Raw genomic sequence first — 142,245 nt, 5'->3', positions numbered from 1 at the left:
TACTGACAACTTAAATCCTGGATCTACCATCAACATAGTACAATACTGACAACTGAAATCCTGGATCTACCATCAACATAGTACAATGCTGACAACTGAAATCCTGGATCTACCACCGACATAGTACAATACTGACAACTGAAATCCTGGATCTACCATCAACATAGTACAATGCTGACAACTGAAATCCTGGATCTACCATCAACATAGTACAATGCTGACAACTGAAATCCTGGATCTACCACCAACATAGTACAATACTGACAACTGAAATCCTGGATCTACCATCAACATAGTACAATGCTGACACCTGAAATCCTGGATCTACCACCAACATAGTACAATACTGACAACTGAAATCCTGGATCTACCATCAACATAGTACAATGCTGACAACTGAAATCCTGGATCTACCATCAACATAGTACAATGCTGACAACTGAAATCCTGGATCTACCACCAACATAGTACAATACTGACAACTGAAATCCTGGATCTACCATCAACATAGTACAATGCTGACAACTGAAATCCTGGATCTACCATCAACATAGTACAATACTGACAACTGAAATCCTGGATCTACCCTCAACATAGTACAATACTAACAACTGAAATCCTGGATCTACCACCAACATAGTACAATACTGACAACTGAAATCCTGGATCTACCACCAACATAGTACAATGCTGACAACTGAAATCCTGGATCTACCATCAACATAGTACAATACTGACAACTGAAATCCTGGATCTACCATCAACATAGTACAATGCTGACTACTGAAATCCTGGATCTACCACCAACATAGTACAATACTGACAACTGAAATCCTGGATCTACCATCAACATAGTACAATGCTGACAACTGAAATCCTGGATCTACCATCAACATAGTACAATGCTGACAACTGAAATCCTGGATCTACCACCAACATAGTACAATACTGACAACTTAAATCCTGGATCTACTACCAACATAGTACAATGCTGACAACTGAAATCCTGGATCTACCATCAACATAGTACAATACTGACAACTGAAATCCTGGATCTACCACCAACATAGTACAATGCTGCCAACTGAAATCCTGGATCGACCATCAACATAGTACAATACTGACAACTGAAATCCTGGATCTACCATCAACATAGTACAATACTGACAACTGAAATCCTGGATCTACCACCAACATAGTACAATACTGACAACTGAAATCCTGGATCTACCATCAACATAGTACAATACTGACAACTGAAATCCTGGATCTACCATCAACATAGTACAATACTGACAACTGAAATCCTGGATCTACCACCGACATAGTACAATGCTGACAACTGAAATCCTGGATCGACCATCAACATAGTACAATACTGACAACTGAAATCCTGGATCTACCATCAACATAGTACAATACTGACAACTGAAATCCTGGATCTACCATCAACATACAGTGCTTGCAACTGAAATCCGACCCCCCTCCCCCTGAGCGGGGCGCTCACATCGCAAAGACCCGGCATGGGATTGTAACACTACGAAATACAGGCCGCTAGAAAGTCAACGCACCGCTCAGGGGTCGGATTTCAGTTGCCATCGGTTAATTTCTCCTGTGTGTCTGCTACCAATGGAAATGGCAATGTATTCGTGGCTAGATCTTATCGTGCCTGCAATCAATCTGCACAGGACATTCCCGGTAGTCAAACGTATTCCTGCCTGTCTTGTATCCGTCATCCTTGCCCTTGTGCTGGTGGCATCCAGGGAGTCGCACCGGAACCTACACGTAGTTGCGACATGATTAGGCTCTGACAGGTGGCCAGGGATGTCAACCAAGTGCCAGTAAACTGAGAACAAGACAGTGGCTTCCACTGTTTTAGACGTCGTACAGCTGACAAGCAGTGCATGCATGGACTGCACGCTGCACTCTGCCATACAGTAAAGAGGAGCAGAGTACTCGATCCTACAGTAAAGAAGACGTTGGTGAGACTTCGGCGATACGTTGGGGGAACTGGGAGTGATGCGTTCTTGCAGCTCTGCCCAGTGGAAGGTTCGATGGTTTTCTCGTGTGCTCTGGATGGCAGTCGTGATTCAGTCAAGTGAGAATTCAAGTCGTCAGGAAAAGCGCGAGCTCCCAAGTAGGGAGCAACACACAACTATTATCAAGAGTACATAATCACGTTACATGTACATGTATGTAATCTTGTTGTTATGCACTAAAGAGGAGCATAATGCCTTTAAGTGTTCTCTCCGTGAATAGAGCAGCCGCGCCGGCATCCATGGCCTTTCTGAGGCAGTTATTCCTCGTTGATGGGGTAGATCCACTATCGCTGCCCGGTGTCTTTTGCACTATTACGTTCCGCTGTCCTGACGCTTATTCGGCTCGTCATCGTCCAGTTCACATGCTACGTAGTACACGAGTTGGTGATGGTTGGAGGGTCGGGTTTCCTCGCAGTGAGTTGTGCTGCATTTCGCTCCTTTTACTTTTGGGTTTTCGTAATGAATTAGGGTCCGGCAGATTCTACCGGTAGAAAAACTGGCAGAATTCGGTACTTTTTCTGGTACGTTTCATGCATGTTTGGTATGTGGATAAAAAAAAATGGAGCAGAATTTGAGGAATTGCCCGCCTTATGATAAGGTTTGTGTGGTTCTGCCATTTTCACTGCTTTTCGAGCAGAATCTGCCGGTCCCTATAATGAATCGCTTTGGATTTCACGAAAAATTGAGTTATTAATGTTTTTAAACGTGCAATTAACTGCGCCGACACCCACGGTCAACTCAGAACTGGGTACTCACTACTCGGAGTGAGGGTAACATGGATGCAGCTAACGAGGTTCGCCCCTTGTCGGGCATTGGTTGTGAGAGTTACCACCTCACCCTCGCCGTTAGGCGTTGCATCTGCCACCCTGGTATCACAGGCATGGTGATGGCCTGTCACCCTGGTATCACAGGCATGGTGATGGCCTGTCACCCTGGTAACACAGGCATGGTGGTGGCCTGTTACCATGGTAACACAGGCATGGTGGTGGCCTGTCACCATGGTAACGCAGGCATGGTGGTGGACTGGAACAAGCTGCTACTCAAGCCTCTTTTACCGGCGAAAGAAACAAAATGGATGAAAATGAAATGCAAAATGTAAACCCAAAAAACCAGAAAAGGAAAAGTATGTAACCCGTTCTGTTCACCAAAGGATGTACCCAGAGTGCTGACACGTGACAGTGCTCAACACCACCAAGGCAGAGCGTAATACACAACAGAACAACAAGGACAATCAAGGCTTGTTTGCTGCTACTTAAAGTTTCATGCTCACGCAATGATCAGGCATGATGATTGGATGAGCATGAAACTTGAAGTAGCAGCAAACAAGCCTTGATTGTGCTTGTTGTTCTGTTGTGTAACCCGTTCTGTTCTGTTACCCAAAAGAAAACAAAATGTGTGATTATCACTATGTGAGTGATCTAGTACCGCTCCAAAACTACAGCAGCACATCATAAAGTTTAAAAATACAATTTGAAAATATAAGAACTAAGACAAACAACACCTCACAAACAATGTATTCCCCTCCACAGCAGCCAACTCTCGGAGAGCATTGACTGGACGATGGTATGCCGAGCGGGAGCAGCGGATGCACATTCTTAGCAAAGTGAATGCAAACTGAGTCCGGATATAGCACATAATTATTTTAGCAAAGTGAATGCAAACTGAGTCCGGATATAGCACATAATTATTTTCTCCACACGTCTTGTTGTCATTGCTAGCCAGCATATCACCCAAACGCTTGAGAAATCTGTTGGTTTCTGGCGACGTACATCCGGTCGTGGAGAAGATGAGGGGAGTGAAGGTCCCATGATGGATATGTATGATACGCTCAGCGTACTCCAACTTCTTTCTCCGTTCGTGTTCGAGGAGAAGGGCATCAACTGGCTTCTTTGCATAATGACGCAGCGCCCGGATGAAAAACTCTAACATCCACAAATGCGTCCTGGGCCCTGGTCCAGAAACCTGGCACCTTTATATCCGCTCTTGCGTAATCCGCAACATTCGTGCTGGCTGCTCGGAACACTTCACTAGTGACCGGAGCAAACGGATGCTCAACCAGTACACTCTTGCACACCTCTGTGACCAGGTCGGCTACCAAATCCCTCACCTCGTCATGGCGGATTATGGGGAAGCCTCCCGTTGGACAACACAGGCATGAGTTACCGAGAAGGTCTCTCCACAAATACATGTCACATGATGTGGCTTGCACATCCTTCAAAGGCCACTCATAACGTAGGGCCGGCTAGCGCATCTCGAAAGTCACCCTTTGACAGATGATAGCCATGTTCATCAAGTGGAAACGCTTTCAGCCATGTTGCCGCTCCTTTCTTTGAGAACTGCTTTAGCCTCCGAACAACGACAGATGAAGCTGAGTGGCGAATTTCATTGTACCTATTCACTATGTCGAAGGCTTTCGACAAAGTCAAGCGTGACATTTTTGTACGCGATCTTTTCGAAGTTGGCCTTCACGGCACTGCACTCCAATGGTTTGCTGACTACCTCGAAGGACGCAACCAACAAGTGCAAATCGCTGGATCCATTAGTGTCAGTGGCACATGCTCATGTGGCGTCCCGCAGCCGGCGCAGGGTCCCATTCCTCGGACCCGTGCTTTTCAACATCTGTAGTATCCCTGCCCGACCAATACGGAAGTAATACGGAAGTAATACGGAAGCAATACGGAGCAACCTTATGTATATTAATTTTAGTGTATCTTCGCATATAAGCATACGGCGTTTGCTGCATAAAAGCAGCTGCGTTTTTTCTGTTTAGATTAGATTAGATTAGATTAGATTAGATTAGATTGGATAGCAATGAAAGCTAACTCGAAGAATAAGGATTCAGCCTCTAGGTGAGCACCGGAGAGAAAGTTATTTATTTTGCCGCTTCTTCTGTCAACGCCGATTATATCTCAGGTGTGTACCTGAAAGTAGAATAAAAGTAATTCTTGTTAATTGCACCGCGCCTACCACTCGGCTACCATTACATTGGTGGCAGCGGTGGTTCAATCAAATTTGTCAGATTCGAACTCACCTGTTTACGGAACTCGTCTTGTAACCCGCCTGGCCCTTAGTCAATCGTTGACATGATGGCTCAACCAGCTGCTGTACCAGCCGCCGCTGCTGTACCAGCCGCCGCTGCTCCGGCGCCCGCCCGCCACGTGCACAACTGGGCCACCCCGGCCAAATACGCAGGTCGGCTAGATGACAACTGGTCGGCATGGTATGCCCAGTTTGAACAGGTTGCTGCGGTGAACCAGTGGACGCCGGCCGAGCAAACTCAATTCCTGGGGTTGTCCCTCACCGGGGACGCCCAGCTACTCTACCTGAGTCTCCCACAGGCGACCCGTCAAGGCGCTATCGCTAACCTCGCTCAGGCCCTAGAAGACCGTTTCGCTCCCGCTCAGCGTGCGGAACTACACCGGGCCGCCTTCAAAGCGTTGCGACAGGAGAAGGGACAGTCGGCCAGCGCTTACTGTGAGAAAGTAAGGGCGGCTGTCGCCCAATCCTATCCCAACATGGCCGCTGCGGACAGGGATGTCCTTGCAAAGGACCAGTTTCTTGCTGGTCTCGACTCCAGGTCGATTCGTGTCAGGGTCCGGGAACTAGCTCCGAATACCCTGGATGCTGCCCTACTCGCCGCCCTTCACCAACATTCCATCCTGCAGGCTGAAGAGCAGGAAACACCACCTCTTCCCGTTTGCGGAGTCGCACAGGAAACGCAGCTAGAGGCAGTCGCTAAATCGCTGGAAGCCATCAGCGTTCGACTGGCTCGCCTCGAACAACGTGACGCCGGTCCAACCGCACAACCTCTCCACCAGCCACAACGCAGCCAGCTGCAACGCAGCCAGCCGAGGAGACCCATTACATGCTTCAATTGCGGTCGCTCTGGCCACTATGCCTCTGAGTGCCGCCAGCCCCGTCAGCCATCGGGAAACAGCCGTCCACAGCAGTCCTGAGTCCAACTGCTGTGCGTGATGCGCTTCGGACTCACCAGCCGGTTAGTTTACCAATAGGAGCCTATTTGCTCATTTGTATTCTCGCCATAGTGGGTTTACCCCCTGTCATTCATGCTGTTAGACGTATTGCTATGTTCGCTTGCATGGGGGTGCCAGTCCTAGCAGTTGCTTACCTACTCTTCTTAACACCATCGTTTGATGGTCTGAAGTCCCACATTGCTACATTCTTTCACCGCTCCTCCGTACACCGTCCATTCACAGTACCAGTTACTATTCAATCCATGCAGTTCAACGCTTTGCTTGACACGGGCTCGGCAGTGACATTAGTGAGCAACAAAGTTTGGTCAAGCTTGCCTGGGCGTACACCTCTAGTTAAACAGTCACTACCGGATTTGGCTACAATTGATGGGTCATCTATTCCTTTGCATGGATCTGCATGTTTAACTTTTTCCATTGATGATCGGCAAGTTTCTCACAATGTTCTGGTTGGTGATGTTCAGCCTGATGTTTTGTTGGGAGTTGATTTTTTCAGAACCCATGGTTGCGTTCTCAACCCTGCGGACAATTCACTCAAGTTCCCTACCAACTCTCCACCTCGTGCCGATGCCTGTAATAATGATACCAAGAGTGTTCACCACCAAGTTTGTCATGTCCAATTGACAACACCTGTCGCAATACCGCCGTTCAGCCAAGTACTTCTGCCTGGCAAGCTCCAATTCTCTCCAGCTCCGGGTGATTATCTTCTGGAAGCATCTGGTAAGCTGCCCGAGCGTTATGACCTCCTCTGTCAAGATGCTGCCATTCGCGTGCAAGCGGATAATGATGATGCCCCTTCTGCTACGGTTGGCTATCCAGTTTTCAATTTCTCCGACCAGCCGATCACACTACCACAGGGTGCGCGGATTGGCTCCATCATGCCATGTATTCCGGTCGACGACGATGATACCTCTGCGATATGTGCTGCTACTACACTTGCAGACGATGGCTCTCGAGAACCGCAGTTCGATCTCAGTCACCTGGATAGTGCCGATCGCCGTTCCGTTCAAGACCTGATGAGTGAGTATGCTGACTGTGTTTCCACCGGCCCGTTTGACACTGGCCACACAGAGTTCGTCACGCACACCATCGACACCTCTGGCGCACCTCCTGTACGCATAGCACCGCGTCGTCTACCAATCCACCAGCAACAAGAGGTCAGGGAGCACATTGATAAGCTGCGTGATCATCACATTATCCGTCCGTCGAACAGTCCCTGGTCTGCACCTATTGTCGTTGTCCGGAAGCCTGACAACTCCATTCGCCTATGTGTGGACTACCGTCAGCTTAACAACATCACGGTAAAAGACGCCTTTCCAATGCCGCGTATTGATGATGCCATTGACGCCATGAGTGGTGCCCGCTACTTCACAACTATTGACCTCGCTTCTGGCTACTGGCAAGTCGGCATGGATAAAGATGCCCGGCGTAAGTCTGCCTTCGTCACTCCATTTGGCTTCTATGAGTGGACCTGCATGCCTTTCGGCTTATGCAATGCACCTGCTACGTTTCAGCGCCTGATGAATGCTGTTCTGGGAGATCTTATTCCATCCACGTGTCTTGTATATCTGGATGATATCATTGTCTTCTCAAGGACGTTCAAGGAACACCTCCAACAATTACGTTCTGTCCTCGACCGTCTCCGTGAGGCCCGCCTCAAAGTGAAGCCGTCTAAATGCTCTCTAGTCAACTCATCTGTTGGATATCTTGGTCATGTGTTCTCTGCTGATGGTGTTCGCCCTGATCTCGCCAAAATTAAGGCTGTTTCCACCTGGAAGCAACCTACGTCCATCACGGGTGTGCGCCAGTTCCTCGGCTTTGCATCATACTACAGGAGATTCATCCATGACTTTGCTAAGATTGCGACACCTCTGCATGCACTAACAAGGAAGCACTCAACATTCGCCTGGCCACCCGAGGCACAGAATGCCTTCGATCAGCTCCGCCAACACCTCAGCTCAGCACCCGTCCTTGCCTATCCTGATGCCAATAAGTCCTTCATTCTGGATACAGATGCTAGTGATCATGCCATTGGTGCGGTCCTTTCACAAATCGGCTCCGAGGGTGCAGAACATCCCATCGCCTATGCAAGTAAGACACTGTCCTCTGGTCAACGTAATTACACAACGACAAAGCGTGAGTTACTGGCTGTTATTGAATTCACTCACTATTTCCGTCACTACTTGCTCGGCGCCACATTCCTACTCCGCACTGATCACAAAGCCCTCCTTTGGCTATCTTCATTCAAGAATCCGGATGGCATTGTTGCACGCTGGATAGAACGGTTATCAGCGTTTGACTATGAAACTCGGCATCGCCCTGGCTCTCAGCATGTCAACGCCGATAGTTTGTCAAGATTGTGTGGACATGTGTGTTCTTCCCCTGCTGCCAAGAGTATGTGTCTGCCGCCTGCTGCATCTGCTGCTGTGAGTTCATGCGGTGTCTCTCTGTCCACAGGCGAGCTCGACCAATGCACTCGTGAGCCTGCTCCGTCAGCGTCCTGGCTGCCGTCTACCTCCCTCCGCACTAGCCAAGCTGTGGATCCCTCGATTTCTCTAGTGATGAAGTGGGTGCGGTCACAGCAACGACCACCTAAGGGATCAGATGAGTTAGCTGCTGTTCATCCTGATGTGCACCGACTCTGGACGCAGTTCAATCGTCTCATTGTCCAAGATGGTGTTCTCTACCGAAGGTATGAGTCGACTGATGATCTGTCCTCGTATCTTCAATTGGTCCTGCCTGCGTCACAACGTCCTACTGTTGTCAGATCGCTGCATGCCGGTATTGGATCGGGTCATCTTGGCGTCAACCGCACCATCGACAAGGCCCGTACACGGTTCTACTGGCCCCACATGGCTGATGACATCGAACAGGGTGTTAGAACCTGCCCGGAGTGCCAAAAACGGAAAGCACCTCAGCCCAAACCGAAAGCACCTCTGCAATCGCAAACATCATCCTATCCAAGCCAGCGTGTCGCCATGGACATCATGGGCCCCCTTCCTATCACTGATCGAGGAAATCGGTACGTATTAGTCATAATGGATTACTTCTCCAAGTGGGTTGAGATTTTCCCCATGCCCAACATGCTCGCCTCTACTGTCGCTGGTTTGTTCTTCAATGGTTGGATCTGTCGCTATGGTGCACCCGCTGCCTTGCACACTGATCAAGGTTCCCAGTTTGAGAGTCGCTTGTTTCAAAGCCTATGCACTATGCTTGATATCACCAAGACCAGAACCACACCCTACCACCCACAAAGTGATGGCATGGTTGAAAGATTCAACCGGACACTAGAAGCTATGATTGCAACATCCATCTCTGATCACCGAGACTGGGACTTGCATCTCCAACCCACGGCGCTAGCATACCGCACTAGTGTACATGCGTCGACTGGCTATTCTCCATTCCGTCTCCAGTTTGGTTATGATCCGGTTCTGCCTCTCGATGTGATGTATGGTTTACCCCGTAACTCACCACCACCATCTTACCCTGAATTCGTCTCTTCTATTCGTACTTCAACTGAGGCTGCCTTTGAGCGTGCCCGCCAGCACGGCCTTAAATCACACCAGCACCAGAAGAAGGGTTACGATGGTACATCTCGCCCGCCACCGAAGTTCACGAAGGATCAGCTTGTTCTCCTACATTCACCAGTGGTCCCTCAGAATGAGTCCCCCAAGTTTCACCGATTCTGGACAGGACCATATGTCATCCAGAAGGTGATCGATGATGTCACAGTCCGCATTCGTTCATTGTCGGATCGCCAGAGGCTTTCAATTGTTCACGTCAATCGCCTGAAGCCATATCATCAAGTAACCGACGTAGACTTACGTCCTGCAACACCACCGACATACGATCCCGAGATACACACCACCCCGGCACATACACCACTACCGCAACCCCCACCCCCCGCTCCGCCTCCTCCTCAACTCCAACCCCCCGCTCCGCCTCCTCCTGCACTTCCGTACAATCTCCGGCCCAGACAGAACATTCACCCACCTGCCTACTTTTGAAAATCACGAGGGCGTGATTATCTGTAGGAAGGGAGGGTGTAGTATCCCTGCCCGACCAATACGGAAGTAATACGGAAGTAATACGGAAGCAATACGGAGCAACCTTATGTATATTAATTTTAGTGTATCTTCGCATATAAGCATACGGCGTTTGCTGCATAAAAGCAGCTGCGTTTTTTCTGTTTAGATTAGATTAGATTAGATTAGATTAGATTGGATAGCAATGAAAGCTAACTCGAAGAATAAGGATTCAGCCTCTAGGTGAGCACCGGAGAGAAAGTTATTTATTTTGCCGCTTCTTCTGTCAACGCCGATTATATCTCAGGTGTGTACCTGAAAGTAGAATAAAAGTAATTCTTGTTAATTGCACCGCGCCTACCACTCGGCTACCATTACACATCTACACCAGGCATTTTCCCACCATTGCCAGCCCGTCCCTCTCAGTGCAGTTTGCTGACGATATTGCTCTCACGTTTAGCCAGCCTGATTGCCTTGAAGTATCGCGATTTCTCACAAAGTCTACAACCGAGATACCTAACCGCCTCCAGCAACGGAATCCAATCCTAAACACTGGCAAAAGCCATGTCCTGCGAATTTCCGGTCAAGACATTACTTTCAAATGCCGTGGAAACTCGCTGCCAGTAGTACCCAATGCGAAGTACCTGAGCATCACGATGGGCGAGCACGTTCGATTTGATGAACAAGTGTATGAGTGGACTCTCACCCCTGGAAGTGGAGGATGCTCGATGGTTCTTGCGGTAGATATCGCAGGCGCCTTCGACAAGGTATCACACATCGGAGTCACCTACAAGCTGCAGACACTCGGCGTCCGTGGCAGAACCCTGACCTGGCTGACAGATTATTTGTCCCTCAGGAAGCTACAGGCTGTTGTGAATGGCCAGAGTTCGTTGCCCTACCCTATAGAGTCGGGAATACCCCAGGGGAGCATACTGGGGCCAACTCTGTTCCTCATCTATGTAAACGATGCGGAGCAGTGCCTAGCTCCGGGATGTTCACTGGCCACCTTCGCCGATGATACAACGGTCTACACCTGTATTGGATCACCGGAACTGCTCCCAAAACATTTGAAAAGCTTACAAGCCACCCTGGATGCGCTCCATGGCTGGGGCAAGAAGTGGCGGATCAGGCTTGAGCCCACAAAGTCATAGCTCATGACGATAGCCCATCAGCGGCACAGGTGGCCTATCATGGACCTCACGTTTGTAGATCACACCTTGTCTGAGCTATCGGAGGTAAAACCCCTCGGCATCACATTTGACTCGGGCCTCTCCTTCAAGACCCACCTCCACAACACAGCACTCAAGGCGAATTCTCGCCTGGGCTTCCTGCGCAAAGCTGCTCGCGTACTCGATGGTGCTGGTAAACGAACCGTCTACAGAGGTTTCGTGAGGCCAGTCCTAGAGTATGCGCCATTGGTGTAGATGGGAGCAGCTTCAAGCCATCTGCGCCTTCTCGATCGAGTGCAGAGACGCGCCCTCCACATTCTTGGCCCTGATGTACTCCTCCAGAGTTTGGCAGCAAGGAGATTGGTCGCCGCCCTCACCTACATGCATGTGTATAAACTGATGTGTCTGGCAGGGCCACCGCAACTAACGTCGCTGGTCTCCCCACAGCATCCTCCACCAACATGTCCTTGAACTCGGTCCGACCACTCGGTGCACCACGAGTCTCAGCTACAGAACGTCCTCCCAGCGTCCTCTCCTGATTACGGGCGACGCTGCTTCCCCTACAGCATCATTGACGAGTGGAACAACTTGCCCCCAACTGTGCTGCAGTCTCCGCCACGCCCGACGTCCCTCCAGTCGTTCAAGGGCAAGGTGCATCAGCACCTACGACAAAGCCGCTGATATTGGGCTACAGACTCGCTGTAATACCCCATATACCCACAATCAACTCCATCCCCCCTCACCTATCTATTTACACGTGTGTTTCCGACTGTTTCGTAATCCCGTCCATGGTGCGCTGGATAGCGCTAACGCCGAGACCCTAGGTCGGCGTTGCTAGTCCCGCCTCACCGGCACAGGCTCCCTGAGAGCCCCAACTAGTACATTGTCTGTCTTTCTCCTTTGTTGTCTCGATCATTATTTTCTTTTGTCTTCTTCTTCTCCTCTCTTTGTTATGGTCTATCAGTAGGAGGTGCATTCTGTAGAAAAACAAACAAACAAAACCGTTACCAATGCTGTAAAGAAGGTCTCGCATAAGGTGGGAGCACTCTGGAGCGCCCGCCGCTGCCTTACAAGAAGGTCCAGAGAACAGTACGAGAAATCCGTTGTGATGCCAGGTTTTCTCTACGGGTCCGTGGTGTTCTCTGGTTGCCTTCAGGTCCAGCAAAACCGTGCGGCATGCGCCGTATTCGGCCTGCCACCTCGCACAAGCGCCCAACCTCTGCTTGCTCGTCTGCGGGCTGTATGGCATCGAAGAGCTCCACAACAGCAAAAGACCTCTCTCTATATAATCTGGCGTTGCTGGAGTGGTCGGGCAAGCAGTGCACTGCAAGCCCTTCAGCTCCTGGAGCGTCCCAGTTCTCGCATAACACGCGGGCAAAGCAGCTTGGGCCTTCGAGTGCCCAAATATGCCTCGAAAGACGGCCACGACCGTCCAACCGCTCGCGGGTCCATTATAGGGAACACCCTGCCATCCGACGTGCATGGTATTACCCAGTAGTACCACCAGTTCAAACAAGCCTGCCTCCCGTTCTGTCTTGCTAGCAGTAGCACCCACTACTGAACACTACAGGAACATTTGAACGTTTGCGGTACTCCACAGTACCAGTCGTGTGCTGTTTACCGCCTCCCCGTGTTGTATTCTACCGTTAATGTTACTCATTGACTGAGCGTTCTTTGCTTTGTATTACACCCTGCTATCATGTTAGGCTATTTCCTACAATAATATTATTGTTTCCATTCGCTTCCATGTAATTGGGCGACACCGCCCGTTTGGTTATGCGAATTCAAATAAAAACGTACCTACCTACCTACACTTCCTCCAGGCGTCGCTCTCGACCAACAGTGGACTTTGCTCGCAATGCCGGCTCGATCATGGCACTTGAAGATCTAGGTAACCATGGTAACCACTATGCATCTTGTTGGTTAACAATCTCAGCCATCTGGAAATCAGTCACGGACCGAGACAAGGTTAATTCAAAAGCCTCCATCCGCTGGAAATGCGGGATAGCAAGCCCGCCAAGGCGCGTGGGCAGGCACAGTAATGCTAGCTCCTCATCAGTAAAGATTTCTCTCCCTGTGAGTGCCGGCAATAATTCATTCGCCATGATAATGGTCAAGAGAAGTCAAACAATCAGTGGGAAATGGGACGGTGCGCAACATGTAGGTCCATCGACCACGAAGACCGTGGTTGATAGCTGAATAGGCGGCATGCAGTTGTGTAAGCGCAAAGACAGTGAGGCGTCGCAACTTAGTAATCCATTTTCAACTGTCTCCCGTACACTGCTTGCAATTGCATCAATCTCACCAACTTGCGAACCCAAGTATTTCAAAGCACCAGTGACTTTTCGTATGCCGCTATCATGGAAAATGCGAGACGCTTCATCAACCATGCCAGGCTTTACGAGAAGCAGAGTATTCTTCGTATAATTACTAGAATAGGCATACACGCGCAACTTCCTAAGCTGGTTGTGTTTCACAACACCGTATAGCCGGTTTTAACACGGGCGTGCCAAACTTACTCTACTGGTTTTTACATTTTTTAAACACTTGTTATGTTTCTTCACGCTTGCACCTTTTTCACATTCTTTCTGTGTGTCAGGGTCAGACAATTGTCATTGTTTTTTTCTGCTATTCTTCGTTGCGCTGTTTCATCATTTTCTTTCATGTCCAACACAAAATTTAATGTCAACATGTCGCAGGTTGCAAAGTAGTAGCTGAAGAGTACAGTTAGACTTTTTCGAGCTCCGTAGTTTTTCGTGCGATTTATCAGCCCAGCCGGCACCAGGCCGGTCTGGAGGTAGTTACAGGGTAGAAGAGAAGAGTGGTGAGTAGTAGATAGTCTAGGTAGTACTAGTAGGTAGACACAGGTAGCTATGCCGGCCAGAACTGCCACTCGCAGCCTGACGGAATCGGAAATAAAACTTTTGAGCTCCATCCCTGAAATTGAATCGTGCGTCTTTGAAATGGTCAAGACGCTGTCAGCGCTCGTGTCGGAATCTGCAAACCGGGAGGTCCGTCTCAAAAACAGGATTGACGAACTGTTTATGCACATAACAGGACTGAAAGAGGAAGTTGTCGCCATGAAGGAGTCCGCCATTGCAACGGCAAGTGTTACCTCTCCTCCGGCTGAACAACAGCCCCAGATGCAGAGTACGGCGAGGCGGAAGGGATCTCGTAGCCGTACGCGAAGAGACCAGGTCACCAAGTGCACTGGTGCAGCAGCAGGAGAACACCGTAGCGCTTTCAAACGCGTACACGTGGATGACACTGGCAGTGATCGTGAGATCTCGAGCGAGGAAGACGAAAGTTTCAGACTGTTGGGCGCCCTCCAGTCAAGCCCCAGAAAACATCGTTCGACCCAATCGCTGATGAATCGTGGAAACTAGTATCCAAAGAACCCCACCAAACAAGGAAGGCAGTCGTGTATGTGGGAAATCTGCACGCGGATTGCACAGAGGAACGAGTGACAGAGTTCACTCAGCAGCGATCTGTGGCCGTGGCCAAATCCGTCAAAGTCCATGAGTGCAGCATGCACACCACGGAAGACGGGAAAGTCTCAGCCCGATTGACGCTCGACGCCACTGGATTAGAAACAGTCACTGCTGCGAACTTCTGGCCACGACCACTTTACGCTCGAGCCTGGCGACACCGCAAACGGCCGCAGGGTGACAGCTCATCTGGTGCAGCTGGCGCCGGCAACGTGGGCAGCAGAGGCGATAGGGACAGTGAGGAAGAGGCTGCCTCAGCTGAAGCGATTCAGTCACACAAACACCAATGAACACCAGCTGCGCAAGGACATACCCAGTAATGAAGCTCCTGCTGACAAATGCTTTTGCTGCTGTCAAAGTTTGGAGCCTTCCAGCATGCTGTTGCACGGAGCAGATCTGACATCGCCATCGTAACAGAGACTAAACTCACCCCGGAGAAAGCCTCACTATCTGACTCCTCCATGCCGGGCTTCCACCCACCCCTCCGACTTGACCGATCTGCTCAAGGTGGCGGAGTTGCAGTCTGGGTCCGGGACTCCCTCTCCTTTGACCACCTGAGTGACATCAACTGTCATGGCCATGAGGTCATCTGGCTTCGCCTGCACCTGGACAATGGCCAGAAAGTAGTTGTATGTGCAGTGTCCCGACCCGGGTCGTGCCCTGGACAAGATGTCTCTCTGCTTGAGTATATTGACTCAGTCATGGATCAAGCTCGATCCCTCGGGAACAGCGTCGTGATAGCCGGGGACTTTTAAAAATGTTCATAATGAAAGCTGGCTATGCAGCACGAAGACTACACCGGCTGGTGAATACATGGAAGAACTCTCTGCGTTCCACGGGCTCCACCAGCACGTTACTCAACCGACACGTGGTGAGAACACCCTGGATCTCATACTCAGCGACTTCTCGGAGACCTCAGTGGTGGTAAATGTACTGGACCCCATTGGAGCATCAGACCATGCCACCGTTGTGGCCACTTTTGATGCCACCCCACTCCGCGAACCACCGACTAAACGGCGCGTTTGGAGGTATGCTCAGGCAGACTGGGGCCGGCTTCGGCACTTCTACTCAACAGCAAAATGGGATATATCAGAAGACCCCGAGGCGTCGTGCAGATCAGTAACCGCTGTTGTCATGGAAGGCATGAATCGCTTCATTCAACACAAAGAACTTTCGACGAAACCAACAGATCCATCCGGAATGCTCAGCCGCTACCCAGGCAAAGAAGAATGCATGGAACCGTCTCAGGAGACACCCCACCTGCCACCAGCAACTCATTGACTACAATGCCAAAGTCCGAGCCTCTGCCAATAGACCATTTGACAAAATAAAGTAGGGGGGCGTAAGGGGGCAAGGCATGGTCTATAGGGGGGCCCCATCGTGCATGAGATCGCGCGTGGACCGACCGTGCACACAGCACAGTGCAAGTACAGCGTGTACGTGGTGTACTGCACGGAGATTTCGTGTGCTTGTTGGTGCCGGTGGCCGTGGGTACGGTGTTTCTTGTTTTTGTTTTGAAATGGTTTGGTTGTAGTTCAGTCGGTAGTTTTCCTCCGCCTCACGATGCCATCGCACGACAGCTGCTCTGTGTTTGGCTGCTCAAATCGCCGATCAGATCTACGAGATCTGTCTTTTCATAAGTATCCCAAAGATCCCGACCTAAGGGCGAGATGGGTGCAAGCATGTAAGCGCGAAGAGGGAGCGCATTTCACGATCTCATCCAGCACTGTTGTTTGCAGTGAACATTTCAGGGAAAAAGACTTCCATCCAGATCTACCCGGGCTGCCTGCATTAGCTTCTGGGAAGCCGCATCGTCGTTTGAAGCAGGAAAGCATCCCCAGTGTTCTCTCCTTTCGGCGACCACCAGCCGAGAGACCCTCTCCTGCGGATCGTGGAAGTGCTCCACTTGTTCGTCATTCTTTACTAAAGAGGCTCGATGTCTAGCCAAAAGCCAAGAAGCCGCGGCGAGGAGAAAGTGAGAGTGAGTTTGAGTATCGTGTCGGAGGCTGCCGAAACTGAAGTCCAAAATCTAAGCACCAGTAACACAGCAAACACATGAGAGCAGAGCCCACCATCTCCACCAGCAACACAGCCCTCACACACACAGCACAATCTCAGCCAGCCAGCTCGCAGTCGGTGTGGCCAAACGAGATTCGCCACCGCAGGAGCATTGCTGTGGAACAGTTTGCCTAGAGAGGTGCGCACCGTATCCAGATTGCAAGATTTTAAGCTAGCCTGCCTTCCTTATGTATGCCTGAAATAGGTTGTGTTTCGTCAGGTTTGACATGTTTCTTTCGTCTCAGTATTCTCGCTCGCATAGTACTCCACTTCTATGATAATATTGCCTATGCTGTTGCTCATTAGGATTTTGGCAAATTCTATCCTTCGCTTTCATATAACTGGGCCAGGAACCCGTTTGAACTTGCGAAGTAAAATAAAATCAATCAATCAATCAATCCAGCACAGCACTATCATTTTTGGCGTGATCAGTGAACACAAGTCGCAAGCTGTACTTGGTAGACTTTTTCTGGGTTGCCAGCACTTGGCTTCGATAAAAATCTCCGCCTCCACACAGCACACACTAACATCGTGAATGTATCCACCAAAATACAGCTCGTGTCCCCGATCTAGCGGCTTCCTGATGATGAGTACATGGCTCTCACTGGTGCGAACTTGCTTTCCAGTAAGCAGCAAAGGCGACAAGATCGTGGATGCTGTTACACGAGCAAGTTTCGATCTGTCTTGGGTCCAGCCAGAGTCAGGAAATCCTGGTGCTGGAGTGCGCGTGGCGACGGGAGCTGCATCACGGGTCGACCGCTTGCTTCTTGGTGCTTCGGGATTGGATTTGTAGAATAACGCCCTGGATGTAGAACAAATGTCACGCGCAGTTCGTGAGTGGGTGTAGGTAAAAAAAATCAGTCGACGAAGCCCCGTATGAACGACCTCGTAAGTAGCTCCGCTTTCCGTCCTGTCAACAAACCACCCTGCTTTCGTAGATAACCTCTCAGCTGCTTTATAGTCCAAGAAGGCTGAGGAACCTCTTCTACCAGCTCTCCGACACTACTCGCACCGACTCTGCCGTCCTCACCCTCCATGACCGTGTGACTCGACTGTGTGCACCAGCTCTGTCTACTCGAAAAAACAAAACCAGCAAGAAAGTGTGTACTTTGTCTGCTTGACCCAGCGCTGCTGCATGCGCCCTGCTGCAGCGCTGGGTCACCTGACGCCCCCCTACGCGTACGCTTGCCCTCTTTCGGCCCCCCTACTATTATTTGCGCAAATGGTCTATTGCCTTCGTCTAGCAAAGCAGGCAGAATCTGCCCGCATCCGAGATCTGCTCAAACATGGATCACTGCGAAACAAGCAATGGTGGTCACTCCTGAAGCAAGCTGCAGGCTCTGGCCGCAGCTCGTCTATCCCTGTCCTACGCAATGCCCAGGGTAGAGAATATGTCACCAACCAGGAAAAGGCTACTTGCTTTGGAGAATTCTTTGCGAGCAAATGCAGTCTGGGTGATTAAGATCTACAGCACTCCGACCTTCCTGACCTTCCTCCTAGGTGTACATCTGCCCTGACAACTGTCCGATTTCGGGAAGCGACAGTCCAGCGCCAGCTCCGCCAGCTGGATCCAACCATGGCTACCGGACCCGATGGCATCCCTGCCAGAGTTCTGAAGCATTGCTTAAAAGGTTTGGCTGCACCACTTGCCAAGCTGTTCTCACTCTATTTTCGGTGTCATGTCCAGCCCTCTCTCTGGAAAGTAGCCCGTGTGGTCCCGATAAACAAGAAGCAATCTCATTTTGCTGTTAAGAACTACCGACCTGTGTCCTTGTTATATGTTGTCTCCAAAGTCATGGAGAAGATTGTCAACACTGCCATAATCAATCATCTTGAGCATGAAAAGGCTCTGTCCATCCACCAGTACGGATTCCGGCAGGGGCTCAGCACATCTGACCTTCTCACGTCTCTCAACCACTCCTGGGTCTCCGAAGTCAACCGTGGTGGCGCAATCCGCGTGCTGGCTGTCGACATAGCAGGAGCATTCGACAAAGTTTCACACTGAGGCGTGCTCCACAAGGCTGCGTCATATGGAATCACTGGTCCCCTCCTCAACTGGCTGTCTGACTACCTGTATGACAGGAAGTTGCAGGCAGTAGTCGGCGGAGCATCTTCAGAACCATACAAGATTGATGCTGGGGTCCCACAAGGGAGCATCCTTGGGCCCACACTGTTTTTGCTGTAGGTGAATGACGCCTGCGACGTCCTACTGGAAGAGATCACTCCGGCTGTTTACGTAGATGACACCACGCTTTATGCCCACATCCCATCGCCACATGCTGTGACAGAAGTGTGCCGCAACCTCCAAGCTGGTGTGGATGCACTTGCTGAATGGGGTGCTCAGTGGCGCATCACTTTTGAGCCAACGAAATCACAGGCCATGACTGTGTCCCGCCACCGCAGACCCTGGGAGACACCACCCATCAAGTTCAACGGCACAGCGGTCCCAGAATGCTCGCGGCTGAAGCTCCTTGGAGTGACGTTTGATGCCCATCTAACATACTCGGAGCATCTTCGAGGAACTGCAGTGCGTGCCACACAGCGAATTGGTTTCTTCCGGAAGGCGTGCCATGTCCTGGACCCACCGGGCCGGGCCACAGCATGCCGGGGGTTCATTCGGCCTCTAATGGAGTACTGTCCACTTGTATGGATGGGAGCTGCGGCTACCCATCTCTCACAGCTGGACCGAGTCCAGCATCGTGCCCTCACCCTGATTGGGACAGGGGCTGCAATGGACACTCTGTCCCTGCGGCGCCGTGTGGCCGGCCTCACAACTCTGTACAAGCTCCATTACATCGCAAGCCCGCCAGCTCTTGCAGCGACACGCCCAGCCAGAGCCATCGCACCCGCCATCGTGCCTGCCACACGTCGCCGCTCGGCAGCCAACCTTGCGCACGAGCTTCAACTCCAGACAGCCCTACCTGCCAGATCGTGCAATGTTGCGCTGCGCTCTTTCCCGGAGTGCCTCATCGAAGCCTGGAATGAACTGCCAGCCACTCTCCTCTGCGATGCACCGTCTGCCAAAGGGATGCAGCAGTTCAAGGTTCAGACCTACCGCTACCTGAAACGGTCGGGTTGGTCATTGGCCACGGACATCGCCCCCTAGGCTACTGCCAGTACGACCCTGTTCATGTTCTCGGAGCACTCCCTTCTCATCCAACTCCCAATCCATCTGTCTTTATCTCTCTCTAACTCTCCTCCATTCTCACTCTAATCTTTCGTCAAATCTGCACGGCCATCAGCCTCTACTTTCGCCTCAGTATCATGATCTTGATACTGCTATATTTGTACTTGTTTGCATACTTGTTTGCACTCATATCTTGGAATAACAAGTTTCCTGGTTTCCTACCCCCCCCCCCTCCTCTCTTTCCTACCCTTAGAGTTCTTGCTCTCCTGCTCCCCTCCCCGCCCTTCTACTCCCCATTTTTGTTTTCTTTGGTGCACATGTGCAGCTGTGATGCCGAGACCCTTGGTCGGCTGAGCTTCACAGGTCCCACCCACTCCGTCCTGCTGGATATGTACCATAGTGTCGAGTTCTTCTCCTCATTTTAGTTCATCATACAGTGAGTGTTCAATAGTAAAAAAAAAAAAAATGTCACTGGTTATAGCACCTACACCTCAACTGCTGCTAAGTACAATCACGTGACCATGTGCTGGCAATCACAGCACCAACGACTTGGCAATTTTCGCACTAACATCATCACCTACAGTAGCTAAGGAGTAAGGTATGCTCACACCTAACACGCAGTGGATCCATTGTTATTAGGCAATACCTGTATGCCTGTTTTATTTACTACTATAAATACAGCATACATCACCATCACCAACAGCAGCAACAGCAACAAAAACCACGCCTGAATTAGCTCATATCACAAGCTAGAAGACGAGACTGGTATTGGTTTCATGAACCACAGTGGAGCAGTGGAGCAGAGGAACGTCTTTGGTGTCTGTTGCTTTGCCTGTCACTGTGCGTATGGTATCAATGTTCAATGGCGTCGTCGTCATGCGGAGTAAATTCCACGTGTCCATTATTCTAAGAAGTGAGCTACGGTGTAGGTAGAAGTAGAGGAGTATTTGGCACAACATAATAATGATGGAGATAACGACAGAGAGCTATGAAGGAATTAAAAGGAGAGTCAAGGTAAATGACCAAACGAGTATATCATGTACTGGTGCTTTCAGATTGTTGATATCATGTACTGGTGCTTTCAGATTGTTGATATCATGTACTGGTGCTTTCAGATTGTTGATATCATGTACTGGTGCTTTCAGATTGTTGATATCATGTACTGGTGCTTTCAGATTGTTGATATCATGTACTGGTGCTTTCAGATTGTTGATATCATGTACTGGTGCTTTCAGATTGTTGATATCATGTACTGGTGCTTTCAGATTGTTGATATCATGTACTGGTGCTTTCAGATTGTTGATATCATGTACTGGTGCTTTCAGATTGTTGATATCATGTACTGGTGCTTTCAGATTGTTGATATCATGTACTGGTGCTTTCAGATTGTTGATATCATGTACTGGTGCTTTCCGATTGTTGATATTATGTACTGGTGCTTTCAGATTGTTGATATCATGTACTGGTGCTTTCAGATTGTTAATATCATGTACTGGTGCTTTCAGATTGTTGATATCATGTACTGGTGCTTTCAGATTGTTGATATCATGTACTGGTGCTTTCAGATTGTTGATATCATGTACTGGTGCTTTCAGATTGTTGATATCATGTCCTGGTGCTTTCAGATTGTTGATATCATGTACTGGTGCTTTCAGATTGTTGATATCATGTACTGGTGCTTTCAGATTGTTGATATCATGTCCTGGTGCTTTCAGATTGTTGATATCATGTACTGGTGCTTTCAGATTGTTGATATCATGTACTGGTGCTTTCAGATTGTTGATATCATGTACTGGTGCTTTCAGATTGTTGATATCATGTACTGGTGCTTTCAGATTGTTGATATTTTGTACTGGTGCTTTCAGATTGTTGATATCATGTACTGGTGCTTTCAGATTGTTGATATCATGTACTGGTGCTTTCAGATTGTTGATATCATGTACTGGTGCTTTCAGATTGTTGATATCATGTACTGGTGCTTTCAGATTGTTGATATCATGTACTGGTGCTTTCAGATTGTTGCTATCATGTACTGGTGCTTTCAGATTGTTGATATCATGTACTGGTGCTTTCAGATTGTTGATATCATGTACTGGTGCTTTCAGATTGTTGATATCATGTACTGGTGCTTTCAGATTGTTGATATCATGTACTGGTGCTTTCAGATTGTTGATATCATGTACTGGTGCTTTCAGATTGTTGATATCATGTACTGGTGCTTTCAGATTGTTGATATCATGTACTGGTGCTTTCAGATTGTTGATATCATGTACTGGTGCTTTCAGATTGTTGATATCATGTACTGGTGCTTTCAGATTGTTGATATCATGTACTGGTGCTTTCAGATTGTTGATATCATGTACTGGTGCTTTCAGATTGTTGATATCATGAACTGGTGCTTTCAGATTGTTGATATCATGTACTGGTGCTTTCAGATTGTTGATATCATGTACTGGTGCTTTCAGATTGTTGATATCATGTACTGGTGCTTTCAGATTGTTGATATCATGTACTGGTGCTTTCAGATTGTTGATATCATGTACTGGTGCTTTCAGATTGTTGATATCATGTACTGGTGCTTTCAGATTGTTGATATCATGTACTGGTGCTTTCAGATTGTTGATATCATGTACTGGTGCTTTCAGATTGTTGATATCATGTACTGGTGCTTTCAGATTGTTGATATCATGTACTGGTGCTTTCAGATTGTTGATATCATGTACTGGTGCTTTCAGATTGTTGATATCATGTACTGGTGCTTTCAGATTGTTGATATCATGTACTGGTGCTTTCAGATTGTTGATATCATGTACTGGTGCTTTCAGATTGTTGATATCATGTACTGGTGCTTTCAGATTGTTGATATCATGTACTGGTGCTTTCAGATTGTTGATATCATGTACTGGTGCTTTCAGATTGTTGATATCATGTACTGGTGCTTTCAGATTGTTGATATCATGTACTGGTGCTTTCAGATTGTTGATATCATGTACTGGCGCTTTCAGATTGTTGATATCATGTACTGGCGCTTTCAGATTGTTGATATCATGTACTGGTGCTTTCAGATTGTTGATATCATGTCCTGGTGCTTTCAGATTGTTGATATCATGTACTGGTGCTTTCAGATTGTTGATATCATGTACTGGTGCTTTCAGATTGTTGATATCATGTACTGGTGCTTTCAGATTGTTGATATCATGTACTGGTGCTTTCAGATCGTTGATATCATGTACTGGTGCTTTCAGATTGTTGATATCATGTACTGGTGCTTTCAGATTGTTGATATCATGTACTGGTGCTTTCAGATTGTTGATATCATGTACTGGTGCTTTCAGATTGTTGATATCATGTCCTGGTGCTTTCAGATTGTTGATATCATGTACTGGTGCTTTCAGATTGTTGATATCATGTACTGGTGCTTTCAGATTGTTGATATCATGTACTGGTGCTTTCAGATTGTTGATATCATGTACTGGTGCTTTCAGATTGTTGATATCATGTACTGGTGCTTTCAGATTGTTGATATCATGTACTGGTGCTTTCAGATTGTTGATATCATGTACTGGTGCTTTCAGATTGTTGATATCATGTACTGGTGCTTTCAGATTGTTGATATCATGTACTGGTGCTTTCAGATTGTTGATATCATGTACTGGTGCTTTCAGATTGTTGATATCATGTACTGGTGCTTTCAGATTGTTGATATCATGTACTGGTGCTTTCAGATTGTTGATATCATGTACTGGTGCTTTCAGATTGTTGATATCATGTACTGGTGCTTTCAGATTGTTGATATCATGTACTGGTGCTTTCAGATTGTTGATATCATGTACTGGTGCTTTCAGATTGTTGATATCATGTACTGGTGCTTTCAGATTGTTGATATCATGTACTGGTGCTTTCAGATTGTTGATATCATGTACTGGTGCTTTCAGATTGTTGATATGTACTGGTGCTTTCAGATTGTTGATATCATGTACTGGTGCTTTCAGATTGTTGATATCATGTACTGGTGCTTTCAGATTGTTGATATCATGTACTGGTGCTTTCAGATTGTTGATATCATGTACTGGCGCTTTCAGATTGTTGATATCATGTACTGGTGCTTTCAGATTGTTGATATCATGTACTGGTGCTTTCAGATTGTTGATATCATGTACTGGTGCTTTCAGATTGTTGATATCATGTACTGGTGCTTTCAGATTGTTGATATCATGTACTGGTGCTTTCAGATTGTTGATATCATGTACTGGTGCTTTCAGATTGTTGATATCATGTACTGGTGCTTTCAGATTGTTGATATCATGTACTGGTGCTTTCAGATTGTTGATATCATGTACTGGTGCTTTCAGATTGTTGATATCATGTACTGGTGCTTTCAGATTGTTGATATTCTGTACTGGTGCTTTCAGATTGTTGATATCATGTACTGGTGCTTTCAGATTGTTGATATCATGTCCTGGTGCTTTCAGATTGTTGATATCATGTCCTGGTGCTTTCAGATTGTTGATATCATGTACTGGTGCTTTCAGATTGTTGATATCATGTACTGGTGCTTTCAGATTGTTGATATCATGTCCTGGTGCTTTCAGATTGTTGATATCATGTACTGGTGCTTTCAGATTGTTGATATCATGTACTGGTGCTTTCAGATTGTTGATATCATGTACTGGTGCTTTCAGATTGTTGATATCATGTACTGGTGCTTTCAGATTGTTGATATCATGTACTGGTGCTTTCAGATTGTTGATATCATGTACTGGTGCTTTCAGATTGTTGATATCATGTACTGGTGCTTTCAGATTGTTGATATCATGTACTGGTGCTTTCAGATTGTTGATATCGTGTAGCAACAGCCTACTCGTACACGTATGATAACCTGTAATGGTCCAGGCAGTTACTCCGAACTTTGCTGATATGACGTAACCTAACAAGGTGGAAACAGCCAGATGTAGATGTCCAGAGACTGCATGCAATCCTGTACTGGTGTTTTCAGACTTGGTGTTATCGTAGCAACTGTATGCCATGGGTGTAAAATACTGGCCACGCTGAACTACGTTAAAGTACAGCCTTCGTCATCTGTCGTTTGAATACAAACTACAGCCTTAAATCCAAACTGCAGCCTTGAATCCCTCTCTCCGCCCCCCCCCCCCCCACCCCACCCCCCATTTTGATTTTTGGACCAGCACTAGTGAATAAAAGAATGCAGTCTGAATACAAAAGCAAAGAGCTGGCTCAGAAACCACCAACGTGGCAGGAGACTTGTTGATCAATTAATTTCTCTTTTTTGTTTGATATTTCTCAAATATTGTAGGTCCTCTAAGGCACAATTACATTCTCCGTTGCCATCGCAGCGCAAAGGAGAATGCAGCACATAATAATTGACATGACATGAGCGTACAATTCATTCCGCTTGTCAACCAGGAAAGATGCAATGCTCTTGTACATACTTGTTGCCGAAGCCCGAAAACTAGAGGTAAGCGGATTATGCTCGGGAAATGACCAGCTTATGATCTAGCGGATGCTCGCAGGATGCTCGAGAAAACAGCCAATTCAGCCTTTATATGCTTCACACCAAAAATACCAAAAGAATAGATAATTGTCATGAAAAAAAGACTCAGACCATTGTCATGATGTGGACTGGGAGCTTTGTGGAAGTACAAGACAATAATATGCAAGAGGAATGCCAAATTTAGAAGCAAACGCTGAACTATTGGGAGATGTCCTGTACTGTAGTGGCTGCTAAAATATTATTCCAAATCGACAAGAAGCGCGATGTATGGTCCTTCAATAGCACGTGTGTATATAGCAGCCTCATTGGGCATCTGCCCTTGTATTTCCGATGCCATTTGATGCTCCGTCTCAAAAATTACCTGATTATGCCAACAATTATGCATTCAATTATGCCTTCAATAGAAGATGTGTATAACAGCCTCGTTGGGCGTCTGCCTTTGTTTTTCGGATGCCATTTTATGCTCCTTCTCAAAAAGGACCTGATTGTGCCAAACACTATTCCAGCATAATCCCAAAGCCAACTGACCAAGTCAGAAGTGCCTGGGCATAGGGACCGGCGGATTCTGCTCGAAAAGGTGGCAGATTCTGCTCGAAAAGCAGTTAAAATGGGCAGAACCATACAAACCTTATGGCGGCAATTCCTCGAATTCTGTTCAATTTTTTTTATCCACATACCAAACATGCATGAAACTTACCAGAAAAAGTACCGAATTCTGCCAATTTTTCTGCCGGCAGAATCCGCCGGACCCTACCTGGGCAAACGCCACATGTAGCCCTTGGCGGATTATGCCGGTATAATATTTGGCATAATCTTGGGATTTCGTCAAAAAATTATGCTCTGGCATACTAGTAATACAGTCGTCCCTCTCTAATCCGGCACTTGTTTATCCAGCACCCTTGCAAACCAGCACACTTTCTGGCAAAACGGATTTTTTCAGTTCATTTTCTACGATTTAATCCGGCACTTGAATTCCGCCTCCAGCAGCGATTTTCTGCAACAAATCACTCAAACTGTACATAATTCGATTTTCTAATCCAGCAGTTGTACATCGCAGACTGTCAGGGACCATTGTAACATACACAACACATGCAACATCCACTTGGTAATATCCCATGCCAGTACATAGGATATTCCTAAGTGTATGTTATAGACATGCATTCCACAAAGTACTTGGTTTGACACAGAAAATCCCTACGTTTTGACGTACGACACAAACTTGTATGATAACATGTGGGCCGGGTTGGAGCCTTGGAGGGCAGGATTTCATAATCCAGCACCCTTGTTTATCCAGCAGAAAATGCCGTTGCAAAAGGTGCCGGATTAGAGAGGGACGACTGTATACGGATTCCAACGTGTAAGGTCGGTATAATCTTTCGGTTTAGACAAAAATTATGCTTAGGGCATGGCCGTGTGTGTATGCGGGGTTTCTCAATCCTCTATGTACACCGTGAATACATAGTGGAACCGAGCATAATTCAGCATATTTGTTGGCATAATTGTGGCATAATCAAAAGCATAATTTGACGATTGGCCGAGCATAGTCCGCCAATGGCTAGCCACATGTTCGACATTCTCAACTCGCGCTCCGTAATTCCTTCGTTCTTTCTGTTTATATCGGTGTTAGTCGTCCCTAAATCCCCTATGTTTTGTCCTTTTCCTCGTTTCTTTTTGTTCTCCACCTGTTTTCCAGTAGGGCGGTGTTAATAGTAAAACAAAAACAAAAAAAGCAAAAGACAGTGGCTGTAGTATACCAGTCGTGGACTGCGGACTGTCGGGTTCGAGGCCACATGAGAGTTAAAAACCCGTGCATCAATTGAGTGTGCACCCGAAACCACTGCCCAAGCGACAATCGTCTGATGCTAATATCTATACATGCCTTGTCCTCGGTGATTGCCATTCAATGGAGAATCCCTCTCCATTCGATGGTTTGTAAACTTTGCTGTCGTGACCACAGGCACAGTACAACATAGACGTGCTGATGGCAGCCGCTGTGTTCCACCAAGAGTACATGGGGCTGGTTATGTACTCTTCGTTCCACTCATACCGTAGACCTTTCTCTGATAGTTACGTGTAGCTGAATAATCCGTGAAAAATCTCAGCTTCACGTCGTTACTTCATGACTGTATAATACCGACCGTACGCGTACACAAGCGTACACAATAGAAGTGTTTCCGCACATGCGTGAACTGCACGCTCCATCATCATGTTCATCATGACTGTATCGATCGCACTAAAAAGGTTTTTTCCTACAAAATCCACATATCTCCAGACACCCGGGGCGGGCGAATAATGGAGTGTGGCGGTGGGGCCAGATCAGAGGCCTCGGCTTCATATCTCCATAGCCATAATCAGATAATGGACGCACCAAAGGCAAAGGAGATCGGGTAAAAACTGAAAAGGTCCGTAAAACTAAAAAAAGCCGGCGTCTACTTAGTATAGTCATTCGTAGTACTGACGTAACGCTTGTGCACTCTTGCTAGTACCGGTAAGTAGTAGTACTAGTAGTAGTACTAGTAGGAATTTCGCAAGCAGCAATGCATGCCAATGCTGCCAATGCTGGCAATGGAGAACATAGACTATAGATCATGCACACAAACGTCAAACGGTGTAGGTGAATCACGTGCAACATCTCGCACTCCAAGTCGACTACCAGGTAGTCTGCGTGCACACATCCAGCATCTACCTGGTCCCGGTGCCCGTGCTAGCTAGGTCCAGCCGGCGACTACCCGATCGATCGAGTGAGTCACCTTTGCGGCCTGGGTGAGTGAAAACCCCAGGATTCGCAAGGCTGCACGCACGGCGCAAAGGATATACAGCCATGTACATTGTACTTCACGCATGTACTTCACGCGCGCGATCCGACGTCATTTTAGCAGCTACAATGTATTGTTGTAGCTCTGCGCATCGACCAGGGAGTCGTCAAAATACCAGTTTTTGACGCCTGACGTCTATCGACCCGTCCGATTCTCCAGCCTCTGAGTCAAGCGCAATGTCCAAGAAGCCGGCTTGACTGCGACTTACTACCTTAGCAGATGTTCGTATCCTACAAGACAGTGCAGTAGTGAGTTGACAAAAATGTCAAAGGGCTGTCAACAATGGTCAACCAACGACCACGTCGTCCTTGTGCGATAGTCAGGTTTACGACGGGAGTGCGGCCCCCGGCGCCAAGAGCACATCACTGACTGGAGCGGAGAGGTCGGAACACCACGGAGAGGCGCGCGCACCGCGTACAGTCCTTGGCTTGGATCTACGGACAGGCAGTCCGTGCAGCGCTTTGCGGACAAGCCAATGATAATAGTCAGCGAGTCTGAGAACGGCACAGATCATTCAGCTGACGGTTGCGGCACTGTGGACAGACAGTAAACATGGCTAGATAGTGGACTAGTATAAAGATCTACTGGCTGGAGTCCAGCCCTTCGTCTTTTCTAGATCAACTGGCTGTGTCAGTGAAAGAAATTTCTTAAACCGAAAATTGTGTTATCGACTGAGTTATTCTTTGGCCTAGAGGTGGAAAGTCTTGCAGTTTGCTAAGTGGACATGGTAGCGGTGCTTGCTGAGTGAGAGTCCACGCTACGTATGGTGCCATTGGTGGTGAGTACTTTGCCGCTGTGTTTCTGTGTGTGTGTGTGTGTGTGTACATTGAGTGTGTGTGTGTGTGTATGCGCGCGCGCGCGTGTGTGTGTGATATCTTGTGTATAATACGACAGCGTCTATACATGACGTCAATACATGACGTCAATACATGACGTCCTCGGTTGTAAACACACATTGGCAACCGAACAATTGATCCAGCCATGGGCTGACCGTCCGGATCGGTTCCGCCATCGCTGTCTGTGTCTGTGTGTGTGTGTACAATTTCACTTCGAAGTACCAGTGCATCTAGTCTCTGCTTCTATCAAAGCAATGTGCTGTATACTGGCTACCCCAGCAAGTGTAGGGTCTGCATAGTAACATGTAACTATCCTGGCCGTCCTATTCCGATGTGCTCTATGTGGTGTAGACCAGGTGTACATTGGTGGTCGATTCACATGGCTTCGTCAGCCTTTTGGTACTGCAAATCACTCTAGTCTTGTGTGTGCGTTCGTGCATGCGTACGTGTGTGCGCGCGTGTGTGTATGTGTGCGTACGTGCATTCGTGCGTGTGTGAATTTGTGTGTGTGTGTGTGTGTGTGTGTGTGTGTGTGTGTGTGTGTGTATGTGTCAGCTTTGATAATGAATGGTCACTACTTTATTGAATCACATAGGCGAGAACGAAAAAAATAGAGATCCCGGGCCCTCTCGCACCAAAATCGAGCCAAAGGCAATTTTTTTCTTTCGAGCACTTCATATACATGTGCAGTACTAATCGTGTGAGTAGATCTGCGACATGGAGTCACACAAACCCGGGCTTGTACGACTCCCTTATGTACAGATCAGGGCCATTGTTTGCCGAAATACAGAAAAAAATGAACGGGTAAACCGCGTACCTGTTGTCTGTAAAAAAATTGAATAAAAGTTATCGGCGGATAAAACTGTAAAAAATTTCAGCATTTGCATGCATACAATCATGTACGTAGGAAAAGAACTGTTAAAAAGTTCAGCATTGGCATGCAGACATAAATAGCTCAATATCCACAAGTCCTTTGCGTCTCTGTGTTTTTCACTGTTTTTATTTGACATTATTTTTCTTTACGGAGTTGTTGTTGCTGTTCATTTTGCTCCCCTTTCTTTTTCCCTCCCCTTACTTTTATTTATCGCCGTGGTTGGCAATCGCCCACTCTCTTAACATTGGCCGGTGTTTCCACCGAGTCTTGAGATGTTGTAATAAATATAAAATAGAAACATGCATACAATCGTGTACGCAGGAAAAAAACTGTAAAAAAAGTTCAGCATTAGGGCCTGGTCAGACTGCAGCAAAATCGAAATAATCCTGGGTTATAATCCAAATCTCTATAGTAACTTGCCGCCAGAGCGGCAAAAGCGAGAGTTGACACTCCAAAAAAAAGGAAGAACGGACCACCCTTTTCCGCTCCAAACAGGAGTTGACGCTGATACGCCACTGACGCTGATATTCACTGATTTTTTCATCTCGTTATTGAGGAGCTAATTGGCCACGGACAACGACAAAACTCATAAGGATGGTTGCCGATTGCACTGAAGGTATTGGCAATCCCCAAGGTGAAGGAGTTTGCCGTCATTCGTGGAGATTACCACTTGACGCTCGAAATGAATTTTGAATTTTCATTCTCCCCACATGTGCAGTGTGATCGCGATTCAAATTCTGGACGCTTTTCTTTTTTTGTCAGGCACTGGAAAGTTGGCGCAGTCTGATCAGGCCCTTAGCATGCATACAAATCATGTACGTAGGAAAAAAAACTGTAAAAAAAGTTCAGCATTGCATATTGGCATGCATAAAATCATATACGTAAGAAAAAAACTGTAAAAAAAAGTTCAGTAGTGGCATACATACAATCATGTACGTAGGAAAAATAAGTGAAAAATTCGCAAACCGCACGAATTTCACATGAGTCCTGCCCGGGAATCGTGATTTTATTTTGGACTCGCCTTAAGGCCACACCGTTTTTTATCTATGTTTCGCGTCCCGCGCGCGCATGTATTTCACAGCCGGAGTTCAAAAAACAAAAAAACGGAACAATTTTTTAAAAAACTGCAATACAAATTTAATGCAAACCCAGAAAACCGGAAAATGTAACTCAGCTCACACACATGTACAGTCATGTACATGTGTGTGCAATACGCTGGGCCGCAAGTCACACAATCATCATGCCGCCTGTGTTTGGACCACAAAGCATGGCAGAGGGGATACACTCATGTGCTCATGTACATGTACATGTACATGTACATGTACATGTATATGTACATGAACAGTGCCTCGTCGCTTCACTGTACACAAATGTAATGCACGTACACTGTTTTTTTTTTGGATGGCTTTTTTTTATTTTTTTCGCCCTCCCTCATTGATTTCATCGAATAAGGTGACGCGAAACAGAGAAAAAAAACGGCGTGGCCTAATACTGTAAAAAAAGGTTCAGCATGGCATACATACATACATGTACAATCATGTACGAACATGTAGAAAAACAGGAACAGCAGGAAACAGCTATGAAACGTGAGTTACGAAGTCTGAAGAAAATGTTGAATTGTCTCTGCTGGGATGACGACTACACCATAGCTCAGTGGTTAGAGCATCGCTGGCTACAAGCGAGGGTCCCTGTTTCGAGTCTTGGTGGTGACAGTCAATTTTTTCTTCAGATTTTTCCGGTTTGTGTCTTTCCCTCCAACCAGTGAAAGTAGCATGCTGGGAACATATTTCCCTCCACTGTGAACAACGCACATTAAAGAGAGTTGCAATACAATCAATGACACACTCGTGAGCTGACTTAGTGCCGGTGGAAAGAAAACTTGTTTCCTTCAAGACCAAGTCCTGAGCAAGGTGTCCAGCCATTTTATAACCATGGCAACCTGTGTACATGCTGCTATACATCATTCAAAATCAGGTCCAAGTGCCTGCATGGATGCACAGTTATTGAAGTTAACTTACACGGAACCAAAACAACATTAAACTATCAAATGTTAGCCACTGCAAAGTGTACATTGGTTGTCAGTGTTATCCTCCACTTTGGAGCTGAAAAGGCAAAGCGGATTCTGTGCCTGTGTCATACCTTAATGGGCCCCATCACCACACTCCATTATTCACCCCAGCTTCTCGCTAACGTTATGTAGTGATGTGGTGAATGTGGACCCGGCACGAGCGCAGTGTGGAGAGGTGGACGGTCAAGATTATTAATTAATAAATGGCCGAGTTTGTCGCTACTTTCATTCTTAGGGTGCCCCGTAAGAAGATCTTGAGTCTTTGGGGATTGCCCTATTAAAATATCAATAAATAATAATAATGATAACTTCTGAGCTTCTGGAGATAAGTGGATTTTGAAGAGAAAAAAACATAATGTTGCCATGCTGCTGCCGCCATGTTTTGAAGAATTGTATAGTAATCTCAGGACTATTTCTTTTGCTGCAGTCTGACAAGGCGAAACTAGGTGTTATGATTACATACATGTCGTGCCATGTATGTAGAGCTGGTCCCCGGTGAGCTCAACATTATTCTTGCTACTGAAGCATTCAATTCTTCTGTGCACACTTCTACTCAACTCCCAATCCAGGCAGAAGTGGCACAGCATGGCTGAGAATGTGTATTGTGTGGTGCTGTTTTGCCTAGTTATCACACACACAGTACAGTGAAACCTCTCTAAGGCCACCCCTCAAGGGACGAGAACAAGTGGTCGCCGTGGCCAGGTGGTCTTCTTATCCAGGTTCAGTGGGTCACGTGACCATATCCACATGTGATACATCGTTTTGATCAGTGCATCACAGTGCACACGCCTATGCTACTCTAGCACGACTCATGTGCCTGGGGTCCTCACACCTGTCAAATGTCGTGCATGCACCATGTACATCTACACTTCCTGCACTGATGTGTAGATCTACCATGCCTGGTGCACCATGTAATGCGTACATTTACATGACTAGCACTGTGCAACGCGGTCGTGGGTGGGTGGCCGTCGGTCGCGTTGAGCGAGTGGTCGCCTTATCCGAGGTGTTTTGAACGTGAATGCGTCCGTGACAAGGAAAAGTGGTCGCCATGGTCGAGTGGTCGCCATATCCGAGCGGTCGCCATTACAGGTTTTCCTGTATACAAGTAAAATTGACTGTAATTTCTCTCGTTTTGTCCGATGTACTACAGGTGAAACCATGACTACGGAGAGTCTCAGCAAGGAAGAGTATCTGCTCCGCCTTGTAAAGAGTAACAATCATGAGGAATTGAGGAAGGAAATCCTTCACGAGGACATGACATTGAAGAAGGCTGTAGCAAACTTGACATATACCAACGGAGAGGGAGCGAAGGAACCATTAGTGGTATGTGCCATGCACACGCACACACACACACACACACACACACACACACACACACACACACACACACACACACACACACACACACACACACACACGCACACACACATATACATACCCATACGCACACACACACACACTTACATACATACACACACGCACACACATGCATACACACACACACACACACACACACACACACACACACACACACACACACACACACACACACAGCTACTACTATTACTACTACTGCTGCTATTATGGCTTGGTTGCCGCATGGGCCACATCACTCTGAAAGGAGCCAGAGTGATTGCCGGGAGCAAAAACGGAGATGACGACTCAAGTCACTCTGTCGACGGAACTGATGGTTGCAACGAGAACAGCAGGCACCATATGATGCTCTGTTCGATCTTGGAAAGATGACTGACTGGATTATTTGAAAATAACCAAAAACAGCCAAGCCAGTCAACTTTGCGAAGACCTTTATATATCAGGAAAGCTGAGCTCAATGCCTTTCCAATGGTGTGTCGTTTGTGGAGATCGGATGCTTTTTCACAGAGTAACGGAAGTTTGTACACTGGTCTATTCACCACTTACACGATGCAAACCGAAGCGCGTGTATACATGTCATCAAAGAACCGGCATGGGGTTCAGGCGAGTGCATACAAGCCATCCGCACGCAAAGGGTTAACTCTTGGGTAATCAATGGTGCTAGTGAAGCATATCAGGTCAACTCTGATTTAGCCACCCACACTAGTAGCAAGTATCACCTTCACTGGGGGCAGGGGTAACTGCAGTTGGATCCCGGTACGGATACCCTGATGCCGTCAATTCTTTTTCTGCACCTTGTCCTCGCCCACTTACTGGGGTGTGTGAGCCAATAAGTGGGATCATTTTGCAAGTCCACCCAGAGTTTGGGGGATTTCAGGGGGTGTCGACCGTTGGGCGGTTCAATAGCCAGTTGAGTCTTCTTTCCAAGATTCTTTTGAGTCTCTCTCCCCTCTCCCGGGGAGACCCACGTGACCAGTTTGGGCAGTGAGCAAGTACAGTACAGTGTGTGTGTGTGCGCGCGTGCGCTCGTGCGCGCGCGTGTGTGTGTGTGTGTGTGTGTGTGTGTGTGTGTGTGTGTGATAGCACGTGAGCTACATATCAGTGTATACCAGGACCAGGACCAGGTGTGAATGCGTGCGTGTGTGTGATAACACGTGAGCTACATGGCAGTGTATACCAGGACCAGGACCAGGTGTGAATGTGTGCGTGTGTGTGATAACACGTGAGCTACATGGCAGTGTATACCAGGACCAGGACCAGGTGTGAGTGCGTGCGTGTGTGTGATAACACGTGAGCTACATGGCAGTGTATACCAGGACCAGGACCAGGTGTGAATGCGTGCGTGTGTGTGATAACACGTGAGCTACATGGCAGTGTATACCAGGACCAGGACCAGGTGTGAATGCGTGCGTGTGTGTGATAACACGTGAGCTACATGGCAGTGTATACCAGGACCAGGACCAGGTGTGAATGCGTGCGTGTGTGTGATAACACGTGAGCTACATGGCAGTGTATACCAGGACCAGGACCAGGTGTGAGTGCGTGCGTGTGTGTGATAACACGTGAGCTACATGGCAGTGTATACCAGGACCAGGACCAGGTGTGAGTGCGTGCGTGTGTGTGATAACACATGACCTACATGGCAGTGTATACCAGGACCAGGACCAGGTGTGAGTGCGTGCGTGTGTGTGATAACACGTGAGCTACATGGCAGTGTATACCAGGACCAGGACCAGGTGTGAGTGCGTGCGTGTGTGTGATAACACGTGAGCTACATGGCAGTTTATACCAGGACCAGGACCAGGTGTGAGTGCGTGCGTGTGTGTGATAACACGTGAGCTACATGGCAGTGTATACCAGGACCAGGACCAGGTGTGAGTGCGTGCGTGTGTGTGAAAACACGTGAGCTACATGGCAGTGTATACCAGGACCAGGACCAGGTGTGAGTGCGTGCGTGTGTGTGATAACACGTGAGCTACATGGCAGTGTATACCAGGACCAGGACCAGGTGTGAGTGCGTGCGTGTGTGTGATAACACGTGAGCTACATGGCAGTGTATACCAGGACCAGGACCAGGTGTGAGTGCGTGCGTGTGTGTGATAACACGTGAGCTACATGGCAGTGTATACCAGGACCAGGACCAGGTGTGAATGTGTGCGTGTGTGTGATAACACGTGAGCTACATGGCAGTGTATACCAGGACCAGGACCAGGTGTGAGTGCGTGCGTGTGTGTGATAACACGTGAGCTACATGGCAGTTTATACCAGGACCAGGACCAGGTGTGAGTGCGTGCGTGTGTGTGATAACACGTGAGCTACATGGCAGTGTATACCAGGACCAGGACCAGGTGTGAGTGCGTGCGTGTGTGTGATAACACGTGAGCTACATGGCAGTGTATACCAGGACCAGGACCAGGTGTGAGTGCGTGCGTGTGTGTGATAACACGTGAGCTACATGGCAGTTTATACCAGGACCAGGACCAGGTGTGAGTGCGTGCGTGTGTGTGATAACACGTGAGCTACATGGCAGTGTATACCAGGACCAGGACCAGGTGTGAGTGCGTGCGTGTGTGTGATAACACGTGAGCTACATGGCAGTTTATACCAGGACCAGGACCAGGTGTGAGTGCGTGCGTGTGTGTGATAACACGTGAGCTACATGGCAGTGTATACCAGGACCAGGACCAGGTGTGAATGCGTGCGTGTGTGTGATAACACGTGAGCTACATGGCAGTGTATACCAGGACCAGGACCAGGTGTGAGTGCGTGCGTGTGTGTGATAACACATGACCTACATGGCAGTGTATACCAGGACCAGGACCAGGTGTGAGTGCGTGCGTGTGTGTGATAACACGTGAGCTACATGGCAGTGTATACCAGGACCAGGACCAGGTGTGAGTGCGTGCGTGTGTGTGATAACACGTGAGCTACATGGCAGTTTATACCAGGACCAGGACCAGGTGTGAGTGCGTGCGTGTGTGTGATAACACGTGAGCTACATGGCAGTGTATACCAGGACCAGGACCAGGTGTGAGTGCGTGCGTGTGTGTGATAACACGTGAGCTACATGGCAGTTTATACCAGGACCAGGACCAGGTGTGAGTGCGTGCGTGTGTGTGATAACACGTGAGCTACATGGCAGTGTATACCAGGACCAGGACCAGGTGTGAATGCGTGCGTGTGTGTGATAACACGTGAGCTACATGGCAGTGTATACCAGGACCAGGACCAGGTGTGAGTGCGTGCGTGTGTGTGAAAACACGTGAGCTACATGGCAGTGTATACCAGGACCAGGACCAGGTGTGAATGCGTGCGTGTGTGTGATAACACGTGAGCTACATGGCAGTGTATACCAGGACCAGGACCAGGTGTGAGTGCATGCGTGTGTGTGATAACACGTGACCTACATGGCAGTGTATACCAGGACCAGGACCAGGTGTGAGTGCGTGCGTGTGTGTGATAACACGTGAGCTACATGGCAGTGTATACCAGGACCAGGACCAGGTGTGAGTGCGTGCGTGTGTGTGATAACACGTGAGCTACATGGCAGTGTATACCAGGACCAGGACCAGGTGTGAGTGCGTGCGTGTGTGTGATAACACGTGAGCTACATGGCAGTGTATACCAGGACCAGGACCAGGTGTGAGTGCGTGCGTGTGTGTGGTAACACGTGAGCTACATGGCAGTGTATACCAGGACCAGGACCAGGTGTGAGTGTGTGCGTGTGTGTGATAACACGTGAGCTACATGGCAGTGTATACCAGGACCAGGACCAGGTGTGAGTGCGTGCGTGTGTGTGATAACACGTGAGCTACATGGCAGTGTATACCAGGACCAGGACCAGGTGTGAATGCGTGCGTGTGTGTGGTAACACGTGAGCTACATGGCAGTGTATACCAGGACCAGGACCAGGTGTGAATGCGTGCGTGTGTGTGATAACACGTGAGCTACATGGCAGTGTATACCAGGACCAGGACCAGGTGTGAGTGCGTGCGTGTGTGTGAAAACACGTGAGCTACATGGCAGTGTATACCAGGACCAGGACCAGGCGTGAGTGCGTGCGTGTGTGTGATAACACGTGAGCTACATGGCAGTGTATACCAGGACCAGGACCAGGTGTGAGTGCGTGCGTGTGTGTGATAACACGTGAGCTACATGGCAGTGTATACCAGGACCAGGACCAGGTGTGAATGCGTGCGTGTGTGTGATAACACGTGAGCTACATGGCAGTGTATACCAGGACCAGGACCAGGTGTGAATGCGTGCGTGTGTGTGATAACACGTGAGCTACATGGCAGTGTATACCAGGACCAGGACCAGGTGTGAGTGCGTGCGTGTGTGTAATAACACGTGAGCTACATGGCAGTGTATACCAGGACCAGGACCAGGTGTGAATGCGTGCGTGTGTGTGATAACACGTGAGCTACATGGCAGTGTATACCAGGACCAGGACCAGGTGTGAGTGCGTGCGTGTGTGTGATAACACGTGAGCTACATGGCAGTGTATACCAGGACCAGGACCAGGTGTGAATGCGTGCGTGTGTGTGATAACACATGACCTACATGGCAGTGTATACCAGGACCAGGACCAGGTGTGAATGCGTGCGTGTGTGTGATAACACGTGAGCTACATGGCAGTGTATACCAGGACCAGGACCAGGTGTGAATGCGTGCGTGTGTGTGATAACACGTGAGCTACATGGCAGTGTATACCAGGACCAGGACCAGGTGTGAGTGTGTGCGTGTGTGTGATAACACGTGAGCTACATGGCAGTGTATACCAGGACCAGGACCAGGTGTGAGTGCGTGCGTGTGTGTGATAACACGTGAGCTACATGGCAGTGTATACCAGGACCAGGACCAGGTGTGAATGCGTGCGTGTGTGTGATAACACGTGAGCTACATGGCAGTGTATACCAGGACCAGGACCAGGTGTGAATGCGTGCGTGTGTGTGATAACACGTGAGCTACATGGCAGTGTATACCAGGACCAGGACCAGGTGTGAGTGCGTGCGTGTGTGTGATAACACGTGAGCTACATGGCAGTGTATACCAGGACCAGGACCAGGTGTGAATGCGTGCGTGTGTGTGATAACACATGACCTACATGGCAGTGTATACCAGGACCAGGACCAGGTGTGAGTGCGTGCGTGTGTGTGATAACACGTGAGCTACATGGCAGTGTATACCAGGACCAGGACCAGGTGTGAATGCGTGCGTGTGTGTGATAACACATGACCTACATGGCAGTGTATACCAGGACCAGGACCAGGTGTGAGTGCGTGCGTGTGTGTGATAACACGTGAGCTACATGGCAGTGTATACCAGGACCAGGACCAGGTGTGAATGCGTGCGTGTGTGTGATAACACGTGAGCTACATGGCAGTGTATACCAGGACCAGGACCAGGTGTGAGTGCGTGCGTGTGTGTGATAACACGTGAGCTACATGGCAGTGTATACCAGGACCAGGACCAGGTGTGAGTGCGTGCGTGTGTGTGATAACACGTGAGCTACATGGCAGTGTATACCAGGACCAGGACCAGGTGCATGTGCGTGTGTTCATGTGCATGTGTTCATGTGCATGTGTTCGTGTGTACTTGGTGTGGTGATATGTGTGGGGCGGGGGGGGGGGGGGGGGGGGACGTGCGCGTGCGTCTGTGCGCGCGCGTGTGTGTGTGTGTATGTTGCTTGATTTTGTGTTCATGCCATTCCTCCATGCCAGGGTCGGTTGCTATTCAATGCTTGCCGTGATGTTCGGCTGGAGTGTGCCTGCTTCCTTGCGGACTGTTGCGGAGAAACAGTGATCAACCAGTGTTATCTCTATACTGACGGAAATGTAGGTCTATGTGCATGAGTGCTTGGATATGCATTGCTGACACTGCCCCAGTTACCAAGCACACTGCTTTGTAATCGGTGATTCACACGACAGCCACTTGCACGTTTTACAGCGAGTGATTTACGAGGAAAGTGACTGTGTGGATTCACATGGCTGCACTCAACGACAGGCACTCAATGACAGGCACGTTTGCATATTTGAATGATTCATCCACCAGCTGCCATGACTATTTCAAATTTTCAAAACATACGTACAATAATTATGACGGTGAAAAGAGCCGCATAAAAAATCGAGTCTTGTTTCGCGTTTTTTTGGTGTAAATGTACTCGTACCCGCCACGATTATGTGAAAGTAGGCCCCCAGCTCGCTTGCACATTTCAGCCACTTTTCTCATTCACAGGTGAAATACCATAGCAACGTTCCGGTGCACGTGGATTTGCCTGTCGTGTGAATCGCCTATAACTTACACTTACTGGCTTTAGATGTGAAAGGCAAGGTGGTTGTATGCGTGTGAAATCTGTGCATGTGATTACTTCTTTCCTGGAGGTTAGGGGGTGGGGTAGTTAGGGGGTGGGGTAGTTAGGGGGTGGGGTTTTTAGGGGGTGGGGTAGTTAGGGGGTGGAGTAGTTAGGGGGCATATAATTGTGATACATGAAGTAATTTTTTAAAATATGAAAGTTTTATTCCATCACCTGATTTTATGTCAGATATGAGTAAAACACTGCATTCAGGAAGTAGACACATGACTCAGCGTAACTTAGCAACTTAGCTACAGTACTGTTGGTTTCCGAAGAACTGAGGGATCAGCTTCCTAGCCTAGACAATTCTTATTATCATGTACTACAGTCTATGCACAGTTTGAGTTACCATGTATACATTGGTATGCTGTGTTAGGTTAGGTTCTAGCCTGGTCGCTCTTCGGCGCTACGTTCTTCGGCGCCCGGCAGTACTGTGGTGCAGTACTTTGAAATACTTTTGAAATTGTCAGATCCAAAGTGCAGAGGAAGATACTGACTCCTGTCTTCAGAACAGTGTGATGACCTGTTTGGGTTGAACAATGGACCCATTGCCCAATGACGAAATTTGTACATAAGCACCCGTCACGGCCACCTGGGCATGGTCGTCTGGGGTGTTGAACAGTGCATTGCTGATCCCAGCGTACTCACACGCATTACTCATGCATTCCATATTTGGCAATGTGCAATGGGTCAATTCATGTATTCCTGTGGTGTTAACAATGTCATTTCAAATAGGTTTCAAAAGTGCAGATAATAATTATGCAACTATGGCCAGGTTATGTTGAGATGACCATAACCTGACCCCATTGCAGGGGTAACTGCAGTTAGATCCTGGTGCGGATACCGTGATATCGTCAATCATTTCTCTGCACCTTGTCCTCACCCACGTACTGAGGTGTGGTGAGCCCAAAAGTGGGATCACTTCCAAGTCCACCCACCAGAGGTTTGGGATTTCAGGGGGTGTTGGCCGCTGGGCGGTTTAATAGCCAATTGAGTCATCTTCCCAAGGTTCCTTTTGAGTCTCTCTCCCCTGCTCGGGGGGAGACTCGTGTGACCAGTTCTGGCAGTGACCAAGTAAAAGTACCATAAAGTACGGCCAGAACGCCCCGTCTCACGACCGCGCCCCACCCTGAATTACGGAAAGAGGACATTCGTTTCCGGCAGTAGAAGTGAACATCGTATGGCCTGGTGCGACTGAAGTGGTACAGGGTTCACTTTGTTTTTGCAACATTGGGGTTGCGTCGCATTTTACTTGAAAGGTGAGCCATATGAACTGCAGTGCCCAGCGCTGCAGCCAGCACGAACACCGTGGAATTTACCTTCACCAAACATCTGTTGCTTCACTACGACAGTCGCTGTGTAAGTTTGTGTATGACCCTAGTACAGACCATCTTACACACTCGCAGCCACCCTGCCTCTCCAGAGTGACCACGAAAGGACGGGGCGCTCTGGCAGTACTTTACGGTACACGTACACGTGTGTGTGTGTGGGGGGGGGGGGGGGGGGTGCGTGCGTGTGTGCATGTGTGCGTGCATGCGCGTGCGTGCGTGTATGCGTGCGTGTGTGTGTGTGTGTGTGTGTGTGTGTGTGTGTGTGCGCGCTTGTGTGTGTGTGTGTGTGTGTGTGTGTGTGTGTGTGTGTGTGTGTGTGTGTGTGTGTGTGTGTGTGTGTGTGTGTGTGTGTGTGTGTGTGTGTGTGTGTGTGTGTGTGTGTGTGTGTGTGTGTGTGTGTGTGTGTGCAGGGCATAGCTTAAGGATTTCATTTAGCTCGGACAAATGTCCTTCCGTTTTGAAATCTGTCCGGACATGCCCGGACATTTTCCACAACACATTTTCAGATTGTTTCTTCTTTTTTTAGTAGTAATGACGTATATTCACAATGACTCATTATGTGGACGTATCTCACACAATACTATGTACAATTCGCCAATTTACTTGTATTAGAAACTAAACTTTTTTTTTACTGACGACAAATGTATGTACAAGAAAGCGTTGCAGTCAAGAATTTTGCGAACGCGATATGCTCCTTGCAGAGAAGGTAAGTCAGTTCGAATTTGCGTCGTGCAATAGCGGCAGCACCATCGTCCATCTTGCACAGTGCCTTCGCAATTGGAGCGAATTCGAGGGCATTTCGAGCGGGTCACTCTTGCCTACGGAAAAGATTCATTGCTCGTTTATGCATCTCCGTTCCAGCATAATCCTTGAACGCTGATATTCGCAGGTTCTTAAATCCGGTTATGAAAGCCTCGCTGAAGTTTTTACAACTGGGGACTCTGTCTACAAACTTGATGCACACGGAACAGTTCAAACATTCTGCTAACAGCCGATCGTTCTTCTGCCGGTCATAAATCAGCCAGGAGGAAGTAGTCAGCTCTGCATCATTGTCCGAGATCCACTTATCGCAAGTAGCGGCCTTCACACCATGGACTTTTTTGCCCGGCAGCAAGTCCTCTGAATCTCCCTTTCGCTTTCCACAAGACATTCTAAAAGACTATCAGCATTTCTGGTCAGTGAAAGAGTGAAAATAAAAGATGTCATCTTCCTCTCAAGAGCGAACAACTCAGACTGCAGACTGCATTTCAACCTATCGATTCAAGTGCGAAGTCGACACCATGTACCAAAGGTCGAAAGTGTGAATTGACTGTAGCAACCGCGTTGCTACAGGCGGATCAAGTAAATCTGGTGAAGTCTACGCCTGAGGCTACGGTGTAGACGTGTTAGTTGTTCGATATGCAAGTCGCATTTGGCACGAAGCTCCGAAGAAAGCCCAACTCTGCATAAAAAGGTCGAAAGGTCGCTGCTCTTTTTTTCCTTTTTGACCGGACACTATGTCCGGTGAAATTGAAAACGTCCGGTCAGTGGCCGAAAATGGCCGGAAAATGTCCGATGTCCGGCCGTTAATCTATGCCCTGGTGTGTGTGATTGCTTCTGGGTGGTTACCAACAGCCAGTGCTGGCCAGAGTATGTCGTGTAATGTGTTCGCAGGAAAAGTTGAAAAAGACTAAAAAGCAGGGATTCACTGGCCAGAAAAAGCCACTTCATAATAATTTTTTATACCAGGCTGGATAGTGGCTGTCAATTCTTCAGCCTTGCAAGCTGTTGACTGGTGCAATCCCGGCACAAGTTGCTATGGCTTCTGCTGTAGCATTGCTATCATCGCCTCTGGCAATGGGCGTCAAATGGTCAAATGGTCAAGAGTGTGTGCTTATGGTTGTTCTTTGGCCGGGGGTCTGTACATGCGTGTTGTGTGTGTGTGTACACATCCTATCACTACGTGTGTTGTTCTTACTAGGGTATACGGCGGCGCACTCCACTACATATGGCATGTCGGAGGGGTCACATTGATATGGCCAAGCATCTTGTCAAGTGTAAAGCCAACGTGGACAAGACTGACAATGTAAGTTGCACACCACTCTGCCTGTACATTGAAGAATGACTCAAGATTGGCTCCGGTACTAATCAGAGACACCTGGGTTTTGCCTGTACTGCAACAGAGTCAATGCAGATGAACCACATTGACTTCTGCCTTAGGTCGGAACCTCGGATCCATATTATCAAGAGAAGATAAACAAGAGTGTGCAACTCCGGATCTCTTCTGCACAATCTGCAGATACCCCTGCTCACGGCGGAATTTTTTGTTGATGTCACCTTTTTTTCTTGGAAAACACGCATTTTGCCACAGAACAGTGTGAGAGCACGTGCTGGGCACCGACCTTGTAATATAAAGCCCGGCCAAGTGCACAAGGCAAAACTTTCCAAAAGACTTGAAGCGTGTGCGTCATAGAAAAGATTACGTCAACAGAAAATTCCGCCGCGGGCCAACCCATCCTGGAGTGGTACACTCTTGTTTATCTACTTGTGAGGCCCACAAGTAATCAGTTCATATTCATTAGTTCATGCATTATTCATTTGGCCTGGGTAGCTACTTGCGCGCCCATGTTTGCCATGGCTACCCAGGCCCTTTATATTGGGTTGCTTCTCTCTTCAACACTCTCTCTTCAATAAGCTCTCTTCAACTCGCTCTCTTCAATAATCACCATGTAGTCGTTTCGTTCGTCCTGGTCTTAGTCATCCCGTCTCTAATAAATGTCGTTCCACCAACCTACCTGTTCCCGTCGTCAGTCTCTTGTTCGAATTCAACATACTCTTAGTATTATGAAGATCGACAACCATGGATTATTGCAGAATGTCAATGATATGGGCGTGACCACTACAAAACCCATGTAGAAATTACGTGGAGAATAGAAGACAGTCTGTTGTCAGTAACATGGATATAATTTACTATCGTAAACGCCCATTTCATCCTAAATGCATGCGAATCATTCTATAATAATAGATGCAGGCAATCAGTGGATAACTGACTGGTGACTGTCTAGCCTAACATTATACTGTAATCCACCCTATTTTGTATTGAGTAGGACACCTAACTGACAATCAACTCTAGCACGTCTTGGATGGGCACTCCAACAGCCTTCAGACTTGGAAGATTTGAAGTTATAGGAATAACATGGAGGAGAAGGTGCACGCAACCAAGATAAGCACAAGCTAAAAGTTTTAGTTGTGAAGGTCGTTGACGGATGTACACGCATGCTAATGACGATACTGGCAAGACCATTCGTCAAACCGCGATTCAAGGACGCAAGACAACATAACATGCAACTTGTGTGGTGCTAAAGATTCGAAGATCAATTGAATAAGAAGCTAAGATAACTCGAATCATGCAAAACTGAACGTCTCAGAAAAACTGTACTGTACTTCAACTATGACAATTTGGATGCACAATGAGCAGCAGTTGGGGTTGGTTCATATATCGCCGGTATACGCCGGGAGCCACCGGCGGTGAGCCTCTTGCAACCTCTCCCAGTGAATTGCAATGATATGAACCAGTGCAATTGTAACAAAATCATACTGTAACTAATCGCATGGGTCCAGCGGCAAAGTTGGGCAGGCTCAACTCTTGCAATCCCAATCTGCTCCGGCACCGATCCCGTACAATTTTGACCAAAAGTGGGTTGTGAACCGTTTGCGCCGATGATCGCCGGTGCCAGGACCCAGACTTTGTCAAATTTTCAAACCAAGATTCGTCCTAAATTTTCCTAAATGGAAGCTAAGGTTGAGATACGTTCGCCATTCTTATAGTCGCATCAATGTGGCAAATAAAGTCAGCATACCAACCCGTCCTTCCCGCATGATCGGCTTGACTGTGGTGCAGCTTATGAGACAAAATACAATTGAAAGAAATAGAAATATGAAGGATGCATTCGCAAGCTCTTGTGACTTCATCAATGTTTGAATGCAGAACTTCGACACCACCGCTTACTAGACTGCAATGAATAGTGTAGAAGTAGTTTCATGATCTGATTCTGCACTACTTTGTAATGAATTTGGTACTACAGCAGTACTCGAACCGTATACAGGACAAACCGTGAGGTGGATCACCGCCAGTGCTTCCCGGCGCCGATTTGGCTTATGTGAACCAACCTTAACAAGCAGCAGTTTCACACGACAATCGTTTCGCAGCATAAAAAAGGACGGCTCATCAGGTATGCAAAGATGGAGTCAGATGGAGAGCCAAGGATAAATTTATAGCAAAGAAAAGGACCAAAGAGCTACAAGATACGCTATATTGTCCACTAACACCACCAGTTACTTGGAGCAGACACTTTCTTTACCAATCACTCTGTCACCAAAGTCACAACATCTTCGTTCGTTTTTTGGAGCATTTTATGTCGCCATGACGCCGAGACCTTAGGTCAGCTGAGGAAAAAAGCCTCACCATCACTATGTATCTAATATTGCAGGGCCGGAGGCAGCTTCCGCGAAGTGGTGCGGCCGAAGGGCCATGTTTAAGGGCCATGTCTGGGGGCCCTCCCCCAGAACATTTTTGGAATTTAGACGGCAAATTCTGCACTCTGGGCGACTCCCTGTACAAAATCATACATCGAAACTTTTCTCCCCGGTTTTGGACGTTCCACGCCCATTTTTTTGGTACGCCCATGGCCGTACCGGCCGTACCAGTGGCGCCGGCCCTGTATTGACTGAGTACGAGGTCAATATAGGAAATAAAAGCTGACTAAAAGACCGAGGCGAAGCTGAGGTCTTTTACGAGGTCTTTTATTTCCTATACTGACCAAGTACGAAGTCAATATTAGATTTATCACGACTGACCAAAGCATGTGTTCAATCGCTAAAAAGGAGTCGAGTATAAGCGGTCAATATAGCCTTAACTGATGAGTGAAATATGCAGGAATATTTGACTGCTTAGGTATGGCAAAAATCAATGTGAGTCTAAGGGAGTGATAAGCTCCCATATTTTTGTATTTTTAATTTTTTTACTATTGAACACTCACTGCATGATGAACTAAAATGAGGAGAAGAACTCGACACAATGGTACATATCCAGCAGGACGGACTGGGTGGGACCTGTGAAGCTCAGCCAACCCAGGGTCTCGGCATCACAGCTGCACATGTGCACCAAAGGAAACAAAATAGGGAGTGGAAGGGCGGGGAGGGGAGCAGGAGATCAAGAACTCTAAGGGTAGGAAAGAGAGTAGGGGGGAGGAAACCAGGAAACTTGTTATTCCAAGATATGAGTGCAAACAAGTATGCAAACAAGTACAAATATAGCAGTACAGGTCCTCCCTCGTTAGTAGATAATCTCTGGGCCATCGAAAAAGTTATCTTATAACGAGACTTATCTTGTAGCAGGACTTGCAGCTAAAGGTGAAATAGGCAGTACTTCGTACTTACCGGGGCTACCCTCGATACAACATAAATTATCAATGCTTCAACTCGTTATAAGATAATTGAAAATCTCCAAGTTACTCCAACATAACTCTTCCTTGGATACAAAGGATCGTCCATATTCACGAATACATAGACATAATACGTTTCCTCTTTCTGCTTTATCCTACGTGTTTTGGCCTTGGTCCTGCATGGTCAATATTATCTTATACTGAGGGTTTGGCACTCCAGGGACCTGGGCAAAGGGTCGTTATAACGGATTTTATGTACTAACGGATTATGTTGTAACCGGACCTGTAACCAGTTGTATAGACCATGTTTTGCCAGAGGATTTCAGATTTCTATTTACTAACGGAGTTTATGTAGTAACCGGACTCGTTATAATGAGGGAGGACCTGTATCAAGATCATGATGCTGAGGCGAAGGTAGAGGCTGATTGCCGTGCAGATTTGACGAAAGATTAGAGTGAGAATGGAGGAGAGTTAGAGAGAGATAAAGACGGATGGATTGGGAGTTGGATGAGAAGGGAGTGCTCCGAGAACATGAACAGGGTCATACTGGCATTAGACTAGGGGGCGATGTCCGTGGCCAATGACCAGCCCGACCGTTTCAGGTAGCGGTAGGTCAGAACCTTGAACTGCTGCATCCCTTTGGCAGACGGTGCATTGCGGAGGAGAGTGGCTGGCAGTTCATTCTAAGCTTCGATGAGGCACTCCGGGAAAGAGCGCAGCGCAACATTGCACGATCTGGCAGGTAGGGCTGTCTGGAGTTGAAGCTCGTGCGCAAGGTTGGCTGCCGAGCGGCGACGTGTGGCAGGCGCGATGGCGGGTGCGATGGCTCTGGCTGGGCGTGTCGCTGCAAGAGCTGGTGGGCTTGCGATATAATGGAGCTTGTACAGAGTTGTGAGGCTGGCCACACGGCGCCGCAGGGACAGAGTGTCCATTGCAGCCCCTGTCCCAATCAGGGTGAGGGCACGATGCTGGACTCGGTCCTGCTGTGGGAGATGGTTAGCCGCAGCTCCCATCCATACAAGTGGGCAGTACTCCATTAGAGGCGGAATGAACCCCCGGTATGCTGTGGCCCGGCCCGGTGGGTCCAGGACATGGCACGCTTTCCGGAAGAAACCAATTCGCTGTGTGGCATGCACTGCAGTTCCTCGAAGATGCTCCGAGTATGGTAGATGGGCATCAAACGTCACTCCAAGGAGCTTCAGCCGCGAGCATTCCGATACCGCTGTGCCATTGAACTTGATGGGTGGTGTCTCCCAGGGTCTGTGGTGGCGGGACACAGTCATGGCCTGTGATTTCGTTGGCTCAAAAGTGACACGTCACTGAGCACCCCATTCAGCAAGTGCATCCACACCAGCTTGGAGGTTGCGGCACACTTCTGTCACAGCATGTGGCATTGGGATGTGGGCATAAAGCGTGGTGTCATCTGCGTTAACAGCCGGGGTGATCCCTTCCGGTAGGACGTCGCAGGCGTCATTCACGTACAGCAAAAACAGTGTGGGCCCAAGGATGCTCCCTTGTGGGACCCCAGCATCAATCTTGTATGGTTCTGAAGATGCTCCGCCGACTACTGCCTGCAACTTACTGTCATACAGGTAGTCAGACAGCCAGTTGAGGAGGGGACCAGTGATGCGGTATGACACAGCATTGTGGAGCACGCCTCGGTGTGAAACTTTGTCGAATGCTCCTGCTATGTCTACAGCCAGCACGCGGACTGCGCCACCACGGTTGACTTCGGAGATCCAGGAGTGGTTGAGAGACGCGAGAAGGTCAGATGTGCTGAGCCCCTGCCGGAATCCGTACTGGTGGATGTACAGGGCCTTTTCATGCTCAAGATGATTGATTATGGCAGTGTTGACAATCTTCTCCATGACTTTGGAGACAACAGATAACAAGGACACAGGTCGGTAGTTCTTAACAGCAGAATGACATTGCTTCTTGTTTATCGGGACCACACGGGCTATTTTCCAGAGAGAGGGCCGGACATGGCACCGAAAACATAGTGAGAACCTTTGAGCACTGCTTCAGAAATCTGGCAGAAATGCCATCGGGTCCGGTAGCCTTGGTTGGATCCAGCTTGCGGAGCTGGCGCTGGACTGTCGCTTCCCGAAATCGGACAGTTGTCAGGGTAGATGTACACCTAGGAGGAAGGTCAGGAAGGTCGGAGTGCTGTAGACCTTGATCACCCAGACTGCATTCGCTCGCAAAGAATTCTCCAAAGCAAGTAGCCAGAGCCTGAAGCTTGCTTCAGGAGTGACCACCATTGCTTGTTCCGCTGTGATCCATGTTTGAGCCGATCTCGGATGCGGGCAGATTCTTCCTGCTTTGCGAGACGAAGGCAATTGGCAGAGGCTCGGACTTTGGCATTGTAGTCAATGAGTTGCTGGTGGCAGGTGGGGTGTCTCCTGAGACGGTTCCATGCATTCTTCTTTGCCTGGGTAGCGGCTGAGCATTCCGGCGCCCACCAGGATGGATCTGTTGGTTTCGTTGAAAGTTCTTTGTGTGGGATGAAGCGATTCATGACTTCCATGACAACAGCAGTTACTGATCTGCAGGACGCCTCGGGGTCTTCTGATATATCCCAGTTTGCTGTTGAGTAGAAGTGCCGAAGCCGGCCCCAGTCTGCCTGAGCATACCTCCAAACGCGCCGTTTAGTCGGTGGTTCGCGGAGTGGGGTGGCATCAAAAGTGGCCACAACGGTGTCATGGTCTGATGCTCCAATGGGGTCCAGTACATTTACCACCACTGAGGTCTCCGAGAAGTCCTTGAGTATGAGGTCCAGGGTGTTCTCACCACGTGTTGGTTGAGTAACGTGCTGGCGGAGCCCGTGAAACGCAGAGAGTTCTTCCATGTATTCACCAGCTGGTGTAGTCTTCGTGCTGCATAGCCAGCTTTCATTATGAACATTAAAATCCCCGGCTATCACAACGCTGTTCCCGAGGGATCGAGCTTGATCCATGACTGAGTCAAGATACTCAAGCAGAGAGACATCTTGTCCAATGCACGACCCGGGTCGGTACACTGCACATGCAAATACTTTCTGGCCATTGTCCAGGTGCAGGCGAAGCCAGATGACCTCATGGCCATGGCAGTTGATGTCACTCAGGTGGTCAAAGGAAAGGGAGTCCCGGACCCAGACTGCAACTCCGCCACCTTGAGCAGATCGGTCAAGTCGGAGGGGTGGGTGGAAGCCCGGCATGGAGGAGTCAGATAGTGAGGCTTTCTCCGGGGTGAATTTAGTCTCTGTTACGATGGCGATGTCAGATCTGCTCCTCTGCAACAGCATGCTGGAAGGCTCCAAACTTTGACAGCAGCCCAAAAGCATTTTTTCAGCAGGAGCTTCATTACTGGGTATGTCCTTGCGCAGCTGGTGTTCATTGGTGTTTGTGTGGCTGAATCGCTCCAGCTGCGGCAGCCTCTTCCTCACTGTCCCTATCGCCTCTGCTGCCCACGTTGCCGGCACCAGATGCCCCAGATGAGCTGTCACCCTGCGGCCGTTTGTGGTGTCGCCAGGCTCGAGCGTAAAGCGGTCGTGGCCAGAAGTTCGCAGCAGTGACTGTTTCTAAACCAGTGGCGTCGAGCGTCAATCGGGTGGAGACTTCCCCGTCTTCCGTGGTGTGCATGCTGCACTCATGGACCTTGACGGATTTGGCCACGGCCACAGATCGCTGTTGATTGAACTCTGCCACTCGCTCCTCTGTGCAATATGCAAATTATGTTTTGTCTTCAAACCAGGCTTGTATTCAAAACAGGCTTCCGAACAAGACAGGCTTTAATTGGTGTGCTGGCGTGCTGCAGTGTCTGCTTTGTGCTGACCAGCAAGTGAAATCCCGGCACTCCGTACAATCCCTTGCAGCTAGCTGCCCAGCGAGGAAAGTCTCGAGTGGGGGCCTCTCGATCTGCTCCCTCATTCGCCTGGCATTCAGTAGCACGTCATCGCCAAGAACTTCAATTCAAAACAGTTTTCACACGGCGCTTCAAGCCTTTTTCTTCGTGAACTTGCGTACTTCGATAGGCTGGATCGACGTCGTCCTGGTTCTCCTCACTATCGCCATCATGGCTCTAACTAGACACGATTTATTCACCATATTCCGTAGCAGCAGCAGCAGCTAGCGCAGAAATTTCGCCGTCCCAGAGTGTAGGAGAGATGGAATCGGGTTTGATCAGCCCAAAACCTCTTCGTCGTGACTAGAAGAGTAGCAGGGAATATTCTTCCAGAAGCCCTTTGACTTCCCTGACTGCTGAAGCCCTTCCTGCCATGACTGCCACTTTTTCGGACATGCGGTATTCTCTTTGGTTCCACTTCACTGCACTCGAGCGGCCACGCGACACAACCTTTTTATAAAACATCATTTTTTCCCAAAAAATGATTTTCACCCTAAGCCTCGTTTCGCAGAAGTTGGGCCATATGACAATAGTGGAGATTTGATAATAATACAAGAAAGACGCAGCAAACTCTAAGAGCACCAAAGAAAAACTTTACCATGAACAAGAAAGCCACCAAGACAAGGCTACCTCTTGCCCAGAGGAACAGTCCCGAAAAGGTGCTAGGAAACCAGAAAAGGATACAAGAAAAGAAAAAAGTGCAAATTTCCGTACTGCACCGTACGCGTATACGGTGCGTGAGAACCCCGTGTGGGATCAGCGGAAATGTTTGCAGAGAAGTTCAGGACACGCATTGCCAAAAAGAGAAGTGTAAAGCGGTCAAAAGTACAAGTGCGATTCCAGTGCAAAAGAGCAGATCACAGGCAAGTCACGCTACACGTATGCATGCGTACCACTACCAGATCCACGGAGCTAACACTAGCAACAATCGCGCTTGATCACATGATCAATGATGACATATTAAAAAGAAAGGCGCTGCTCCGAATGCACACTTCGGCAGCTGGCACATGGCAAGAAAGAAGGAAAGTAATTCGAAAACAGTTCGAACACAACGAAGAAATAAGTTTGAGAGAACAATAAATTTATCAAGTAGAACAATGTATGAATCTGCCAGGGGGTGCTTGCACCCAGCGCTGGGTAACAGTAAGCGCTAACAGACAAAAGAGAAAGAACTAACGGAAGAAGAGAAATACTACAGCGCTGCGGAACGAAGATCAAACGGCAATTCAGTAAATCGTAACATTCGATTACACTCAACCTGTCACAATCAATACGCTTGCCACTCAAATGCTACTCTGACACTGCTCCGAACATGCAGCACGGACATGGTACATGGACTTACCACAGAAGTCTGCAGTTTCACAGCAGCAGTCAGCAGATATTGATATGCAGATTGCGTGGTGAACATTTGTCCACGATTAGAATGAACCCAAATGACCCACAAACCAATAAACTCAAGAAAAAGACTGCCAATCGGTTCAGTCAGGATTGTATCATGTGGTTTTTTTAAAGGCCCTTGGTGTGCGATTTTTAAGATATCAAGAATTCTCGATTACTCAAAATTCGATCGGAGAAAATCAGAGTATTCAAACTCGGAATCTCAGTGCCAACTTTCACCCCTACTAGTAACAATCAGATCATCACAACAGTTGTAAAAGCGGAGGTGTGTACAAATGCTACCAACCGATGCAGGCGTAGAACCTTTAACCAACTAACTTGGCATCAACCTTGCATCGTGGGCTGGGAAAGACAAAGTGTAGGCTGTCAGTTCCAGGCAAGCATGTTCTACTCACCGGCAATTTTTTGCCCAGCAGTGAGACATGTATTGGGGTTTTCCACCTTAACCTGGCAAACAGTTTGTCAATTGACTTATCAGAGTAGTGTGTGTACATGAGAATAACTCACTTCATAGTGAGTTGGGCACTACATTTGTGGAGTACGAAAAGGACGACGGCATATTCTCCAGAGACAACTATGGACAACAGGAACAGTTAGATGGGACAACATTTATTTGGGACACGAAGAGGCAGAGACCAAGACGAACGAAACGACTACATTGTGGCAGAGAGAGAGACAAGAGCTAGAGATCAAGTGTGAAGATAAATGGCCTGGGTAGCTATGGCAAATAGGGGCGCGCAAGTAGCTACCCAGGCCAACAGAACAAAAAGTGACAAAAGGAGAAAAAAGGTGAGTACGACGTAGTATGGGGTGCATGCAGGCCTGCCTGGAAAAGGTTGTACGGGAGGAGGTACCTAACATACCTCCCCTGCGCCAAGAAAAGAACCGTGACCTCGCGGGAAATAATAAGACGACGAGAAAAATAGAAAAAAATGGCTGAGGAAGTAGAGAAAAAAGCACACACACACACACACACAACACACACACACACACACACACACACACACACACACACACACACACACACACACACACACACACACACACACACACACACACACACACACACACACACACACACACACACACACACACACACACACACACACACACACACACACACACACACACACACACACACACACACACACACACACACACACACACACACACACACACACACACACACACACACACACACACACACACACACACACACACACACACACACACACACACACACACACACACACACACACACACACACACACACACACACACACACACACACACACACACACACACACACACACACACACACACACACACACACACACACACACACACACACACACACACACACACACACACACACACACACACACACACACACACACACACACACACACACACACACACACACACACACACACACACACACACACACACACACACACACACACACACACACACACACACACACACACACACACACACACACACACACACACACACACACACACACACACACACACACACACACACACACACACACACACACACACACACACACACACACACACACACACACACACACACACACACACACACACACACACACACACACACACACACACACACACACACACACACACACACACACACACACACACACACACACACACACACACACACACACACACACACACACACACACACACACACACACACACACACACACACACACACACACACACACACACACACACACACACACTACTACTACTACTACTATGTACAGCTACCCTATCGGGCCACGCCGCTCCCAGAAGCGGGAGACAACGACAAGAAGAGAGAAGAGAAGAGAGAGAAATCGCAAAGTCAACAATATTTGGCATGGCGTTGCAAGTCCTGTGGCCTTGAGAACCGTCTTTCGCAATGCTCGCATTCATGACGGCAGTTGTTCCTGGCTGCCCGTGACATCCGTTTCGCACGGTCACAGTGATGACGGCTCAAACCAGAATGAGAGCGGAAAGAGCGGCGACAAACATCACATCGAAAAGAGTCAGATTCATGGCGAATGGATACAGTGGGGACATCCGTGGACACAGGACAGCGATGCACAGCCAGTCCTCCAGCGCTCCTCAACCACCGCATGCACTTTATACATTGCCTGGCACCCTTCTGTTGTGACACAGGCAACTTCCGCTGGGCAATGCACTTGTGTCGGGCCATGTCGTTACGGCGGCGGAAGTCTCTGGCACACAGCAAGCAGCGCAAAGGTGGCGAATCATCTGTGTGCGGTGGTGGCTCAGCAAGGAACATCCTCCAGTTCTGCCGGTCTTGGGCATTCTGAAACCAGGAATCCACGCCAGCTGCCTTCATGTCTCTCTGGACAACGTCTTTCCAGCGCCGCCGGGGACCACAAGGAGGGCGACGACCACTCAACCTTCCAAACAAAATCTGGACGGGAGCACGGTCTGCAGGCATGCGCGCGACGTGCCCGAGCCATTCCAACCGCCGACGCCGAACAAGGTCTGACACCGGTGTAGTGTCACCCCAGCGCGCACGGAGCGTTGCCGATGAGATTTTCTCCTCCCATTGCTGACGCCGAGATTCACATAAGATAGAGCGAATGCACCGGTGGTGAAAGTTGTCCAGCAGATCCAAGTCGTGCCGAAGCGGAGCCCATGACTCAGCACCGTAGAGTAAAACCGACAGAACACAGGCTGTGTACAAATGACGCTTTGTTGCCACCGTCAAGCTGGTATCCCGGAACACTGGTAGGAGGCAGCCAAACGCCTTTGCCGCATTGGCAATCCGTCGCTGGATGTCAGGTGAAGATCGGGTGTCTGGCGTGATGAGGGAGCCCAAGTACACAAACGATTCAACATACGAAATGCTGTCGCCACCCATGTCCATCGGCATCCTGTCCTCCGGGGAAATACCAACACCAACTACCATGAATTGTGTTTTCGACGAACTGACGGACAAACCAAACGAGGATGCAACACGATGAAAAGTCTGAAGCGACTGCTCAGCCTCAGCCCGACTCATTGACAACAAAACGGCATCATCTGCAAATTCAAAGTCGTGGAGTTGCACTTGAAGGGTACCCTTAGCACGGGAGTAAAGCTGACCATTGATGTTGTAGGACAGTGATATACCAGAATCAGTGCTGGCCTGACGCATCGCATCTCTCCAGCACATCATAACAACACCAAAGAAGAGATTGAACAAAACCGGAGCCATGGTGCATCCCTGGCGCAAACCATTTTCAACAGGAAACGAGCCACTGACTTCAGCACCAACACGCACCTCTGCTTCCATGCCGCAATGGAACTGCAGGATTAGCTCTGTGAGTTCCTCAGGTACGCCCAGCTTGAGGAGGCATGCAGCGAGAGCAGGGCGCGGCACGGAATCATACGCTTTTCGTAAATCCACGAAAACGAGGTAGCCCTTCTGACGATGCTCATAAAACTTCTCTACTAGTTGGCGTATACAAAAAGTTCCATCCGTGCAGGATCGTCCACGGCGAAAACCGCACTGCGATTCCGGCAGCACCTTCTCAGCCAGCAAGCCTCTGAAGACGGGATTGCAGGACACGGCCCACCAGTTTCCCTACAACATCAAGCAGCGATATTCCCCTCCAGTTATCAAACCTGGAAAGGTCTCCCTTCTTCGGAATTGGTACAAGGACTGCGTTACGCCACTCAGCAGGTACAGTGCCACTAGTCCAGATTGAGTTCAACAGGTCGATGAGATAGGGGCATATGGTGCCGAACGCAGCTTTAAGCAACTCAGCAACAATTCCGGAACCTCCAGCCGCTTTGCCGTTAGCCATGTGCCGCAATGCCACAACAAGTTCCGCCGATGTTGGTGACGGTTGCCACAATGAGCGATCGATGTCACGCTGCGTGATTGAGTCAAATATTGCAGGGTTGAATGAACTTGGTACGTTCAGCAAACATTGAAAATGGTGTTGCCAGCAATCGCGTTCCTCATCAAGAGAGCTGCACACACTCCCATCACTCTTCCGCATGCTGCGACATGGAACAGGCTGCAGACCGTCGTAGCACTTCTTCATGGCTGAGATTGCTGACCAAACTTTCTGCCCACTGAAACGCCCATGCTGAGCCAGGTCTGCCTGTGACTGCAGCCACTTTCGCTTCGCGGCACGCACTGCAGCCCGAGCATGGCCGCGGGCCATTTTGAACGCACACAGATCGACGTGAGTCTTTGACTGCAACCACTTGCTGTATAACTTGTTCCGGCGTGTGAGTAGAGTATCAAGATGCCCTGCATTTGCAGCAAACCAGTCTGGCTGTCGACGACCTTGCCGGCCAAGAGTAGCATCGGCAGCTTCAGTGACGGCACACTTCAACTTCACCCACTGGTCCTCCACAGCACTGCAGTCTGCCCATCCGTCAAGACCAGTGGCAACATTAGCAGCGTATTCTGCACGCAAACAATCAGCAACTTCATGATCAGCGGCATCAGCACCCGGCACCTTGGTCATCGCGCTAACATTATACCGACCAGCAGTCTTCTTGTTAGCGGGTCTACGGCGCCTGGACACACCGAGACTTAGCATGTACGCTAGACAAACCAATCGATGGTCAGTTGAACACTCAGCGCTGCGGATGACATGACAATCTCTGCAGTTTGAAAGCTGACGTCGTCGCACAATTACATAGTCAATACAATGCCATGTTTTTGTACGGGGGTGTTGCCAAGTTTGCTGGTGAATGTCGCGCTTTCTGAACCATGAGTTGGTGATGACCAGGTTATGCCTAGCAAGAAATGACAACAGTTCTCTACCAGCCTCGTTTAGTTGTCCAGAGCCATGCGGACCACGAACAGCTGACCAGGGATCATCAGGTGCAGGGCATAGAGCTGATCCTACCCGAGCATTGAAGTCACCAAGTAGTACTAGATCATCAGGAGGGTGTACAGTGCAGAGCAAATCCTCCAAATCATTGAAAAATTCACTCTTCACTGAACGAGCAGAACGGAACGTCGGTGCATAACACACTATGACTGTCATCCACGAACATTTAGTTGGACTATGTACGAAACGAAGACGAGCTGACACTAAACGCGACGACTTAGCCGTCCACTGTCGACCTCCTGCATCCCATGCATCAGCACCTCGCCCTCGAAGGACAACAGCGACTCCTTCTCCACGCTGAGCACCACGCTGAGAATTTTGAATATTTTCAAAATTTGAATTTGAAGAAGACGCTCCTGGGGATGGACGCCCCGAGGAAAGAACAACAGCATTGTCCACCGAATACTCCGCTGATCCAAACCATTTGGTCTCTTGCAAACCACCGACTTCGACATCGTGTTCCTTGAGTTGACGCACGACAAGATCCACTTTCCGATTTTCCTTGACACGACGCGACACGGCGGCAGTTTCAACAGGTCCATCAACATTCAGTAATGTTCGGACATTCCAACTACCAAACTTTATCTGCCTTCTCTGTCTACTCTCTCTTCTTCTCGAATCTCTTCTAGTCATTGGACAAAGGGCTAAAGCTAGAGCAAAGTGCGAGGGGTAGCCAACCCACAGCGCACAACGAACGGCGACACAAACGTAGAGTGGTGACAACAAAAATTCACCAAGGAGTCTACGTCGTGGATTTCACCGCTCGCTTCAAAACTACACTCTCGGTATGGCGAGTGATGGCCGGGGACGACCCTGGACTACCCCAGAGTCGCCCCTGAGCGGGGACTTGCAATGAAAAAACACCAGAAGGAAGAGCTACAAAAAGTGCAACCTACTCCTAGGTAGGCTAGAACACACACACACACACACACACACACACACACACACACACACACACACACACACACACACACACACACACACACACACACACACACACACACACACACACACACACACACACACACACACACACACACACACACACACACGCACGCACGCACGCACGCACGCACGCACGCACGCACGCACGCACGCACGCACGCACGCACGCACGCACGCACGCACGCACGCACGCACGCACGCACGCACGCACGCACGCACGCACGCACGCACGCACGCACGCACGCACGCACGCACGCACGCACGCACGCACGCACGCACGCACGCACGCACGCACGCACGCACGCACGCACGCACGCACGCACGCACGCACGCACGCACGCACGCACGCACGCACGCACGCACGCACGCACGCACGCACGCACGCACGCACGCACGCACGCACGCACGCACGCACGCACGCACGCACGCACGCACGCACGCACGCACGCACGCACGCACGCACGCACGCACGCACGCACGCACGCACGCACGCACGCACGCACACGCACGCACGCACGCACGCACGCACGCACGCACGCACGCACGCACGCACGCACGCACGCACGCACGCACGCACGCACGCACGCACGCACGCACGCACGCACGCACGCACGCACGCACGCACGCACGCACGCACGCACGCACGCACGCACGCACGCACGCACGCACGCACGCACGCACGCACGCACGCACGCACGCACGCACGCACGCACGCACGCACGCACGCACGCACGCACGCACGCACGCACGCACGCACGCACGCACGCACGCACGCACGCACGCACGCACGCACGCACGCACGCACGCACGCACGCACGCACGCACGCACGCACGCACGCACGCACGCACGCACGCACGCACGCACGCACGCACGCACGCACGCACGCACGCACGCACGCACGCACGCACGCACGCACGCACGCACGCACGCACGCACGCACGCACGCACGCACGCACGCACGCACGCACGCACGCACGCACGCACGCACGCACGCACGCACGCACGCACGCACGCACGCACGCACGCACGCACGCACGCACGCACGCACGCACGCACGCACGCACGCACGCACGCACGCACGCACGCACGCACGCACGCACGCACGCACGCACGCACGCACGCACGCACGCACGCACGCACGCACGCACGCACGCACGCACGCACGCACGCACGCACGCACGCACGCACGCACGCACGCACGCACGCACGCACGCACGCACGCACGCACGCACGCACGCACGCACGCACGCACGCACGCACGCACACACACACACACACACACAGACACAACGCACGGGTGTCACAAAAGTGTTATACTCATTATGCACTAGAGTTATGAGGTTCCTGTACTCTAAAGTATTTACACATCACTCATGGTAGCGTAGACATTGCCAACGACGGGCCAAACACCCCTTCACAAAAAAATTGGCACACATAAAAAACTAAAAGCAAGGAACATTGCCTTCTTATTTGCATCGCTATACAGCATAGTTACTCTTCTGCCAATTAATGCGACATGAATAAAAGAGCGTGGCTCACCATCGGACGCCTAATATTGACGAAGAACACCCGCGCGCGCACACACACTACAAAAATTACAAAATAAAATAAACCGAAAAAAATGTGACGACGAAGGACAGATGAAAAAGAAAGAGAGAAAAAAAGAAAATAGCTGACCTGCATGACTTGGACAAGACGAGATTGACATTGAAGAAACGAGTTTGACATAAAAGAGACGAGGTTGACAGGGACGAGATGAGGTTGACATTGACGAGACGAGGTTGGAGACGAGACGAGGATTACTGAGGACGAGACGAATGACAGTTGGAGACGAATGTGCATGGGATCTCATGCTCTACCGACTGAGATAGCCGGCAGATAGAGACAAGAGCTAAAGATCAAGTGTGAACGCGAAGATAAAGGGCCTGGGTAGCTATGGCAAATATGGGCGCGCAAGTAGCTACCCAGGCCAACGGAACAAAAGGTGAGCATGACGGAGTTCGGGTGCATGCAGGCCAGCTTTGAAAAGGTTGCAGGGGAGGAGGTACCTAACACATTTATATCCAATATACACACCTTTCTGATGGATAACGCATAGGAATGTCTCGTCATGTGTGTTAGGGTTGGTTCACATAAGCAAAATCGGCGCCACAAGACATCGCAAGACATCGGCGGTGAGCCAGCTCCCGATCCGTTGCGCATACAGTTCGAGTGCCAAATCTACTACAAAGTAGTACAGAATGTGCCCAAATGCTACGACAGCTTTGCCAATTGAAGCTTGAATTCTTTGTTTCTTCAGTAGTTCACGGTCTTTCGTTGATGACCACTCGATGCTACCTTCCTTTTATTGCAGTCTAGTAAGCGTTGGTTTCTCTCTCTCTCTCTCTCTCTCTCTCTCTCTCTCTCTCTCTCTCTCTCTCTCTCTCTCTCTCTCTCTCTTCTCTCTCTCTCTCTCTCTCTCTCTCTCTCTCTCTCTCTCTCTCTCTCTCTCTCGAAATTATGCGTGCAAACGTTGATGAAGTCACTTGGACTTGTCTATGTATCCTTCGTATTCATTTATTTATTTCAACTGCAAAGGCAGAAGAGAACAGGGACAACCGGCTAGGTCATTGTTGTAACGCTGCGTTTCATGCACATGGCAAAGCTAAGGCAATCCTCAGGCATAACCTGTACATCATCTGGGTCCAAATATATACCCAGGCAGGTAGCTAAAAAAGAGCGCAAATGAGTGAAGCGCGAAAAGCAGGTGAAATTGGGCGCAAAAGTGGCAAAAGCGCGACATTAGTGTGACATTTCAAGTGATACGTTAGTTAGGGAGACATGGTGCGGATGGTGTCGGGTATTACATGGGAGGTGAGGAAAGGAGGGAGAGAAGGAGGGGTGACCGTCAAATAACACGTTAGTTACAGTGACGGCGGGCAGGCAGGCAGGCCCCGGCCTGGGCCTGGTGGCGGCAGGCAGGTGCCGGCGGCGGCATGCAGGTGACTAAGTGACGCCAGTGCCGTAACGCGAGAGGTAGAACTTATTCTGGTGTCGACATTTTGATACTAATTCTGATTTTTTGTTGAGGAGCGTGGCTGCGTCAGCGCGGATGATTTTGACCTTCTCCGCTAAGCACAGGCCGCATCTTTTTGAGATGCTGCTGTACGTCTTTGCTCTGTCGACGATGGACCGCCTGATGTCGTACTCTTCACCCTGGTCCTGTAGTGCCCACAGGTGCTTCGACAGCTGCGTGCTTTTTGCGGTACTTTTCGTATCTCATAGTCGTGAGGTGGTTGCTATAGCGCGTCTTCAACGGGGTCTCGCAAAGCCCGAAGTACCGCCTCTCGTCACCTGAGCTCCGAGCAGTGACGTTCGCTTGATAGACCACCCTTTCCTGCAAACACCGGCCGTCCAGCTCACCTCCCATGTAATAAACGACACCATCCGCACCATGTCTCCCTAACTAACGTATCACTTGAAATGTCACACTAATGTCGCGCTTTTGCCACCTTTGCGCGCTATGCCACCTGCTTTTTCGCGCTTTACTCACTTTGTTTTAGCTACCTGCCTGGGTATAAATTTGGACCCAGATGATGTACAGGTTATCAGTTGTCTGAGGATTGCCTTAGCTTTGCTATGTACATGAAACGCAGCGTTACAACAATGACCTAGCCGGCTGTCTGTTCTCTTCTGCCTTTGTGGTAATGCTCAATCCTTGTGGTGTTGAGCACTCTAGGCAATCTGGGAACTCTTGCTATTGTGTATTTATTTCAACTGTATTTGTCTCATAAGTTACACAACAGTCAAGCAGATCACCCGGGAAGGACGGGTTGGCATGCTGACTTAATTTGCCACCTTTGTGGCGAAACTCTTCACTTTCTACTGTACAATCATGCCGCGACAACTTCAAGATGGGAGAGAGACCTGGTTCGTTGTTACTTCTTTCACCACATAAAGAACACTGCTTGGAGAGAGAAAACTACCGAGAGAAGGACACGAAGCACTACAAGAGAGCGCTCCGAAAAAGGATTCGCTCGCACGGTAGCGTACGCATGCTGTGCCAGCGTACTGTGTGCAAAAATGTGAAACCAAAATAGATTATCATGATTTTGCTTTTGCTGGGTGCAAAAGCCAGCCAGTTTGGGAAGTCCATCGTATACGCGAAGCGATCCCGCGATCGCGTATCGACGCTAAGATGGCGGCTGCACTGGAGCGCTGCCAGTGCGTGCATGCACAAAAGGCAAATAAATAAATCAGAAAATGCAGTTCAAATAAATCGACAGTTCGATCGAAGAGATAAAATAATTCCACACATGCAATTCATTTCAGAACAAGATTATAGAGCGAAGCTAGTCATGTGTCAAGCTACCTTACTACAAATAATTACTATACCTAGAACTTAGCTATGGGCAGCGGACCTGGACCCTATCGCTCCTGGGATATACCTTAGGTAAGAGTGCGACGAAAGACAAATTGTGATTACTGTAAATTCAAATTGCACTCGTAACATACATGTACTCAAATATTGACAGTCCGGCATTCGCACATATTGCGACACTCCCGCCGAGAACAGTAAGCCTACGTCTAGGACTAACATGCATGCTCAAATAATTAACCCTTTCCGTGCTAACAACGTCCATAGACGTCATGCGCGCTGTACGCCAAACGACTAATGACGTCCATAGACGTCATGAGATTTGCGCAGTACAGCGCAGTGCATAGATCAGTGTACAAACTTCCGTAACTCCGTAAAAAATAAGTCTATCGCATCGCGACAATCGATACACCGTTGGAAAGGTATTGAGCTCAGCTTTCCAGCAATATAAAGTTCTTTGCGATAGGAGAAAGATTGACGGAGCGGCAACGGAGTGAACAAGAAATTCACGGCACTGAGCGATCGGGAATGTTTTTGTTCATGCGTTCGCAGTTTTGTTTTCTGTTGCGTGCCAGGAGATTTCCCTTTCGCACAGCGCATGCGTAATGGATACCAACGGAAGCACGTGGATGTCAGCTTTCCAGCGCAGTTTGAATCGTGAAAATCGGCTGACCTGGAGCAAGAAACTGAAAAAGAATGTGAGATCGAGTTCCTGTGCCTTTCCGAGGCATCGTGAGGAGCTTCAAGAGGACGTAGAAGTTGCACCGCTGTGCATATTGAGTTAAGAGATACCAGGATGGATTCGCTTGGTCCTGATCTTTCCAACAGGCCTAGGATGATGAAAATCCATCAAGGTAAACTGAATTGAGAGAAAAATTCGTTCAGACCTGAACGCGAAAACGACACCAGGAGAGTCAGTGCGCTGGAAATGCAGTTTGCTGGAGTAAAAGGGGCCAGCATGGAAAGGGTTAAACTAAACTGAATCTGACACAATCAATTGTCTTAGCTGTTCCATACTCCTTTTGGCCGCTTGCCGCTTGCCTCTTGCTTTGACTTCTGTGCCGCCGTGCACTGTACCGCCGTCAATTTTGGATTAGCTGCTGATCATTATCTGCAGCGCTGTTGTCGTTTGTTACCAAGCCGCCGTCCGCCGAACCATTGTTTGCCGAATCGTTTTTTCATTGGTTTTTCCATTATTATTAATATTCAGTTCCATCAGTGTATGACTCGCACCGCCATGCATTAGCCGTTTGTGACATTCTTCAATTAGCAAAGTTGTGATTACTCCGTGTTTGGGTATTAGGACTGGGAACTTAGACCGTAGTGGTATGTTTGCTTTTTCCAACCGTCCTTTGCACCGCATTATTTCGTTTTCATCTAGAAACAGGCCGAGTTTGTTGGCTAGATCATTTCGTTTTCCTTTCTGAATTAACTTGAGCGTGTCTGGAAATTCCGTACGTTGCAAATGTCATAGCCAAACCATTGTCGCATTCTTGAGCTCTTGTGATGTAAGAAACCCATTACATTTATTACCACGCATACATTCGATGGTTCTCAAAACATATGCTGAGACACGTATCAGTTTTCCCCAAGACGAATACCTTTCTAAATTAATTATCATTGGGTACTCCGTGGGACCCTCCGCCGCCGCCAGTAAGGTGTTGGCAGACTTCTCCAACTCCACGGCGTTCGCTGGAATCACCAACACCGATGGCCAACCTTTCTCATTGTTAACGCTTTGGAGCCCCAAATAATCCTGATAATTGTATGCAACTGCAATTGCGACATGTTCTTTACCTTTTTTTGGGCATTACTTTGGTGTTAGTTTTTGGATTTCCATAATCATGGGCTTCGAGCAGAGTAACTACTGTCCATTCAGAAAAGGATGAACTTCTAGCTTTTGGCCATAAATGGGTCAAACTTTGAGTTTTTTTAGAATTTTTTTCTGCAATCCCCTATGGAATCCTCTTCCAATTATGTTTCTGAAGTCTATTTGTCCAAAAAGCAAGCCATAACAAGAATAGGATATCGGCCAGGTTTTGCCCCAGAAGCATTGAATTGGAAAAAAACATCAAAATCCAGGCCGTTTGACCCTGCCTGCAACAGTGCATTGTGGGGTTCGAACCCCAGTTCAGGTACCCTTTTTGGACTCTTTTTCAAAGTTCAAATTTCGCAGCACTGCACTGTGTACAATGAAATCACGAAAAATCGCCAAATACGGGAGCTCGCCAGAGCCAGAGCGCATCTTTTTTCTGAATGGACTGTAGAGCTCAAATTCAACACCACAGCAGTCACATATCCAACGCCACTAAGCCTCGAACAGTCAACAGAGCAGGATATACGAGCAAATTTCCTCGACGCGAGCCATTTCACTCTCATTCATCGCGTAACGCTCATTTTTTTGCACTGAGTTAAGTTTTATGCTGACCACGTGCAGGAAGCTTCGAAGCGTGCCTGGGTGAATCAGCATGCCATCCAAGGGGAAATCCCTCACTCAAGGCCAGTCGCTGAGAAAAAAAGTTCACTTTTGCCGTGACTGAAATGTCGAGCGTGATATCTCTGCAACACGATATCGTAGCTCTTTGGCGATTGTTGCTTTAGAAAGCTGAGCTCTCCGGCTTCTTTCCAGATATTTCGATCTTGGAAATCCGTCAAGTTTCGAGTGAGTTACGAACGTTTCAGTCCGTCGACGGCATACCGTCGATATTTGAATGTACAGGCCCCAAAGGGTTAATCCACTGGGGCCCGTGCCACCAGTTCTTGTTATTTTTCAGCGTGTCCACCGTGGCCCCGCGAGAAGGAGTGTCTGCGGGGTTTTCAGCTGCGTCTACATACCGGTACTCAACCAACGACAGAGACCGGATTTCATTCAAGCGCCGGTCCACAAATGTACCGTGTTTTTGAGGTTTCTTGATCCAATGTAACACACATTGCGAATCAGACCACAGCACCAGTCTGGGTTGTTCCGAGAAATTCAATTGTGAGAGTACAAAATGGTAACGACCGAATACCGATCGAGGCTGCCATAAATTCTAGTCTCGGTATTGTTAATTCCTTGATGGGGGCTTGGCGGGTTTTACTGAACACAAGATGACAAGAGTCACAACCTGACTGCTCGTCGACAACCGCAAGGTACACACACGCTGCATATGCTGTTTGAGAAGCATCACAAAAACAGTGAAGTGTGTATGTGACTGCCCCTGGGTGTGCGACTGTCATCCGTCTCGGAATTTGAATTTCGTGGATCTGCTTTAGATCACCTGTGACTTCTTTCCATTTATTTGGAATTTCTGTTGGGAGGATGTCGTCCCAGTCGCATTTCAATTTCCACAGGTTTTGAATCAGGATTTTCGGTTGCAACAGTATTGGAGATAGCAGGCCCATTGTGTCAAAGAACTTTGAGACGACCTGCAACATTTGGCGTTTGGTCCGAACGATCACGTGCTCAACGTCATGACCGGCCAGCGAAATCTGATCCGTGGGTGTACACCACTGCATACCAAGTACTGTCATGACCGTTTCAGAAACATTGTCAACTTCTGGAATGTGAGAGAGGAAGTCGGAATTGTTCGAAGCCCATTCACGGAGGTTCATAGACGCCTCAGTAAATACTTGCTTTGTTTGATCATAAGTTTGTTTGGCTTGCAGGCTCCCTACATATACTAAAGTGATGTAAATATATTTCCTGGTGTATGTGTGTTTGTGTGTGTGTGTGTGTGTATGTGTGTTTGTGTGTGTGTGTGTGTGTGTATGTATGTGTGTTTGTGTGTGTGTATATATAATTATATGTGTGTGTGTGTGTGTGTGTATGTATGTATGTAAGTGTGTGTGTTTTTTGTGCATGTATGTGTGCGTTTGTGTGTTTGATTAACTCCTTTGTAATGAATGGTGGTCTTGAGGCTTACACCAGATCAACTCTATTTTAGCCACCCACACAGGTAGCAAGCAATGGCCGAAACTTCACATGATTTACGGATCTACAGAAGAGCCACAGGAAAGCGTACACAAACAAGTTATGGACAAACTCCATCAAGTTAACTTTGCCTCACCTTATACGAGTTCCTGGGGTGGGGGTCATAATCTTCCAGTTCATCATGCGGCTTGCAGCGCTTATCCAGACAGAGTAAATGTTCTACGGGACAAGACTCCCAAGTATATCTCTGTGTAAAACACCTTTAGAATTTTTTTTAGAGAACGCAGCACAACATATAATGAACGTAATTGTAGAGCATGAGAAGTTGAGAACACAATATTATTATTGCCAATTGGTCTGGTCATACATGGCAACATTTCCTTCAGAGATATGGGAAAGGGATACTTGATGTTGGCCGCACCACATCAAAGTGATGAAGCCAAGGACAGACATATGCGCACTGTGTGACAAGCTGGGGGACAAAATTCGTGTCGCCCGTACAAAGGAAGACACGGAATGTAGACTGTAGTGTCCAGGCCCTGCGTTTGCACATATCACTTGCACAAGAGGAGCGGCAGTACTACCGAGATATAGTGGACGGCGCGAAGGCGTCACTGGATGAAGCTGAGGGCAAAGTTCACTGTACATTAGACTTTGCCCAGCAACTTGAATTGTCATTTCATACTCGCCGTGTACATAAATTTGCTCTATATCGCTCAATTGACATGCCACTATTAAATAGGTGGTTATGCACATTTTGCCATCGCAGATCAACTTGAAATTTTGTTTGAGCACATTACCATACCATACCAACATTTTGAGAGAAAACATTTTCCGCCAAAAGTGCCATAGGGTGGTTTCTGTAGTCCCTGGCTCATGAATTGGGGTTTTCCACCTTAACCTGACAAAACAGTTTGTCAATTGACTTATCGGTGTACTGTTTTACTCAGAAGTAGCGACAAACTCGGCCATTTGAAAATAATCTTAACTGTCCACCTCTCCACACTGCGCTCTTCGTTATCTACCTGTGCCGGGGAACTCTTACTGAACGAAACAACTGTCTGGAGGATATGGAACATCTACTCAAGAACGAACTTCCTCGCTATGGAGTGGTGTTGTGACTGTGGGCCAAGAGTGCAGTGTGGAGAGGTAGACTGGGTAGCTTTGGCAAATATGGGCGCGCAAGTAGCTACCCAGGCCAATGGACCAAAAGGTGACAAAAGGTGAATACGACATAGTATGGGGTGCATGCAGGCCAGCTTGGAAAAGGTTGTACGGGAGGAGGTACCTAACACATTTTATCCACTATAGATACTTTTCTGATGGATAACACATAGGAATGTCTCGTCATGTGTGTTACCTGAATGTTGTGCATGAGATTGCCTCACTTCGTAGTAGATTGCGCATTACATCCAATAAAAGTACTTTTCTGATGGATAACGCATAGGAGTGTGTGTTACCTGTACACAGGACGGTAGCCTTCCTGTTCATTGCGCTGCCAAGAATGGACATCTGGAAGTAGTCAAGTATCTACTAAATCTTCAACCCGACACGATCTCTGCAAAGAAAGATGTAAGTTGAGCAATCTCTATTCTTGATTCTTCTTTAGCATTTTTGTACTAGAACTCCAACCCGATACGCTCTCTGTGAAGGTCAAGGTAAGTTAAGCAATCTTTTCTTCTTCATTGACTCTCCTTGCTGTAGTCGGTTAGGCCGTTATCACACTGCGTTTGTTTGAGTCGCGTTTGCGTCTGCGTTTGAGATTGGAAAACGCAAGACGTGATATCATACTATACTTGTGATTTTCAGCGCGTTTGCGTCAAAATCTGTGCGCTCGGGAAAATACAAAAATGTGGGGAATCGATCTCAAGGTGGCCGTGGATGTTAAATTTATTTTCTTGAGATCGAGAAGTGTTCTGTTTCTGCTCCTATGTCCTTTGTCAGTGGTGCTGGGGAATGGGAGTCGATGGGAAGACTGCAGCCGTTGCGTTGCCTGTGTTGGGGTGGCAGCTCCGTTGTTGAGGCACATCGTCCAGCTAGGCTAGTCGCCGTCAACTAGTCAGCACAACTTAAGCCAGACAGCCACGAGCTCGCATCAGCTCCATGCCTCGCGAATCCAAAATCAATCAATCAGTACATGTAGTAGAAGTACCCTCGCCTGCCTCAGCAACTAGATGGAAATGAAGATTTGAAAAGCACACTTTTAAAAGAATCACTTGAAAACACTCAAAAACAATGCAGGAAGTGCTGCGATAAAGAAAGTCCGATCTGCGTTTGCGGGAATCGGTTTTGACCACGAGTTCCTGGGGTGGGGGTCATAATCTTCCAGTTCATCATGCGGCTTGCAGCGCTTATCCAGACAGAGTAAATGTTCTACGGGATAAGACTCCCAAGTATATCTCTGTGTAAAACACCTTTAGGATTTTTTTAGAGAACGCAGCACAACATATAATGAACGTAATTGTAGAGCATGAGAAGTTGAGAACACAATATTATTATTGCCAATTGGTCTGGTCATACATGGCAACATTTCCTTCAGAGATATGGGAAAGGGATACTTGATGTTGGCCGCACCACATCAAAGTGATGAAGCCAAGGACAGACGTATGCGCACTGTGTGACAAGCTGGGGGACAAAATTTGTGTCGCCCGTACAGAGGAAGACACGGAATGTAGACTGCAGTGTCCAGGCCCTGCGTTTGCACATATCACTTGCACAAGAGGAGCGGCAGTACTACCGAGATATAGTGGACGGCGCGAAGGCGTCACTGGATGAAGCTGACGGCAAAGTTCACTATACATTTGACTTTGCCCAGCAACTTGAATTGTCATTTCATACTCGCCGTGTACATAAATTTGTTCTATATCGCTCAATTGACATGCCACTATTAATATAGATGGTTAGGCTCATTTTGCCATCGCAGATCAACTTGAAATTTTGTTTGAGCAGACTACCATACCATACCAACATTTTGAGAGAATTTTTTCTGCCAAAAGTGCCATAGGGTGGTTTCTGTAGTCCCTGGCTCATGTATTGGGGTTTTCCACCTTGACCTGGCAAAACAGTTTGTCAATTGACTTATCGATGTACTGTTTTACTCAGAAGTAGCGACAAACTCGGCCATTTGAAAATAATCTTAACCGTCCACCTCTCCACACTGCGCTCTTCGTTATCTACCTCTACTGGGGAACTCTTACTGAACGAAACAGCTGTCTGGAGGATATGGAACATCTACTCAAGAACGAACTTCCTCGCTATGGAGTGGTGTTGTGACTGTGGGCCAAGAGTGCAGTGTAGAGAGGTAGACTGGGTAGCTTTGGCAAATATGGGCGCGCAAGTAGCTACCCAGGCCAATGGACCAAAAGGTGACAAAAGGAGACAAAAGGTGAATACGACATAGTATGGGGTGCATGCAGGCCAGCTTGGAAAAGGTTGTACGGGAGGAGGTACCTAACACATTTTATCCACTATAGATACTTTTCTGATGGATAACGCATAGGAATGTCTCGTCATGTGGGTTACCTGAATGTTGTGCATGAGATTGCCTCACTTCGTAGTGGATTGCGTATTACATCCAATAAAAGTACTTTTCTGATGGATAACGCATAGAAATGTCTGGTCATGTGTGTTACCTGTACACAGAACGGTAGCCTTCCTGTTCATAGCGCTGCCGAGAATGGACATCTGGAAGTAGTCAAGTATCTACTAGATCTCCAACCCGACACGATCTCTATGCAGGGCAGGGTAAGTTAAGCAATCTCTATCATTGACTCTCCTTGCTGTAGCCAGTTACTCCTACAGCACTCTTCTTGCCAATGAGGACTACTGTGCTTGCTATAATTATGTCAATTGCTGGGGAGTATCAGGCTGAAAAAGCAACCCCACCGATTGATATACTCCAAAAGTACCTATGAATATGGGTTAATTTCCTGGCCAGCACTGGTAGCTGCACAAAGCACCTCCATTATGCATCCGGTTCACATAAACATTAGTCTCAATCATTTCTGATGTGACCTCATGGACACATTCATCATCAATTCAACACCTGTCAACAGGAATGTTTTGGTGTGTGCAGAGATGTCCATAAATGATTCAAAACAGTTCTTAGTATTGTATACTTGCGCCCATCATATGCCCCTCCACCCACAAGAGGAATATTGCAACATTACTTTGGCTCAAAAAGAATGCAAACTAATCAATCTCGTGCCCAGCACTAAAGCATGTATTGGTTTTTTTTCCAGCACTAGCTTGTAAACAATTGACTTATCAGAATGTTGTGCGTGAGACTGCCTCACTTCGTAGTGGATTGTGCACTATACCCAATATAAGTACTTTTCTGATGGATAACGCATAGGAATGTCTGGTCATGTGTGTTACCTGTACACAGAACGGTAACCTTCCTGTTCATTTTGCTGCCTGGCACGGGCATCTGGAAGTAGTCAGGTATCTACTAGAACTCCAACCCGATATGATCTCTGTGAAGGGCAGTGTAAGTTAAGCAATCTCTATCATTGACTCTCCTTGCTCTAGTCCGTCACTCCTACAGCACTCTCCTTGCCAATGAGGACTACTGTGCTACCTATATGAGCCAGGGACTACAGAAACCACCCTATGGCACTTTTTGGCGAAATTTATTTTTCTCTCTCAAAATGTTGGTATGGTATGGTTATGTGCTCAAACAAAATATCAAGTTGATCTGCGGTGGTAAAATGTGCCTAACCACCTATTTAATAATGACATGTCAATTTAGCGATATAGAGCAAATTCACAGTTTGTAATGTTCTTTGTATATCTTCAGTCTTGCTAGTTAGGCAGTTCTAATGTATAGTGAACTATGCCCTCAGCTTCATCCAGTGACGCCTGCGCGCCGTCCACTAAATCTCGGTAGTACTGCCGCTCCTCTTGTGCTAGTGATATGTGCAAACGCAGGGCCTGGACACTACATTCCGTCTCTTCCTCTGTATGGGCGACACGAATTTTGTCCCGCAGATTGTCACACAGTGCGCATACGTCTGTCCTTGGCTTCATCACTTTGATGTGTGCTGCCTGTCTCCTCCAAATGTGGCAAAATGACCTGTAATGAACAGGCGAATACTGTGTGACGGTCTTGGTATAGATGTTGTATGCAGACTTCTCGTTCTCGGATGCTGGTAAGTATACTGGAGGGTCCTCAGCACGACCTCGCTCCACTGCATGATGAGGTAGACCGTACATGTTAGCATAATTATGACTAAATAAACTGGACTACATCCTGCTCTATGTCTGCTGAAATGGCCAAGTGCTCTGGTGTTCTTCCAGTCAAGCCATGGTGTGCCAGTTGAACGACTCCTTTGTTTGCCTTTTTGGAAGGCGCTTCATTACATGACTTCCAACACTGCATGAACTGCCATGAACACGTCTTTGCACAACTCGTAACCACGTACATGGTAGCGGAAATAGAAAGGTCGATCACCACCACCAGTCATCGACCTTCGCATGCTTCCAGTCAGTGCGCAAAGAACAAACTGCTTTAAGCGCTTTTTCGATTCTCGCAGTTTAGAGACTTCAAATATGTAGTCCTCGAGCTGCTGCTCTGGGATGACTTTCCAATGATTCTTCGACTTGCATCCACAGCCTCTCTCAATCCCATCGCGTATGTCTGAAGACAGGAGACCACACTTCACCTGCCCCATCGTCGGTGGCTCAGGCGCTGCTCTGGGATGACTTTCCAATGATTCTTCGACTTGCATCCACAGCCTCTCTCAATCCCATCGCATATGTCTGAAGACAGGAGACCACGCTTCACCTGCCCCATCGTCGGTGGCTCAGGTGCGGGGGCATCTGGTTCGTCATCCGATTCCGAGTAGTCGGTGTCACTCTCCGCGTTTGAAATTTCCGAGCTGTCGGGGCTTGGCATTTTCGACACAACACTAGCAGCACTCTAGCTTGCTGTGACTCCATACGTCTTTTTCATTAATAGGTGGCATATCATCGCCGTCGCTGTCAGCATCGTTGTCGGAATCGCTCGCTGACGACTCGCGGGTGCCAGCGCTGAATCCGTAAAAATTCTCGTCGTCCGATTCATGCGCCTTCGCATCAGGGACTAGTCCACTCCACACAGAATCGAGCTGCGTCGCCTACTAGATGTTGTAGCCATAGTCAATCACAGTAAGTGGAGCCTCTTGAGTTACTCGACAATCGCTCGAGCTCAGAATCCTTCCCCGAGCACCTAACAAGAGGACAGCTCTTGAGTCTTGTCAAAACAAAAGTGACGAGTTCTGCGTTTCGCGTAACTTTGAGTCGCGTGACTTTGAAACGTCATAACTTGATTTTGATATCAAACGTCGTAGGGCGGTTTCTATAGTCCCTGGCTCATATGTCAATTGCACCTCCGTTATGCATTCGGTTAACATAAACATTGGTCTTAATCATTTCTGAAGTGACCTCATGGACACACTCATCATCAATTCAACACCCGTCAACAGGAACCATAATTTTAATTGGCTTACAATCCGAGTTGAATAATCAATATCTAAAGAATTTTCATGCGGACACAAATGAAATTAAACTAATATGTAAACCAAGTTATAAACGAAACCGAAACAATTATAATCAAAACCAAAGAGATTGCCTCACTCACCTCCTTTATCACCACCAGACTCCTTACAGATATGGACAGGACCAGTCCCATCATCCTTCACACCACGGGCAAAGGATAGACGACATTGTTCGCGACCTATTTTTTTTTTTTTTTACTAGAGCCACGTAAACCCGTCATGTGCGAGCCATGAATAAGGGGAGTGGTGGCGTGGTCTGGGATGCTCTGCCGACCTTGGGTCTCGGCTTCATCATAACCAGGCGCGCCAATAGCAGAGAGAGAAAGAGAGGGGGAGAGAGAAAGAGAGAGAGACATAGACAGAGAGAGAGATAGACAGATAGATAGAGATAGAGATAGAGAGAGAGAGAGAGAGAGAGAGAGAGAGAGAGAGATAGAGAGAGGGAGAGAGAGAGAGCTGGGAGGGTTGGGGGCAAGAGAGGGGGAGAGAACTAAATAAAGTATAATTATATTATGCGTAAGGGGTGCACATTCAGGTCCAGAGAAAAGAGTAAGCAGGGCACGAGGCGTATGGCAATATGCAGCAGTGTGTGGGCAGGCGTGCATACATCTTACAAAGTGTCAGTGGCCCAGTGCCATTGCTGGGCACGGAGGTGCCGGAAGACAGACACTTTGAAACTTTGCAGCCGTTTCCGGTCAGGTGGCTGGCTGAGGACGGCGGGTGGCAGAGCATTCCATACAGGGACAGCACAGGCGGGGAAAGCTCTACGGCAACTTTCCCGGCTATTGACAGGTAGCCCTGTCTCAAGCTGGTAGTTATGCATGTCGAGACGGACGAGAGAGAGAGAGACGAGTGGGTCGAACATGGGCTGGTCGGCGGGCTTGAGAGGGAGGCAAGAGCTGACGAAGTGGGCTGGTAGAATTGGAACACAGTAGCTTGTAAATGTAGGTACACGCAGCTACCATGCGCTAGATAGACAGGCTTTGCAGCATTGCGCCGGGGCCAATCAAGTGGAGGGCTGAGCGTTGTGTCTGGTCAAGTCGCTGCAAGTGACAATCTGCTGCGCCCATCCAGACCAATGGGAAGTACTCCATTACTGGGCGTACAAACCCACGGTACACTGTAGCCCGGCTGCGAGAATCCAGGAGCGGCGAGGCCTTCCGCAGGACCCCGAGACGCTGGCGTGCTCTGATGGCGATGGTACGGAGGTGGTTGCGGTGGGAAAATTGGCTGTCCAAGGTTACCCCAAGAAGCTTGAGGTTCCTCTCTCCATTCAGGGGGACACCCGCAATTTGTACTGCTGGGAGGTCCCAGGCGGGGCGGTGATGGTCAATATTCATTGCCTGGAACTTGGCTGGCTCGAACACAATTCTCCAGCTGGTGCCCCAATTCACAAGGGCATCGAGAGCATTTTGCAGGACCGATTGTAGCGATACGCAAAGACCAGCTTCTCGCCGAATCCGCCTCTCTTGAACGATTTTGTTAATGCCTTCGGGCAATGCCTCTATCAGAAGGCTGTCAATGACATGTGCAATCTGAGCAGCAAGATCGCTATCGGCTTGGCAACGCTCCAGAAGTGTTGGTCCGAGACTGCAAAGAAGACATCCATGCATATGCAGAGACCCACGACCTTGGGTTTCAGTCACCGCAAAGTAACCCATGCACTCTCCACCACACATTAGACATTCCCTTTCTTGTAGACCAGGGAGCGTCGATGTACGCGTTGACTCTTGCGGTTCTTGACTAAATAAACACCGCAATATAGAGTTGATCAACGCTTGAAACCCTCGCGCTGCAGCAACCGGATTGGCTGCAATGATGTTTGCACGTTCTTGCAGGGATGGCAACTGAAACTCCACGTCAATACCTGCAATGCGAAGGGCTGGCGTGCTATCAATATCACTTGGAGACACTGTCCAGAACCAAAGTGGCGGCCCTGCATAATGAATGCACCATTGCGCACATCTTGCTGATAGAGTCGTTCCTCTCGGCTGGACCAAATGGAAGACGTCTTCCTGACACGACCAACAGCGGCTTCAGTAAATTCATCAATAATCTAGCGTCTCTATTGGCCGGGTTTGCTGCAGCTTGCTTGACTCTATCGGAGATTGACGGATCCAAAATCAACCGGTTGAATTTATCCACCGACCCTCTATCATTTTTGACCTTCAAATGAACGCCGAGCGCAGCATTCCAACGGCGAATTCGGTTATATCGATAGAAAAAAACCGGTTGTCCCTGCCGAAACGACCATCATGCCACAATCATAACTCTTTTGGATAAAGATGTTGCCATAATATCCTTTTCTCCTATGCCCAACGGGAAGAGGTATGGGAAACCTAACAGGAACGCGTTGTGAGTAAATTCATTAATCATCTCACTAGTATCCGTCCTGATGGTGACTTCCAATAACCTGTCCCTCCGTGTTTGAGAAGATGCATTCCGGTACGTGCCATCTGTTGTCACTGGCTCCTGAGCTTCACCATCCGTGCCATTAACAGTGTGTTCTAACACTTTGAACACTTCAGATGTCGATAGAGCATGAGACTCTTTCTCAGGGTCGTGGGTTCGAGCCCCATGTTGGGCGCCAATGTTAACTCCGACAAGCAGCAGAACAACGGAGCGAGCTTCGACGTATCCATGAATCAAAGAGGGCGTCAATGAATCAGAGAGGGCATCAATTAATCAGAGAGGGCATCAATGAATCAGAGAGCGAGTGAGTGTAGAAACAACGCAACTTGGAGCAGACACTTTCTTTACCAATCACTCTGCCACGAAAGTCACAACATCTTCGTTGTTTTTTTTTGGTGCATTTTATGTCCCCATGACGCCGAGACCTTAAGTCGGGAGAGGAAAAAAGCCTCACCATCACTATGCTCCCATATGCAAATTATGTTTTGTCTTCAAACCAGGCTTGTATTCAAAACAGGCTTCCTAACAAGACAGGCTTTAATTAGTGTGCTGGCGTGCTGCAGTGTCTGCTTTGTGCTGACCAGCAAGTGAAATCCCGGCACGCCGTACAATCCCGTGCAGCTAGCTGCCCAGCGAGGAAAGTCTCGAGTGGGGGCCTCTCGATCTGCTCCCTCATTCGCCTGGCATTCAGTAGCACTTCATCGCCAAGGACTTTGTGCGGAATGAAGTTTTGGGTACAGTGAGTGGGAGAGCTAGGGTTGAGTTCAAACCGCACAAGGATATAGAGTATTGAAACAGTTTCCGTTTCTTTGAAGTTATATGGCACGAGCGAAGAAACTTGCTGTTGGGCCAAGGTGAAACTGAAAAAGAACAAGATGCATGTCATGTCGTGGTCGACACGCGGTGGTCTGGGTGTGAGCCCAGAATGGCGAACTCGCGAGGTACTACGTATGTAAGTGAAAAACGCGGAGAAAAATAGGTGAAGCCAGATCGCGACTCCTGTACATGTAGTGATATGATGACTTGTATTGCATTATGTGTATAGCTGGAATAGAATCACGACACGCGTCGTGACACTCCCCCCAGAAAGACGGGATCGAAGTTACTACAGTACATGTATATGAAAATAAGAAATTGGGAGACGATAGATGGAAAGAGAAAGACAATACGAATTTTAACTATGATGCTGGCAAACAAGTCATCTTCACAACTTGTCGCTGTTGACTAGCTGCTGGAGTTGCTGGCGTTGCCTTGCAGCAGCTGCACGCTGCGGACAACCAGGCGGCGGCGTGGCGGCAGCGGCGGGTGTGTCTGCGGCAGCGGGTGCGGCGGCAAGTGTATCTGCGGCAGCGGGTGCGGCTTCGGCGGCGGGTGCTACATCCTCGCATTCCAGAGGATACAGAAGACGCAATGGGCGTTTCAGCTGGCGTTTGTCTGCAGTGATGACTGTCGCCGACCGGATGTGACCGTCGGCGGTAACCTGGAGATCAAGAATCCTAGCGAGCCTCCAGGTAGCTCTTGGTGCGTCATCAGCCAGCAAGACAATTGAGCCGACTGCTGGAGCCGCTGTGGTGGCTCTACCACGCTGTTGAAGTCGCTGATGGCGGTCATGCAGTTCCGCCAAGTACTCATTGTGCCACTGTTGCCAGAAGGCATTCAGCAGGCGCTTACCCTTTGCCTAGAGGGTGACCAGGTCGTGTGCCGGGGTGGCGTTCGGAACGTACTCCGGGTCGTCCGAATTGTCCGGCGAGGGCAGTGGTAGAGCTGTCGTAGTCCGGTGACACAGAAATGCCGATGGTGTCAGCACAGCCTCGATGTCGTCACCGACGTATGTCAGCGGTCTCGAATTCAGGACTGCCTCGACTTCGCTCAGCATCGTCACGAGCTGTGACAACTGAAGCCGGGCGTTGCCGAGGGTCTTGCGCAGGCAGCGCTTTGCAAGCCCAACCATGCGTTCATAAAACCCGCCCATCCAGGGCGAGAGAGGCACGATAAACCGCCAGCGTATCCTGGCAATTGTCAGAAGGTGCTGAAGGTCGTCACTTCGCACCGACGTCTCGAATGCCGTGTCCAGGGTCGTTCGCGCCAGTACGAACTGAGGCGCGTTGTCGCACACAATGAGTTGGGGTGCGCCACGTCTTGATATGAAGCGCCGGGGCGCTAGCAGGAACTCAGACGTTGTCATGTGTTCAACACACTCCATATGGACGGCTCGTGTCGTCATACATGTGAACAGTGCCACCAACACTTTCTGTGGCTCTGCTTGCCCGAAGACGTACCGGGGACCAAAGTAGTCCAGGCCGGTATTGGTGAACGCAGTGGCTCTGGAGACTCGTTCCATTGGCAAGGGCGGGAAGTCGGGCGTCGCAAACGGCAGTCCTTGAACGCGCTTACACGTCACACATCTGTGTATTGCTTTCTTTGCCGCGGCGCGACCAGTGGGTATCCAGTACTCCGTGCGGACTCGCGCGAGCGTGTGCGCGGCACCGTTGTGAAGCACTTTTTCATGCGCTTGCCGGATGACAAGTAGCGTGATGTGGTGCGCGGGGGGCAGGAGAGCGGGAAACTTGGCGCTGTCTGCTAGGTCAGCGTTCTCCAAGCGCCCGCGGCAGCGGATGACGTCATCGGGGCCTTGAGCTGCTGGATGAGCTGTTGCTGCTTTCCTTGGCGTAGAGCGGTGAGGACATCGGCGTACTCTGATGCCTGCACGTGCTTGATCCACATGAGTGAGACATGTATTGGGGTTTTCCACCTTAACCTGGCAAACAGTTTGTCAATTGACTTATCAGAGTAGTGTGTATGTACATAAGAATAACTCCCTTCATAGTGAGTTGGGCACTACATTTGTGGAGTACGAAAAAGACGACGGCATATTCCCCAGAGACAACGATGGACAACAGGAACAGTTAGATGGGACAACATTTATTTGGGAGACGAAGAGACAGAGACCAAGACGAACGAAACGACTACATTGTGGCAGAGAGAGAGACAAGAGCTAGAGATCAAGTGTGAACGGCAAGATAAAGGGCCTGGGTAGATATGGCAAATATGGGCGCGCAAGTAGCTACCCAGGCCAACAGAACAAAAAGTGACAAAAGGAGAAAAAAGGTGAGTACGACGTAGTATGGGGTGCATGCAGGCCTGCCTGGAAAAAGTTGTACGGGAGGAGGTACCTAACATACCCCCCCTGCGCGAAGAAAAGAACCGCGACCTCGCGGGAAATAATAAGACGACGAGAAAAATAGAAAAAAATGGCTGAGGAAGTAGAGAGAAAAAAGCACACACACACACACACACACACACACACACACACACACACACACACACACACACACACACACACACACACACAACGCCCGGGTGTCACAAAAGTGTTATACTAATTATGCACTACAGTTATGAGGTTCCTGTACTCTAAAGTATTTACACATCACTCATGGTAGCGTAGACATTGCCAACGACGGACCAAACACCCCTCCACAAAACAATTGGCACACATAAAAAACTAAAAGCAAGGAACATGGCCTTCTTATTTGCATAGCTATACAGCATAGTTACTCTTCTGCCAATTAATGCGACATGAATAAAAGAGCGTGGCTCACCATCGGACGCCTAATATTGACGAAGGACACCCGCGTGCACACACACTACAAAAATTACAAAATAAAATAAACCGAAAATATATTTGACGACGAAGGACAGATGAAAAAGAAAGAGAGAAATAAAGATAATAGGTGACCTGCATGACTTGGACGAGACGAGATTGACATTGAAGAAACGAGGTTGACATAAAAGAGACGAGGTTGACAGGGACGAGATGAGGTTGACATTGACGAGACGAGGTTGGGGACGAGACGAGGATTACTGAGGACGAAAGGTATGGCAGTCGGGGACGACTGTGCATGGGATCTCATGCTCTACCGACTGAGATAGCCGGCAGAGAGAGACAAGAGCTAAAGATCATTGCAAGTGTGAACGCGAAGATAAAGGGCCTGGGTAGCTATGGCAAATATGGGCGCAAGTAGCTACCCAGGCCAACGGAACAAAAGGTGAGCATGACGGAGTTCGGGTGCATGCAGGCCAGCTTGGAAAAGGTTGCAGGGGAGGAGGTACCAAACACATTTATATCCAATATACATACCATTCTGATGGATAACGCATAGGAATGTCTCCTCATGTGTGTTAGGGTTGGTTCACATAAGCAAAATCGGCGCCACAAGACACCGCAAGACATTAGCGGTGAGCCAGCTCCCGATCCAATGCGCATACAGTTCGAGTACCAAATCTACTACAAAGTAGTACAGAATGTGCCCAAATGCTACGAAAGGTTTGCCAATTGAAGCTTGAATTCTTAGTTTCTTCAGTAGTTCACGGTCTTTCGGTGATGACCACTCGATGCTACTTTCCTTTTATTGCAGTCTAGTAAGCGTTGGTGTCTCTCTTTCTCTCTCTCTCTCTCTCTCTCTCTCTCTCTCTCTCTCTCTCTCTCTCTCTCTCTCTCTCTCGAAATTATGCGTGCAAACGTTGATGAAGTCACACGGACTCGTCTATGTATCCTTCGTATTCATTTATTTATTTCAACTGCAAAGGTTATTATTATTAGTATTATTATCTTTATTCTCACGGTGACCGTAGCCAATAAGAGAGATACAGTACTATGTGTTATCAATCAGAATGGGTGAAATAAACCGGGAGAAACAGTGGCTAGTGGCAGCCGTGGTTTGGGTGCTTCATTTAAGTAAAGACGAGGAGGGAAGTATATCCACTGCGAAGGCAGGTAGGCGATATACCTTGATTAAAATACTATACCTAGGCTGGGCTGCAGCTGGGGTTGGAGCATGTGCAAATTGATGATACTATGATCGGGGTAACTTCTCTTTTGAATGCATTTATTTCTCGGAGGGAGTAACAGTGTGGTGGCAGGTGGTTGTACTGAGTGCATGCTGAGTACAAGGGTGAACGTTGAAGGCGGGTGGAGTGGGTGGTGGGGAGGGCAAAGACTCGATGACGCCTCAATTCTCGGCTTGGTGGCTCGGTGATGTAGCCTGAGGTCGCAAGCTGGATGTGTGGCGGGGATCGTTTGACAGCGATGGTGTGTGCAAAGAGTAGCTGCTTGAGCTTCCTGCGGGATGAGAGGGTAGGCCAAGTGACGTGGTGGAGTAACGAACTGTGGTGGCAAGGACTGAAGAGGGGGAGTCGGAGGCAGAGTTTTGCTGACCGCCGTTGGAGACGTTCGATGGCATCTTGTTGCTGAACATTCATAGCTGACATAGCCAGAGAACCATATTCGATAACGGGGAGTATATACGTGGTGTACAATGCTGACAGGGCGGTGGGTGAAAGACGTCCACGAATCCGTCTCAAGAGGTGGAGAGTGCGCGCAACTTTGCTCTCGATGTGCTGGATGTGGGCATTCCACTTCAGGTCGGCCTGAACGATGATACCCAGGTGTCGCTGGCTCTGGACTCTGTTCAGTGTTTTGCCTTTCAACGTTATTGTCAGGGGGAAAGCACCGCACAGTGTCATCACGACCGTCTTCGTTTCGTGGACGTCTTCGTTTTTTTCATTGGTTTTTCCATTATTATTAATATTCAGTTCCATCAGTGTATGACTCGCACCGCCATGCATTAGCCGTTTGTGACATTCTTCAATTAGCAAAGTTGTGATTACTCAGTGTTTGGGTATTAGGACTGGGAACTTAGACCGTAGCGGTATGTTTGCTTTTTCCAACCGTCCTTTGCACCGCATTATTTCGTTTTCATCTAGAAACAGTCCGAGTTTGTTGGCTAGATCATTTCGTTTTCCTTTCTGAATTAACTTGAGCGTGTCTGGAAATTCCGTGCGTTGCAAATGTCATAGCCAAACCATTGTCGCATTCGTGAGCTCTTGTGATGTAATAAACCCATTACATTTATTACCACGCGTACATTCGATGGCTCTCAAAACATATGCTGAGACACGTATCAGTTTTCCCCAAGACGAATACCGTTCCAAATTCAGTATCATTGGGTACTCCGTGGGACCCTCCGCCGCCGCCAGTAAGGTGTTGGCAGACTTCTCCAACTCCACGGCGTTCGCTGGAATCACCAACACCGATGGCCAACCTTTCTCATTGTTCATCCATCTGGGCCCGTGCCACCAGTTCTTGTTAATTTTCAGCGTGTCCACCGTGGCCCCGCGAGAAGGAGTGTCTGCGGGGTTTTCAGCTGCGTCTACATACCGGTACTCAACCAACGACAGAGACCGGATTTCATTCAAGCGCCGGTCCACAAATGTACCGTGTTTTTTAGGTTTCTTGATCCAATGTAACACACATTGCGAATCAGACCACAGCACCAGTCTGGGTTGTTCCGAGAAATTCAATTGTGAGAGTACAAATCGTAACGACCGAATACCAATCAAGGCTGCCATTAATTCTAGTCTCGGTATTGTTAATTCCTTGATGGGGGCTAGGCGGGTTTTACCGAACACAAGATGACAAGAGTCACAACCTGACTGCTCGTCGACAACCGCAAGGTACACACATGCTGCATATGCTGTGTGAGAGGCATCACAAAAACAGTGAAGTGTGTATGTGACTGCCCCTGGGTGTGCGACTATCATCCGTCTCAGAATTTGAATTTCGTGGATCTGCTTTAGATCACCTGTGACTTCTTTCCATTTATTTAGAATTTCTGTTGGGAGGATGTCGTCTCAGTCGCATTTCAATTTGCACAGGTTTTGAATCAGGATTTTCGGTTGCAACAGTATTGGAGATAGCAGGCCCATTGGGTCAAAGAACTTTGAGACGACCTGCAACATTTGGCGTTTGGTCCGAACGATCACGTGCTCAACGTCATGACCGGCCAGCGAAATCTGATCCGTGGGTGTACACCACTGCATACCAAGTACTGTCATGACCGTTTCAGAAACTTTGTCAACTTCTGGAATGTGAGAGAGGAAGTGGGAATTGTTCGAAGCCCATTCACGGAGGTTCATAGACGCCTCAGTAAATACTTGCTTTGTTTGATCATAAGTTCGTTTTGCTTGCAGGCTCCCTACATACTAAAGTGATGTAAATATATTTCCTGGTGTATGTGTGTTTGTGTGTGTGTGTGTGTGTATGTGTGTGTGTGTGTGTATGTATGTGTATTTGTGTGTGTGTGTGTGTGTGTGTGTGTGTGGGTATGTATGTAAGTGTGTGTGTTTTTTTGTGCATGTGTGTGTGATCGTTTGTGTGTTTGATTTTTTTAACTCCTTTGTAATGAATGGTGGTCTTTAAGCTTACACCAGATCAACTCTGTTTTAGCCACCCACACTGGTAGCAAGCAATGGCCGAAACTTCACATGATTTACGGATCTACAGAAGAGCCACAGGAAAGCGTACACAAACAAGTTATGGACAAACTCCATCAAGTTAACTTTGCCTCACCTTATACGAGTTCCTGGGGTGGGGGTCATAATCTTCCAGTTCATCATGCGGCTTGCAGCGCTTATCCAGACAGAGTAAATGTTCTACGGGACAAGACTCCCAAGTATATCTCTGTGTAAAACACCTTTAGAATTTTTTTTAGAGAACGCAGCACAACATATAATGAACGTAATTGTAGAGCATGAGAAGTTGAGAACACAATATTATTATTGCCAATTGGTCTGGTCATACATGGCAACATTTCCTTCAGAGATATGGGAAAGGGATACTTGATGTTGGCCGCACCACATCAAAGTGATGAAGCCAAGGACAGACATATGCGCACTGTGTGACAAGCTGGGGGACAAAATTCGTGTCGCCCGTACAAAGGAAGACACGGAATGTAGACTGTAGTGTCCAGGCCCTGCGTTTGCACATATCACTTGCACAAGAGGAGCGGCAGTACTACCGAGATATAGTGGACGGCGCGAAGGCGTCACTGGATGAAGCTGAGGGCAAAGTTCACTGTACATTAGACTTTGCCCAGCAACTTGAATTGTCATTTCATACTCGCCGTGTACATAAATTTGCTCTATATCGCTCAATTGACATGCCACTATTAAATAGGTGGTTATGCACATTTTGCCATCGCAGATCAACTTGAAATTTTGTTTGAGCACATTACCATACCATACAAACATTTTGAGAGAAAACATTTTCCGCCAAAAGTGCCATAGGGTGGTTTCTGTAGTCCCTGGCTCATGAATTGGGGTTTTCCACCTTAACCTGACAAAACAGTTTGTCAATTGACTTATCGGTGTACTGTTTTACTCAGAAGTAGCGACAAACTCGGCCATTTGAAAATAATCTTAACTGTCCACCTCTCCACACTGCGCTCTTCGTTATCTACCTGTGCCGGGGAACTCTTACTGAACGAAACAACTGTCTGGAGGATATGGAACATCTACTCAAGAACGAACTTCCTCGCTATGGAGTGGTGTTGTGACTGTGGGCCAAGAGTGCAGCGTGGAGAGGTAGACTGGGTAGCTTTGGCAAATATGGGCGCGCAAGTAGCTACCCAGGCCAATGGACCAAAAGGTGACAAAAGGTGAATACGACATAGTATGGGGTGCATGCAGGCCAGCTTGGAAAAGGTTGTACGGGAGGAGGTACCTAACACATTTTATCCACTATAGATACTTTTCTGATGGATAACACATAGGAATGTCTCGTCATGTGTGTTACCTGAATGTTGTGCATGAGATTGCCTCACTTCGTAGTAGATTGCGCATTACATCCAATAAAAGTACTTTTCTGATGGATAACGCATAGGAGTGTGTGTTACCTGTACACAGGACGGTAGCCTTCCTGTTCATTGCGCTGCCAAGAATGGACATCTGGAAGTAGTCAAGTATCTACTAAATCTTCAACCCGACACGATCTCTGCAAAGACAGATGTAAGTTGAGCAATCTCTATTCTTGATTCTTCTTTAGCATTTTTGTACTAGAACTCCAACCCGATACGCTCTCTGTGAAGGTCAAGGTAAGTTAAGCAATCTTTTCTTCTTCATTGACTCTCCTTGCTGTAGTCGGTTAGGCCGTTATCACACTGCGTTTGTTTGAGTCGCGTTTGCGTCTGCGTTTGAGATTGGAAAACGCAAGACGTGATATCATACTATACTTGTGATTTTCAGCGCGTTTGCGTCAAAATCTGTGCGCTCGGGAAAATACAAAAATGTGGGGAATCGATCTCAAGGTGGCCGTGGATGTTAAATTTATTTTCTTGAGATCGAGAAGTGTTCTGTTTCTGCTCCTATGTCCTTTGTCAGTGGTGCTGGGGAATGGGAGTCGATGGGAAGACTGCAGCCGTTGCGTTGCCTGTGTTGGGGTGGCAGCTCCGTTGTTGAGGCACATCGTCCAGCTAGGCTAGTCGCCGTCAACTAGTCAGCACAACTTAAGCCAGACAGCCACGAGCTCGCATCAGCTCCATGCCTCGCGAATCCAAAATCAATCAATCAGTACATGTAGTAGAAGTACCCTCGCCTGCCTCAGCAACTAGATGGAAATGAAGATTTGAAAAGCACACTTTTAAAAGAATCACTTGAAAACACTCAAAAACAATGCAGGAAGTGCTGCGATAAAGAAAGTCCGATCTGCGTTTGCGGGAATCGGTTTTGACCACCCCCCCCCTCCCCCCCCAGGTTTGCGTCTGCGTCTGCGGCTGTGCGTCTGCGTCTGCGGCTGTGCGTCTGGGCTCGCGATCACGTCACGTGATGGCATTTCCTAGGCGACCGTCAAAAACCGAAGAAAACGCAGACGCAAACGCGACTTTTGAGCGCAGTGTGATAAGGGCCTTACTCCTACAGCACTCTTCTTGCCAATGAGGACCACTGTGCTAGCTATATGTCATTTGCTGGGGAGCATCAGGCTGAAACAGCTACCAAACCGATTATTTGCTGCAAAGATACCTGTGAATAATGGTGACTCTGCTGCCCGGCAGTGATAGCTGCAAAAAGCACCTCCATTATGCATCCGGTTCACATAACCATTGGTCTCAATCATCATCAACTCAACACATGTGAAAAGGAATTTGTTTGGTGTGTGCAGAGATGTCCATAAATGACTCAAAAGAGTTCTTAGTATTGTATACTTGCGCCCATCATATGCCCCTCAACCCACAAGAGGAACATTGCAACATTACTTTGGCTCAAAAAGAATACAAACTAACCAATCTCGTACCCAGCCCTGAAGCAAGTATTTGGGGTTTCCAGCTTTAGCTTGTTAACAGTTTGTCAATTGACTTATCACAATGTTGTGCGTGAGACTGCCTCACTTCGTAGTGGATTGTGCATTATACCCAATATAAGTACTTTACCGATGGATAACGCATAGGAATGTCTGGTCATGTGTGTTACCTGTACACAGCACGGTAACCTTCCTGTTCATCGGGCTGCCAATACAGGACATCTGGAACTCGTCAAGTATCTACTAGATCTCCAACCCGGCACGATCTCTGCAAAGAACAATGTAAGTCGGGCAATCTCTATCCTTGATTCTCCTTGAGCATTTTTTTTCAAAACACGGTTTGAGCAATATATTCGATCGCAACAAGTAGCATCTAGTCACTCACGTCAGGCCGGAGCAACAGAACTTAACCTCACTGATTCCACCATCGGCCAGTAGAGCAGACCATGGCACACCATTCACTCTTGGGTCCATGCAATGGCCCTCCCTACATACTAAAGTGATGTAAATATATTTCCTGTTCTACGTGTGTTGGGGGGGGGGGGGGAGGGGGGGGGGGGTGCGTGTGTGGGTGCGTGCGTGCGTGTGTGCATACAGCAAGTGTAGTCAACTCTCTTGGCCGTTCTATGCTGATGTACTCCGTGTTTTGTAGACCATGTGTGCATTGGCGTTCGATTCTCATGGCTTCACAGGTTGTGTTGATTCGGCAGTTATGAATTTCTAGTCTTGATCAGTATCATTCAGATCTTGTCCGCTGTAGTTGCTATAAGTGAAAATCTGTGGGTGCACCTCCAGTACATTTCGCAGATTTGCGTGCTTCTCTTGTGAGGGTCGTATACTGCAAAACGGGTAATGTTTGCGTTTTACAAATTGAGACTGGCATGCGCTGTTTAATGTTTGCGAGTTGTTCTACAGTCGTTCTACACAGTCGAGTCAGTCCTTGCACTGAACTTTACATGCAGTTTGCACTGTTCAAAGTTTGCGATTCGGGGCTTCTTTCAAAATTCGCAAACATTTTTACGTCGCAATAGTTACCCGTTATACAGTACATGGTACACGGTGTGTATGCGTGTACATGTGTGTGTGTGTGTGTGTGTGTGTGTTTGTGTGTGTGTGTGTGTGTGTGTGTGTGTGTTGGGGGTGGAGTGGTTGTATGTGCATGTTTGTATGTACATGTATATATTAGGGCTGAAACGATTATATCGGTTATCCGTCTAATTGATCATAAAGCGGGATTCACAGAAGCATTTTTGCGATGCGACACACGATGTGACGGCCGCGAAACCGGGAAATCCCCTAATCGCAGTCATCTCGCGGCCCACGCAAATGCCGCAACTGGGCCATCGCAGAAGTTGAACTCGGCTCAACTTTTGCGATGCGACAAACAATTTGGTGTACGATTTTGACGTTTTCTACAGCAAAGTTGTACAAAGGTTCAAGAGTTGCCCGTAAATTTGTACAAGTTGTACCAAACCGCGCGAATACCATGGAACGTAGCCATCTGCATTGAACTTTGCGCCAAATCAGCAAGGTATCGTCGCATCTCAGACTTCCTCTGTGAATGGTATTTTGCGAGTTCGCATCGCACGCCTTCGTCGCAGATCGCGTCTCATCGCCCATCGCATCGCAAAAAAAAGCTTCTGTGAATCCCGCTTTACAACGAAGCGATTTCGATTATGCTGTCTATTTCGATTACGCGATTCTAAAAAAATAAAAATAAATAACGTGTACAAGATGTCATGCACATGACTGTACCAGTGTGCTGATAGTGCTCAACACCGCGAAGGCAGAGCGTAATACAAAACATCAGGAAACATGATTGCGAGAGCATGAAACTTGAAGTAGCAGCAAACAAGCCTTGATTGTCCTTGTTGTTTCGTACATAAGTAATTGTAGAGGCCAAATACCTTGGTTTATTGATAGATGACCATCTCACCTTCCCGCAACAGATAGTCACACAAGGACTCACCATCCCAGACACAAAGGCACAACTGGGGACAGGTACAGTTGTGGCAAGTGAAATCCGACACTTGGCATAAGGGACTGCACCGTGCAGTCTGCAGCCCCCTGCAGCCCTGAATACGTACAGTACATGTGTTACATACAACTTTATCTGTCTGATGACAAAACTCGTACTCATCACAGTCAAGGTTCAAAAGGTGCTGGCAAAAATGGATGGGGATTGGATACCAATACTCCTTATGTGTACCATATTTGTGAACTGTGTGTATCTACGCTGTGACCTTTCGATCTGTTCGGGATGCATACGGCTCTATAGTACAAATTAGGTGCAGTGCATTACATCATTGGTGTCCATTTGTGGCGCTGTCCCCTATGGCAAGTGTCGGATTTCACTTGCCACAACTGTACTAGTAGTGGGAAGACATTTATCATAGACGGAGAGAAAGAGGAACTAAACGACTACATTGTGAAAGAGAGAGAGATCCGAAGAGAGTTGAGAGAGAGAGATCTGAAGAGAGTTGACGCAATATATAGGGCCTGGGTAGCTATGGCAAACATGGGTGCGCAAGTAGCTACCCAGGCCAACGGAACGAAAGGTGAGAATGACGTAGGTGAGAATGACGTAGCACGGGCGGAGGTACCTAACATACCACCCCTCCATGAAAAAAAACCCTCATCCTCGCGAAGAGAAAAAAAGAGAGAAAAAGATTTTAAAAAATGACTGAAGGAGAAAAAATAAACACACACACACATATTGCACGCGCGCACGGATCTCACAAAAGTGTGTACTAAAAATGCACTTCATTTACAACGTTCCTGTACTACTTATAGTGTGTAATAAGTATTGGAGTTTGACGAGGAACGTGAATTACTAGTATTTTGCACGGCTAATACAGCCTAGTTACACTTTTGCTATACATCCAAAAATTAGAGCGTGGCTCACCATGATCGGACCCCTAACTTGGTAATGTTTTATGAACACACGCGCACACACACACTACAAAAAAATTCACGAAACAAATAAACCGAAAATATATTTGACGAAGAAGGAACGCATACAAAAAAAAGAAAGAGAGAAAGGTAGCTGACCTGCATGGCGAGACGAGGTGGAAATAGGCGAGACGAGGTTGACAGAGACGAGACGAGACGAGGTTGACAGACACGAGACGAGACGAGGTTGACAGAGACGAGACGAGACGAGGTTGACAGAGACGAGACGAGGTTGACAGAGACGAGACGAGACGAGGTTGACAGAGACGAGACGAGACAAGGTTGACAAAGACGAGACGAGACGAGGTTGACAGAGACGGGACGAGACGAGGTTGACAGAGACCAGGTTGACAGAGACGGGACGAGACGAGGTTGGCGTAGGACATACTATAGTGATGTAAATATATTTCCTGGTGTATGTATGTGTGTGTGTGGGGGGGGGGGGTGCGTGCGTCAGTGCGTGTGTGTGTGTGTGTGCATACAGCAAGGATAGGCAACTGTCGTAGGCGTTCTATGCTGATGTACTTCGTGTTGTGCAGACCACATGTGCATTGGTGGTCTATTCTCATAGCTTCACAGGTTGTGTGGATTAGGCAGTTATCTGGCACTAGTCTTGATCTGTCTCATTCAGATCTTGTCCGCTATTGTTGCTAGAAGAGAAAATCTCCAGTACATTTCGCAGATTTGCGTGCTTCTCTTGTGACGGGCATATACATGGTACACGGTGTGCATGCGAGTACATGTGTGTGTGTGTGTTGGTTGTGGGGAGGGGGGGGGGGGGGGGGGTGGGGATATGTGCATGTTTGTGTGTACATGTACAGTGCGTATCGGTTATAGCGTGGTCGTGTAAAAGAATATACTGTCTACAAGAATGAACTCTCATGTTTTCATAATCATAACATGGATTTCAAGTGCACATTTATTCTTACAAGCAATTTTATCGTACAGTAGAATGTATCGGTCCTAAGAATGGACTTTGTGTAGCATAACATACCAGATCAGTACAAAGTATATCGCCTGTAGTAATAATTTCCGTCCAATTCAGTTCCGATCTGACTCACTTTGGGTCGTAGTGCTGCACGCCTGCAGGTTCAACTGTTGTGGTCATGTAACTCATGTTGCATAGCCACATGGTAAGCCTATGTCACAGTATGTGACTACAACCAGCCGCATGCACCGTAACACTACATAGTCATTGCATGTACGATGATCTTCCTGCCTCTGCGCACATGCACATGATATGTGACACTTGATTTATCGCGTGTAAGAAATATCGGAAATAAGAATAGAAAGTCATTTTTCAAACACCCAAGCTATAACTGATACCTACTGTATAATTATATTAGGGCTGAAACGATTATATCGGTTATCCGTCTAATTGATCATAACGCGGGATTCACAGAAGTATTTTTGCGATGCGACACACGATACGACGGTCGCGAAACCGGGAAATCCCCAAGTCGCAGCCATCTCGCAGCCCACGCAACTGCCGCAACTGGGCCATCGCAGAAGTTGAGCTCGGCTCAACTTTCGCGATGCGACAAACGATTTGGCGTACGATTTTGATCTTTTCTACAGCAAAGTTGTACAAAGATTCAAGAGTTGCCCGGAAACTTGTACAAGTTGTACAAACACGCGCGAATACCATGGTGACGGACCCGCCTGCATTGAACTTCGCACCAAATCAGCAAGGTATCGTCGCATTGTGGACTTCTTCTGTGAATGGTATTTCGCGAGTTTGCATCGCACGCCTCCGCCGCAAATCGCATCGCTTCGCCCATCGCATCGCAAAAAAGCTTCTGTGAATCCAGCTTTACAACGAAGCCACTTCGATTACTGTAAACCGGGAAATTTTCGCGAGTTTCGCGATCACCGCCAAAACGCGAATTCGAATCGCCGCGAACTGAAGAATTTGAACGGAAGTAGTGCATCACGTTCTACGCTGGTCAGTACTACAGTCAGTGTACATGACTGTCTGTAGCTGTGTGCATGCCTTGTCTATGTGACTGTACTATCATGTACAAGACTGTCTGTAGCTGTGTGCATGCCTTGTCTATGTGACTATACTATCATGTACATGACTGTCTGAAGCTGTGTGCATGCCTTGTCTATGTGACTATACTATCATGTGCATGACTGTCTGAAGCTGTGTGCATGCCTTGTCTATGTGACTGTACTATCATGTACATGACTGTCTGTAGCTGTGTGCATACCTTGTCTATGTGACTGTACTATCATGTACAAGACTGTCTGTAGCTGTGTGCATGCCTTGTCTATGTGACTGTACTATCATTTATCGCACCCCACGTGAGTGTCTCCATGGTTTGAGCCAATCAGCGGCCTTACTGAGCGTGCAATATTCCCCAGTACACCGCCAGCCAATTATGTGGATGCACTGCAGTGCGATATTGCACCCCGGCGAGTGAGCGTGCAAATAACCTATATTTGCACGCTCACTTCGAAGTGAGCGTGCAAATAATATAGGTTATTTGCACGCTCACTTCGAAGCGAGCGTGCAAATATAGGTTATTTGCACGCTCGCTTCGAAGTGAGCGTGCAGATATAGGTTATTTGCACGCTCACTCGCCGGGGTGCAATATCGCACTGCATGCAGTGCATCCACATAGTCATCTGGTCATTGGCTGGCGGTGTACTGGGGAATATTGCGAGTCGCTCCGCCAAGCAGTCGCTGCTGACTTGCCGCAGCACACCAAATAATAATATGGTCGAGGACGCTGTCGCGGAAGCGAATGTGGACCCGGCTTGCGTCCGCCAAGTCAACTTCACAAGCTCCGTGAGAGTCGAGAAAGCAGACGCCCAAGAGAAGACTGTCGACAGCCGATTTGAGAAACTGTCCGACGCCGCCATCGACAGCCTCGTTTCTGAACAGAAAAACAAAAACACAGAGCAGGCAACTGACAAATGGCTCCGCTTATTCGACGAGTACGAGTATTGTAAAGACACAGGACGTCGCTGTGACCTGAGTACGGTTACGGCAAGCGACCTAGCTTACATTCTGCGACATGCATACGTCGAATTCCGTCCGAAGAAAGCTGGAGTGAAGTTCTACTCTGCATCAAGCTTGCTCGGTTTCCGTTCCGCAATACATCGCAAGCTAGTCGAGTTGAAGCGGCCCATGAACGTCCACAGTGACCCAGCGTTCAAGGACGCAAACATTGCATTGAAGGCTTTCCTCAGGAAGCCAAAGAAAGCGGGAGAAGTCAAAGCGGTGGAGCACAAACACCCCATCAACGACGACGACATGAGCAAGCTGTCCCGCTACTTCCAGGATCTCCCGTGTATACAGCAGCTGCTCGAAAGAAGTGTTCCTCTAAAAATGAACGCGACTGGTTGTGCTGTGTTGTATGACTGTGAAATGATAGCAGGGTTGCATGCAGCATGCTAGGGTTGCACCAGACTGTCAGTCTGTGTCAAGTGTGTGGTGACAGACTGTGTGGTGGCAGGGGTGCGATAAATGTATTACTGCACTCGGACGCGTGCAATACCGGCGTCGATATCTGCACTTATCGCACCCTACGTGAGTGTCTCCATGGTTTGAGCCAATCAGCGGCCTTACTGAGCGTGCAATATTCCCCAGTACACCGCCAGCCAATGTGGATGCACTGCAATGCGATATTGCACCCCGGCGAGTGAGCGTGCAAATAACCTATATCTGCACGCTCACTTCGAAGCGAGCGTGCAAATATAGGTTATTTGCACGCTCGCTTCGAAGTGAGCGTGCAGATATAGGTTATTTGCACGCTCACTCGCCGGGGTGCAATATCGCACTGCAGTGCATCCACATAGTCATCTGGTCATTGGCTGGCGGTGTACTGGGGAATATTGCGAGTCGCTCCGCCAAGCAGTCGCTGCTGACTTGCTGCAGCACACCAAATAATAATTGGTCGAGGACGCTGTCGCGGAAGCGAATGTGGACCCGGCTTGCGTCCGCCAAGTCAACTTCACAAGCTCCGTGAGAGTCGAGACAGCAGACGCCCAAGTATTGGAGAAGACTGTTGACAGCCGATTTGAGAAACTGTCCGACGCCGCCATCGACAGCCTCGTTTCTGAGCAGAAAAACAAAAACACAGAGCAGGCAACTGACAAATGGCTCCGCTTATTCGACGAGTACTGTAAAGACACAGGACGTCGCTGTGACCGGAGTACGGTTACGGCAAGCGACCTAGCTTACATTCTGCGACATGCATACGTCGAATTCCGTCCGAAGAAAGCTGGAGTGAAGTTCTACTCTGCATCAAGCTTGCTCGGTTTCCGTTCCGCAATACATCGCAAGCTAGTCGAGTTGAAGCGGCTCATGAACGTCCACAGTGACCCAGCGTTCAAGGACGCAAACATTGCATTGAAGGCTTTCCTCCTGAAGCCAAAGAAAGCGGGGAGAAGTCAAAGCGGTGGAGCACAAACACCCCATCAACGACGACGACATGAGCAAGCTGTCCCGCTACTTCCATGATCTCCCGTGTATACAGCAGCTGCTCGAAAGAAGTGTTCCTCTAAAAATGAACGCGACTGGTTGTGCTGTGTTGTATGACCAGATGACTGTGAAATGATAGCAGGGTTGCATGCAGCATGCTAGGGTTGGACCAGACCGTGTCAAGTCACACACACAAGTGTGTGGTGACAGACTGTGTGGTGGCAGGGGTGCGATAAATGTATTACTGCACTCGGACGCGTGCAATACCGGCGTCGATATCTGCACTTACGGCTTCGCCGTTCGTGCAGATATCGGCCGGTATTGCACTGGTCCTTGTGCAGTAATACATACGTACAAGACTGTCTGTAGCTGTGTGCATACCTTGTCTATGTGACTGTACTATCATGTACAAGACTGTCTGTAGCTGTGTGCATACCTTGTCTATGTGACTGTACTATCATGTACAAGACTGTCTGTAGCTGTGTGCATACCTTGTCTATGTGACTGTACTATCATGTACATGACTGTCTGTAGCTGTGTGCATGCCTTGTCTATGTGACTGTACTATCATGTACATGACTGTCTGTAGCTGTGTGCATACCTTGTCTATGTGACTGTACTATCATGTACATGACTGTCTGTAGCTGTGTGCATACCTTGTCTATGTGACTGTACTATCATGTACAAGACTGTCTGTAGCTGTGTGCATGCCTTGTCTATGTGACTGTACTATCATGTAGTAGTGCATGACTACCGTATATTCTCTATTATAAGCACCGTGCCTATATTTTTTCAACATCCCTCTACCCCGTGCTTATATTGGAGACCTCGCTTATACTGGAGACCGTGCTCATATTTTTTCAACCAATACATCCATACAGAGCAAGAAGAAATACATGCTAGATACCATGCATGCAGCATTGATTCCACCAAGACCGTGCTAATAGAGACTTTGCTTATAATGTTTCGAAAGGTGCTCACAGTGTGCTAGTATTAGAGACTGTGCTAGTAATAGAGAATATACGGTATGCTGAGCTGTTTCGCGGAAGGTGCGCGCGAAACTAGCTGTTCGTTCAGATCCGTCAGATGACTGTTGTTGTTTGCCGCTTGAATCTGAAATTATCGCGGACAATCTTTCGTAACTTTGTCACTTCTTTCAAGTTCTTTGCCCAAGCTGGAGTTGTTCGTTTATGCTTTTACTGTTGTTGTAATTTGTCAAAGAGTCCTGTCGCTTTTTCAGTGGATCAGCTCTCAGAAGAAAGCATCTGGGTCAACCAATGCGCCTGTGACTGCTTACTTTCCGCGGCGGAGAAAAGCAGCGCAACAAAGGCAGCCAACACTGCTGTGAAGGAGGAGCTCGCTTCGACCGACAAGAAGCGAAAACGAGGCAATTATCACCATAACTCTGACGAAGTCCAAGCTCGTATGGGACGCCACGCCACCGAGCATGGTAACAAATCGGCCGTGAGTAAGTTCACAAAGGAACTGGAGGATTCCGTGAACGAAAGCACCATCCGGAATTGCAAGCGCTTCTACCTGGGACGCTTGAAAGACTTGAAGAGTCCCGACTTGGTGACAACTCTCCCTCATGCAGCTGGGGGTCGCTCACTGCTGCTTGGCGACCGGGACGGTGAAGTAGCTAAATACGCAAAGGCTTTGCGACAAGCAGACAGAGTGTCCATTGCAGCCCCTGTCCCAATCAGGGTGAGGGCACGATGCTGGACTCGGTCCAGCTGTGAGAGATGGGTAGCGGCAGCTCCCATCCATACAAGTGGGCAGTACTCCATTAGAGGCCGAATGAACCCCCGGTATGCTGTGGCCCGGCCGAGTGGGTCCAGGACATGGCACGCCTTCCGGAAGAAACCACTTCGCTGTGTGGCACGCACTGCAGTTCCTCGAAGATGCTCCGAGTATGGAAGATGAGCATCAAACGTCACTCCAAGGAGCTTCAGCCGCGAGCATTCTGGGACCGCTGTGCCGTTGAACTTGATGGGTGGTGTCTCCCAGGGTCTTTGGTGGCGGGACGCAGTCATGGCCTGTGATTTCGTTGGCTCAAAAGTGACGCGCCACTGAGCACCCCATTCAGCAAGTGCATCCACACCAGCTTGGAGGTTGCGGCACACTTCTGTCACAGCATGTGGCATTGGGATGTGGGCATAAAGCGTGGTGTCATCTGCGTAAACAGCCGGAGTGATCCCTTCCGGTAGGACGTCGCAGGCGTCATTCACATACAGCAAAAACAGTGTGGGCCCAAGGATGCTCCCTTGTGGGACCCCAGCATCAATCTTGTATGGTTCTGAAGATGCTCCGCTGACTACTGCCTGCAACTTACTGTCATACAGGTAGTCAGACAGCCAGTTGAGGAGGGAACCAGTGATGCCGTATGAGGCAGCCTTGTGGAGCACGCCTCGGTGTGAAACTTTGTCGAATGCTCCTGCTATGTCTACAGCCAGCACGCGGACTGCGCCACCACGGTTGACTTCGGAGACCCAGGAGTGGTTGAGAGACGTGAGAAGGTCAGATGTGCTGAGCCCCTGCCGGAATCCGTACTGGTGGATGGACAGGGCCTTTTCATGCTCAATTATGGCAGTGTTGACAATCTTTTCCATGACTTTGGAGACAACCGATAACAAGGACACAGGTCGGTAGTTCTTAACAGCAGAATGAGATTGATTCTTGTGTATCGGGTTTATGGGCTACTTTCCAGAGAGAGGGCTGGACATGGCACCGAAAACAGAGTGAGAACAGCTTGGCAATTGGTGCAGCCAAAACCTTTGAGCACTGCTTCAGAAATCTGGCAGGAATGCCATCGGGTCCGGTAGCCTTGGGTGGATCCAGCTGGCGGAGCTGGCGCTGGACTGTCGCTTCCCGAAATCGGACAGTTGTCAGGGCAGATGTACACCTAGGAGGAATGTTCAGGAGGTCGCACGTGTCACTGACATGCACTCTCGTTTTGTGTTACATGTAGCTGTGACTTTTGTTAGGGTTCACACTTTTAAGTCACAGGCTTTGTCTTCACCTTCTTTCGCGCCTGCTGATGGAGTTCTTGGCATGCAAGTGTTATAAGCTAGACGTTTTCACTGCAGTAGGGAGTTGGCTAGAGTAGGCTGTAGTGCTTACGAGTTCGGTCAAAGGTTTTAAGCAATTGCGGCTTGGAGCCAGAGTTTTCTAACAGAGTTCTCTTGATAGTCGTGAGCTGGTCCTTTGTGTGGTTTGGGTGTGTGCCGAGGCAGAAGCACGCCTCTACAGAACAAGGAAGGTCAGGAAGGTCGGAGTGCTGTAGATCTTGATCACCCAGACTGCATTTGCTCGCAAAAGAATTCTCCAAAGCAAGTAGCCTTTTCCTGGTTGGTGACATATTCTCTGCCCTGGGTATTGCGTAGGACAAGGATAGACAAGCTGCGGCCAGAGCCTGCAGCTTGCTTCAGGAGTGACCACCATTGCTTGTTTCGCAGTGATCCATGTTTGAGCCGATCTCGGATGCGGGCAGATTCTGCCTGCTTTGCGAGACGAAGGCAAGTGAAATCCCGGCACTCCGTACAATCCCGTGCAGCTAGCTGCCCAGCGAGGAAAGTCTCGAGTGGGGGCCTCTCGATCTGCTCCCTCATTCGCCTGGCATTCAGTAGCATGTCATCGCCAAGAACTTCAATTCAAAACAGTTGTCACACGGCGCTTCAAGCCTTTTTCTTCGTGAACTTGCTGCGAACGCATGAGCTCTGCTGCACGTGTTCCCTTAGCGTGAGGCCCAGAAACAGCTAGTATCTCCGTACTTCGATTGGCTGGATCGACGTCGTCCAGGTTCTCCTCACTATCGCCATCACGGCTCTAACTAGACACGATTTCTTCCCCATATTCCGTAGCAGCAGCAGCTAGCGCAGAAATTTTCCCGTCCCTGAGTGTAGGATAGATGGAATCAGCTCAAAACCTCTTCGCCGTGACTAGAAGAGTAGCAGGGAATATTCTTCCAGAAGCCCTTTGACTTCCCTGACTGCTGAAGCCCTTCCTGCCATGACTGCTACTTTTTCACACATGCGGTATTCTCTTTGGTTCCACTTCACTGCACTCGAGCGGCCAGGCGACACAACCTTTTTAGAAAACAACATATTTTTTCAAAAAATAGATTTTCACCCTAAGCCTCGTTTTCGCAGAAGTTTGGCCATATGACGAAAGTGTAGATTTGATAATAATACAAGAAAGACACAACAAACTCTAAGAGCACCAAAGAAAAACTGTACCATGAACAAGAAAGCCACCAAGACAAGGCTACCTCTTGCCCAGAGGAACAGTCCCGAAAAGGTGCTAGGAAACCAGAAAAGGTTACAAGAAAAGAAACAAGTGCAAATTTCCGTACTGCACCGTACGTGTATACTGTGCGTGGGAACCCCGCGTAGGATGAGTGGAAACGTTTGCAGAGAGGTCCAGGACATGCATTGCCAAAAAGAGAAGTGTGAAGAGGTCAAAAGTACAAGTGCGATTCCAGTGCAAAACAGCATATCACAGAAGACTATCACAGGCAAGTCACGCTACACGTATGCATGCGTACCACTACCAGATCCGCGGAGCTAGCGCTAGCAACAATCGCGTTTTATCTCATGATCAATGATGACATAATAAAAAATGGCGCTGCTGCGAATGCACACTTCGGCAGCTGGCACATGGCAAGAAAGAACGAAAGCAATTCAAAAACGGTTCGAACACAACGAAGAAATAAGTTTGAGAGAACAATAAATTTATCAAGTAGAACAATGTATGAATCTGCCAGGGGGTGCTTGCACCCAGCGCTGGGTGACAGGAAGCGCTGACAGACAAAAGAGAAAGAACTAACGGAAGAAGAGAAATACAACTGCGCTGCGGAACGAAGATCAAACGGCAATTAAGTAAATCGTAACAATCAATTACACTCAACCTGTCACAATCAATACGCTTGCCACTCAAATACTACTCTGACACTGCTCTGAGCATGCAGCGCGGACATGGTACATGGATTTATCACAGAAGTCTGCAGTTTCACAGCAGCAGTCAGCAGATATTGATATGCAGATTGCGTGGTGAACATTTGTCCACGATTAGAATGAACCCAAATGACCCACCAACCAATACACTCGAGAAAAAGACTGCCAATCGATTCAGTCAGGGTTGTATCATGTGGTTTTTAAAAGGCCCTTGGTGTGCGATTTTTAAGATATCAAGAATTCTCGATTACTCAAAATTCGATCGGAGAAAATCAGAGTATTCAAACTCGGGATCTCAGTGCCAACTTTCACCCCTACTAGTAACAATCAGATCATCACAACAGTTGTAAAAGCGGAGGTGTGTACAAATGCTACCAACCGATGCAGGCGTAGAACCTTTAACCAACTAACTTGGCATCAACCTTGCATCGTGGGCTGGGAAAGACAAAGTGTCGGCCATCAGTTCCAGGCAAGCATGTTCTACTGACCGGCAATTTCTTGCCAGGCAGTGAGACATGTATTGGGGTTTTCCACCTTAACCTGGCAAACAGTTTGTCAATTGACTTATCAGAGTAGTGTGTATGTACATGAGAATAACTCACTTCCTAGTGAGTTGGGCACTACATTTGTGGAGTACGAAAAGGACGACAGCATATTCTCCAGAGACAACGATGGACAACAGGAACAGTTAGATGGGACAACATTTATTTGGGAGACGAAGAGGCAGAGACCAAGACGAACAAAACGACTACATTGTGGCAAATAGAGACAAGAGCTAGAGATCAAGTGTGAAGATAAATGGCCTGGGTAGCTATGGCAAATAGGGGCGCGCAAGTAGCTACCCAGGCCAACAGAACAAAAAGTGACAAAAGGAGAAAAAAGGTGAGTATGACGTAGTATGGGGTGCATGCAGGCCTGCCTGGAAAAGGTTGTACGGGAGGAGGTGCCTAACATACCTCCCCTGCGCAAAGAAAAGAACCGCGACCTCGCGGGGAAATAATAAGACGACGAGAAAAATAGAAAAAATGGCTGAGGAAGTAGAGAAAAAAACCACACACACACACACACACACACACAGCGCACACGCACACACACACACACACACACACACACACACACACACACACACACACACACACACACACACACAGCACACACACACACACACACACACACACACACACACAACGCACAGGTGTCACAAAAGTGTTATACTAATTATGCACTACAGTTATGACATTCCTGTACTCTAAAGTATTTACACATCACTCATGGTAGCGTAGACATTGACAACGACGGGCCAAACACCCCTTCACAAAAAAATTGGCACACATAAAAAACTAAAAGCAAGGAACATGGCCTTCATATTTGCATAGCTATACAGCATAGTTACTCTTCTGCCAATTGATGCGACATGAATAAAAGAGCGTGGACCACCATCGGACGCCTAATATTGACGAAGGATACCCGCGCGCACACACACTACAAAAATTACAAAATAAAATAAACCGAAAAAAATTTGACGACGAAGGACAGATGAAAAAGAAAGAGAAATAAAGAAAGCTGACCTGCATGACTTGGACGAGACGAGATTGACATTGAAGAAACGAGGTTGACATAAAAGAGACGAGGTTGACAGGGACGAGATGAGGTTGACATTGACGAGACGAGGTTGGAGACGAGACGAGGATTACTGAGGACGAGACGAATGGCAGTTGGGGACAACGGTGCATGGGACCTCATGCTCTACCGACTGAGATAGCCGGCAGAGAGAGACAAGAGCTAAAGATCAAGTGTGAACGCGAAGATGAAGGGCCTGGGTAGCTATGGCAAATATGGGCGCGCAAGTAGCTACCCAGGCCAACGGAACAAAAGGTGAGCATAACGGAGTTCGGGTGCATGCAGGCCAGCTTGGAAAAGGTTGCAGGGGAGGAGGTACCTAACACATTTATATCCAATATACATACCTTTCTGATGGATAACGCATAGGAATGTCTCGTCATGTGTGTTAGGGTTGGTTCACATAAGCAAAATCGGCGCCACAAGACATCGCAAGACATCAGCGGTGAGCCAGCACCCGATCCGTTGCGCATACAGTTCGAGTACCAAATCTACTACAAAGTAGTACAGAATGTGCCCAAATGCTACGACAGGTTTGCCAATTGAAGCTTGAATTCTTTGTTTCTTCAGTAGTTCACGGTCTTTCGGTGATGACCACTTGATGCTACCTTCCTTTTATTGCAGTCTAGTAAGCGTTGGTGTCTCTCTTTCTCTCTCTCTCTCTCTCTCTCTCTCTCTCTCTCTCTCTCTCTCTCTCTCTCTCTCTCTCTCGAAATTATGCGTGCAAACGTTGATGAAGTCACACGGACTTGTCTATGTATCCTTCGTATTCATTTATTTATTTCCACTGCAAAGGTTATTATTATTATTATTATCTTTATTCTCACGGTGACCGTAGCCAATAAGAGAGATACAGTACTATGTGTTATCAATCAGAATGGGTGCAATAAACCGGGAGAAACAGTGGCTAGTGGCAGCCGTGGTTTGGGTGCTTCATTTAAGTAAAGACGAGGAGGGAAGTATATCCATTGCGAAGGCAGGTAGGCGATATACCTTGATTAAAATACTATACCTAGGGTGGGCTGCAGCGGGGGTTGGAGCATGTGCAAATTGATGATACTATGATCGGGGTAACTTCTCTTTTGAATGCATTTATTTCTCGGAGGGAGTAACAGTGTGGTGGCAGGTGGTTGTACTGAGTGCATGCTGAGTACAAGGGTGAACGTTGAAGGCGGGTGGAGTGGGTGGTGGGGAGGGCAAAGACTCGATGACGCCTCAATTCTCGGCTTGGTGGCTCGGTGATGTAGCCTGAGGTCGCAAGCTGGATGTGTGGCGGGGATCGTTTGACAGCGATGGTGTGTGCAAAGAGTAGCTGCTTGAGCTTCCTGCGGGATGAGAGGGTAGGCCAAGTGACGTGGTGGAGTAACGAACTGTGGTGGCAAGGACTGAAGAGGGGGAGTCGGAGGCAGAGTTTTGCTGACCGCCGTTGGAGACGTTCGATGGCATCTTGTTGCTGAACATTCATAGCTGACATAGCCAGAGAACCATATTCGATAACGGGGAGTATATACGTGGTGTACAATGCTGACAGGGCGGTGGGTGAAAGACGTCCACGAATCCATCTCAAGAGGTGGAGAGTGCGCGCAACTTTGCTCTCGATGTGCTGGATGTGGGCATTCCACTTCAGGTCGGCCTGAACGATGATACCCAGGTGTCGCTGGCTCTGGACTCTGTTCAGTGTTTTGCCTTTCAACGTTATTGTCAGGGGAAAGCACCGCACAGTGTCATCACGATCGTCTTCGTTTCGTTGACGTCTTCGTATTTTTCATTGGTTTTTCCATTATTATTAATATTCAGTTCCATCAGTGTATGACTCGCACCGCCATGCATTAGCCGTTTGTGACATTCTTCAATTAGCAAAGTTGCGATTACTCCGTGTTTAGGTATTAGGACTGGGAACTTAGACCGTAGCGGTATGTTTGCTTTTTCCAACCGTCCTTTGCACCGCATTATTTCGTTTTCATCTAGAAACAGGCCGAGTTTGTTGGCTAGATCATTTCGTTTTCCTTTCTGAATTAACTTGAGCGTGTCTGGAAATTCCGTACGTTGCAAATGTCGTAGCCAAACCATTGTCGCATTCTTGAGCTCTTGTGATGTAAGAAACCCATTACATTTATTACCACGCGTACATTCGATGGCTCTCAAAACATATGCTGAGACACGTATCAGTTTTCCCCAAGACGAATACCGTTCCTAATTCATTATCATTGGGTACTCCATAGGACCCTCCGCCGCCGCCAGTAAGGTGTTGGCAGACTTCTCCACCTCCACGGCGTTAGCTGGAATCACCAACACCGATGGCCAACCTTTCTCATTGTTCCAACCATCTGGGCCCGTGCCACCAGGTCTTGTTATTTTTCCGCGTGTTCACCGTGGCCCCGCGAGAAGGAGTGTCTGCGGGGTTTTCAGCTGCGTCTACATACCGGTACTCAACCAACGACAGAGACCGGATTTCATTTAAGCGCCGGTCCACAAATGTACCGTGTTTTTGAGGTTTCTTGATCCAATGTAACACACATTGCGAATCAGACCACAGCATCAGTCTGGGTTGTTCCGAGAAATTCAATTGTGAGAGTACAAATCGTAACGACCGAATACCGATCGAGGCCGCCATTAATTCTAGTCTCGGTATTGTTAATTCCTTGATGGGGTCTAGGCGGGTTTTACCGAACACAAGATGACAAGAGTCACAACCTGACTGCTCGTCGACAACCGCAAGGTACACACACGCTGCATATGCTGTGTGAGAGGCATCACAAAAACAGTGAAGTGTGTATTTGACTGCCCCTGGGTGTGCGACTATCATCCGTCTCGGAATTTGAATTTCGTGGATCTGCTTTAGATCACCTGTGACTTCTTTCCATTTATTTAGAATTTCTGTTGGGAGGATGTCGTCCCAGTTGCATTTCAATTTCCACAGGTTTTGAATCAGGATTTTCGGTTGCAGCAGTATTGGAGATAGGAGGCCCATTGGGTCAAAGAACTTTGAGACGACCTGCAACATTTGGCGTTTGGTCCGAACGATCACGTGCTCAATGTCATGACCGGCCAGCGAAATCTGATCCGTGGGTGTACACCACTGCATACCAAGTACTGTCATGACCGTTTCAGAAACTTTGTCAACTTCTGGAATGTGAGAGAGGAAGTCGGAATTGTTCGAAGCCCATTCACGGAGGTTCATAGACGCCTCAGTAAATACTTGCTTTGTTTGATCATAAGTTCGTTTTGCTTGCAGGCTCCCTACATACTAAAGTGATGTAAATATATTTCCTGGTGTATGTGTGTTTGTGTGTGTGTGTGTGTGTGTGTGTGTGTGTGTGTGTGTGTATGTGTGTGTGTATGTATGTGTATTTGTGTGTGTGTATTATATGTGTGTGTGTGTGTGTATGTATTTCTCTCTCTTCTCTTCTCTCTTCTTGTCGTTGTCTCCCGCTTCTGGGAGCGGCGTGGCCCGGTAGGGTAGCTGTACATAGTAGTAGTAGTAGTAGTAGTAGTAGTAGTAGTAGTAGTATGTATGTAAGTGTGTGTGTTTTTTGTGCATGTGTGTGTGCGTTTGTGTGTTTGATTTTTTTTAACTCCTTTGTAATGAATGGTGGTCTTGAGGCTTACACCAGATCAACTCTGTTTTAGCCACCCACAGTGGTAGCAAGCAATGGCCGAAACTTCACAGGATTTACGGATCTACAGAAGAGCCACAGGAAAGCGTACACAAACAAGTTATGGACAAACTCCATCAAGTTAACTTTGCCTCACCTTATACGAGTTCCTGGGGTGGGGGTCATAATCTTCCAGTTCTTCATGCGGCTTGCAGCGCTTATCCAGACAGAGTAAATGTTCTACGGGACAAGACTCCCAAGTATATCTCTGTGTAAAACACCTTTAGAATTTTTTTTAGAGAACGCAGCACAACATACTTCGAAGTATAATGAACGTAATTGTAGAGCATGAGAAGTTGAGAACACAATATTATTATTGCCAATTGGTCTGGTCATACATGGCAACATTTCCTTCAGAGATATGGGAAAGGGATACTTGATGTTGGCCGCACCACATCAAAGTGATGAAGCCAAGGACAGACGTATGCGCACTGTGTGACAAGCTGGGGGACAAAATTCGTGTCGCCCGTACAAAGGAAGACACGGAATGTAGACTGTAGTGTCCAGGCCCTGAAATTGCACATATCACTTGCACAAGAGGAGCGGCAGTACTACCGAGATATAGTGGACGGCGCGAAGGCGTCACTGGATGAAGCTGAGGGCAAAGTTCACTATACATTTGATTTTGCCCAGCAACTTGAACTGCCATTTCACACTCGCCGTGTACACAAATTTGCTCTATATCGCTCAATTGACATGCCACTATTAAATAGGTGGTTATGCACATTTTGCCATCGCAGATCAACTTGAAATTTTTTTACCATACCATACCAACATTTTGAGAGAAAACATTTTCCGCCAAAAGTGCCATAGGGTGGTTTCTGTAGTCCCTGGCTCATGAATTGGGGTTTTCCACCTTAACCTGACAAAACAGTTTGTCAATTGACTTATCGGTGTACTGTTTTACTCAGAAGTAGCGACAAACTCGGCCATTTGAAAATAATCTTAACTGTCCACCTCTCCACACTGCGCTCTTCGTTATCTACCTCTGCTGGGGAACTCTTACTGAACGAAACAGCTGTCTGGAGGATATGGAACATCTACCCAAGAACGAACATCCTCGCTATGGAGTGGTGTTGTGACTGTGGGCCAAGAGTGCAGTGTGGAGAGGTAGACTGGGTAGCTTTGGCAAATATGGGCGCGCAAGTAGCTACCCAGGCCAATGGACCAAAAGGTGACAAAAGGTGAATACGACATAGTATGGGGTGCATGCAGGCCAGCTTGGAAAAGGTTGTACGGGAGGAAGTACCTAACACATTTTATCCACTATAGATACTTTTCTGATGGATAACGCATAGGAATGTCTCGTCAGGTGTGTTACCTGAATGTTGTACATGAGATTGCCTCACTTCGTAGTAGATTGCGCATTACATCCAATAAAAGTACTTTTCTGATGGATAACGTATAGGAATGTCTGGTCATGTGTGTTACCTGTACACAGAACGGTAGCCTTCCTGTTCATAGAGCTGCCGAGAATGGACGTCTGGAAGTAGTCAAGTATCTACTAAATCTCCAACCCGACATGATCTCTGCAAAGAACAATGTAAGTTGAGCAATCTCTATCCTTGATTCTTCTTTAGCATTTTTTTACTAGAACTCCAACCCGATACGCTCTCTGTGAAGGGCAAGGTAAGTTAAGCAATCTTTTCTTCTTCATTGACTCTCCTTGCTGTAGTCGGTTAGGCCGTTATCACACTGCGTTTGTTTGAGTCGCGTTTGCGTCTGCGTTTGAGATTGGAAAACGCAAGACGTGATATCATACTAGACTTGTGATTTTCAGCGCGTTTGCGTCAAAATCTGTGCGCTCGGGAAAATACAAAAATGTGGGAAATCGACCTCAAGGTGGCCGTGGATGTTGAATTTATTTTCCTGAGATCGAGAAGTGTTCTATTTCTGCTCCTATGTCCTTTGTCAGTGGTGCTGGGGAATGGGAGTCGATGGGAAGACTGCAGCCGTTGGGTTGCCTGTGTTGGGGTGGCAGCTCCGTTGTGGAGGCACATCGTCCAGCTAGGCTAGTCGCCGTCAACTAGTCAGCACAACCTCAGCCAGACAGCCACGAGCTCGCATCAGCTCCATGCCTCGCGAATCCAAAATCTATTAATCAGTACATGTAGTAGAAGTACCCTCGCCGGCCTCAGCAACTACATGGAAATGAAGATTTGAAAAGCACACTTAAGAATCACTGGAAAACACTCAAAAACAATGCAGGAAGTGCTGCGATAAAGAAAGTCCGATCTGCGTTTGCGGGAATCGGTTTTGACCACCCCCCCCCTCCCCCCCCCCCCCAGGTTTGCGTCTGCGTCTGCGGCTGTGCGTCTGCGTCTGCGGCTGTGCGTCTGCGTCTGCGGCTGTGCGTCTGGGCTTGCGATAACGTCACGTAATGGCATTTCCTAGGCGACCGTCAAAAACCGAAGAAAACGCAGACGCAAACGCGACTTTTGAGCGCAGTGTGATAAGGGCCTTACTCCTACAGCACTCTTCTTGCCAATGAGGACCACTGTGCTAGCTATATGTCATTTGCTGGGGAGCATCAGGCTGAAACAGCTACCAAACCGATTATTTGCTGCAAAGGTACCTGTGAATAATGGTGACTCTGCTGCCCGGCAGTGATAGCTGCAAAAAGCACCTCCATTATGCATCCGGTTCACATAACCATTGGTCTCAATCATCATCAACTCAACACATGTGAAAAGGAATTTGTTTGGTGTGTGCAGAGATGTCCATAAATGACTCAATAGAGTTCTTAGTATTGTATACTTGCGCCCATCATATGCCCCTCAACCCACAAGAGGAACATTGCAACATTACTTTGGCTCAAAAATAATACAAACTAACCAATCTCGTACCCAGCCCTGAAGCAAGTATTTGGGGTTTCCAGCTTAAATTGTTAACAGTTTGTCAATTGACTTATCACAATGTTGTGCGTGAGACTGCCTCACTTCGTAGTGGATTGTGCATTATACCCAATAATTATAAGTACTTTACCGATGGATAACGCATAGGAATGTCTGGTCATGTGTGTTACCTGTACACAGTACGGTAACCTTCCTGTTCATCGCGCTGCCGATACAGGACATCTGGAACTCGTCAAGTATCTACTAGATCTCCAACCCGGCACGATCTCTGCAAAGAACAATGTAAGTCGGGCAATCTCTATCCTTGATTCTCCTTGAGCATTTTTTTTCAGAACACGGTTTGAGCAATATATTCGATCGCAACAAGTAGCATCTAGTCACTCGCGCCAGGCCGGAGCAACTGAACTTAACCTCACGGATTCCACCATCGGCCAGTAGAGCAGACCATGGCACACCATTCACTCTTGGGTCCATGCAATGGCCCTCCCTACATACTGAAGTGATGTAAATATATTTCCTGTTCTACGTGTGTTGGGGGGGGGAGAGGAGGGGGGGGGGGGGGTGCGTGTGTGGGTTCGTGCGTGCGTGTGTGCATACAGCAAGTGTAGTCAACTCTCTTGGCCGTTCTATGCTGATGTACTCCGTGTTTTGTAGACCACGTGTGCATTGGTGTTCGATTCTCATGGCTTCACAGGTTGTGTTGATTCGGCAGTTATGAATTTCTAGTCTTGATCAGTATCATTCAGATCTTCTCCGCTGTCGTTGCTATAAGTGAAAATCTGTGGGTGCACCTCCAGTACATTTCGCAGATTTGCGTGCTTCTCTTGTGAGGGTCGTATACTGCAAAACGGGTAATGTTTGCGACAATAAATGTTTGCGTTTTACAAATTGAGACTGGCATGCGCTGTTTAATGTTTGCGAGTTGTTCTACAGTCGTTCTACACAGTCGAGTCAGTCCTTGCACTGAACTTTACATGCAGTTTGCACTGTTTAGAGTTTGCGATTCGGGGCTTCTTGCAAAATTCGCAAACATTTTTACGTCGCAATAGTTACCCGTTTTACAGTACATGGTACACGGTGTGTATGCGTGTACATGTGTGTGTGTTTGTGTGTGTGTGTGTGTGTGTGTGTGTGTGTGTGTGTTGGGGGTGGAGTGGTTGTATGTGCATGTTTGTATGGACATGTATATATTAGGGCTGAAACGATTATATCGGTTATCCGTCTAATTGATCATAAAGCGGGATTCACAGAAGCATTTTTTGCGATGCGACACACGATGTGACGGCCGCGAAACCGGGAAATCCCCTAATCGCAGTCATCTCGCAGCCCACGCAATTGCCGCAACTGGGCCATCGCAGAAGTTGAACTCGGCTCAACTTTTGCGATGCGACAAACGATTTGGTGTACGATTTTGACGTTTTCTACAGCAAAGTTGTACAAAGGTTCAAGAGTTGCCCGTAAATTTGTACAAGTTGTACCAAACCGCGCGAATACCATGGAACGTAGCCATCTGCATTGAACTTTGCGCCAAATCAGCAAGGTATCGTCGCATCTCAGACTTCCTCTGTGAAAGGTATTTCGCGAGTTCGCATCGCACGCCTTCGTCTCATCGCCCATCGCATCGCAAAAAAAGCTTCTGTGAATCCCGCTTTACAACGAAGCGATTTTGATTATGCTGTCTATTTCGATTACGCGATTCTAAAAAAATAAAAATAAATAACGTGTACAAGATGTCATGCACATGACTGTACCAGTGTGCTGATAGTGCTCAACACCGCGAAGGCAGAGCGTAATACAAAACATCAGGAAACATGATTGCGAGAGCATGAAACTTGAAGTAGCAGCAAACAAGCCTTGATTGTCCTTGTTGTTTCGTACATAAGTAATTGTAGAGGCCAAATACCTTGGTTTATTGATAGATGACCATCTCACCTTCCCGCAACAGATAGTCACACAAGGACTCACCATCCCAGACACAAAGGCACAACTGGGGACAGGTACAGTTGTGGCAAGTGAAATCCGACACTTGGCATAAGGGACTGCACCGTGCAGTCTGCAGCCCCTGCAGCCCTGAATACGTACAGTACATGTGTTACATACAACTTTATCTGTCTGATGACAAAACTCGTACTCATCACAGTCAAGGTTCAAAAGGTGCTGGCAAAAATGGATGGGGATTGGATACCAATACTTCTTATGTGTACCATATTTGTGAACTGTGTGTATCTACGCTGTGACCTTTCGATCTGTTCGGGATGCATACGGCTCTATAGTACAAATTAGGTGCAGTGCATTACATCATTGGTGTCCATTTGTGGCGCTGTCCCCTATGGCAAGTGTCGGATTTCACTTGCCACAACTGTACTAGTAGTGGGAAGACATTTATCGTAGACGGAGAGACGGAGAGAAAGAGGAACTAAACGACTACATTGTGAAAGAGAGAGAGATCCGAAGAGAGTTGAGAGAGAGAGATCTAAAGAGAGTTGACGCAATATATAGGGCCTGGGTAGCTATGGCAAACATGGGTGCGCAAGTAGCTACCCAGGCCAACGGAACGAAAGGTGAGAATGACGTAGGTGAGAATGACGTAGCACGGGCGGACGTACCTAACATACCACCCCTCCATGAAAAAAAAACCTCATCCTCGCGGAGAGAAAAAAAGAGAGAAAAAGATTTTAAAAAATGACTGAAGGAGAAAAAATAAACACACACACACATATTGCACGCGTGCACGGATCTCACAAAAGTGTGTACTAAAAATGCACTTCATTTACAACGTTCCTGTACTACTTATAGTGTGTAATAAGTATTGTAGTTTGACGAGGAACGTGAATTACTAGTATTTTGCACGCCTAATACAGCCTAGTTACACTTTTGCTATACATCCAAAAATTAGAGCGTGGCTCACCATGATCGGACCCCTAACTTGATAATGTTTTATGAACACACGCGCACACACACTACAAAAAAATTCACGAAACAATAAACCGAAAATATATTTGACGAAGAAGGAACGCATACAAAAAAAAGAAAGAGAGAAAGGTAGCTGACCTGCATGGCGAGATGAGGTGGACATAGGCGAGACGAGGTTGACAGAGACGAGACGAGACGAGGTTGACAGAGACGAGACGAGACGAGGTTGACAGAGACGAGATGAGACGAGGTTGACAGAGACGAGACGAGGTTGACAGAGACGAGACGAGACGAGGTTGACAGAGACGAGAGGAGACGAGGTTGACAGAGACGAGACGAGACGAGGTTGACAGAGACGAGACGAGACGAGGTTGGCGTAGGACATACTATAGTGATGTAAATATATTTCCTGGTGTATGTATGTGTGTGTGGGGGGGGGGGGGTGCGTGCGTCAGTGCGTGTGTGTGTGTGTGTGCATACAGGAAGGATAGGCAACTGTCGTAGGCGTTCTATGCTGATGTACTTCGTGTTGTGCAGACCACATGTGCATTGGTGGTCTATTCTCATAGCTTCACAGGTTGTGTGGATTAGGCAGTTATCTGGCACTAGTCTTGATCTGTCTCATTCAGATCTTGTCCGCTATCGTTGCTAGAAGAGAAAATCTCCAGTACATTTCGCAGATTTGCGTGCTTCTCTTGTGACGGGCATATACATGGTACACGGTGTGCATGCGAGTACATGTGTGTGTGTGTGTGTGTGTGTTGGTTGTGGGGGGGGGGGGGGGGGGTGGATATGTGCATGTTTGTGTGTACATGTACAGTGCGTATCGGTTATAGCGTGGTCGTGTAAAAGAATATACTGCCTACAAGAATGAACTCTCATGTTTTCATAATCATACTACCTCCGACAAGCGAAACTTGGCGCGTTTTTTTGATTTTTTTTGTGTTGGTACCACAACTATCACTTCACAAGGCTATGATGTACGACCTACTTCATCTACTTGTAGCTCCATGCAACCGGGTGCAGGAAGCCAAGCGACGAGCTGCGCTGGTGAGTGGCACATGGCTCAGACTTAGTCAGAGGCAAGCCAGTCTCACGTGTACCAGCAAAACAGTGCGCACGTCCATTCTGCGAAGGAGAATTGTCGTGCTTTCGCGTTTCAATGGAAAACCAAGGAGTTCTCTCTCTCTCTCCACTTGGTCACTCCGCCAGCACAGAGTCCATACGTCCATGCCAAACAATCCTAGCGTCTTTCAATAGCCACCAGAGCGATGCGTCTCTGGTGGCTAAGGAAAATCGCCAGGAATTGCTGCAGGCAATTTTGGACAGTTGGCGAGAATACCCGGCAAAACAGTTGGAGTCCAGGCGCTTGTGGAGGTGTTGCACAGTTCTTACCACGTCGACCTGGATAGTGGCGGCGGAAACGACTACCCTCGACACCGTGGCTCGAGCACAGCACACAGGAGCGACATCGAGATTTTCAGAGCGATTACAACAGAGGTACTTGCTGCAACTGAATCCGCTCTAGTCGCACTTTCGTCTCAAAACAGGAACAATTCCTCTCCAGACGAAACTGCGATCTCTGAATCAGAGGAGAGTGATTCAGCCTAACAGATGTCTCTAATGTCCTTGTTGAGCAATTCAAAGTTGAATTTTGGTGAGTCAATCATTAGTTTTGATTGTAAAAGTGTGAGTTATTTCTAGTAATTTGAAGTAAAAAACGCGCCAAGTTTCGCTTGTCGGAGGTAGTAACATGGATTTCAAGTGCACATTTATTCTTACAAGCAATTTTATCGTACAGTAGAATATATCGGTCCTAAGAATGGACTTTGTGTAGCATAACATACCAGATCAGTACAAAGTATATCGCCTGTAGTAATAATTTCCGTCCAATTCAGTTCCGATCTGACTCGCTTTGGGTCGTAGTGCTTTCACGCCTGCAGGTTCAACTGTTGTGGTCATGTAACTCATGTTGCATAGCCACATGGTAAGCCTATGTCACAGTATGTGACTACAACCAGCCGCATGCTAGGTAACACTACATAGTCATTGCATGTACGATGATCTTTCTGCCTCTGCGCACATGCACATGATATGTCACACTTGATTTATCGCGTGTAAGAAATATCGGAAATAAGATTAGAAAGTCATTTTTCAAACACCCACGCTATAACTGATACCTACTGTATAATTATATTAGGGCTGAAACGATTATATCAGTTATCCGTCTAATTGATCATAAAGCGGGATTCACAGAAGCATTCTTGCGATGCGACACACGATACGACGGTCGCGAAACCAGGAAATCCCCAAGTCGCAGCCATCTCGCAGCCCACGCAACTGCCGCAACTGGGCCATCGCAGAAGTTGAGCTCGGCTCAACTTTCGCGATGCGACAAACGATTTGGCGTACGATTTTGATCTTTTCTACAGCAAAGTTGTACAAAGATTCAAGAGTTGCCCGGAAACTTGTACAAGTTGTACAAACACGCGCGAATACCATGGTGACGGACCCGCCTGCATTGAACTTCGCACCAAATCAGCAAGGTATCGTCGCATCGTGGACTTCTTCTGTGAATGGTATTTCGCGAGTTTGCATCGCACGCCTCCGCCGCAAATCGCATCGCATCGCCAATCGCATCGCATAAAAGCTTCTGTGAATCCCGCTTTAAAACGAAGCCACTTCGATTACTGTAAACCGGGAAATTTTCGCGAGTTTCGCGATCACCGCCAAAACGCGAATTCGAATCGCCGCGAACTGAAGAATTTGAACGGAAGTAGTGCATCACGTTCTACGCTGGTCAGTACTACAGTCAGTGTACATGACTGTCTGTAGCTGTGTGCATGCCTTGTCTATGTGACTGTACTATCATGTACATGATTGTCGGTAGCTGTGTGCATGCCTTGTCTATGTGACTGTACTATCATATAGTAGTGCATGACTACCGTATATTCTCTATTATAAGCATCGTGCTTATATTTTTTCAACATCCCTCTACCCCGTGCTTTTATTGGAGACCTCGCTTCTATTGGAGACCGTGCTCATATTTTTTCAACCAATACATCCATACAGAGCAAGAAGAAATACATGCTAGATACCATGCATGCAGCATTGATTCCACCAAGACCGTGCTAATAGAGACTGTGCTTATAATGTTTCGAAAGGTGCTCACAGTGTGCTAGTATTAGAGACTGTGCTAGTAATAGAGAATATACGGTATGCTGAGCTGTTTCGCGGAAGGTGCCCGCGAAACTAGCTGTTCGTTCAGATCCGTCAGATGACTGTTGTTGTTTGCCGGTTGAATCTGAAATTATCGCGGACAATCTTTCGTAACTTTGTCACTTCTTTCAAGTTCTTTGCCCAAGCTGGAGTTGTTCGTTTATGCTTTTACTGTTGTTGTAAATTGTCAAAGAGTCATGTCGCTTTTTCAGTGGATCAGCTCTCAGAAGAAAGCATCTGGGTCAACCAATGCGCCTGTGACTGCTTACTTTCCGCGGCGGAGAAAAGCAGCACAACAAAGGCAGCCAACACTGCTGTGAAGGAGGAGCTCGCTTCGACCGACAAGAAGCGAAAACGAGGCAGTTATCACCATAACTCTGACGAAGTCCAAGCTCGTATGGGACGCCGCGCCACCGAGCATGGTAACAAATCGGCCGTGAGTAAGTTCACAAAGGACCTGGAGGATTCCGTGAACGAAAGCACCATCCGGAATTGCAAGCGCCTCTACCTGGGACGCTTGAAAGACTTGAAGAGTCCCGACTTGGTGACAACTCTCCCTCATGCAGCTGGGGGTCGCTCACTGCTGCTTGGCGACCGGGACGGTGAAGTAGCTAAATACGCAAAGGCTTTGCGACAAGCAGACAGAGTGTCCATTGCAGCCCCTGTCCCAATCAGGGTGAGGGCACGATGCTGGACTCGGTCCAGCTGTGAGAGATGGGTAGCGGCAGCTCCCATCCATACAAGTGGGCAGTACTCCATTAGAGGCCGAATGCTGTGGCCCGGCCGGGTGGGTCCAGGACATGGCACGCCTTCCGGAAGAAACCACTTCGCTGTGTGGCACGCACTGCAGTTCCTCGAAGATGCTTCGAGTATGGAAGATGAGCATCAAACGTCACTCCAAGGAGCTTCAGCCGCGAGCATTCTGGGACCGCTGTGCCGTTGAACTTGATGGGTGGTGTCTCCCAGGGTCTTTGGTGGCGGGACACAGTCATGGCCTGTGATTTCGTTGGCTCAAAAGTGACGCGCCACTGAGCACCCCATTCAGCAAGTGCATCCACACCAGCTTGGAGGTTGCGGTACACTTCTGTCACAGCATGTGGCATTGGGATGTGGGCATAAAGCGTGGTGTCATCTGCGTAAACAGCCGGAGTGATCCCTTCCGGTAGGACGTCGCAGGCGTCATTCACATACAGCAAAAACAGTGTGGGCCCAAGGATGCTCCCTTGTGGGACCCCAGCATCAATCTTGTATGGTTCTGAAGATGCTCCGCCGACTACTGCCTGCAACTTACTGTCATACAGGTAGTCAGACAGCCAGTTGAGGAGGGAACTAGTGATGCCGTATGACGCAGCCTTGTGGAGCACGCCTCGGTGTGAAACTTTGTCGAATGCTCCTGCTATGTCTACAGCCAGCACGTGGACTGCGCCACCACGGTTGACTTCGGAGACCCAGGAGTGGTTGAGAGACGTGAGAAGGTCAGATGTGCTGAGCCCCTGCCGGAATCCGTACTGGTGGATGGACAGGGCCTTTTCATGCTCAATTATGGCAGTGTTGACAATCTTCTCCATGACTTTGGAGACAACAGATAACAAGGACACAGGTCGGTAGTTCTTAACAGCAGAATGAGATTGATTCTTGTGTATCGGGTTTATGGGCTACTTTCCAGAGAGAGGGCTGGACATGGCACCGAAAACAGAGTGAGAACAGCTTGGCAATTGGTGCAGCCAAAACCTTTGAGCACTGCTTCAGAAATCTGGCAGGAATGCCATCGGGTCCGGTAGCCTTGGTTGGATCCAGCTGGCGGAGCTGGCGCTGGACTGTCGCTTCCCGAAATCGGACAGTTGTCAGGGCAGATGTACACCTAGGAGGAAGGTCAGGAAGGTCGGAGTGCTGTAGATCTTGATCACCCAGACTGCATTTGCTCGCAAAAGAATTCTCCAAAGCAAGTAGTCTTTTCCTGGTTGGTGACATATTCTCTGCCCTGGGTTTTGCGTAGGACAAGGATAGACAAGCTGCGGCCAGAGCCTGCAGCTTGCTTCAGGAGTGACCACCATTGCTTGTTTCGCAGTGATCCATGTTTGAGCCGATCTCGGATGCGGGCAGATTCTGCCTGCTTTGCGAGACGAAGGCAATTGGCAGAGGCTCGGATTTTGGCATTGTAGTCAATGAGTTGCTGGTGGCAGGTGGGGTGTGTCTTGAGACGGTTCCATGCATTCTTCTTTGCCTGGGTAGCGGCTGAGCATTCCGGCGTCCACCAGGATGGATCTGTTGGTTTCGTCGAAAGTTCTTTGTGTGGGATGAAGCGATTCATGCCTTCCATGACAACAGCGGTTACTGATCTGCACGACGCCTCGGGGTCTTCTGATATATCCCAGTTTGCTGTTGAGTAGAAGTGCTGAAGCCGGCCCCAGTCTGCCTGAGCATACCTCCAAACGCCCCGTTTAGTCGGTTGTTCGCGGAGTGGGGTGGCATCAAAAGTGACCACAACGGTGGCATGGTCTGATGCTCCAATGGGGTCCAGTACATTTACCACCACTGAGGTCTCCAAGAAGTCCTTGAGTATGAGGTCCAGGGTGTTCTCACCACGTGTTGGTTGAGTAAGGTGCTGGTGGAGCCCGTGAAACGCAGAGAGTTCTTCCATGTATTCACCAGCTGGTGTAGTCTTCGTGCTGCATAGCCAGCTTTCATTATGAACATTAAAATCCCAGGCTATCACAACGCTGTTCCCGAGGGATCGAGCTTGATCCATGACTGAGTCAAGATACTCAAGCAGAAAGACATCTTGTCCAATGCACGACCCGGGTCGGTACACTGCAAATGCAAATACTTTCTGGCCATTGTCCAGGTGCAGGCGAAGCCAGATGACCTCATGGCCATGGCAGTTGATGTCACTCAGGTGGTCAAAGGAGAGGGAGTCCCGGACCCAGACTGCAACTCCGCCACCTTGAGCAGATCGGTCAAGTCGGAGGGGTGGGTGGAAGCCCGGCATGAAGAAGTCAGATAGTGAGGCTTTCTCCGGGGTGAATTTAGTCTCTGTTACGATGGCGATGTCAGATCTGCTCCGTGTAACAGCATGCTGGAAGGCTCCAAACGTTGACAGCAGCCCAAAAGAATTTGTCAGCAGGAGCTTCATTACTGGGTATGTCCTTGCGCAGCTGGTGTTCATTGGTGTTTGTGTGGCTGAATCGCTCCAGCTGAGGCAGCCTCTTCCTCACTGTCCCTATCGCCTCTGCTGCCCACGTTGCCGGCACCATATGCCCCAGATGAGCTGTCACCCTGCGGCCGTTTGTGGTGTCGCCAGGCTCGAGCGTAAAGCGGTCGTGGCCAGAGGTTCGCAGCAGTGACTGTTTCTAAGCCAGTGGCGTCGAGCGTCAATCGGGCGGAGACTTTTCCGTCTTCCGTGGTGTGCATGCTGCACTCATGGACCTTGACGGATTTGGCCACGGCCACAGATCGCTGCTGAGTGAACTCTGTCACTCGCTCCTCTGTGCAATATGTAAATTATGTTTTGTCTTCAAACCAGGCTTGTATTCAAAAAAGGCTTCCTAACAAGACAGGCTTTAATGGGTGTGCTGGCGTGCTGCAGTGTCTGCTTTGTGCTGACCAGCAAGTGAAATCCCGTCACTCCGTACAATCCCGTGCAGCTAGCTGCCCAGCGAGGAAAGTCTCGAGTGGGGGCCTCTCGATCTGCTCCCTCATTCGCCTGGCATTTAGTAGCACGTCATCGCCAAGAACTTCAATTCAAAACAGTTGTCACACGGCGCTTCAAGCCTTTTTCTTCGTGAACTTGCTGCGAACGCATGAGCTCTGCTGCACGTGTTCCCTTACCGTGAGGCCCAGAAACAGCTAGTATCTCCGTACTTCGATTGGCTGGATCGACGTTGTCCAGGTTCTCCTCACTATTGCCATCACGGCTCTAACTAGACACGATTTCTTCCCCATATTCCGTAGCAGCAGCAGCTAGCGCAGAAATTTTCCCGTCCCTGAGTGTAGGAGACATGGAATCAGCTCAAAACCTCTTCGCCGTGACTAGAAGAGTAGCAGGGAATATTCTTCCAGAAGCCCTTTGACTTCCCTGACTGCTGAAGCCCTTCCTGCCATGACTGCTACTTTTTCACACATGCGGTATTCTCTTTGGTTCCACTTCACTGCATTCGAGTGGCCACGTGACACAACCTTTTTAGAAAACAACATATTTTCTCAAAAAATAGATTTTCACCCTAAGCCTCGTTTTCGCAGAAGTTTGGCCATATGACGATAGTGTAGATTTGATAATAATACAAGAAAGACACAACAAACTCTAAGAGCACCAAAGAAAAACTGTACCATGAACGAGAAAGCCACCAAGACAAGGCTACCTCTTGCACAGAGGAACAGTCCCGAAAAGGTGCTAGGAAACCAGAAAAGGATACAAGAAAAGAAACAAGTGCAAATTTCCGTACTGCACCGTACGTGTATACGGTGCGTGAGAACCCCGCGCGGGATCAGTGGAAACGTTTGCAGAGCTAGAGAGGTCCAGGATACGCATTGCCAAAAAGAGAAGTGTGAAGAGGTCAAAAGTACAAGTGCGATTCCAGTGCAAAACAGCATATCACAGAAGACTATCACAGGCAAGTCACGCTACACGTATGCATGCGTACCACTACCAGATCCGCGGAGCTAGCGCTAGCAACAATCGCGCTTTATCACATGATCAATGGTGACATAATAAAAAATGGCGCTGCTGCGAATGCACACTTTGGCAGCTGGCACATAGCAAGAAAGAACGAAAGCAATTCAAAAACAGTTCGAACACAACGAAGAAATAAGTTTGAGAGAACAATAAATTTATCAAGTAGAACAATGTATGAATCTGCCAGGGGGTGCTTGCACCCAGCGCTGGGTGACAGGAAGCGCTGACAGACAAAAGAGAAAGAACTAACGGAAGAAGAGAAATACAACAGCGCTGCGGAACGAAGATCAAACGGCAATTCAGTAAATCGTAACAATCAATTACACTCAACCTGTCACAATCAATACGCTTGCCACTCAAATACTACTCTGACACTGCTCTGAGCACGCAGCGTGGACATGGTACATGGATTTATCACAGAAGTCTGCAGTTTCACAGCAGCAGTCAGCAGATATTGATATGCAGATTGCGTGGTGAACATTTGTCCACGATTAGAATGAACCCAAATGACCCACCAACCAATACACTCGAGAAAAAGACTGCCAAACGGTTCAGTCAGGATTGTATCATGTGGTTTTTAAAAGGCCCTTGGTGTGCGATTTTTAAGAATTCTCGATTACTCAAAATTCGATCGGAGAAAATCAGAGTATTCAAACTCGGGATCTCAGTGCCAACTTTCACCCCTACAAGTAACAATCAGATCATCACAACAGTTATAAAAGCGGAGGTGTGTACAAATGCTACCAACCGATGCAGGCGTAGAACCTAACTTGGCATCAATGTTGCATCGTGGGCTGGGAAAGACAAAGTGTGGGCCATCAGTTCCAGGCAAGCATATTCTACTGACCAATTTCTTGCCCGGCAGTGAGACATGTATTGGGGTTTTCAACCTTAACCTGGCAAACAGTTTGTCAATTGACTTATCAGAGTAGTGTGTATGTACATGAGAATAACTCAATAATCTTCAAAGTGAGTTGGGCACTACATTTGTGGAGTACAAAAAGGACGACGGCATATTCTCCAGAGACAACGATGGACAACAGGAACAGTTAGGTGGGACAACATTTATTTGGGAGACGAAGAGACAGAGACCAAGACGAACGAAACGACTACATTGTGGCAGAGAGAGAGACAAGAGCTAGAGATCAAGTGTGAACGGCAAGATAAAGGGCCTGGGTAGGTGTGGAGAATATGGGCGCGCAAGTAGCTACCCAGGCCAACAGAAAAAAGGTGAGAAAAGGAGACAAAAGGTGAGTACGAAGTAGTATGGGGTGCATGCAGGCCTGCTTGGAAAAGGTTGTACGGGAGGAGGTACCTAACATACCTCCCCTGCGCAAAGAAAAGAACCGCGACCTCGCGGGAAATAATAAGACGACGAGAAAAATAGAAAAAAATGGCTGAGGAAGTAGAGAAAAAAAGCACACACACACACACACACACACAGCGCGCACACACACACAGCGCGCACACACACACATACAGCACGCACACACACACACACACACACACACACACACACACACACACACACACACACACACAACACACGGGTGTCACAAAAGTGTTATACTAATTATACACTAGAGTTATGATGTTCCTGTACTCTAAAGTATTTACAAATCACTCATGGTAGCGTAGTGATTGCCAACGACGGGCCAAATACCCCTCCACAAAAAAATTGGCAAACATAAAAAACTTGCCTTCTGATTTGCATAGCTATACAGCATAGTTACTCTTCTGCCAATTAATGCGACATGAATAAAAGAGCGTGGCTCACCATCGGACGCTTAATATTGACGAAGGACACCTGCGCGCGCACACACACTACAAAAATTGAAAAATAAAATAAACCGAAAATAAATTTGACGACGATGGACAGATGAAAAGAAAGAGAATAATAAAGAAAATAGCTGACCTGCATGACTTGGACGAGACAAGATTGACATTGAAGAGACCAGGTTGACATGGACGAGACCAGGTTGACATAGGCGAGACGAGTTTTACTGAGGACGAGACGAATGGCGGTTGAGGACGACTGTGCATGGGATCTCATGCTCTACCGACTGAGATATCCGGAAGAGAGAGAGACAAGAGCTAGAGATCAAGTGCGAACGCGAAGGTAAAGGGCCTGGGTAGCTATGACAAATATAGGCGCACAAGTAGCTACCCAGGCCAACGGAACAAAAGGTGACTACGACGTAGTATGGGGTGCATGCAGACGAGCTTGGAAAAGGTTGTACGGGAGAAGGTGCCTTACACATTTATATCCAATATAGATACTTTTCTGATGGATAACGCACAGGAATGTCTTGTCATGTGTGTTACCTGTACACAGACCGGTAATCTTCCTGTTCATGACTCTGCCAGGAATGGACATCTGGAAGTAGTCAAGTATCTACTAGACCTCCAACCCGACACGATCTCTGTAAAGAACAATGTAAGTTGAGCAATCTCTATCCTTGATTCCCCTTAAGAATTTTTTTCCAGAACATGGTTTGAGCAATATATTCGATCACAACAAGTAGCATCTAGTCACTCGCGCCAGGCCAGAGCAACAGAACTTAACCTTACGGATTCCACCATCTGCCAGTAGAGCAGACCATGGCACACCATTCACTCTTGGGTCCATACAATGGCCGTCCCTACATTCTAAAGTGGCGTAAATATATTTCCTGGTGTATGTGTGTTTGTGTGTGTGTTTGGGGGGGGGGGGGTGCGTGCGTGAGTGCGTGTGTGCATACAGCAAGAATAGGCAACCGTCTTAGCCGTTCTATGCTGATGTACTTCGCGTTGTGCAGACCATGTGTGCATTGGTGGTCGATTCTCATGGCTTCACAGGTTGTATGGATTAGGCAGTTATCTGGCACTAGTCTTGATCTGTCTCATTCAGATCTTGTCCGCTATAGTCGCTATAAGAGAAAATCTGTGGGTGCACCTCCAGTACGTTTCGCAGATTTGCGTGCTTCTCTTGTAACTGGCGTATACATGGTACATGGTGTGTATGCGTGTACATGTGTGTGTGTGTGTGTGTGTGTAGCGGGGGGGGGGGGGGGGGGGGGGGGGTATGTGCATGTTTGTGTGTACATGTATAATTATATTAGGGCTGAAACGATTTTACTTGGTCCGCGTCAGCAATATTGTCGCTTATCTTTCAGCTTTGTTATTATGTCGCCAATGCTCACTTGGCAGCCCATTTCATTCCAATTTTGCTTAGTAGGTTAGTTTACTAGTATCTGAAAGGTCTAGCTAGATTTCGAGAGTGACAGGTTCGTGATTCTGATTGGTTCAGCGCCGCATCAATAATTATAGATTATCTTGTCACACTGGGCAGGCAAGAGCAGCTCGTCGCACAAGAAAGTGATCGGCTACTCGGAATCAGTTCCATTTGCAAAACGGGCGAGATCAATCACCTCAGGGATCGCTCGCCAAGCTGACATCGCAGTTCCCTCGCCTCCAGTGCAACGCTCGGAGTATCCAGCGAATCGTGGAGATTGCAAGTGCTGTACGAGTCATCGTTGTTCAAAATAAATCTTGCAAATAACGGCGACTGATTTGAACCACACAGGCAGTCGTGCTGCCCACGCGAAGTCCTATAGAGAAGGCGATCGTGACGGTCGACTTCCCTTTAGAAAATAGCCAGGCAGCGGAGAGGAAGAGAGATGAGCTTGCAAAAAAATTTTTGTCACCAGCGCCGGGAGCAGCCACAAGGAGGACCAATAATGCATGAACCCTTCCTTGGACAATAAATTCCACTTGGCCAGTTGTCATTCTGTACCTTACCTTCCTTCATACCAAGTTTTATCGTCTCAACTGCACGCGTTGATGTCCAAAGTCAAAGTTCAAATTGGACGATGTTTTACCGATACTTGTAGTTTTACTCTCTCTCTCGCGAAATGTATTCCTATCTGTAATTGAAGACTTGTTTTCTTCTGGTTAGTGTGCCATGGTAGAGGATACACTAATGCACAGCCAGTAATCCCCTTACAGCTTATGGTGCTGAAACCCGGGACCAGTGGAATCCGGTTTGGACCCGCCAAGCCTGATGTTGTCGCATCTGTTTTAGCGATGCACACCCGTCGCCTCATGTCAGCGTGAAGCATGATGGGCATGACGTAATTCTCCAGTCGCAGGATGGCGAAGTGCGCTGGAATGCGGAGAAAAGGGAGTGGGAGCTTTCTTGGCAGTGGAAATATGGTGTTGCCCCAGCGGCTATGCTTGGATCCGGCATCGCAGCTTAATCGCGAGAGAAGCTCACTCCAGAGCAAGACGCCCTGTTCTGTGCTGAAGTGGAGAAGTGGATCGAGAGTGAGTGGCTGATTCCACACGATCCGATGGTGCATGGTGAGCCAGCAGCTGTGTTACCGCGACAGTCGTTTGGCCAGTGCTCGACTACCGTTGCCTCAATGCCCGGCTGCAATCAGACCCTGGTGGTGATTCACCCGCCTGTGAGGAGTCTCTGCGTAAGTGGAGAAAGGCTGGTTGCCCGGGAGATTTCAAGCTCTTGGACATCAAGAAAGCATATCTCCAAGTCCACGTCGCTAAGTAGTTTCTGAAGTACCAGACTGTCCTTTGGAACGGAAAGCCATACGTGATGACACGAATGGGCTTTGGGCTCAGTATTGCACCGAAGTACATGGGCATCATCGCCCGTTATGCAACGCGCGGTTACCCGAAAAGTTGACAGCTACATCGATGATATGCTGACCCCGTCAAATTGCGCTCACGCCGGTGCCAAGACGATGCTTGAGTACAGCCTGCCCACGAAGCCCGCCGAGCCGCTGGAAGAGTCGAGAGGATTGGGCCTGCAGCTGTGCAACGCCGGAAGCGAGGTCACCTGGCGACGCCGAGACGGCAGCGACCTCCGTGTACCGGACGTCTTCACGAAGCGTGCCATATTCAAATGGTGCGGTAGGCTAACAGGTCATCTGCCAGTTTGTAGTTGGCTTCGCCCCGCCTGCAGTTACCTCAAGGATAGGCTACCGTCTTAGCCGTTCTATGCTGATGTACTGATGGTGATAGACTACTGTGTTAGCCTTTTTGAAGTGGACGGACGTGGTGGTTGAAGTGGACGGACACGTCATTGAAGACCGATCATGGCTTCCACCAGCCGGAGACACGACATATCAATGTGAGCGAGCTGGAAGCAACGATCAAAGGACTCAAGCTCGCCGTTCGTTGTGGTGCTACAAAAGTGCGGCTCATGATAGATTCAAAGTCGGCCACTAGCTGGCTGAACGATGTGGTGACGAACTCATACCGTGTTCGTACCAAGGGCCTTCACGAAGTGGTGTTGCAGTGACGTCTGCAGATAGTGTCGGACATTGTCATTGTAGCTGGCCTCTCTGTGACAGTCGTATTGGTCCCGTCTGCCCAGAATCGAGCTGACATCCTAACGCGTGTCCCCGCTACCTGGACTGCTCACGGCAAAGCGCAGTTGAAGGAGAGCAGCATTGCAGCAAGCCTCGTCCGTGGACCTGCTGGTGGTCCAGTTCAGCAACACGACATTGCGGCCGCTCAGCACACCGATGCACTGATCACTGAGGTGATCTCGCAGATTGAAGGAGGCCGCCCACTTCATGAGTTGTTCACGAAGGTCGGTTCACAGCTTGTGATCGTGAATGGCCTGCTGTGCCGTAGTGTGAAGTAGTTGCCTATCGATGGCCTCGTGGAACTTCCAGTCGTGGCATCGAAGCTAGTCGCTGATATTATTGTCTGCTTCACATACGAGAACAGGTCATGGTTCGTGGAATACCATGTATGATGTTGTTCGTAGCCGCTGCTACTTTCCGTATATGGCTGCCCAGTGCCAGTGGCAGGTTCAGTAGTGTGTACAGTGCAAAGCAGCTAACAGACGCCGCGAGACGTCTATGCCGCCTACGCAAGCAAGCATCGCAGGGAGCCCGTGGTCAGAGATGGTCATAGACATACTTAAAAAACTTGGTGCAGAGCGAAAGTGGCCGCTACCATTGTGTGCCAGCAGCAGTCGATTCGTTCACTAAGTGGGCCGAAGTTATCCCGTTGGCTCGACATGATGCTTCCGCTGTTGCCAAGGCGTCCACGGCGCTGTGTTATCTCTGGGGCCCGCCAAAGGTTGTCCGCATGGATAATGGTTCTGAGTTTCGGAACGCACTCGTTGAGTCTGTCTTCAAGTACTTCGGTGTCCGAGTGAAGACAGGAGCCGCCAGACACCCACAGTCCCAAGGAACTGCTGAACGCTTCAACAGGACATTGCTTGGCCTGATTCGGAAGTTGGATGACAAGTCGAGCACTTGGAGAGACTACCTGGACGTCCTGCTGTGACTATACCGACAGCGACCCCATGCCTCTACCCGCGTGTCGCCAATGAAGGCTGCGATGGGATGAAATCCGGACTACGTCATCGAAAGTACTGCCGAATTGTGTGTCAATTGACTTATCGGCGTGCTGTGTGACTCCGAAGTAGCGACAAACTCGGCCATTTGAAAATAATCTTAACCGTCCACCTCTCTACACTGCCCTCTTCGTTATCTACCTCTACTGGGGTACTCATATTGAGGAAAACAGCTGTCTGGAGGATATGGAACATCTACCCAAGAACGAACTTCCTCGCTATGGAGTGGTGTTGTGACTGTGGGCCAAGAGTGCAGTGTGGAGAGGTGGACGGTTAAGAGCAGTGTTGAAACGAATAGCAAAATCACGAACGAATATTCTAACGAATAAGCAACGTACAACAAAAAGAATATTCTACTTCTCTACCCAAATAGACGAGCCCATTTCAGCACACTATGTATGCTTTTTTGTTTATTATTTTGAAACAGGGCGCACTAAAACATGACCACATCTTTTGTGGAAAAAGTCGAGAAAATTGCGATTTGAATTCCACAACAAAAAAATACGAGTGGCGAGTTGCTGTTCTTGTTCTCCTCGCGCTCAGTAGACTGGATCTGTTCTGGATGCAAGTTTTTCTTGCAAGTATTTATTTATTTATTTATTTCTGCGTCTCGTGGCATGTCAAGACAGCCAATTGAATTGAGGAGAGGGTGAGACCAACCACGGAAGAAGAGAAAAAAAGAAAATGAAGAGCACGTACACAAAGTGGGAAGGGATTAGCAACTTAAAAAGCAATGGGATGCTCATCGAGCTATGCAGCAGAAGTGGTGACTATGACTTTGTTTACTGGGAGATACTGAAGTGCTGTCTGACCAGGGTACGGAATTTGGGCATCTCTGGAGCTTGTCTAACGCTGGGAGGCAGTTGGAGCCACGTGGAGTAGGAGGAAAAGAAAGGTGAATTTACGAATAGGGTAGACCTAGCTAGGGGGAGAGGAACGCAGCTTCGGGTGGTGCCACCTGAATTGAACCAATTAAGGGACTGTAAATGAGCAGGGTGCTGGTCAAGAAAAATTTAATGTGACAGGGTGCACTTGGAAGCATCAAGGTAATGTTGCAGAGTGGTAGTAGATGCAGCATGATACAAGTCTAGATTTGTGATATAACGATCAGTACGAAATATGATGCGCAGTATACGGCGATGGAGAACTTCTAATTTACCTTTGTGGGTTTTGTTAATGGTGGAGCAGGCAGGGAAGTAAGTTTATTTGTTTGAGTTTGTATTCCATGTTGCGCTGAGTCGCCTAAAACGGATCATCGTCGATGCATCGAAGGAAGAGCCTAATGACTATGTACTGCGGTGCGGAAGAAGACGACATCCTCGCGCTCCATGCGCAGAAATGTAGGTTTGCAGCGTACCGCAAACCGTAGTTATCGCTGACAACCGAGCAGCAGGCAAAAGCCACGCGCGTGGCTAGGCACGCAACAATGGGGTGTCTGGCATACAATGGCGGGAAGCCGTACTGGGTAAAGCCCAGGCCGCACCACGAGTACGAGTACGCCCTTATGCGCAGGCGAGACTACCCCATATTAGGATAAAGGTATCAGTGCTACTAATGCGATGTTTACTACAAGCAGGGCTCATGGCGCCTAATCTCTATAATAGGAGCAGTTCCTTTCATGGCAAGGAAGGACTCCAGCGCGCGTACTACGCCTCAGCCAAGGTACAGTACTACAATTGCGCTCGGTGAAATCCGGCCCGAAGTGCAAAGCCGGCGCCGCGAAGCCAGCTCCCATTTCATCACTGGCGATTTGTGTGTATGAACTCAACTGTACGCACCTCGTGTAAAATTTCGGAGTGCACGTGTTGCATGCTAAACACAGTTCAAAATGTCTTTCATTAGGGACCTTTCGCACCACACGTACGGGTGCGAAACGAATGTTTATTCGTCACCTGTGTTCGAGGATTCATCAGAGTCCCTGCGGAGAGCTCCTCTTCACGAATGGAAGCCTCTTCATTCGTGGCGCGCTCCGAATCCGTCACGTACACATGTTTTGCCAGGTACACATTTTCCCTTGATTCCATGATCCATACACGTGTGCGTGTAAACACCCGTACGCCAAGCTACCGGCCGTAGTCGTAGTTGCCATGCACATTTGCATGTTGTGTATACTTTATTTATAGTGGAAATCAAAACAGGCAAAATGCCTAATAACATTGGACCCACTGTGAATAACATGTTAAAGGATATTGTGGAAAAGTAGATACAAGAGAAAAAGAGAAAGGAAAGAAAAAAACGGAAGGTTGGTTGCAACGAACAGATATCAATCCAGTGAGCATTGGAAAACCTATGTCGCTGATAATATAATTATACTGCAAGGCTTGAGATTTAAAATCCAAATACCTATTTGAACATTTTGCTGCTGGTGGCAATCTATTTCACATAATGGCTCCAGCGAGCGTTAGGCGCTTAGCAGAACAAGCAGTGCTAGCAGGTGGAACCACAAGCAAGTTGCTTTGGCCTCCCCGAGTGCGAGTTGAGGGCACAACAGCAAAAAAAGGACTGAAATAGGGTGCTACATGCATCATGCAAACATCGCCAGATGAAACAAAACATACTCACAGAAACCTGTAGATCACATACATGCATTCGATTTAGCAGGGGAGCAGTTCTGGCATGACGACTTGCGAAACCTGAATCTGTTTTCAACGAAACGATTACGAGCCGAATCAAACTTTCGTTTCACATTCGATTCGCAGGAAATGCGAAAGGTCCCTATTCACTTCACGGAGTACAGCTCATGAAGAGATAGAGAAGAAAGACATGGCCATTCCCAAAATCTCGTACAGAGTCCACAGTGCAGACAGAACAGCAAACAAAGGACACACAAACATGCTCCGCAATCCCATTCTCGACAGTTTTCTTCGCAAGCCCTATTCCAAAATGGAGAATAATGAGTTATTTGGAGGAAATGAATTGAGTAGACGAGAAAAAATAGCGACCCTCTACAGAGCAGGTCATACTTCGAGACAAATTATGGACATAACCGGTTACAAGAAGACTCAGGTAAGTGAAACAGATCATCAATAATGTGATAAAATAGAGAACAAATCACAAAACAATCTTCGATTCTATTGTCCATGTTCAGGTAAAGGACACGTGCAATCGAGTTGAAATTGGAAGATGCGTAGCAAGACAGGCAGGCAGCGGAACAATCCCGAGACTCTCACCTGTGGGCATGGAGTTTGTTGCTGATCACATCGCTGCCAATCGCTTCGCGAGCAGTGAGAAGATTTCTGAGGTTCTGGACACGGAGCAACCTGGTGGGGAAATGGCAGCCCCCCAGCACGGTACACAGAAGCCTGAGACGGAATAATGACAGGTCCGGGCGGCCGGTGCGTAAGTTTGTTTTGAAAGAAGCAGCAAAAAACAGCCGGCTAGTATGGGGAATTGAGCATCGCCAGTTTGACGTTGACCGCGTTGTCTTTGCAGACGAGGCATGATTTGCCTTGGGTCCTAACGGACGTGTTATGTCCTGGTACCCGCGGGACGAGAAGCCAATAGTCGAGGTGCCACACTATCCAGCAAAGGTGCACGTTATCGGGGCCATTTCACTTTTCGGAACCGTTCGGCATTTGTCCTTTGCTCCGACATGGAGTGCAGCACAGTCGCCCAAGGAATGGCAGCCGACATTGTACCGAGTGGCATCGGATTCTTTGCAAACGAGTGGTCCTTGCAGCTCGACAATGCTACCTCCCACACGTCAGCTCAAGCACAGCAGGATCTTCTCGATAGCGGAGTACCCAACATCCTGTTTCAACCTCCCGGACATGAATCCAATTGAGAATCTGTGGGTTCTTTTCTCACTCACACGTCAGTACTGCACACATACTCACACACACACTCTCTCTCTCTCTCACATACACACACACACACACTCACACACACTCATCACAGAATAACAACTGCGGGGGGACAGCCACAGCAAGGCTGGTTGCACTCTTGTGTCCAGAACACAGACAGAAAAACGTCCAGCGAAAACAACACCTCATAGAGTGACAGCATTGTGCGAGGTGAATCATACAGAAAAGCACAGCAATCGACAGAGCATCCGCACATTCCACACCTCGCACAACTTATAACCTGTATTGTAGCAGCAATATTGAGAAATCTATCAGAGAGAGAGAGTAACGCAGCGCTCTCACAATCATGATCTGTGTGTGAAAACCGTACAAAGCTCCTCATTGGGAGGGAGGGTGGGAAACCAGCTTGCAAAGCAAGAAAACAAAAGATGAGGGACTGCGGCGTACCAGTACGCCCAAAACTGTTGGACCTCGGTCCCAGACCTGTTCGTTCGAAAAGAACAACATTTCTTGTTTATTTCGTAAAACTCAGCCAACAAGAAATGAAAACTTCTTTTCTCACTCACACGTCAGTACTGCACACATACTCACACACACACTCTCTCTCTCTCTCACATACACACACACACACACTCACACACACTCATCACAGAATAACAACTGCGGGGGGACAGCCACAGCAAGGACACTAAAGCATAGCAGTAGAGTCACACAGCTAGCACTTGAGACACCTGCAGCAGATTGGGCAGGGATTCCTGAATGTAAGCCTTCATAGCATCACTTCTCCATCCTCCCTGTCGCTGAATGAGCCTATCTGGTACTCCTGCTGCAGCAGCCGTGGATGCACCTCCCGATCTCAAACTGTGTAAACCATACTCATCTGGGTTTACGCCGATACGCTTCAGAGCTTCACGCACTAACTCTCTTGCTCTGCTGTAGGATAGCGAGTGCTTGATGGCGGTCCTGCCCTTTACACGAGCTATACGCCCGAACAGCTTGACATGACCTTGGTGCCCTCCTTTTTCAATCAGATGCTCCACTAGCGATACCGGGCACAGGTCACTCTCCCACCGGCTGATGAACACCCAGCTACCTTGCCTCAGTTGGTCGTTCTTGCGAACTTGCAGGAAGACCGCCATATGTGATGACTTGATGGCTACCTCATCCACGAAGATGTTGGCCAAATCATCCCACCTCATCATACCGGCATAACCCAGTACTATGAGGGTTAGGGTCTGCAGGTCTTGCAGTGATGAGCTTGACAGTTCCCGATGGAGGCGCTCCAGAAGTGGTTTTGATAATGGCAATTTTCTATCCTTCGGTCGAGCCAGAGAGCGCTTGGCTGCCTGCATCACATTCTTCACCACTCCGTTAGAGCATGGGTCCGAGTATCCCTGGATATCATGTTTCCATGACAAGGCGCACACGGCTGAGACCAATGGGCTGACAGTTTTGGCATCTTGCATGATGTAGACCAGATATAGGGCTACGTGAAATGGGTCTGCTGGCAGATGAGGCACCTTCTGACGCTCTGCCCATTTGCTCCATCTACAGAAAGCAGAGTCGTACTTCTTCACAGTTCTTGGTGCCCGACTCATATTCATAATGGATGGCAGACATTGTTCCAGCGCCTTCATGTCCTCTGAGAGGTTGTCCTTGGCTGGTTCTGAACAGAGAATAGAATGGTTTCTGTCAATGCTTCCTAGCTGGCTATGTCAGAGCAGTCGACTCGTCAGCTTCCTTCTTCCCCCAGGGGGATGTCGTCGCTATACCTGGCGATCTTCCACCACTCCTGCCATTCACTCGCACCCACAGCTTTCCACTGCCAGGCAGTTGCTTACGTGCTCAGAGCACAATCACCTCCCCACAGTGGGGACATCCTGCAGCAGGACCTCGCAGACACTGCATGCACGCATTCTCGCTCATCACCACATGCTCCACAAACAGACATCTTTCCGTCAGAGAAAAACTCCAGCGGCCGGCGAATTTCAGCATCCCTCTTCTAACAAACACAGTTTGTCACTGTACAAATGCGTAGTGCATACACGTCACAAGGACTCACACTGCCCCCAAAGAAATTGTATGGACAAGTACCCTCCAGGAAGGTATCATGAGACTTTGGCAGGCTGATTGCCTCCTTAACGAAATCTGCCCACTTTGGGCCGCAACGCAACTTTGGCCACCATGGCGCCGATTGCCATTCTGGAACAACCAAAGTACCGTGGCATTTTGACACGATCAACATATCTACCACACGCCCTATCAAGTACATTGGTGGTACCAGCCAAACTCTTTCTCCGCTCCAATTCACAGTGAATGCATCAATACCCGAGCACCCCGGGTTCCACCACCTTGAGCAGAATCTACTCATTTGCTTTGTTCTGCTGCTTGCAAAGCAATCAATGCTGTGAGGGCCCCACATCGAATCAAGCCAATCGAACAATTTGGGATTTAACTGCCAGTCATCCGTATCAGACAGCTTTGAAAGGTAATCGGCCAGCTCATTTTCTTCGCGAGGCACCCATTCTGCCAGCAACTGAATACCATGCACGGCGCACAGCTTGTGAATCTCCAGTGCTTCGCTCTGCAAATGAGATTTTGAACTGCCTACTTGTATTATGTGCACGGCTGCCTGGTTATCGCTTCTGTGAATGCAAACGCCACCTTCAATCTCTTTCGACAGCGAACTCAGAACCAACAAAATAGCTCGCAGCTCATGCCATGTGGAGCTGGCACCAGCCTGCACAATTTCTTTGGTCCATTCCCCTTTAGCTAATTCAGTTCCTTTTGATGTAACTGAGAAACCTCCCCAGCCAGAGTCGCTCGCGTCGGACCACGAGAGCACTGTCACCCTGGGGTCTTTTTTCCAAAAAGGTTGACCGTGGCATTGACTAAACGAGCCAGACCAAAACTCCAGATCTTGAAGCGCCATTTGAGACCAGCTGAGTTTTGCATGCCACGACTCACGGTTCATAATCAGTGCATAAAATGACCTCGTCCTCAACCTGCACACGGGGCCCAATGCCAGCGACATAGATAGCAAATACCCCGTAAGCCTGGCCAATTGTCTGGCAGTTGGATATTCGACCTGTGACAGCTTTTCTACAAACGTCTTCAGCTTTTCCACCCGTCCCTTAGTGACCCGTATGATCCCTTCCCTCATGTCGACTTCCATGCCAAGCATTTCTACCGTCTGTGAGGGCTCCCAGTGGCACTTATTTTCGTTTGGAACAAATCCGGCCTGAACTAGATCTGATTTCAATCTTTTCGCTACTGCCTGTGCACCCTCAACTGTAGAGTGCCCACCCGACCCGTCATCCATGTAAAGCTGGCATCTGATGCCGTCCCTCCGCCAGTGTCTTAGTAAGACACGGGTTACCTTCGTGAAAATGTATGGGGCAGTGGATAAACCGAAGGGGAGAACACGGAAAACGAACCACCTGCGATCACCCCCCTTCCCCACCCAGGAGAAACCTAAGTACTTCCAATACGCCTTCGCAATTTCAATATGATGGTACCCACTCTTCAAATCGAACGTAACCAAATAATCTCCCTGAGAGTACACATTTGCCACGACCTTCATGTCCTCGAGCTTGAACTTAAAGTTTTGCAAATGCTTGTTTACATACCTCAAGTCCACAATGAGTCGTAGCTTCTTGCCGTTGTTCACAACGCCTAACGGACTGGTGACTACAACATCCTCCCTTTTTACTTCTTGAATGCAACCCTGGTTCAGCAGACTTTCCACCGAGTCACAAACAAACTCGGCATTCTCGCATGCACTGCGGTGGTTTGCAAATTCTCTTGCACGCGGGACCTCTATGAAGGGCAGTGCGTATCCATGCAGTACTATGGTTTGAATAAACCTAGATGCCCCCATCATGCGCCAAAATTGCATACATTTAGCTAGGCTACCTACTTGAACATCTTGAACACCAACTTCACGCACATCCCACCCACCATCAGCCTCCATCAAATAAGAATCAACATCTCTTTCTTCATCGGAATGAATTGGTGCAACAACAGCAGGCTTATTTTCTAGCAGCGGGGGCAGAGATGGTCTGGGTGCAGAATCTGACGAAGTGGTCAGTGCTGCCGCAGCGGTGGCACACAGGCCTGGGGGGTCTGGGGGGAACTGCTGGGGCAGGGGTTGCTGTGACGCCCGGCGTGAAGGGGATTGGGGAATTGCCCCAGCTCCTGGACGAGGTGGCTGGGGCACTGCCACGAAAGGGCTGCCTAACGTTAACAGTGGGGGCTCTTTGCTTCGTGCTTTGAATCGCAGCGATTAGCTTTTTTGACTTTTCGGAGGACGACAGGATGTCGACCAGCTCACCCCCCTCTTGAAACCTGCTGGCCGCCTCGTGGCCATGCACATCCGCCACCACCAACCATTCTTGTCTAGCAGACAGCAACGACTCACCTCTTCTGAGCCTCTTAGAGAGACTTCGGCCACCCTTCAGCTTCCGCAGGTCCCGCCTGGTCTTCTTGAGTTGGCGTTGCAGCTGCTCATTCAGGCCGTGCTGCACTTCATAAGACCTTGTCTTCCACTTTCGCGCTGACATCGAGGTGGAGGATCTTCGCGACTTCTTCGATTTTTTGAATTTTTTGGTTTTTCTTTTCCGGCGGGAGTCATCCGACGAGTCAGACGAATCTGATGACGAGGACGATGAAGAAGATGATGACGAAGAAGATGAAGACGACGACGACACAGAAACATTACGGCGTTTACGCTTGGACGAGGACGACTCATTTCCCCGTTCCAGCTGTCCCTCGAGGAGCCTGATTCTCAGGGCGCTCTCTTCCTTTTCCGCCTCAAACTTCTCCCTCATTGCATTGAGCTCCACGGTCAGCTGCGCTGCCGAGGGGGCCTTGGATTTTTTCCTTGGAGGTACCAGCTGCGCTGCCGAGGGGGCCTTGGATTTCCTTGGAGGCATAACGGAAAGGCAGGTAGATCTACGACTGACGAAATCAAGGGAGTCCAGAAAAAGGCAACCAGCTTGCAAAGCAAGAAAACAAAAGATGAGGGACTGCGGCGTACCAGTACGCCCAAAACTGTTGGACCTCGGTCCCAGACCTGTTCGTTCGAAAAGAACAACATTTCTTGTTTATTTCGTAAAACTCAGCCAACAAGAAATGAAAACTTCTTCTCAAGAAGAGAATAATTCCACCTCGCTGCGAGAATTCTGACCAGCTTGTGCAGGCACTGCACCTGGAGTGGGACTCGTTGGCTCCTGACACGGTTTCCCCATGCGTGGAGTCACTGCCACGTCGTGTTGAAGCCCTAATCGAAGCAAACGGCGACCACACGAAATATTGAAGCCCTTCTACTCTGTGTATGAAATAAACTGTTTCGAAACGATCTCCGTCTTCTTTACTTGTCCTCAACTGAAATGAATGTTACCAAGAGTATATAACCCCCCAAGAGTGTGCAACTCTTGATACCCTTTCTATGGGGTACGCCGACGGCGAAAACTCACATCACGTTATGCAGTGTCTCAGTGGTACGTTTCCAGCCCGTTTTTAGCGAGCAGTGGAGTAATAAAAAAGCACTCTCTGACAGAAACTCACTACGCGTATGCAAATCCCCAGCATGATCATGGCAGATATTCGGATTTCGCACACGCTATCCTTCGTTTGCATGTAGTACGAAGATATCTGAGACACGTGATGTGAGTTTTCGCCGTCGGAGACCACATATGCAGAGGTGCACACTCTTGGGGGTTATAATCTTGATGTTACTCTTCTCTTTGTTTGGCGCGGTTTTTTACACTTTGGTGTAAGCATGCATGCGTATGAGTACAGCACATGCACAGTTTATGTGGCACACGTGCACACTAGCACTAGCACTTATACAACTTTGAGGGCGTCAAGGGCCGCATCATCAATTCAACACACGTGAACAGGAATGTTTTGATGTGTGCAGAGATGTCCATAAATGATTCGAAAGAGTTCTTAGTATTCTATACTTGTGCCCATCATATGCCCCTCAACCCACAAGAGGAATATTGCAACATTACTTTGGCTCAAAAAGAATGCAAACTAATCAATCTCGTACCCAGCACTAAAGCAGGTATTGGGGGTTTTCCAGCTTTAGCTGATGGATAACGCATAGGAATGTCTGGTCATGTGTGTTACCTGTACACAGGACGGTAATCTTCCTGTTCATTGCGCTGCCGTGAATGGGAATCTGGAACTCGTCAAGTATCTACTAGATCTCCAACTCGGCACGATCTCTGTGCAGGGCAAGGTAAGTTAAGCAATCTCCATCATTGACTCTCCTTGCTCTAGTCCGTCACTCCTACAGCACTCTTCTTGCCAATGAAGACTACTGTGCTAGCTATATGTCAATTGCTGGGGAGTATCAGGCCGAAACAGCAACCCCACCGATTGATTTACTCCAAAGGTTCCTGTGACTATTGGTGACTTTCCTGGCTGGCACTGATAGCTGTACAAAGCACCTCCATTATGCATTTGGTTCACATAAACATTGGTTCTGATTTAGAAAGGAAAAGGACAAAATGTTACGAGTTATGACAAACTGTCCGCCAACGTAACCAGATATTATACAGTCAGCGAGTTCGACAACATGGCACAAAACTGACAAGGAGTACTGAGGCATTCGGCGACCTGACACCTAGCTTTTCCTTTCTTCATCATAACTATATTGGCTCAACATCCGAGTTCAAATAAACATTGGTCTCAATCATTTCTGATGTGACCTCATGGACACACTCATCATCAATTCAACACCCATCAACAGGAATGTTTCTGTGTGAGCAGAGATTTCCACAAATGATTCAAATGAGTTCTTAGTATTGTATACTTGCGCCCATCATATGCCCCTCAACCCACGAGAGGAATATTACAATATTACTTTGGCTCAAAAAGAATGCAAACTAATCAATCTCGTATCCAGCACTAAAGCATGTATTGGGGTTTTCCAGCACTAGTTTGTAAACAGTTTGTCAATTGACTTATCACAATGTTGTGCCTGTGACTGCCTCACTTCGTAGTGGATTGTGCATTAAACCCAATATAAGTACTTTTCTGATAGATAACGTATAGGAATGTCTGGTTATGTGTGTTACCTGTACACAGAACGGTAACCTTCCTGTTCATGGCGCTGCCTTTAAAGGGCATCTGGAACTCGTCAAGTATCTACTAGATCTCCAACCCGACACAATCTCTGCAAAGAGCGATGTAAGTTGAGCAATGTCTATCGTTGATACCCCTTAAGCATTTTTCCAGAACACGGTTTGAGCAATATATGCAACAAATAACATCTAGTCACTCGCGCCAGGCCAGAGCAACAGACCTTAACCTTACGGATTCCACCATCGGCCAGTAGAGCAGACCATGGCACACCAATCACTCTTGGGTCCATACAATGGCCCTCCCTACATACTAAAGTGATGTAAATATATTTCCTGGTGTATGTGTGTTTGTGTGTGGGGGGGGGGGGGCGTGCATGCGTGCGTGCGTGAGTGCGTGTGTGCATACAGCAAGAAAAACCAACTGTCTTAGTCGTTCTATGCTGATGTACTTCGTGTTGTGCAGACCACGTGTGCATTGTTGGTCGATTCTCATAACTTCACAGGTTGTATTGACTACAGTCCATTCGGAAAAAGTTGAGCGCTGGCTCTGGAGAGCTCCCGTATTTGGCGATTTTGTGGTACACTGTGCAATGCCGCAATATTCGAAACTTGAAAAAGGGTCCAAAAAAGGTACCGCAACTGAGTTTCGAACCGGAAATGTACTGTTATGCAAGTGGAGTGAACGGCCTGCATTTTCATGGTTTTTCCCCAATTCAGTGCTTTGGGGGCAAAACCTGGCCGAAATCCTTTTCTTGTTATGGCTAACTCTTTGGAAAACTAGACTTCAAAAGCACAATTGGAAGAGAATTCCATGGGGGACTGCCTAAATAAATAAGACGGAAACTTAAAATTTGACCCATTTATGGCCAGAAGCTAGGATATCATTCTTTTCTGAATGGACTGTAGGCTGATATCTGGCACTAGTCTTGATCTGTCTCATTCAGATATTGTCCACTATCATTGCTATCGTTTGCGTACTTCTTTTGTGACGGGAGTACACATGGTACACGGTGTGTATGTGTTGGGGGAGGGGGAGGGGGGAGGGGGTGTATGTGCATGTTTGTGTGTACATGTATATATTAGGGCTGAAACGATTATATCGGTTATCCGTATAATTGATCATAAAGCAGGATTCACAGAAGCATTTTGCGTTGTGACACACGATGCGACGGTTGCGAAACTGGGAAATCCCCAAATCGCAGCCAACTCGCAGCCCTTTTAACTGCCGCAACTGGGCCATCGCAGAAGTTGAGCTCGGCTCAACTTTTGCGATGCGACAAACGATTTGGCGTACGATTTTGACCTTTTCTTCAGCAAAGTTGTACAAAGATTCAAGAGTTGCCCGAAAACTTGTACAAGTTGTACCAAACCGCGTGAATACCATGGTGGCGTACCTGCCTGCATTGAACTTCGCGCCAAATCAGCAAGGTATCATCGCTTCGGGGACTTCGCCTGTGAATGGTATTTCGTGAGTTCGCATCGCACGTCTCCGTCGCAAATCGCGTCGCATCGCCAATCATATAGCGAAAAAAGCTTCTTTGAATCCCCCCTTACAACGAAGCGACTTCGATGATGCTGTCTATTTCGATAATGCGATTCTAAAAAATAAAAAAATAAAAGGAATAAAAATTATAAACGTGTACAAGATGTCATGCACATGACTGTACTACGTAGTAGTAGGATCCGATAATGTTACGTACATAAGTCACCGGAGGATGTACCCAGTGTGCTGACGGTGCTCAACACCACGAAAACAGAGCGTTTTTTTGCCAGCTAGCTGGCCTCTGCGTACACCGCAGACACACCCACACACAACAGAAAGATACAGATCACAGTAGTAGTGTGGTCTTTGTTCACTCACGATGATAGTTGTGTGTAGTGGTGTGGTTTTTGTTCACTCACGGTGGAAGATGGAAGAGCGTAGTGTATAGATGAGCATGAAGAAGTTTAAGGGCATGCCACCTCACGCATATACATGTACACGTATGTACCAGACCAACATGATGCAAGAAGTGAACCACTGTGGCGAATGGGGCCGCCGGATAATTAACCAGCCCGAAGCTGGCGGAAAAAACCTCAGGACCCCGGCGGAGGCACATCCCTGAGGAAAAACCGGTTAGAATAACCCCATAAGATAAACGAACCAAACGTAGCCTGCAGGACCTATCCCGAAGTGAGAATAAACGGGAGGGCGGGTGGTAAACTACAACGAAAAGAGAAAGACCACGATGAAGAGAAAAGTTTGAGAACACTGACAAAAAAACCAGCTGACGCAATCCTGGTGCCGTAACTATGGTGAAAATGCTGGCAAAAAATACATTTTTCGTTTTATTCGCTACGCTCAGCCAACGAAAAATAACACTTTTTCCCAGCTAGCTGGCCTCTGCGTACACCGCAGACACACCCACACACAACAGAAAGATACAGATCACAGTAGTAGTGTGGTCTTTGTTCACTCACGACGGAAAGGATAGCCGACCCGATAGTCACTTGTGTAGTGTAGCGCGAGACACCGACAGCAGGTCCTTGAGGGAATCCTCCACATACATGTTCTTACATGTGGATGACTTCCAACCCCCCTTGCCGCTGAAGAAGGCGCTCTGGCACGCCAGCATTGGCGGCTGCCGTCGCTCCCCCAGAGCGGAGACTGTGCGTGCCATACCCTGTGGGGTCTTCACCTACGCGGGCGAGAGCTGTGTGAATCAATTCGCGCGCCCGGGCGTATGTCATCTTTCCCCGCAGACATGACTGGTGGGTTGCTGCGGAGACCTTGCCAAAGAGAGGTTGAGTGGGTACATGCCGTGCTCTCTCCAAGAAACCCTCTATGACCGACACAGGACATGGTTTAGTAGCCTGCTGCTCCAGTCGGCTCACCATGACCACATCGCCCTGGCGCAACTGGTCGTTCTTGCGTTGCCGCAGGTGGAGGGACATGTGCGTGCCGCAAATGGAGATATCCTGAGGCGGGAGGCGTTGTAAAACGTCCCAGCGAAGCAGAGCAGTGAAGCCGAGGACAAACAACGCTGCGGTTTGCCAGTCCTGCAACGGGGCGGTAGGGATAGCCAGTGTGGCGACGACCTTGTTGAACACCACCGACCTCAAAGGTGAGCGGCGATTGATTGGTCGGGCACAAATACGTCTTGCAGCAGTGAGCAATTGTCTCACCACGCTATGTTGTGTGGGATCCTGGCAATCGACTACAATGCACCCAGAGCAATGCCGCCACGAATTGGTTTATTGTCCCCATGGTACACTGTGACTACAATAACTTCATGATGTATAAGCTCACGCTGGTGAGTGCCGCTGGGAATGACGTAACTTGACACGGTATAAGCACACGCTGGTGGGTGCCGCTGGGAATGACGGAACTTGACACGGTATAAGCACACGCTGGTGAGTGCCGCTGGGAATGACGGAACTTGACACGGTACGGCCCACTTTTCCCATAGGTGTAACGCGCGCTGGTACGCAGACGCAGTGGAGCTAGCAACATCCTTCCAAATCACTGTCCTTAGCAGGTCCGCCAGAGGTTTCAGGGACGGTTGTGTCACAGCGTCCACCTTGACCCAGAACGCGGACGGGCCTGACAAGAATGACACACTGAGAAGCAAAAATAGGCAGAAACACGCAACCCAGTCAGCGAAAACACAACAACAACAACAACCATGGGTCCTCATTAATGGCCACCGTAAACGGGTCCCATGCATGATAGCAGCTCATTCCGTAGACTTCCGAGCCACGAGCAAACCCGACCCCGCAGACAACAGCATCCCGTAGCATATTGTCCCCTTGGGCAAACACATGCACAACCTAACCACTGATGACCAACCCGCTCCCAGGGAGCTCCAGGCCTGCCTCTCATTGGCATGCAGATAACCCAGTGTCCCGCCGCACATTGTCCCCTTGGGAAAACACATGCACAACCTGCCCACCAGGTGGGAATGACACACACGCTCCCAGGGAGCTCACGCTCTGCCTCCCATAGGCATGCAGATCACCAAGTGTTGAACGCCTTTGCTCCCAGGGAGCCTCACACACAATTGCATGCCCTCCATAGACTGTAGTGACAGCACTCTGCTAGCACTCATTTGCGCATAGGATCAAGCCCAGCCCATATAAATCTACACCATTACTTTCCAAGACAAGAAAAGTCCAATAACTATGACTCCTCCAAGGCCAGGGAACACTAACAACAAAACAAAAAGAAAAATATAGGGAACAATATAGACCAAAGAACAAGAAACGGCAAACGAGAGGCAGATCAAATAAGATAGAAGCAAGAATGTGCAGCATGCTACTAGAAGACTAAGCTGGCACAACATACCATCCACCAAACGGCAAGGACACGATTTCCGAGTCCGTAGCGAGATGACAAGGGCCATTTTCCGGCATCCACACAGGCCACCACGGGGCCGACGGCCAGAATGGGAATGCCACTACAGCGTGGCATGGTACATCGGCGAGGAACGCACAAAGGTCACCCAGCAGCGCCGGCGGCGGTAGACACCAGTTGACCTCACCTTCCCAGGCTTGGGTGAAACAGTCCACAGCTTCGCACCCTGGTGACCACCACTTGGAGTTGAAGCGGGGTAGTTGCGCTGATAGGTGGCTTGCAAAGCGATCCACCGTCAAGGCGCCCCATTTGGCGTTAAAATGGCGAAATAAAGATGGCTCCAACTGCCAGTCATTATCGTCAATGATTCTCGACAAGTAATCCGCTGTGACATTGAGGTCCCTCGGGACCCACTGCGCAAACAGACGTGCCTTAATCGTGGTGCAAAACCGAAATATAGCAACAGCTTGTTCCTGCAACTCAACCTTGCCGCTACCGTTGCACAGGATCCTGACTTCATTCTGGTTGTCAGTGTTGATGCAGATCTAGCGTTGTGCAATGTGAGTGCGAAGTGAGACCAAAGTATACCGGACTGCGAGGAGTTCCCGCAAAGTGGAGCTACTGGTCCTGGCACTAGAGTGAAATGGCCATTCGCCTCGGGCAACCGCAACACCATCCTGTACGCAGAACCCACCCCAGCCTGTGTCGCTGGCATCTGACCACGTCAGAGACATGATGCGCGGCCTGCAGGGCCAGATGGGCTGTCCATGGAAACTGTGAAAATGTTGCCGCCAAAATGCAATCTCTGCCTTGACCATTGGCGTAATAGTGGTGTAGGCGTTCCAAGACTCGGCAGAGACATCAGCGATCAGTGCGTGTAGTGAACGAGTTTGGAGACGCGAGATGCTACCGAGTGCCATCCACATCGATACAATGGATTCTGCCAGTCTCGCCAGGTAACGAACCGGAATCCGCTCAGATGAACCATGCAGCCGCTCAAGAATCGCTAGTAATCTGTCAACCCTGGTTGGGGAGGCACGGATCCAGTTCTCTGTACTGTCAACTATGTGACCGAGCGTTTCGATTCTTTGCTTAGGGTGAAAGTCACTCTTAGATTCATTTACCAACCAACCCGCACATGTTAGGTCTGCCCGGACAATGTCAACCATCTGACGGGCTGCCACTAGCGAAGATGCAGCGCCCGTACCATCATCCAAAAGCATGAAGATTCTGAGACCCTTGCTGCGCCAATGGGCAACAAGTGGTCGCAGGACCTTAGTGAACACAAACGGGGCTGGTTTTAGACCAAACGGTAAAGCAGCAAACCGGAAATAACGCACAGTGCCATCAAGAGGCCAAGCAAAACCAAGGTATTTCCTATGAGCTTCGGCCACCGAGATATGGTGATACCCATCTTTCAAGTCAAATGTGAACATAAAGTACTCCGTCTGAAATAACTGGGGAATGACACGAAGATTTTCAAACAAGAAATGCATATCAGCTAGGAATTGATTAACATACCGCAGATCTAATGATAGGCGCAGCTTCCCATTTTTCTTTGGAAGCGCACCCAAAGGACTGACCACAACTAAGCTGGCCAGTGGGGCTTCCTCAACGGCACCCGAAAAACATAAATCCCGTCTATGGGAGGACACAAACTCAGCATGGGAGAAAACAGAAGGGGAATTACAGATGATCTTTGGAGGAGGAAGGGCAGTGAAACACAAAAAATAACCACACTCAATAATCTTCAATACAAACTCTGACGCACCAATACCACGCCAAAAACTAACACATGGCTTAAGCCGCCCGTGCACACTATCTTATTGTGGGTGCTGGGCTGGCATGAGGGCTTCTGCCGCTGGTGAAGCACTAAACATGCTGGGGCCGCCGAATTGCCCATTGGCTGCTCCACCAAATCACGGTTGGTGTTGCCATGGACCACGCTGCTGGCTGGGGCATACTCTGGCCATGTGACCCACCTGTCCACAGGCATAGCAGGTGACTCCCGCAGAGCCTAGAACTCTGCCTCTGTCTCCGAACGCCCCGAAGCCAATGTTTCTTCGGCCGTACTGTGCAGGCGGCCGCGACATATACTGCTGGCTGGGGGTGCGAAAATTCCGCTGCTGATGCTGCCGCGTGCTATCAGGACGTGCTGCTGTCCGCCGTGCTGTTGCAGCCGCCTCAGCAATCCTCTTGTCATCTGCCATCTCGTCACCCAGCACACCGTTTTCATATACTTCGACTGTTTTCCAATCGTAAGCGTCCGCAATCCGGAGATGCTTCTGACGGAGGGTCAGGGTCGCCTTACTTTTTGCTAGGTATGCAGCCGCGTCATGACCTGATGGCAGTTGAGTGAGCGCTCCCTCCACGCCATCGAGCACAGTTTGGTTTACGTCGAATTGTTTTTGCAGGCCAGCTTGCTTCAACGTGACTTGGTTCGACTTGGAGGCTGCCAGCTCATCCCGCATAGCCCTCGTCTCTCTCTTGACATCCTGGATCTCCTCTGACAGCGGTCCGAAGGCCTGCGCGAACCAAGCTGGCGGGGAGCCGGCAACCTCCAGGGAATCCACCATGACAGGATCCGGAGCAGGTACTTGCTCCTCGACGTTGCCAGCACGGATACACTTTCGGGCCGTGCCCACAGCTCCAGGTGAGTTTCTGGGTGGAACTGGGATTTGAACCAGGGGTGCAAGCGAAACGCTTGCCAGCGAGTTTTTACTTCTCGTTTGTGGCATGGTCAAACTCTTCCACGGACGAACAAAAATGCAAACTATAAGAGAAAAAGAGAAAGACCACGATGAAGAGAAAAGTTTGAGAACACTGACAAAAATACAGCTGACGCAATCCTGGTGCCGTAACTATGGTGAAAATGCTGGCAAAAAAATACATTTTTCGTTTCATTTGCTACGCTCAGCCAACGAAAAATAACACTTTCACCCTAAACCTCGTTTTCGCAGAAGTTGGGCCATATGACGATAGTGTAGATTTAATAATAATACAAGAAAGACGAAGCAAACTCTAAGAGCACCAAAGACAAACTGTACCATGAACAAGAAACCCACCATGACAAGGCTACCTCTTGCCCAGAGGAACAGTCCCGAAAAGGTGCTAGGAAACCAGAAAAGGATACAAGAAAAGAAACAAGTGCAAATTTTCCGTACTGCACCGTACGCGTATATGGTGCGTGAGACATAATTCAAAAATGGTGTTGCTGCGAATGCACACTTCGGCAGCTGGCACATGGCAAGAAAGAACGAAAGTAATTCGAAAACAGTTCGAACACAACGAAGAAATAAGTTTGAGAGAACAATAAATTTATCAAGTAGAACAATGTATGAATCTGCCGGGGGGGGGGGGGGGGCTTGCACCCAGCACTGGGTAACAGTAAGCGCTGACAGACAAAAGAGAAAGAACTAACGGAAGAAGAGAAATACTAAAGCGCTGGGGAACGAAGATCAAACGGCAATCCAGTAAGTCATAACATTAATTTTGATTACACTCAACCTGTCACAATCAATACGGTTGCCACTGAAATACTACTCTGACACTGCTCTGAGCACGCAGCGCGGACATGGTACATGGATTTACCACAGAAGTCTGCAGTTTCACAGCAGCAGTCAGCAGATATTGATGTGCAGATTGCGTGGTGAACATTTGTCCACGAGTGGAGAGAACCCAAATGACCCACCAACCAGTACACTGGAGAAAAAGACTGCCAATCGGTTCAGTCAGGGTTGTATCATAATAATAGTTACAGTTCGCATGTCACTCATGGAAGGATCCATGGGCTTAACGCATCTGTCAACGAAATCCAGGCAGAAGAGCCGACAAAAGGCATCTCATTATTGTTAGAACGTATCGCAGTAAGAACAACTACGCAAGCGCAGCACATTTTTCCACAAGCATCAGCCATTTTTACTTGTCTAGAGCCAGTTCAAAACAGTCAGAAATATCAATATTGGCGTGCTTTAGATCTTTTTTAATATTGTCAATCCATCTGAGATGGGGTCGGCCACGTGGGCGCTTGATGTCCCGGGTATTAATTGCCATCTCCAGTGCTTGATAGGACGCTGAGTCCTATCAAGTGCTGTGATGAAATCACAGCACAAGACGGCCTTCTGCTCCGTGGCGAGCGCATCGTCATTCCACTTTCCATGCGCAATGCCGTGAAAACCAAAGCACACGCCGGTCACATAGGAGTAAACTCATGCATACGGCGAGCCTGTGACCTTGTTTATTGGCCTGGAATGTCGAGTGAGATTCGTCAGTTCGTCGTAAACTGCGACACCTGTGCTTGTCATACCAGCAAGCAGCAGCCCGAGACACTCTTCCTACACCCAGTGCCAGATCGCCCGTGGCAGAAAGTAGGAATCGACATATTTACCATCAAGTCAAGAAACTACTTAGTTACAGT

General features: G+C 48.4%; 3 protein-coding genes across 3 annotated transcripts in view; 2 read left to right on the top strand and 1 right to left on the bottom strand.

Annotated features, from left to right (window-relative positions):
* The first annotated feature begins 28,393 nt into the window (after positions 1–28,393).
* Positions 28,394–104,227, top strand: LOC135825930 (ankyrin repeat domain-containing protein 27-like). The gene is made up of 10 exons (XM_065338572.1): positions 28,394–29,004; positions 33,155–33,327; positions 39,102–39,215; positions 43,025–43,129; positions 67,345–67,446; positions 69,517–69,618; positions 70,262–70,363; positions 83,568–83,669; positions 85,138–85,239; positions 104,011–104,227. The coding sequence occupies exons 2-10, from the start codon at positions 33,163–33,165 to the stop codon at positions 104,119–104,121; spliced, it is 1,005 nt and encodes a 334-aa protein (XP_065194644.1). The 5' UTR covers positions 28,394–29,004; positions 33,155–33,162; the 3' UTR covers positions 104,122–104,227.
* Positions 104,228–113,459: 9,232 nt separating this feature from the next.
* On the bottom strand, positions 113,460–114,689 carry LOC135826679 (uncharacterized). The gene has a single exon (XM_065339280.1). It carries the CDS (start codon positions 114,687–114,689, stop codon positions 113,460–113,462), a length of 1,230 nt encoding a protein of 409 aa, XP_065195352.1.
* Positions 114,690–142,078: 27,389 nt separating this feature from the next.
* Positions 142,079–142,245, top strand: part of LOC135826678 (uncharacterized protein K02A2.6-like) — a 741-nt gene continuing 574 nt past the window's right edge. Inside the window, exon 1 of the mRNA XM_065339279.1 lies at positions 142,079–142,245. This exon is cut by the window's right edge and continues 574 nt beyond it. Coding sequence (XP_065195351.1) covers positions 142,079–142,245 — 167 coding nt within the window.

This window comes from Sycon ciliatum, chromosome 10 (assembly GCF_964019385.1).
Source record: "Sycon ciliatum chromosome 10, ocSycCili1.1, whole genome shotgun sequence".
In the NCBI taxonomy this organism is placed as follows: domain Eukaryota; kingdom Metazoa; phylum Porifera; class Calcarea; order Leucosolenida; family Sycettidae; genus Sycon; species Sycon ciliatum.
The sequence above is the reverse complement of the archived record's forward strand: the minus strand, read 5'-3'. Positions and strand labels throughout refer to the sequence as shown.

Excerpts from the sequence above, each read along its gene's own strand:
- LOC135825930 (XM_065338572.1), top strand. The coding sequence starts at position 33,163 with ATGACTACGGAGAGTCTCAGCAAGGAAGAGTATCTGCTCCGCCTTGTA. Across the intron at positions 69,619-70,261 it reads CGATCTCTATGCAGGGCAGG|AACGGTAACCTTCCTGTTCA; the intron begins GTAAGTTAAGCA and ends ACCTGTACACAG. Across the intron at positions 83,670-85,137 it reads CGATCTCTGCAAAGACAGAT|CACGGTAACCTTCCTGTTCA; the intron begins GTAAGTTGAGCA and ends ACCTGTACACAG.
- LOC135826679 (XM_065339280.1), bottom strand. The coding sequence starts at position 114,689 with ATGAAGCTCCTGCTGACAAATTCTTTTGGGCTGCTGTCAACGTTTGGA.